Here is a 121,896-nt window from a genome sequence, read left to right as displayed (position 1 = left end):
CCCCAAGGATGCCACTGGTGCAGCTGCTTAGACCAGGGAAGTGGCTCCCAATGCGTGCAGTACAGCCCAGGTAGAATGGAGCTCCCATGCCACAAAAAGAAAAGAAACAGACGAATGAAAACAAAACAAAACAACAAATGGCACTGGGGATCACACAAGGATGGTCACGCAGGGAAGCAGTTCGCCAGCCCAGTCGTGCTTTACAGCCTGTGAAAAAGAAACAAAGATGGCACATGGAGCCAGGTGTTCAAGCGAAAGGAGGGGGAGGAGGTAAGAAGCAGGCAAGAAACTAATTGAAATCAAAAACAAAATGGCCGTGAAAGAGCTGGCCGATGTGGGTGGGGCGACTCCAAAGCAGCATGGAGCTGGCACCTCCCAGGCTGTGGTCGCTTGCCCTGCTGGGAAGCAGCGGATGGTGAGCAGGGGGAAGAAGGGTGGGGGGTGGGAAAGTGTATATCCGTGGTTACCACGTGCTCAGTCTCCTGCTGGAAGCTCTATGAAGCTGCTTTCCCGTACTCCCTGCCTGGGGATCTCTGACAGGCGTACAAGGTGGTCAGTCCATGCTGCGTGGGCTGATAGGGGGCCTCCTTACATGTCTTTCCTCGCTGTCTGTTCTCTGTCAGTTTCTTATTCAATTCGGTGCTTGGTTGAATTCTTTAGCTCTTCATTTGATGCTTAGGATTCCAGGCTGACGTCTGTGTTTTACTTAGTTTTTTGGGCCTTTGCTGTGAAGGAATGGGGTGGTGCTTCTGATTATAGTGCCATGTTTACTCCACATCTCTCCCTCATTTTTTCAAGGATGTTTTTATTGGTCCTAGAATTCTGGGTTGATTTTTTTTTTCTTTGAGTCCTTTAAAGATGTCACACCGTTTACTTCTGGATTGTATTGTTTCTAATGAGCTTTTGGATGTGAGGCTTGATGCCTTTCAACTCTTCCTTGCCATTTTAGGATACCAGTTATAGATATGGTATTCTGCTTGATAATGGCTCGTAGCTCTTGGATGTTCTCTCCTGTTTGTTTTTCTTCAAACTTTTTTCTTTGTGTTCCCATTTAAGTAATTTCTATTGACCTGTTTTTAAGTTTACCATTTCTTTTTTTGAATGTGTCAAGACTACCAGTGAGCCATTTCTGTTATTTTTCATTGTCAGCATTCCCATGTGATTCTTTCTTAGAATTTTTGTGCTTCTGATGAAATTACTGATTTGCTTGTGCATGTTGTCTACATTGTCTATTAAAGCCTTAATATATTACCATAGTTATTTTAAATGTATTGTCTAATAGTTATAGCATTTGTGTCATTATGCTGCCTGGTTCTCTTGATTGCTTTGTCCCTTGACAGTTGTGTGTGTGTGTGTGTGTGTGTGTGTGCATGCGTGCGCACCATATAACTTTTTGCCAAAGCTGGGTATCTTGTGTTTTAAATACCAAGGTTAACTGGAGTGGAGATGCCTCTCCCTTTGGTAGGCCATTAGCATGAGGAGTTGAATCAGTTTAGTAGGGAATTGAGCTGAGTGTGGGTTTTGATGTTGCAGTGGTTATTCTTAGTGTACCATCAGGTTCATATTGCTGTAGTGTTACTTTGTGCTTAGAATACAGAATGGCCTGCCAGAGGGTTTTGCTCAGTGTCTTCTCTACCCTTTGATTTAGGTCTTTCCATTGCACTTGCACCTCAGAGGTTTCTTTCCATGCCCCTGTCCATTCCATAGCAGTAGAGCACTTTTACTTGTAATTCTGTTGCTTGCTAACCTGGTTGGAGGGGGAAGGGGTATTGTTTGTTGCCTTTGTTCAGCCTCAGTCTTAGGCTGGTACAGTGTCCCTGGTTCTCAGAGGTGGTATCTTTTCAGTTATCCTGTCCTTTCTTAAGTGTAGGAGTTATCTCATGCCCTGGTCCCAGGAAAGTTTCCTCTCCCATCTACTCCCATTATTAGTGGTTCTTAACCTGTGTCTTGAGGGTAGCAGGGTTTGATGCCCTTTCCCCAGCTATGAGATCAAGGGATAGGATTGGGGTAAAACTTTATGCCTTTTCTGCAGAAGCTACTTCTTCCCTCCCTAAGCTTGCACGATGAGGAAGGACTTCTCCAGTTCTTCACCCTGTCTCTAGTTTTTCTCTTGAGCCTCTGATGAAGTCCACATATACATTATCTTTTAATTGTTTTTTTGCCTTTTCTGCTTTTCATTAATTGATGTACACATGACTTGTCCTACATCAGTAAGTTCCGTTTTTACTCTCTGCTTTGTTTCTTGCGGTTTTGGCTTAATTATTAGCTCTATAATCATGTATGTTTGGATCTGAATGTGTTTCCTGGATTCAGAGAATATTTTTTATCTCTATTATTTTTTAAATTATTTTTATTTTTTAATCATCTTTTTTTAAAACTGCTTTGAAACTTTTATTTAAAACAGACGGTGCATTCAGTTGTGCTCCATTTGAAAATTGATTTAATAATTTTTTTTGCATATTATATTCCATTACTTGTTTTTTTCTGTATCTCATATTTTATTTCCATCTTCTTCATTAACATGAATAGCACTTCCATCCCTTTGATTTTTATGATTGACCATAAAGGAATTCTTCATGACTTCCATTCTCATTTAATTGAAATGTAATTATATTCCATTCTTAAACTACATTTGGAGGGATAAATTTTGCCTGAGGACACTGATGAGTGTGTTCAAGGGGTTTAGGAAAAGCAGCAGAAAGCTTAAAGGATCTGAATGAAGTCTTGTGTGGCAAATATTATAGATCAGGTTACTCAGCATCAATCCCACCCTTCTCTTAGTATGCCTTCCTGTATGGCCTAGCCTGGAAAACTAAAAGTTATGTTTTCCAGACTTCCTGGTAGCTAATTTGGGTTTTACTTAAATGTAGAGAGGCATCCATTTTGCTGGTACAGATCATAGCAGGCATAGCATCCTAGTGCTCCAAACTAAGGTGGTGTATTACTAGAGCCAACAGTTGTGGTGGTGGCTTTCTAATTCCTCCATTGTTGCTAAGGTGGTTTGACCCAGGATCCAGCAGTTAGAATAGTGGTCTCCAGCTTCCTCAGCTTCCTCATCATGGCAAAGGTAACACTTTTCTTTGCATTCTTGGTGTTGTTCTTGGATTATGATTGGCCGAAGCATTCTGTCTTCAAGCTTGTCCAGTGAGGTTGTCAGCACTAAGTAGATAGATAAAACCACTTTCTTTGTGTCTTAGGCTGGGTTCTCTAGAGAAGCAAAACCAGTAAAGCGTGTATATACCTGTGTGTATACATGTACATGTACATATTTATATATGTATACATATATATGTATATGTATTTAGAGAGAGAAAAAGAGGTTTATTGGAAGGAAATGGCTCACTCAGTTGTAGGGGATGGCACGTCTCAAGTCCGTGGGTCAGACGTCAAAGGTCAGGCTTCTCCTGACTCATGCAGCTGCAGGGCTGATGAACCCAAGATCCACAGGGCATATGGTGAGCTGCTGGCTCATGGCTGTGAAGGCTGATAAATCCAAGATCAGTAGGTAAGATGGCAGGCTGCCAGCCCAAGTCCCAACTGAAGGTCGGATGCCAAAGACCCTAATGCAGGATCCAGAGCATAGCAAAAGCCAGCAAGCTTTGTGAGAAAGTCCACGGGAAACTCCCTTTCAACTGAGTGGCTACTCACCACATAATCCCATTGTGGAGGTGATCACATTATATCAGATATCACCATGGAGGTGACTGCATCATTAGATGACTGCCAAACTACATCGTAACTCCCAAACCACTGAGAATCCTGGCCCAGCCAAATTGATACACAACCTTAACCATCACACTGTGTAACTGGCTAGGATTATTTCCATTATCTGCAACTGGAGCCCTCCTGGCTCAGTGGTTAAGAGCTCAGCTGCTAACCAAAATGTCAGCAGCTTGAATCCACCAGCCACTCCTTGGAAACCCTAAGGGGAAGTTCTCCTCTGTCATATAGAGTTGCTATGAGTTGGAATTGACTCAAGGGCAACATGTACGTGTGTGTATAGCTGAAGCCTGAACTGTGCACCTTGACTGGAATTCTTAGACCAGACTGCAAGAAAAAGAAACCAAAATCAAAGTGACACACAGTAAAGAAGCATATTTTCTCCCATAATGGTAGTGCAGAGATGGGAAGGGTTCCAGGTTCAATATGATCAGCTGCTCAGTAAAGCCATCAAGAACATAGGTTCTGAGGCAGTTCAAGATGGCAGAGTAGTCAGATGCTTTATAACTTTCCTTTTCCAACCAAGACCCGAGAAAACAAGTGTATCAGATATAGATGACGACTTTGGAACACTGAGCATCAAAGACAAGGCTAAAGAATCAGACGAAGTGCCAGGTGGAGAACAGATAGTATAAAAACAGCAAATACGGAGAATTGTGGATTGCCAGCACCCTCCTAGCCAAACCTGCATAGTGCAGTAATATTGAGAAACAATAAGCCATGTTCTTACCTGAAACCTCTATCCATGGTACAGCCAAGCAAGAGTAACTCTGCACTCATGTCCAGAGCCTGGCAGGAGTGGTTCTTGCCTTTCAAAAGTTAAGTGCATGCACCTTACCCACCGTACCCGCATCAGTCCCCCATTCCGGACCCCTTGGCCTGTGGGGCTCCCCACCCTCCTTGTAAACCCTTCTTCCTCTCACACAATCGCAGCCCAGGGGTTTCTACAACTGCCCTGACCCCTAAGCCTGGAGCCCGTGGACTGCAGGCATCCACCCCTTTGCTCAACCAGTCAGGTCAGGGGCCCACAGATTTGCACCACCTCCAGTTCCCTCCATCCACCTGTGCCAGGGGTCTGAGGGCTGCTGATGCTTCCTACTCCCTCTGGCCATGTGTGCCAGTGCCCTGAGGGCTGGCAGTGTCTCCCACTCTCTCCAGCCACCTGCATCAAGGGCCTGAAGACGAGTGGTGTCTGCTACTCCCTTTGATCACCCTTGTTGGGGGCCTGAGCATCAGAGGTGCCTCCCAACTCCATCCAAGCACCCATTCCAGGGAGCCTGAGGACTGACAATGTCCCCCACTCCCTCCAGCTGCCCAAGTTGGGGCCTGAGGGCTAGTGGTGCCTCCCACTCCCTCCAGCCATCCACATCAGGGCCCAAGGACTGGAGGTGCCTCCTATTGCCACCAGCTACTCACGCCAGGGACCTGAGGAGTGGCAGTGCCTTCTGTTCCCTATGGCCACATGCACCAGAGTCCCGAGGACCAGCTGCACAACCCCCCCATGATGTACTCTAGCATAGAGGGACACACCCTACAACTGAACACCTATGGACAGGTGACATCCCCCTTGACTCTCCCCCTCCACTCCCCCCCCCACACCTGGAGGCTTGTGCCCACTCTGAACCACCCACATGCAGCCCTGCCAGCCCGGGACTGTCAGTAAGAATTTCTGTACAACCCACCCAGTGATGAACAACCCAGACACCCTCACCATGACCACCTGGCAATCAGCAGAGTTCAGACAAAACAGTCCCTGCACCCACAGCTATGTGACTGGCTGGACATATACATCACCTCATCAGAAACACCAGCTGCATCCTCAGCAGCCCTGCAAGACCAGCAGAGACTCGCACTCACACATCCAGTTGCTGCTCCACCCACCTGGAGATAAGAGGTGAGAGCTTCAATGCGGCCAGATTAGTGACCAGAGTAGCACACACACCCAGCCTGCTCGGTCATATCAAAACAAAACAAAAATTCAGAATGCAGGAAACAAACATACAACATGTAAATAATATAACTTCTTGATTCCTTGATGACAACAGACAATACCAAGTCACATAAAGCAGCAGGACAAGATGGCTCCAGCAAGTGACTAGAAAATAAGGAACTAGAAAACCTTCTGGAGGAAGAAATGGTAATGGAACTACCTGAAAGGAGTTCAAAGACAAACATACAGGGCTCTTCAAGAGATAAAGAGATCAGGAAGGCACAGATAAAACCAAGGAAAACATAGACAACATCAAGATAAACAGACAAAGCAGTATAAGAATTCAGGAAAACAATACAAGAACAAAACACAAAATAAATAGACAGAAAACATAAAAGCAACAACTAGAAATCCAAAAAGTTAACGATAAAATTTCATAGATAGATAATAGAGGATATATGAGCAGAATTAAACAATGGAAGACAGAATCAGCAAATTTGGAGACAAATCCCATAACACCAGTTTGTTTGAGGAAAAATCAGAAAAAAGATTGAAGAAAAATGAAGAGAGCCTAAGAATTATGTGGGGCACTATCAAGAGGAACAATTGTGCGTGATCAAAGTTCCAGAACAGGGAGATGCAATGGAAAAGACAGAGTTGTCGAAGATTTATTGGCAATAAATTTCCCTAGTATCATGAAAGATGAGGTGGTATCCATCGATGAACCTCAGTGAACTCCATACATAATAGACCCCAAAAGAAAGTCACCAAGACATATATCATAATCAAACTTGTCAAAAACAAAGACAAAAAATCCTGAGATTAGCTCAGGAAAAACTAAAAGTCACCTACAGAGGAGAATCAATAAGACTAAACTCTGATTACTTGGAAGAAACCATGCAGGCATGAAAGCAATAAGATGATATATATAAAACCTTGAAAGAAAAAAAATTGCCAAGAATTATGTATTGAGCAAAATTATCGCTCAAATATGAGGGCGAAATTAGGACCATTCCAGATAAACAGAAATTAAGGAAATTTGTAAAAACCAGACCAAACTTTCAAGAAATATTAAAGGGATTCCTTCAGATGGAGAACCAACAACATCACACAACAACCTGAGGTGGCAAAACAGGTCAATATCAGCCAGATACCAACCCAGATAAAGAATTCTCAGAAATAAAATAAAAGTTAAAAACCTGAAAACAGAGAACCAGAGACGTGAATCTGTAAACGAACAACGTGAAAACAAAAAAGGGGGAATTATTGGTATAGTTATAGAACTTTCATATGGAGAGGAAGTCAAGGCGATATCAAGAAATAAAAGAATGGTTTAAATACAGAAATATAAAGGTAAATTTCAAGGTAACCACAAAGAAAGTTTACAAACCTACTCATCAAAATAAAAAAAGAAAGACTTGAAGACTCAGTAAAAACAAAATCAACAACAAAAGAACTGAAAAGAAAATCCACAAACAAAAAGAACTCAGCACAGAAAATTAATTGAAATAAAGAAACCAACAGTACCACAGAATGTTGTTGTTGTGTTAGGTGCCATCGAATTGGTTCTGACTCATGGCAACCCTAGGTACCACAAAATGAAACACTGGCCAGTCCTGTGCCATCATTAGAATTGTTGTTATGCTTAAGCCCATTGTTGCAGCCACTGTATCAATCCATTTCATTGAGAGTCTTTCTCTTTTCTATGGACCCTGTACTTTACTGAGCATGATGTCCTTCTCCAGGGACTGATCCGTCATGACAACATGTCCAAAGTATGTAAGACGCAGTCTCGCCGTCCTTGCTTCTAAGGAGCATTCTGGTTGTTCAAGAGCAAGTTTCAGAATCTCCTCAGATATCCATCTTGGTCTTTTATTTCTTTCCTGTCTTTTCAGCGACTTCTTGCTTTCTTCATGTATGATGCCCTTGATGTTATTCCCCAATTTGTCTGGTCTTTGGTACTTACTGTTCAACATGTCAAATCTGTTCTTGAGATGGTCTCTAAATTCAGGTGGAGTATATTCAAGGTCGTATTTTGGCTCTTGTGGACTTGCTCTGATTTTCTTTAGGTTTAACTTGAACTTGCAAAGGAGCAATTGATGGTCTGTTCCACAGTCGACCCCTAGCTTGTTCTGACTGAAGATGTTGAACTTTTCCATCATCTCTTTCCGTAGATGTAGTCGATTTGATTCCTGTGTATTCTGCCTGGTGAGGTCCATATGTATAGTTGCTGTTTATGCAGAAACTATAGTTGGTGAAAAAATGTATTTGCAATGAAGAAGTCGTTGGTCTTGCAAAATTCTATCATTCTGTCTCTGGCATTGTTTCTGTCACCAAGGCCATATTTTCCAACTACTGATCTGTCTTCTTTGCTTACAACTTCAGTATTCCAATCACCAGTAATTATCAATGCATCCTGATTGCATGTTTGATCAATTTCAGACTGCAGAAGCTGCTAAAAATCTTCAATTTCTTCATTTTTGGCCTTAGTGGTTGGCACATAAATTTGAGTAATAGTCGTATTCACTGGTCTTCCTTGTATTTGTATGGATATTATTCTGTTACTGACAGCATTGTACTTCACGATAGACCTTGAAATGTTCTTTTTGATGGTGAATGCAACATTCCTCTTCAAGTTGTCATTCCAGGCATAGTAGATTATATGATTGTCTGATTCAAAATGGCCAATACCTGTCCATTTCAGCTTACTAATACCTAGGATATGAATGTTTATGTGTTCCATTTCATTTTTGATGATTTCCAATTTTCCTAGATTCTTGCTTCTTACATTCCATGTTCCAATTATTAACGGATGTTCGCAGCTCCTTCTTCTCATTTTGAGTTGTGTCACATCAGCAGATGAAGGTCCTGAAAGCTTTACTCTGTCCACGTCATTAAGGTTGACTCAACTTTGAGGAGACAGCTCTTTCCCAGTCGTCTTTTGAGTGCCTTCCAACCTAGGTGTCTCATCTTCCAGCACTATATCAGACAACGTTCTGCTGCTATTCATAAGCTTTTCACTGGCTAAGTCTTTTCAGAAGTAGACTGCTGGGTCCTTCTTCCTAGTCTGTCTTAGCCTGGAAGCTCAGCTGAAACTTGTCTGCCATGGGTGGTCCTGCTGGCGTTTGAATACCGGTGGCATAGCATCCAGCATCACAGCAACAAGGAAGCCCCCACAGTATGACAAACTGGAGGGACACCACAGAATACGGACAACAAAATGACAGTAGTAAACTCGTACCAATCAATAATTACCCTGAATGTAAAATGAACCAAAAATGAGACAGAGAGTGGCAGAATGTATCAAAAAGCATAACTCATCAATATGCTGTCTACAGGAGACACACCTCAGACATAAAGACATAAACTAAATCTCAAAGGATGGAAAAATACATATCAAACAAACAATAACCTAAAGAGAGCAGGAGTAACAATATTAATCTTGATAAAATAGACTTTAAGGCAAAATCCACCATAAAAGATAAAGAAAGACATTATGTAATGATTAAAGGGTCAATCTACCAGGAGAATCTAACCATAATAAATATTTATGTGCCCCAATTACAGGGCTCCAAAATACATAAAACGAACTCTAGCAGCATTGAAAAGAGAAACAGACAGTTCTTCGATAATAGTAGGAGATTTGAACACACCACTTTTGGTGAAGGACAGAACATCTAGAAAGAAACTGAACGAATATACAGAAGATCTAAATGCCACAGTCAACCGGCTGGACCTCATAGAACCATATACAGAACACTGCACCCAACAGCAGCAAGGTATAAATTCTTTTGCAATGCACATAGAGCATTCTCCAGAATAGACCACATTTTAAGCCACAAAGCAAGTCTTAACAAAATCCAAAACATCGAAATAATACAAAGCGTTTTCTTCAAAATGCCGTAAAAGTAAAATTCAATAACGTGGAAAGTAAGGAAAAAAATCAAATACATGGATACTGAATAACACCTTGCTTAAAAACCACTGGGTAATAGAAGAAATCAAAGACATAATAATAATAAAAAAAAATTCCTAGAGTCAAATGGGAATGAAAACACATCATAACAAAACCTTTGGTACCCAGTAAAAGCAGTGCTCAGAAGTCAGTTTATAGCAATAAACACACACATCAGAAAAGAAGAAAGGGCCAAAATAAAAACATTAACCCTGTGACTGGAACAAAGAGCAAGTGAGCAGGAAAAGAAGTCTACAGTCAACAGAAGAAAGGAAATAATAAATATTAGAGCAGAAATAAATAAAGAACAGAAAAACAATAGAAAGAATCAACAGAATCAGAAGTTGGTTCTTTCAGAAGGTCAACAAAATTAGCAAACCATTGGCCGAACTGACAAAAGAAAAGCATGAGAGGAAGCAAATAACCCAAACAAGAAATGAGAGGGGTGACATTACAACAGAACCAACTGAAATGAAAAAGATTATAACAATACTATAAAAAATTGTGCTCAACAAATTTGAAAACCAAGGGGAAATGGACAAATTTCTGGAAACACACAGCCTATCCAAACTAACACAAACTGAGTTAGAAAAACTGAACAGACCCATAAGAAAAGAAGAGATTGAAGAAGTAATTTAAAAAAGCTCCCAACAGCAACAAAAAGAGCCCTGGTTTGGACATCTTCTCTGACGGATTATACCAAACATTCAGAGAAGAGCTCACACCAATACTACTGAAACTCCTTCACTGCATAGAAAAGGAAGTAATACCCCTGATTTCATCCTATAAAGTCAGCATAACCCTGATACCAAAGTCAGGCAAACACACCACAAAAAAAAGAAAATTACAGACTAATATCCCTCAGGAATATAGGCACAAAACTTCTCAACAAAACTCTAGCCAATGGAGTTCAACAGCATACAAAGAAAATAATACATCGTGACCAAATGGGATTCATACTACATATGCAGCGATGGTTCACCATTTAAAAATGTATCAATGTAACCCACCACATAAATGAAACAAAAGAATTATATGATCATCTCAATGGATGAAGAAAAGGCATATGATAAAGTCCAAATGCCCATTCCTGATGAAAACTCTCAGCAAAATAGGAATAGAAGGGAAATTCTTTAACACAATAAGGGTTATTCATAGAAAATTAACATTATTTTCAATGAAGAGAGACTGAAAGCATTCCACTTGAGAATGGGAACCAGGCAAGGATCATCACTCTTGTTATATATTGTACTAGAAGTCCTAGCTAGGCAAGGAAAAGATATAAAGGGCATTCAAATTGGTAAGGAAAAGTAAAACTCTCCGTATTTGCAGTTGATATGATCCTGTACATAGAAAATAGCAAAGATTCCACAGGAAAGCTATTGGAGCTAATAGAAGGATTTGACAAAGTAGCAGGATACACAATCACCATACAAAAATAAGTTGGCTTCCTCTATACCAACAGAGAACTTTGAAAAGGAAATCAGGAAAAAAGATACCATTTACAGTAGCCCCCCAAATGATAAAATACTTAGGAATAAATCTAAGAAGGTAAAAAACCTATAGAAAGGAAACTAGAGAACATTACTGTAAGAAACAAAAAAGAGACCTACATAAATGGAAGAACATACCATGCTCATGCATAGGAAGGCTTAATATTGTGAAAATGTCAATGCTATCCAAAGCGATTGTTTTCTTAGTTATTTAGTACTGCTCTAACAGAAATTCCATAAATGAATGGTTTTAACAAAGAGAAATGTATTCTCTCACAATCTAGTAGGCTACAAACCCAAATTCATGGTGTAACTTCAGGGAAAGGCTTTCTCTCTTTCTGTCAGCTCTGGAGGAAGGTCCTTGTCATCAATCTTCCTCAGGAGAAAGGAGCTTATCAGTGCAGGGACCTCATGTCCAAAATGCATGCTCTGCTCCAGCATTGCTTTCTTGGTGGTATGAAGTCTGCTACTCTCTGCTCGCTTCCCTTTCCTTTTATCTCTTATAAGATAAAAGGTGGCACAGGCCACACCCCAGGGAAACTTCCTTAATATTGGATCAGGAATGTGACCTGAGCAAGAGTGTTACATCTCACCCTAGTCCTTGTTAACATAATCAATCTTTCTTCATTAACCACAGACAGAGATTAGGATTTACAACACATAGGACATAGGATGACAAAATGGTAGACAATCATACAAATACCTAATCAAGTCAACAGATATTTTGGGAGGAACACAATCCAATCAGTGACAGTGATCTATAGATATAATGCAACCCCGATCCAAATTCCAACAGCGAGATGGAGAAACTAATCATCAACTTTATATGGAAAGGAAAGAGACCCCAGATAAGTAAATCATTTCTGAAGAAGAAGAGCAAAGTAGGAGGCCTCACACTAACTAATCTCAGAATCTGCTATACAGCTTTGATAGTCAAAATAGCCTGGTGCTGGTACAACAACAGGCATATAGCCCAATGGAACAGAATTGAGAACCTAGACATAAATCGATCCACCTATGGACAGCTGATCTTTGACAAAGGGCCAAAGTCCATTAAATGGAGAAAAGGCAGTCTCATTAACAATGACGCTAGCAAAACTGGACGTCCATTTGTAAAAAAAAAAAAAAGTAACAGGGCCCATACCTCACACCCTACACAAACACTAGCTCAAAGTAAAGACCTAAAAATAAAACCTAAAACTATAAATATAAAGACCATAGAAAAAATAGGGACCACACTAGGGTCCCCAATATATGGCATAAATAGAATACCAAATGTATGTAAAAATGTACAAACAGCAGAAGATGAACTATATAAATGGGACCTCCTAAAAATTAAACATGTACACTCATCAAAAGACTTCTCCAAAAGAGTAAAAAGAGAATGTACAGACTGGGAAAAAGATTTTGGCCGCGACATATCTGATAAGGTCTAATCTCTAAAATTTATGGAAAATTATAGAAAAGTTCAACATCTCAATAACAAAAAAACAAAAATCCAATTAAAAAATGGGCAGAGGATATGAAGAAGTAGACATTCAGGGGTTAACAAATACATGAAGATATGCTTGAGATCATTAGCCATTAAAACTAAATAGTTTAGCCATTAAAAAAAGAGAGAGATGTAAATCAAAAGTACAATGAGATACGATCTTACCCCAACATTATTGGTGCTAATCAAAAAGATAGGAAATAACAAATGTTGGAGAGGTTGTGGGGCGATTGGAACTCTTATATACTGCTGGTGGGAATTTAAAACTGTATAACCACTATGCAAAATGGTATGGTGCATCCTTAGAAAAGGTAGAAATAAAAATACCGTATGATCCAGCAATCCCACGTCTAGGTATATTCCCTAAAGAAATAAGAGGCATGACACAAATAGACATTTGTGCATTCATGTTCATTGCAGCATTATTCACAATAGCAAAAAGATGGAAATAACCTCAGTTCCCATGAAGAGATGAGTGGATAAACGAACTTTGGTACGTACACAGAATGGAGTATTACACAGCAGTAAAGAATAATGATGAATCTATGAAACATCTCTCAACATGGATGAATTTGGAGGACATTATACTGAGTGAAATCAATCACAAAAGGACAAATACTGTATGAGACCACTATTACAAAGAAAGAAGAAAAGGTTTACACACAGAAAAAGAAAAAAATTCTTTGATGGTTGCTGGGAATGGAGGAGAAATTACCAAATAGATAGACGACACATGTTAATATTGGTGAAGGGAAGGGCAACACACAATATGGGGGATGTTAGCAAAACATGACCCAACAAGTGAGGACACTGAGAGGAGTGCAAGAACAAAGACCAACAATGGCAATTAGTATAGCCTAGAAAATCCTGCAACGATAGCATTAACAAACAATAATTTTCGAATTGATACACAGGTAAATAGGTTTGCCAAGAGGTGTGGGAGGGTTTAAGGGAACACATCCACCTATAGATACAGGTTCGGTTACGGATATTTCTACATACATAGCTGTAGGTGCTTCTTTCATGTCAACATACACAATAGAGCATGCTTGGGCTGCAGTCAGGACAACTTCTTAGACATAAGCAAACACCTTGCAGGATGAAGTTCCTTGGCTCGAAGTTGAAGGACCATAGACTCAGGGGACATCACCGTCAGTTGGTACAAAACAGTTCATAAAGTTCTGCATCCTACTTTGGTGAGTAACATCTGAGGTCTTAAAAGCTTGTGAATGACCATCTAAGATACAACTATTGGCCTCTTAACCATCTGGGGCAAGGGAGAGTGAAAACACCAAAGACTCAAGGGAGCAGTAAGTTGAAAGGACTAATGGACAACATGAACCACAGCCTACAAGACCCTGAGACCAGAAGAACTAGCTGCTGTCCGACTACCATTACAAACTGCTCTGACTGGAATCACAACATATGGTCCCAGAGTGGGAGAAAAATTGTAGAAGAAACAATCAAATTCACAAAAAAGACCAGATTTGCTCTCCTGACAGAGACTTGAGGAAATCCCGAGGCTATGGCCCTAAGACACCCTTCTGAACTCAAATGGGAGAATTCTTGATGTCCACCTTTCGGCCAAACTATAGACAGCCCCGCAAAATAATCAGACTCGAGACGAACATACTCCTTAGAACAGTCAATTATATGAGATCAAAGGTCAACGTGTGAACAAAAACAAAGATGAGAAGGCAGGAAAGGGTAGAGAGGCAGGACGAAAGGAAATAGGCAACATAGTGCAGATATGGGGAAAGTGCTGACACATTGTGGGAATTCAACCAATGTCATGGAACAATTTTTGTACAAACTATTGGATGGAAAATTAAATTGCTCTGTAAACTTCCACCTAATGCACAATAAAAATTTTTAAAAAGAAGAACATATGTTCTTTATGCATCTTTCATATTTGCTAAACTCAGCTCATTCAGTTTGTCAGTTTGTCATACTGTGGTGGCTTGTGCGTTGCTGAGATGCTGGAAGCTATGCCACTGTTATTTAAAATACCAGCAGGGTCGCTCATGGTAGATAGGTTTCAGCAGAGCTTCCAGACTAAGATAGACTAGAAGAAGGACCTGGCGGTCTACTTTTCAAAAAAATTGACCAGCGAAAACCTTATGAATAGCAGTGAAACTTTTGTCGGGTGTAATTCGGGAAATTGAGCCCCACAGGTTGGAAGACACTAAAAACGGGGAAGAGCTGCCTCCTCAAAGTGGAGTTGACCTTAATGACGTGGATGGAGTAAAGCTTTCGGGACCTTGATTTGCTGAAGTGGCATGACTCACAATGAGAAGAAAAAGCTGCAAATATCCATTAATAATCAGAACTAGGGATGTACGAGGTAGGAATCTAGGGAAACAGAAAATCGTAAAAAATGAAATGGAACTCATAAACAATGATACCCTAGGCATTAATGAGCTGAAATGACTGGTAATGGTGATTTGGAATCAGGCAATCATACGGTCAGTTATGCCAGGAATGGCAAATTGAAGAGAAGTGGCATTGCATTCATTGTCAAAAAGAACATTTCAGGAACTATTCTGAAGTACAATACAGTCAGTGATAGAGCAATATCCATACCAGTTACTGTGAATGTTATTCAAATTTATACACCAACACAAAGGCCAAAGATGAGGAAATTGAAGTTTTTTTTTTTTTATCAACTTCTGCAGTCTGAAACTGATCAAACATGCAGTCGAGATTCATTGATAATTACTGGTGATTGGAATGTGAAAGTTGGAAACAGAAGAAGGATTGGTAGTTGGAAAATATGGCCTTGGTGATAGAAACAATGCAGGAGATTGCATGATAAAATTTTGTAAGACGAACGACTTCATTGCAAATACCTTTTTTCAACAACAAATTGTGACTACAAACGTGGACCTCACCAGATGGAAATCAAATTGACTACATCTGTGGAAACAGACCATCAATTGCTCACATGCAAGTTCAAGTTGAAGCTGAAGAAAATTAGAGCAAGTCCACAAAAGCCAAAATACGACCTTGAGTATATCCCACCTGAATTTAGAGACCATCTCAAGAATAGATTTGACACATTGAACACTAATGGCCAGAGACCAGAGGAGTTGTGGAATGACATCAAGGACATTATACATGAAGAAAACAAGAGGTCATTAAAAAGACGGGAGAGAAAGAAAAGACCAAAATGGATGTCAGAATAGGCTTTGAAACTTGCTCTTGAACATTGAGTAGCTAAAGCAAAAGGAAGAAATGATGAAGTAAAAGCTGAACAGAAGATTTTAAAGGGCGACTAGAGAAGACAAAGTATTATAGTGACATGTGCAAAGACCTGGAGTTAGAAAACCAAAAGGGAAGAACATGCTTGGCATTTCTCAAGCGGAAAGAACTGAAGTAAAATCCAAGCTTTGAGTTGCAGTAATGAAGGATTCTATGGAGAAAATATTGAACGACAAAAGAAGCATCAAAAGACAGTGGAAGGAATACACAGGGTCACTGTACCGAAAAGAATTGATCAATGTTCAACCATTTCAGGAGGTAGGATATGATGAAGAACCGATGGTACTGAAGAAGTCCAAACTGCTCTGAAGGGAATGGCGAAAAACAAGGCTCAAGGAATTGATTGAATACCAGTTGAGATGTTTCAACAAATGGACACAGTACTGGAGATGCCACTCATCTATGTCAGGAAATTTGAAAGATAGCTTCCTGGCCAACTAATTTGAAGAGATCCATATTGTGCCCATTCCAAAGAAAGGTGATCCAAGAGAAAGTGGAAATCATAGAACAATGTCATTAATATCACATGCAAGTAACATTTTACTGAAAATCATTCAAAAGTGGTTGCAGCAGTACATTGACAGGAAACTGCCAGAAATTGAAGCTGGACTCAGAAGAGGATGTGAAACCAGGGATATCACTGCTAATGCCAGATGGATCTAGGCTGAAAGCAGAGAATATTAGAAAGATGTTTACCTATATTTGATTGTGTATGCAATGGCATTTGACTATATGGATTATAACAAATTATGGATAACATTGTGAAGAATGGGGTTTCCAGAACACTTAATTGTGCTCATTTGGAACCTGTACATAGATCAAGAAGCATTCATTTGAACAGAGCGAGGAGATACTGCATGGTTTAAAGTCAGGAATGGTGTGTTTCAGGGTTGTATCCTTTCACCATACCTATTCAGTCTGTATGCTGAGCAAATAATCTGAGAAGCTGGACTATATGAAGTAGAATTCAGCATCAGGATTGGAGGAAGACTCATTAACAACCTGCAATATGCAGATGACACAACCTTGCTTGCTGAAAGTGAAGAGAACTTGAAGCACTTACTGATGAAGATCAAAGACTACAGCCTTTGGTATGGACTGTACCTCCACATAAAACAAAAATCCTCACAACTGGACCAATAAGCAACAGCATAACAAATGGAGAAAATAATGAAAAAGAGGATGACCCTCAACAAGGTGGATTGACACAGTAGACTGCAACAGTGGGCTCAAACATAGCTATTATTGTGAGGATGGCTCAGGACTGGTCAATGTTTTGTTGTGTTGTACATAGTGCTGCTGTGAGTCAGAATTGACTTGAGGGTACATGACAACAGCAATGCTTAGCTCTTCATTTTATGATCATAAGTGGCCTTCTAGTGGTAATCATGGCCTTATGCTTCCTTATGTCTGGGCAGGGAAATGGGAGTGTAAAGAGAGGCTTGCTTTTGCTCTTCATAAGCTATGAATAAACTTTTCCTTGATAACTGACTGAAATTACTTGCCTGTTGGCTGAATTATTCACTGACAGCAGGAATTTTTATGAAGTAATCACGACTGCCCTTAACTAACCATCAGAATAGATCAGTGTTGTAAGATCAATGACAGTGTCCAATACAGTCATTCTACATTTTCTTTTTAACTCTTTCTGAATTCTCTCAGCTTTTTTCCTAGTTGGGCTAGAACAAAAAGAGAAACTGTAGGGTTTTTCTTTTGGGGATCAAAGATGATCAGTATGGGAGGCGGAGCCCAGATGGCGGAATAGACAGATGCTTCCGACAAGCCATCTTTACAACAAAGACCCGAAAAAACAAGTGAAATGAATATATTCATGACAAGCTAGGAGCCCTGAACATCAAAGGCAAGCTTAGAAAATGAACTGAGTGGCAGTGGGAGGAAGAGACGGTTCAGAAGTGGAGAGAAGTTACTGGACTTGAATCATGGGGAGCCCTCAGGTACCATTCCCGAGAGCGGCAACGGTAGGCTGGTACTAGTAGTGTTGGGCTGCAGTTTCCTCAGGGAGAAGCAGCCAGCCACACAGCCTACTGACACCTCTGGATCCAGAAGAGAATGGTGCTCTCAGAAAAAGCTAAGTGCTTGTGTATATTTTACTGCGCACCCCCCCCCAAGTGGCATCAGCCGCTGACTTGCCTGGGCCTGAGATAGGCCCTTTTGAGTGCCTAGAGCCATCCTCCTGGCCTTGGAGAATGAATAAATTTGCACTTGGGGAAAAGATAATTTGCTAGCTCCCCTAACTGGGGGAGCTCAGGACAGAAGCAGCTCCTGTCCAGACATAAACGGTCCGTGGACTTTGAGTACCTTTCTCTGCAGCATGGATCTGTGTGGGCCTATTTCAGGAGAATAGGCCCTTGTTGGCAGACTCCAACCATTTCAGCTGTGTGGTGGAGAGGTGGGTGTTTGATGTTTGACATCGCTTTGCCTATGAAACAGTGTCCTCACCTACCCACATCAGTAGCCTAAGGACTCGTAGCTCCACTCAGGTCACCCAGACACCTGTGACAGGGGTCCAGGGATACCTGGTACCTCCCAGTCCTTACAACCAAAAACATTGGGTGTTCATGGTCCATCTGCAGAACCCACCCACCTGTACACTGTAGGGAACAAGGACAATTTCCTCAGAGACACATGGGGGACGATTCTCAGCCACTTGCCTTGTTCAGAGTGTGACCCCCTGCTGCAACCAGATAGAGGTACCTACACCAATCACCCCTGCCCCTCTAAGACTGTAGAACAGAGCCTGTACCACACAGTTGGTGATCAGCTACCTGGACACCTGAGCTGAATTCATACAAGAAAAGTGAATGGACTCCTAGACTGATATACCTGATAACAGCTCTAGCCACCTGGGGACAGGACGTCAGAGTTCCAAAGCTGAAAATAATCAAGCTAGTTCACGCAAACAACCTATTTGTGCATATCAAAATAAAACAAAGTAAGAAGCTATGACACAGTAAAAAAAAAAAAAATGACACAGTAAGCAAACATAAAATAAATTAATACAATAATTTACAGATGGCTAGGAGACAATAGTCAATATCAAGTCACATAAAAAAACAGACCATGATCACCTCAACAAGCTCTCAAAAAAAAAAAAAAAAAAAAGAATCCAGGGATCTTCTAGATGAAAGTGCATTCCTGGAATTACCAGAGGCAGTAGACAGAAGATTAACATACAGAACCCTTCAAGTCATCAGGAAGGAAATGAGGCAATACGCAGAAGAAGCCAAGGAACACACAGATAAAGCAATTGAAAAAATTAAAAAGATTATGCATGAGCATAATGAAAAATTTAATAAGCTGGAAAAATCCATAGACAGAAGGCAATCAGAAATTCAGAAGATTAACAATAAAATTGCAGAAGTAGACAACTCGATAGAAAGACAAGCAGATTTGAGCGAGTGGAAGGCAGAATTTCTGAACTTGAAGATAAATCACTCAGCACTGATATATTCAAAGAGAAATCAGATAAAAGAATTAAAAAACGAAGAAACCTTAAGAATCATGTGGGACTCTATAAAGAGAAATAACCTACGAGTGATTGGAGTACCAGAACAGGGAGGGATAACAGAAAATACGGAGAGAATTGTTGAAGATTTGTTGGCAGAAAACTTCCCTGATATTGAGAAAGATGAGATGATATTTATCCAAGATGCTCATTGAACTACACATAAGGTAGATGTTAAAAGAAAGTGACCAAGACATATTATAATCAAACTTGCCAAAAGCAAAGATAAAGAGAGAATTTTAAGAGAGGCTAGGGATAAATGAACACTCACCTACAAAGGAGAGCCAATAAGAATAAGCTTGGACTACTCGTCAGAAACCATGCAGGCAAGAAGGCAATGGGATGGCTTATAGAAAAAATTGAATGAAAAAAATTGCCAGCCAAGAATCATATATCCAGCAAAACTGTCTCTCAGATGTAAAGGTGAAATTAGGACATTTCCACATAAACAGAAATTTAGGGAATTCGTAAAAACCAAATCAAAACTGCAAGAAATACTAAAGGGAGTTCTTTGGTTAGAAAATCAATAATATCAGGTATCAACCCAAGACTAGAACACTGGACAGAGCAATCAGAAGTCAACCTAGACAGGGAAACAAACAAACAAACAAAAAAGCAAGATAAAAAAAAAAACACTCAAAACAGGGTAACAGCGATAATATTATATAAAAGAAGACAACATTAAAACAATAAAGAAGGACTAAAAAATGGAGTCATAGATCTTCCATATGCAGAGGAAGATAAGGTGATACAAAGAAATAAAAGTTAGGTTTAAATTTAGAAAAATAGGAATAAATAGTAAGGTAACCACAAAGGAGACAAACTATCCTACTAATCAAAATAAAATACAAGAGAAAAACAGAAACTCAGCAGAAACAAAATCAACAACAAAGAATATGAGGAAAGGACAATACATACTCCACTCAGCACGTAAAATTAAGTGGGAAAAAGAAACTGTCAACAACACACACAAAAAGACATAAAAATGATAGCACTAAATTCATACTTATCCATACTTACGCTGAATTCGAATGGACTAAAAAGCATCAATAAAGAGACAGAGAGTGGGAATATGCTGCCTACAAGAGACACACCTTAAACCTAGAGACACAAACAGACTAAAACTCAACGGATGGAAAAGAAATACATCAAGCGAACAACAATCGAAAAAGAGCAGGAGTGGCAATATTAATTTCTGACAAAATAGACTTTAATGTTAAATCCATCATAAAGGATAAGGAAGGACACTCTATAATAATTAAAGGGACAATATACCAAGAAAATATAACCTTTTTAAATATGCACCCAATGACAGGGCTGCAAGATACATAAATTATCAGCACTGAAAAGTGAGATAGACAGCTCCACAATAATAGTAGGAGACTTCAACACACCACTTTGGGTGAAGGACAGGACATCCAGAAAGAAGCTCAATAAAGACACGGAAGAGCTAACTGCCCCAATAAACCAACCTGACCTCATAGACATACACAAAACACTCCAGCCAACAGCAACCAAGTATACTGTCTTTTCTAGTGCACATGGAACATTCTCTAAAATAGACCGCATATTAGGTCATAAAGCAATCCTTAGCAGAATCCAAAACATTGAAATATTACAAAGCATCTTCTCTGACCGTAAGGCCATAAAAGTGGAAATCAGTAACAGAAAAAAAGCAGGGAAAAGAAATCAAACACTTAGAAACTGAACAATACCCTCCTCAAGAAAGACTGGGTTATAGAAGACATTAAGGATGGAACAAAGAAAATCATAGAATCCAATGAGAATGAAAACACTTCCTATCAGAACATTAGGGACACAATGAAAGCAGTGCTCAGATGTTAATTTATATCAATAAATGCACACATACAAAAAGAAGAAAGGGCAAAAATTAAGGAATTATCCCTACAACTTGAACCAATAGAAAGAGAACAACAAAAGAAACCGTCAGGCACCGGAAGAAAACAAATAATAAAAATTAGAGCAGAACTAAATGAAATAGAAAACAGAAAAACAATTGAAAGAATTCACAAGACCAAAAGCTGGTTCTCTGAAAAAGTCAACAAAATTGATAAACCATTGGCCAACCTGACAAAAGAAAAACAGGAGAGGAAGCAAATAAACTGAATAAGAAATGAGATGGGCGATATTACAACAGACCCAACTGAAATGAAAAGGATCATGTCACATTACTATGAAAAATAGTGCTCTAACAAATTTGAAAACCTAGAAGAAATGGATGAATTCCTAGAAACACACTACTTACCTAAACTAACACAAACAGAGGTAGAACAACTAAATAGACCCATAACAAAAGAAGAGATTGAAAAGGTGATGAAAAAACTCCCACAAAAAAAAGCCCTGACCCGGACGGGTTCACTGCACAGTTCTACCAAACTTTCAGAGAAGAGTTAACACCACTACTACTAAAGGTATTTCAGAACATCGAAAAGGATGGAATACTCTGAAACTCATTTTCTGAAGCCAGCATATCCCTGATACCAAAACCAGATAAAGACACCACAAAAAAAGAAAATTACAGACCTATGTCCCTCATGAACACAGATGCAAAAATCCTCAACAAAATTCTAGCCAATAGAATTTAACAATATACCCAAAAAATAATTCACCATGACCAAGTGGGATTCATACCAGGTATGCAGGGATGGTTCAAATTAGAAAAAGAATTAATTTAATCCATCACATAAATAAAACAAAAGACAAGAATCACATGATTTTATCAATTGATGCAGAAAAGGTATTTGAGAAAGTTCAACACATATTCATGATAAAAACTCTCAGCAAATTAGGAATAGAAGGAAAATTCCTCAACATAATAAAGGACGTTCATACAAAGCCAATAGCGAACATCATCCTAAATGGAGAGAGCCCGAAAGCAATCCCCTTGAGATCAGGAACCACACAAGGATGCCCTTTATCACCACTCTTAATCAGCATTGTGCTGGAGGTCCTAGCCAGAGCAATTAGGCAAGATAAAGAAATAAAGGGTATTGAGATCGGCAAGGAAGAAGTAAAAGTATTTCTGTTTGCAGATGACATGATCTTATATGCAGAAAACCCTAAGGAATCCTCAAGAAAACTGCAGAAACGAATAGAAGAGTTCAGCAGAGTATAGGGATACCAGATAAACATACAAAAATCACTTGGATTCCTCTACATCAACAAAAAGAACATTGAAGAGGAAATCACTGAATCAATACCATTTACAGTACCCTATTTTTTTTTTCTAAGAAGGTAAAATACTTAGGAATAAATCTTACCAGAGATGTAAAAGACTTACACAAAGAAAACTACAAAACGCTTCTGCAAGAAACCAAAAGAGACCTTCATAAGTGGAAAAACATACCTTGCTCATGGATAGGAAGACTTAACATTATAAAAATGTCTGTTCTACCAAAAGCAATCTATAGATTTAATGCAATTCTGATCCAAATTCCAATGACATTTTTTAATGAGATGGAGAAACAAATCACTAACTTCACATGGAAGGGAAAGAGGCCCCGGATAAGTACAGCATTATTGAAAAAGAAGAACAAAGTGAGAGGCCTTACTTTACCTGATTTTAGAACCTATTATACCGCCACAGTAGTCAAAAGAGCCTGGTGTTGGTACAAAAACAAATTCCTAGACCAATGGGACAGAATTGAGAATCCAGACATAAATCCATCCACATATGAGCAGTTGGTATTGGACAAAGGCCCCAAAATAGTTAAAAGGGGGAAAAGACAGTCTTTTTAACAAATGGTGCTGGCATAACTGGATACCCATCTGCAGAATAAGGAGACAAGACCCATACCTCACTCCATGCACAAAAATGAGCTCAAAATGGATCAAAGACCTAAACGTGAAATCTGAAACAGTAAAGATCCTGGAAGAAAATTAGGGACAACATTAGAAGCCCTAACACATGGCATAAACAATATATAAAACATTATTGACAATGCAGAAGAAAAACTAGATAACTGGGAGCTCCTAAAAATCAAACACCTTTGCTCATCCAAAGACTTCACCAAAAGAGTAAAAAAATTACCTACAGACTGGGAAAATGTTTTTAGCTATGACATTTCCGATCAGTGTCTGATCTCTAAAATCTACAGGATACTGCAAAAACTCACCTACAAAAAGACAAATAACCCCATTAAAAAATGGGCAAAAGATATGAACAGACACTTCACTAAAGAATACATTCAGGTAGCTAACTGGTGCATAAGAAAGTGCTCACGATCATTAGCCATTAGAGAGATGCAAATCAAAACTGCAATGAGATATCATCTCCAACAAGACTGGCATTAATCAAAAAAACACAAAATAATAAATGTTGGAGAGGCAGTGAGAGACTGAAACAGTTATATACTGCTGGTGGGACTGTAAAACGGTACAACTGCTTTGGAAATTGATTTGGTGCTTCCTTAAAAAGCTAGAAATAGAACTACTGTACCATCCAGAAATCCCACTCTTTGGAATACATCCTAGAAAAATAAGAGCCTTTACACGAACAGATATATGCACACCCATGTTCATTGCACCACTGTTTACAATAGCAAAAAGATGGAAGCAACCAAGCTGCCCATCAACGGATGAATGGATAAATAAATTAGGGTATATTCTCACAATGGAATACTACACATCAATAAAGAACAGTGATGAATCTGTTAAACATTTCATAACATGGAGGAATCTGGAAGGCATTATGCTGAGTGAAATTAGTCAGTTGTAAAAGGACAAATATTGTATAAGACCAGTATTGTAAGAACTCGAGAAATAGTTCAAACAGAGAAGAAAATATTCTTTGATGGTGACAAGTATGGGGAGGGAGGGTGGGAGAGGGGTATTCACTAATAGTAGAATAAGAACTGCTTTAGGTGACAGGAAAGAAAACACACAATTCAGGTGAGGTCAGCACAACTGGACTAAACCAAAAACAGTTTCCTAAATAAACTGAATGCTTCAAAGGCCATAGTAGCAGTGGAAGGGGTTTGGGGACCATGGTTTCAGGGGACATCTAAGTCAATTGGCATAATAAAATCTATTATGAAAACATTCTGCATCCCACTTTGGAGAGTGGCATCTGGGGTCTTAAACACTAGCAAGCAGCCTTTGAAGATGCATCAATTGGTCTCAACACACCTGGATCAAAGGAGAATGAAGAATACCAAGGACTCAAGGTAATTATGAGCCCAAGAGACAGAAAGGGCCACATAAACCAGAGACTGCATCAGCCTGAGACCAGAAGAACTAGTTGGTGCCCAACTACAACTGATGACTACCCTGACGGGGAACACAACATAGAATCACTGAGGGAGCAGGAGAGCAGTGGGATGCAGACCCCAAAATCTCGTAAAAAGACCAGACTTAATGGTCTGACTGAAACCAGAAGGACCCTGGTGGTCATGGCCCCCAGATCTTTTGTTGGCTCAGGGCAGGAACCATTCCCAAAGCCAACTCTTCAGACAGGGAATGGACTGGACAATGGGTTGGAGAGGGATGCTGATGAGGAGTGAGCTTCTTGGATCAGGTGGACATTTGAGACTTTGTTGACATCTCCTCCCTGGATGGGAGATGAGAGGGTAGAGGGGGTTAGAAGCTGGCAAAATGGACGAAAAAGAGAGAGTGGAGGGAGGGGGCGGGCTGTCTTATTAGGGGGAGAGCAATTGGGAGTATGTAGCAAAGTGTATGTAAGTTTTTGTGGGAGAGACTGACTTGATGTGTAAACTTTCGCTTAAAGCACAATAAAAATTAAAAATACAAAAAAAATGATCTCAATGGCTTTTATAATTTCAAAATTTTCTCTCCCCTTTTGAACTTCCCAGAACTCCTACTCTCAGTACTAATGTCAGAGATATTTGTGATAAATTTTAGGTTTTTTTGACTGTCTGAACCAACAGCCCCTTACCCGTGTAAAAAATAATCAAAGCACAGAGAAATTAAAGTATAAAGGGTTTATTCAAGCAGCTGATCTGTATGCATACGTAGAGACCTTATTGTTTGGAAAAAAACAGAAAGGAATGTTTTAGGTCAGTTACAATAAAGTTTTAAGGAGTAAAGAAGGACGTAGAGTACAAAAGTAACCATTGGCTAATTTTAATGTGATTGATGGAATCATGCCCTTTTCTGAGATGACTGGACATGAGGTTACTAGGTGCTCTCTCTGGCCTGGCCAGCCCCCATTCATTTTCACAGTAAAGGTTCAGGAGGCTCTGAACCTTTATGATTATCTTCTTAGAAAACAGGGGTAAAAGATGAGACTCCTTTTGGTAAAGTTAAATTCTTTGCACAAAGTAAACTTTAAGCAGATTCATGGTTAACTGATGTCTCAGAAGTGGGTTTTTGATTTTACGATCATAGTGTCTCCACCCTGTCTTCTTGTTTATCTCTTTCTTGGTGCGTTCCGCGTCGGTCAGTGGTCTTTCGTACGTACTGAGGAATCTGATAATATGGGCCTCAGTTTCTCCTTCTATCAGTGTCCTCAACCCTACAAAGAATTATGGAGGTAGTGGGGTTTCAAAACAAGATGAATTGCCCAGGGCTGTGCAGGTTCTTAGAAACTTCTGTTTCTTTTTTTGTGTCTATTCTTTTTATTATTGGTCCAGTTGTGAGGATTTTTTTTTTTTTTGGTATGTTGAGGTGTAATTTATATTGAAGGGTGTGGTCTTTGATCTTCATCAGTAAGTGCTTCAAGTCCTCTTTGCTTTCAGCAAGCAAGATGTGTCATCTGAAGAATGCAGGTTAATGAATCTCCCACCAATCCTGATGGCCTTTTCCTCTTCATATAGTCCAGTTTCTCATATTACTTGCTCAGCATACAGATTGAATAAGTATGATGAAAGGTGAAAGGATACAACCCTGACGCACACCTTTCCTGACTTTAAAACACACAGTATCCCCTTGTTCTGTTTGAGCAAACGCCCCTTGATCTCTGTACAAGTTCCTCATGAGCAAAATTAAGTATTCTGGAATTCCCATTCTTTGCATGTTATCCATAATTTGTTATGATCTGCTCAGCGAATGCCTTTGCATAGTCAGTAAAACACAGGTAAACATCCTTCTGGTATTCTCTGCTTTCATCCAAGATCTCTCTGACTTTAGCAACGATATTTCTGGTTTCACATCCTCTTCTGAATCCAGCTTGAATTTCTGGTAGTTTCCTGTCGATGATCTGCTGCAGCTGGTACTGAATAACCTTCAGCAAAATGTTACTTACGTGTGATATTAATGATATTGTTTGATAACTTCTGCATTCAGTCGGATTACCTTTCTATGAAATAGCCACAAATATGAATCTCTTCCAGTCAGTTGACTGGGTAGCCAACATTGACCAATTCTTTTTGGTTCAATGACTATGTGTGTTCCTTCCACTGTCTTTTGATGCTTCCTGTGTCATTCAATATTTTCCCCGTAGAATCCTTCAATATTGCAACTCAAGGCTTGAATTTTTTCTTCAGGTCTTTCAGCTTGAGAAATGCCGAGGATGTTCTTCCCTTTTGGTTTTCTAACTCCAGGTCTTTGCACATGTCATTATAATACTTCACTTTGTCTTCTCCAGTTACCCTTTGAAATCTTCTGTTCAGCTCTTTTACTTCATCATTTCTTCCTTTTGCTTTAGCTACTCAATGTTCAAGAGCAAGTTTCAAAGCCTATTCTGACATCCATTTTGGTCTTTTCTTTTTTTCCTGTCTTTTTAATGACCTCTTTCTTTATGTATGATGTCCTTGATGTCATCGCACAACTCATCTGGTCTTTGGTAGTTAGTATTCAATGTGTCAAATCTATTCTTGAGATGGTCTCTAAATTCAGGTGGGATATACTCAAGGTTGTACTTGGACTCTTATGGACTTTTTCTAATTTTCTTCAGCTTCAGCTTGGAACATGCATATGAGCAATTGATGGACTGTTATGCAGTTGGCCCCTAGCCTTGTTCTGACTGATAATACTGAGGTTTCTATCATCTCTTTTCACAGATGTAGTCGATTTGATTCCTGTGTATTCCATCTGGTGAGGTCCATGTGTCTAGTCACCCTTTATGTTGCTGAAAAAAGGTAGTTGGAGAAAGAAGTCATTGGTCTTACAAAATTCCAGCACACAATCTCCAGAATTGTTTTCGTCACCAAGGCCATATTTTCCAACCACTGATACTTCTTTTTTTCTAGCTTTTTCATTCCAATCACCAGTAATTATCGATCAATCCTGATTGCATGTTCAGTCCATTTCAGACTGCAGAAGTTGGTAAAAATCTTTAATTTCTTCATTTTTGGCCTTAGTGGTTGATGCATAAATTTGAATAATAGTCATATTAACTGGTCTTCCTTGTAGGCATATGAATATCATCCTATTACTGACAGCATTGTACTTCAGGATCTTAAAATGTTCTTTTTGACAATGAATGTGATGCCATTACTTTTCAATTTTCATTCCTGGCATAGTAGACCATATGATTGATTGAAAATGGACAATACTAGTCCCTTTCAGCTTGCTAATGCCCAGGATATTGATGTTTATACACTGCATTTCATTTTTGACAATTTTCAATTTTTCTAGATTTATACTTTGTGCATTCCACATTCAGATTATTAATGGATGTTTGCAGCTGTTTCTTCTCGTTTTGAGTCATGCCACATCAGCAAATGAAGGTCCTGAAAACTTGACTCCATCCATGTCATTAAGGTAGACCCTACTTTGAGGAGGCAACTCTTCCCCAGTTGTATTTTGAGTGCCTTCCAACCCAAGGGACTCATCTTCTGGCACTATATCAGATAATGTTTCACTGCTGTTCATAAGGTTTTCACTGGGTAATTCTTTTCAGAAGTAGACCGCCAAGTCCTTCTTCCTAGAAACATCATGATAAGTGGATAAAAGATTGAAGTTGTGAAGGATTTCATTTTACTTGGATCTGCAATAAACACTCATGGAAGCAGCAGTCAAGAAACAAAGGATGCATTACATTGGGCAAATCTGCTGCAAAAGACCTCTTTAAAGTGTTAAAAAGCAAAGATGTCATCTTCAAGACTGAGGTCGTATGCAAGTGGCAGCTGGACAATGAATAAGGAAGATCGAAGAAGAATCGATATGTTTGAATTATGGTGTTGGTGAAGAATATTGAATGGACTGCCAAAAGAACAAACGAATCTGTCTTGGAAGAAGTACAACCACAATGCTCCTTAGAAGCAAGGATGGTAAGACTATGTCTCATATACTTTGGACATGTTATCAGGAGGGATCAGTCCCTGGAGAAGGACTTCATGCTTGGTAAAGTAGAGAGTCAGCGAAAAAGAGGAAGACCCTCAATGAGGTGGGTTGACACAGTGGCTGCAGCAATGGGCTCAAGTACAACAACGACTGTGAGGATGGTGCAGGACAGGGCAGTGTTTCGTTCTATCGTACGTAGGGTAGCTATGAATCAGAACCGACTCGATGGCATCTAACAACAACAACATTCTGTCGCCTAATTGCTTTTGTATATATATTTTTTTGCGGGCGTTAATTTGGTTTTCGCTCGTATTATTTGACTTTGGGGAAGCAAGATTTTGAGAACTGGTTTCACTTTAACGTTTTACCTCAAATGTTGCACTTTTTAAAAATATCATTTTACCCTTGACTTTCGAATTTATTGTATTTTTACCGGAGCATGTGGTCTGTACAATTGCGTATGCTTAGAATCTAGACTGTGAATATGACCTAAAAGATCATGATTTAAAAAAAAAAAAGAGATTCCATGTGTACTATTAAATGGAATATAGTCTCTCCTCTTCCTCTTGGTTGTTAGTTTATATATTCGTACATACATATATGTATATCAGTCTTATTAATTACATCATATAGTTTTCTCTGTCCTTGGCATGTGTGTGTGTGTGTATGTTTATTGATCTACTCTAGAGTAAGATATGTGTGTTAGACTCTCCATATCCTTTCATCTCAGAATCAAGGGACTTCTAAACACTCAGTCCCAGGAAAGGCAAAAGGTTCTCTCTTTTTCCTAGTCCTAGTCTTTTTCACTCTTGCCTTGGCATAATTATACGATATGTACACCCAATTCACATTATAAAATAGAACACTTCTCAATCTACTGCATCTGATATATCTCTTCATAGTTTTCTCTGAGAACAGTGAGTTTTGTGTAATTAAAAAGTATATAGTTGATTTTTCTAAAACAAGGCAGTTGCTTTTGAAGTAATAGACTCTTCACCTCTAGAAAAATAAATTTCCATTAACAAATGCCTGTGCCCTTATTTAAAAGAAAACAACAACAAAAATAAAATCTTCAGGTACATACAAGTAATTTACAAACGTGAATTTTTTTCTTTCTTAGGTATGCAAATTGTTTCTGAAAGTGAGCTAGCTCAGTTGGCCCAGATTCGACCATTAATACTCAATTTTCGTGTACGATCAACCATCAAGGCTTGCTTTGAAATGCTTCAGAGAAAAGTGTTAACCTCTGAAATCTTCCAGGAGTTTATGGTAAATATTTTGGTAGTCACAAAAATTTGTATCTGTGGTTTTTTTTTTCCCCCACATCGCTGCTAATTGGTTTCTTCTCTTTTGTTTCTCACTTTTAAAAAATTGGATACATTGTTGTTTTTCTAATTTTGAAATACTAAATTTATTTTTAAAGTAATATACATGGTAAAAAAAAAAAGTCAAACAGCATAAAAGAGTATAAAATGGATAATAAGTCTCTTACTTACCCTAGGCTTCATATGGTCCCTTTCCACTATTAAGTTTGTCATGTAAACTTCCAAAAAAAAAATGGTTGACATACTACCGCCCTTTTTTTCCCACATAAGATGCAATTTCTAAATGTATTATCAGCACATACAGCTCTATCTCATCTTTGTACATGTTGTATTAATTATATGGCTCAGTTCCTTGTTTTCTTTATATAGTTGCCTATGGTAAACACTTAAGTTGTTCTGGTCTTTGCTATTATGAACAACGATCATCCCTCTTCATCTTCTTGTGCATACACGTGAGTATTCTTTAGGACAAATTCCTAGAAATACAACCAGTGTTTTACACTTTTAAATTTGGATCTTTATTCATCTCTTAAATTACACATTATTTCTTATCCCCAATCAAATTGCATTTTTTATTTAAGAACAAAGGAATATCTTTTGATATTTATTTTTCATGTTTTCGATGTTTATTTTTCATGAACTGCAGGTTCCAATTCTTTGCCCAATTTTTTATTTATTTTCTTTTTATTGATTAATAAATCTTTTTATAATTAGCCCATTTGTGTATCTTATATAGGGCAATTTTTTCCACTTTGTTATTTGTCTTACACACATACATGCAAACACGCACATATTTATACACGTACACATACACATTCACCATGAAGAAATAGCTAATTTTCAGTGGTCAAATATGTCAATCTTTCCTTTTTTGACTTCTGAATTTTCTGTGTTCTTTAAAAATGCCCCTTCACTCTAGGATCATAGTAACTATTCTCTTTTTTTCTAATACTTTTATCATTTTTTTTAATGTTTAAATCTTTGATCCAGCTAGAATTTAATTTGGTATAAGGTGTTAGGTCAGATGTGCCAGTATATATTTTTTTCTAATAGCTATTAGGTGTCCCAAGTCCCTCTTGAAATTTCTCTTGAGTGATGTAAAATGCCACTTTTATCGTACACCGAAGTCCAATATGGAAACCCTGGTGGCATAGTGGTTAAGAGTTCGGCTGCTAACCAAAAGGTCGACAGTTCAAATCCACCAGACGCTCCTTGAAAACCTTATAGGCAGTTCTGCTCTGTCCTATAGCCTCTCAATGGTCAAGAATGAGCAGGTAAGGCACATAGAGTTTTCTATGAGCAAAGCTTTATTGAAGAGGCTTGCAAGCAGAGATGAGGAGGGCCTAGAGCAATGCTCACCCTCCTCTCACAGAACAAAAGACGGGCCTGAGTTTTTAAAAGTTCTTGGGCTGGGAAAAGATTCAAGTTTATTCATAGACACAGGCGGGGATATGTTATCTGTGGTGCGTGCGCAGCAGCGTTCTAAGATGGCTCCTGTCCTGGAGGCCTCTGGGATTCGTAACAGGACTTATTATGGGGTGTCGTGCCTGCGCAGTCTCTCACTCCATGGGTTCAGTTCCCTAGCTGGGGCTGTAGCCCCTCACTGCCCCTGGTGGAAGGTCACACAGCGGTCACAGGTGGATGTTCTGCGCATGTCCCTGGGCCTGGTTTTCTCCAGCTGCTCCTGAAAGGGAACTTTAAAGAAGTTTGTGGGCTATTTTTAGATACTCTGCCCCATTGTTCTGGGGAATGGCTTTGTTTCTGTGCCCTGGCTCATTTCTTGTTACTTTGTTTGCAGATTTGGGGCCCCTCTGTTTCTTGTCTTAATAAGTCCCTGGGTTCCACACCCAACCCCCTATTACCTCCCTGATAGTATAGCCTATTTCTCTTTTACTTGCTTCTCCTCTAACCACACCAGTCTCTTCGCTGTTTCTCAAACAGGCACCCTCCGATCTCAGGGCCTGTGCTCCCCGTCTTATAGGGTCACTATGAGTCAGAATCAACTCAATTGCACTGGGTTTGGTTTTTTTTTTTTTTTTGAAGTCCAGTATATATTTTAATATTCTCTTAGACTTTTCCCATTATATGTTTATTAACATGGTAGTATCAAACTCTCGATTAATGTAACTTTATATATATATATATATTACATATATATATATATGTAGTATATATATATAAAATCTTCTTTTAGGACTAGTCTCCCCTCATTGTTCTTCTTTAAAACATTCTTTCTGGCTCTTCTTACAGACCTGTTGGCATCAAGTCAATTCCAACTCGTAGTGACCCTATAGCACATAGTAGAACTCACCCATAGGATTTCCAAGGAGCAGCGGGTGGATTCGAACTGCCAACTTTTTGGTTAGCAGCCATGCTTTTAAACACTGTACCACCAGGGCTCAGGTTAACTCTAATAAGTACAAATATTAAAAGTACAAACCTGATTATATTATCCTATTGCTTAAAACCTTGATTGGCTCCTCTTTCTCCATGATAGTGGTTACCAACACTTTTACTTAAAGACTGGTGGTGCTGTATTGGCTACCCAAGAGTTATTGAAGAGCTTATTACAAAAACAGATTTCCAGGCTTTATCCATAGGCATTCTAATATGGTAGGCCTCGCTACGTCTAATTTCTTTTGTGTATGAAACACGGCCCCCCTGGGTAGTTTCGATCTCCCTCTGGCCTGGATCATGTGCACTGTGCTCTTGTTACCTACCATGCTGTTCCCTGCTTCTCTGAGAGGACACATATACCTCTATGTCTCTACTCAAGTCCTTCTGCCTGGAATGATACTGCTTCACCTGCCTTCTCTTTTCTTTCTCCCTCCACACACTTACTTTCATATGGCTAACTCTTGAAGATTCACTAAGGCCCAGTTCAAGTACTACTTCCTTCAGGTACAATCTACACCCTCTTCTCACTTATTGACATGGGTAAGTACCAAAGACCAGGCCATTATGCAAAATTGGCATTATTCAAAAATGAAGGATGACCACTCAGATCACGAAATGGAGGATGACTACATCATTATATAATTGCCAAATTACATTATTATATAACTGCCAAACCACTGAGAATCATGGCCCAGCCAAGTTGACACATAGTGTTAACTGTGAAACCCAGTGTTACTCTTGCCTCACACCTTGGCATTCATTACTGCCAGATGTATGTCGTTAATGTGCAAAATAGTCAGTAGATTTTTTACTATTGTCATAAGTGTGAAATGTCAGATAACAAGATAGTCAATAAGTGGGGAGAAGGTGCAATGATTTATACTAGTCACTTATAGTACTCTAGTCTGTTTTTTTTCTGTTTTAATCATTTACTAAGGAACCCTGGTGGTGCAATGGTTAAGTGCTCAGCTGTTAACTGAAAGGTTGGTGGTTTAAACCCACCCAGTGGCTCTGCAGGAGAAAGACCTGGTGATCTGCTCCCATAAAGATTACAGCCTAGGAAACCCTGTGGGGCAGTTCTGCTCTGTCACATGGGTTGCTGAGTTGGAATTGACTGGATGGCATACAAAAACAACAGTCATCACACCTCCGTACATTGGTCACATGTTATTTGATTGCATGCGTGTCTCTTCAGCTACTCTGTTAAGTCTTCAGGGGTGAAGCCATTTCTGATTCATCTTTGTATTTCAGTATCAAAAACAGTGCCAAGTACTTGCTAAACGCTCAATAAATGTTTGTTGAATTCACATTTGGTGAATATTTTTTTTTGAAAGGAATCGTTCTTTAATTGGCCTTCTAACTATAACTTCTTCATAGGGCAAGGGATAAATTGTGAGACTGTTTATATTTTTTAGTTTATATGTATGTTTTTGTTGCTGTTCTTTTTGTTCATAAAATTATAATTTTATGGGTAGGTAGAGGCCCTATGAAGGGAATATTGTATATTGCCTTTTTTTAAATGAAAAATAAAAAAATAATGAAGTTCAAAAGGAAAAGTATGTCCAGAGTGTTTAGCATTTTCTTATCAAACAATTTGTTGAGTGGAACTGCAAACTTGAGATATTTTATATAGTACTCTTTTAATGGGGTTATACTTTCTTCATTTATCATATAACACATTTAACATATAGAGATTTAAGGATCATGGACACTAAACAAAGGCAGGTTTTTTTTTTTTTTTTTTTTTTTTGGTTATAGTAAATAGCATGATTTATATTTCTTACCTTTTTAAGGATTTAGAAATTGAGAGCCCGTCTGGTGAGTTCACCTGTGGGAATGAACCATCCAATAGAAACAAAAACAGATATCGAGATATTCTTCCATGTAAGCTAAAAATTATTTTGATATTTTCCTGTTTAATTTTGGGAAAAGGTAAAAAATGGGTTATATGGCCTTCCACATGAGGCATTTTGACCTGGGACCATAATGAAGAGCTCTAGTAGCTAGCAGCGGATGGCCTGGGCATGTTCTAGGATACATGCAAGAATTTGGTGAGAGTCAAGTCCTTTGTTCCAGCTAACTTCCCCTAGCCACTGTCTCAGGGTTATTTACAACAGTTCTTCAACCTTGTTCTTACGCATTGCTACTTCTTAGGCCGTGAAGCATCCAAAACATAAAGCCCGGTAAGGTAAGATAGCTGCCACTTTGTGTACCACAAGTCCTGACCACATTCCCTGGCCATTTTGTTTAGACACCTAGATACAATGGAGCTGTTTATAGCTTTGTCCCAGACAATCATCTACCCTCCAGTGGGAGGCTGCCTTTGATTATCTTCACATGTTGGATAGAGAATAGTGCCACAAACTCCCTACCCAGTTACTCACAACGATTTATCTGTCTCAGGACGACCATAGCGCAGAAACAAAACACAAAAATGCAGTTTTAATCTCAGGTAGGAAATCTCATTTTGTGGCCCACACTCCTTTCAAACTCAAAATCTTTACAAATTTATCATTTTTTTCCTCAAACTTGACCCGCCTCCTTTATTCTGTATCTCAATTAATTAACCACCCACTTGTCCAAGCTAGAAAACATCAAGTCGCCTGCAGCGTCCAAAAGTAGTCACAGAGTCCTTTTGATTTCACCTCCTTAAGACCTCTAGAATGCTTCTGCATCTCACTGTTCCTACTGCTACTAACATAGACTGAGCCTGTTTTATTGTTCAGCTGGTCTCTGTCTTCTTCACTGCCTCTACTCCAGTCCATTCACAACAGTTTCTGAAATTAGTTTTCTAAAATGTGAATCAGAACATGTTACTCTCAGTACTTCCTTCACTCTCATGTTAAAGTCTTTTAGCATGGCATGTGAATTTTCCCCTCACTAGCCGTAGCTCTCCCACAGAACTTCTTTTGTTTCTGGAATTGATCTTAAGTGACAATCATAGAAAGCTTGATTTCTTCACCACACGTCTTGAACTTATAGAGAAGGTTACTGAAGACTCACGTAAAGAAAGCCAAAGAAATGATTAATTTGCCATCCTTTTCAAATGCTGAAAACACTGAATGAGGGAATTCATACATCTCAGGACACTACAAATACAGGTAGTCCTCACTTTGCATGGTTCCAATATACACAAATTTCTAATTACTGCATTTAGTTAAATAAAACCAGCCCATTAACAGCATGATTTACTTGCCATGGTACATTAACTGTGAGTAATTGCATAAAGTACAAAGTTCCGTGCTAGCTCTTCTATCCACAGATCACTTTGTAAATAACAACTCAGTGCCCAATTATGGTACTTCTTTCAAAGTCTTTTGGTGATTGCTCACTGCACATCTATTACTCAGTTCATGCAGACAGCAAAACGTGTAGTTGTCTTGCCTCCTTGCCTTTCAGTAATAAACCAACATGACATTTTACAAAAATGAATAATCAAAAAGAGGGAATTGTGCAACAAAGATGAAAGTGCAGCAAAGAAACAAAAAGTGGGAACTTTGAAAGTGAAATTTGAATGGAAAGTAAATGGAGTGATAGAAAAAATACCTGGCCAGGGAGTGTGGACCCTGCCACCTTTCCAGAGAGTCTAGGGTCTGCAACCAGAGAAGCTTGTTGAAGAACTGAGAAACATAAATGAGGAAGATGGTTGTGAAAAACAGGATGAAGATGTCCAGAGGAAGTGATGCTGTCAGAAAAGCTTTACATTAAAGGAACTTTTGGAGATACTTTACAACATCCCAAGTGCAAAGATAAAATGTTAGACATTGATCCAAATGTAGAATGGAGTATGGTATTTCTTCATAGAAAAGATACTTGTTCCGTATTGTAAGTTATACAATGAAGAGGCGTGCACTGTTAAAACTACTCTTGATAATTTTTTACAAATAGAGCACTTTAATTTTCACCATTTCTAATGTTTTAAATTGTAGTGTTCTAAATAAATACTAGTTTTGACATTTTTTTATTCCCTCTACATTTATACCACTACCCGACTGTCAGTTTGTGGTACTGTGGTGGCTTACAGCTTGCTGTGATACTGGAAGCAATGCAATCAGCATTTCAAATAGCAGCAGTTACCCATGATGCACAGGTTTCAGTGGAGCTTCCAGACTATGACAGACTGGTAAGAAAGCTCTGGCAATATACTTGCAAAAATTAACCAATGAAAATCTTATGGATTACAACAGAACATTATACAATTTGCTTGCTTTAGGCACGTCATCTGGAGAGATCAATTGTGGAGGAGGACATCCTCCTCTTTGATGAAGTTGAGGGCCAGAGAGGGCATATGAGACCCTCGGTGAGATGCATTAGCAGAGCCAAAATGATAGATGCAACCATGCCAATGATCATGATGTAGGACTGGGCAGTGTTTCATTCTGTTGTACATAAGGGCACCATGAGATGGAGTCAACTCAGTGGCAGCTATCAATTTGTCTATTCATTTATAGCCAACGATAAGGGGATTTTTAATGTTTCCACAATTTTTCTAAATTTTTAAAAAATTTTTATTGTGCTCTAAGTGAAAGTTTACAAATCAAGCCAGCCTCTCATACAACAACTTACATACACACCTTGCTGTATACTCCTAATTGCTCTCCCCCTAATGAGACAGCACACTCCTTCCCTCCTCTCTCTCTTTTCGTGTCCATTCGGCCAGTTTCTGACCCCCTCTGCCCTCTCATCTCCCCTCCAGACAGGAGATGCTCGCATAGTCTCATGTGTCTACTTGACCCAAGAAGCTTGTTCTTCACCCGTATCATTTTCTATCCCATAGTCCAATCTCTGTCTGAGGAGTTGGCATTGGAAATGGTTCCTGTCTTGGGCTAACAGAAGGTCAGGGGACCATGACCACTGGGGCCCTTCTAGTCTCAGTCAGACCATAAAGTCTGGTCTTTTTATAAGAATTTGGAGTCTGCATCCCACTGCTCTCCTGCTCACTCAGGGGTTCTCTGTCATGTTCCCCATCAAGGCAGTCATCGGTTGTGGCCGGGCACCATCTAGTTCTTCTGGTCTCAGGCTGATGTAGTCTCTGATCCATTTTGAGTTAGTTTTTGTGTATGGTATGAGGTATGGGTCTTGTTTCATTTTTTTCCAGTTGGATATCCAGTTATGCTAGCACCATTTGTTAAAAAGACTGTCTTTTCCCCATTTAACTATTTTGGGGCTTTTGTCAAATATCAACTGCTTATATGTGAATGGATTTGTGTCTGGATTCTCAATTCTGTTCCACTGATCTATGTATCTGTTGTACCAGTACCAGGCTGTTTTGACTACTGTGGCAGTATAATAGGTTCTAAAATCAGATAGAGTGAGGCCTCCCACTTTGTTCCTCTTTTTCAGTAATGCTTTACTTATCTGGAGCCTCTTTCCTTTCTATATGAAGTTGGCGATTTGTTTCTCCATCTCATTAAAAAAATGTCATAGGAATTTGGATTGGGATTGCATTGTATCTGTAGATTCCTTTTGGTAGAATAGAGATTTTTACAATGTTAAGTCTTCCTATCCATGAGCAAGGTATGCTTTTCCACTTACGTAGGTCTCTTTTAGTGTCTTGCAGAAGTGTTTTCTAGTTTTCTTTGTATAAGTCTTTTACATCTCTGGAATAAGATTTATTGGGGGCTACTGTAAATGGTATTGCTTTGGTAATTTCCTCTTCGATGTTCTTTTTGTTGGTGTAGACGAATACAACTGATTTTTGTATGTTTATCTTGTATCCCCATACTCTGCTGAACTCTTCTATTCGTTTCAGCAGTTTTCTTGAGAATTCCTTAGGGTTTTCTGTGTCTAAGATCATGTCATCTGCAAATAGAAATACTTTTACTTCTTCCTTACAAGTTTAGTTGCCCTTTATTTTTTTTATCTAGCCTAATTGCTCTGGCTAGGACCTCCAACACAATGTTGAATAAGAGTGGTGATAAAGGGCATCCTTGTCTGGTTCCCGATCTCCAGTGGAATGCTTTCAGGCTCTTTCCATTTAGGATGATGTTGGCTGTTGGCTTTGTATAAATGCCCTTTATTATGCTGAGGAATGTTCCTTCTATTCCTGTTTTGCTGAGAGTTTTTATCATGAATTGATGTTGAACTTTGTCAAATGCCTTTTCTGCATCAATTGATAAAATCGTGTGATTCTTGTTTTTGTTTTATTTATATGATGGATTACATTCATTATTTTTCTAATGTTGAACCATCCCTGCATACCTGGTATAAATCCCACCTGGTCATGGTGAATTAATTTTTTGATATGTTGTTGAATTCTATTGGCTAGAATTTTGTTGAAGATTTTTGCATCTGTGTTCATGAGGGATATAGGTCCGTGATTTTCTTTTTTTGTGGTGTCTTTATCTCGTTTTGGTATCTGGGATATGCTGGTTTTATAGAATGACTTTGGGAGTATGCCGTCCTTTTCTATGCTCTGAAATACCTTTAGTAGTAGTGGTGTTAATTCTTCTCTGAAAGTTTGGTAGAACTGTGCAGAGAAGCCATCCCGGCTAGGGCTTTATTTGTTGGGAATTTTTTGGTTACCTTTTCAATCACTTCTCTTGTTACGGGTCTATTTACTTATTCTACCTCTGTTTGGTATAATGACTCTGTGTATTCCTTCATCTTCTTTTGATGCTTCCTGCATCGTTTAATATTTTCCCCATGGAATCCTTTACAAACTCAAGGCTTGAATTTTTTCTTCAGTTGTTTCAGCTTGAGAAACGCCGAGCGTGTTTTCCTTTTGATTTTCCATCTCCAGCTCTTTGCACATGTTGTTATAATACTTTATCTTCTTGAGAGGCCCTTCGAAATATTCTGTTCAGTTCTTTTCCTTCATCATTTCTTCCTTTTGGTTTAGCTGCTTGATGCTCAAGAGCAAGTTTCAGAGTCTCCTCTGACATCCATCTTGGTCTTTTCTTTCTTTCTTGTCTTTTCAGTGACCTCTTGCTTTCTTCATGGATGATGTCCTTGATGTCATTCCACAGCTCCTCTGGTCTTCGGTCACTAGTGTTCAGTGCGTCAAATCTATTCTTCAGATGGTCTCTGAACTCAGGTGGGATATACTCAAGGTCCTATTTTGGCTCTCGTGGACTTGCTCTGATTTTCTTCAGTTTCAGCTTGAACTTGCAAATGAGCAATTGGTGGTCTGTTCCACAGTCGGCCCCTGGCCTTTTTCTGACTGATGATATTGAGCTTTTTTATTGTCTCCGCAGATGTAGTCAATTTGATTTCTGTGTGTTCCATCTGGCGAGGTCCATGTGTACAGTTCCGTTTATGTTGGTGAAAGAAGGTATCTGCAATGAAGAAGTCGTTGGTCTTGCAAAATTCTATCGTTCGATCTCCAGCATTGTTTCTGTCACCAAGGCCTTATTTTCCAACTACTGATCCTTCTTCTTTGTTTCCGACTTTTGCATTCCAATCACCAGTAATAATCAATGCATCTTGATTTCATATTCGATCAATTTCAGACTGCAGCAGCTGATAAAAATCTTCTGTTTCCTCATCTTTGGCCCTAGTGGTTGGTGCATAAATTTGAATAATAGTTGTATTAACTCGTCTTCCTTGTAGGCTTATGGATATTATCCTATCACTGACAGCTTTGTACTTCAGGATAGACCTTGAAACATTCTTTTTGACGATGAATGCAACATCATTCCTCTTCGAGTTGTCATTCCCAGCATGGTAGACTATATGATTGTCCGATTCAAAATGACCAATACCAGTCCATTTCAGCTCGCTAATGCCTAGGATATTGATGATTATGCGTTCCATTCCATTTTTGACAATTTCCAATTTTCCTAGATTCATATTTTGTAATTCCAGGTTCCCATTATTAATGGATGTTTGCAGTTGTTTCCTCTCATTTTGAGTCATGCCACATCAGCAAACGAAGGTCCTGAAAGGTTTACTCCATCCATGTCATTAAGATTGACTCTACTTTGAGGAGGCAGCTCTTCCCTAGTCATCTTTTGAGTGCCTTCCAACCTGGGGGACTCATCTTATAGCACTATATCAGACAGTGTTCCACTGCTATTCATAAGGCTTTCGCTGGCTAATGCTTTTCAGAAGTAGACTGCCGGGTCCTTCTTCCTAGTCTGTCTTAGTCTGGAAGCTCAGCTGAAACCTGTCCTCCATGGGTGACCCTGCTGGTATCTGAATACCGGTGGTATAGTTTCCAGCATCACAGCAACACACAAGCCCTCATAGTACAACAAACTGACAGACACGTGGAAGATGGAAGGAATACACAGAGTCATTATACCAAAAAGAATTAGTTGATATTCAACCATTTCAAGAAGTGGCATATGATCAGGAACCGATGGTACTGAAGGAAGAAGTCCAAGCTGCTCTGAAGGCATTGGCAAAAAACAGGGCTCCGGGAATTGATGGAATATCAATTGAGATGTTTCAACGAACAGATGCAGCAATGGAGGTGCTCAGTCATCTATGCCAAGAAATATGGGAGACAGCTTCCTGGCCAACTGACTGGAAGAGATCCATATTTATGCCGATTCCCAAGAAAGGTGATCCAACTGAACGTGGAAATTATAGAAAAATATCATTAATATCACATGCAAGCAAAATTTTGCTGAAGATCATTTGAAAAGGCTGCAGCAGTATATCGACATGGAACTGCCAGAAGTTCAGGCTGGTTTCAGAAGAGGACGTGGAACCAGGGATATCATTGCTGATGTCAGATGGATCCTGGCAGAAAGCAGAGAATACCAGAAGGATGTTTACCTGTGTTTTATTGACTATGCAAAACCATTCGACTGTGTGGATCGTAACAAACTATGGATAACACTGCGAAGAATGGGAATTCCAGAACACTTAATTGTGCTCATGAGGAACCTTTACATAGATCAAGAGGCAGTTGTTCGGACAGAACAAGGGGATACTGATTCATTTAAAGTCAGGAACGGTGTGCGTCAGGGTTGTATTCTTTCATCATACCTATATAATCTGTATTCTGAACAAATAATCCAGGAAGCTGGACTATATGAAGAAGAACGGGGCATCAGGATTGGAGGAAGACTCATTAACAACCTGCATGATGCAGATGACCCAACCTTGCTTGCTGAGAGTGAAGAGGACTTGAAGCACTCTAACGCTTCAGTATGGATCACACCTCAACATAAAGAAAACAAAAATCCTCACAACTGGACCAATGAGCAACATCATGATAAACAAAGATTGAAGTTGTCAAGGATTTCATTTTACTTGGATCTTCAATCAACAGCCATGGAAGCAGCAGTCAAAAAATCAAAAGATGCTTTGCATTGGGCAAATCTGCCGCAAAGGACCTCTTCAAAGTGATGAAGAGCAAAGATGTCACCCTGAAGACTAAGGTGCGCCTGACCGAAGCTATGGTATTTTCAATCACATCATATGCATGTGAAAGCTGGACAGTGAATAAGGAAGACTGAAGAAGAGTTGATGCCTTTGAATTGTGGTGTTGGCAAAGAATATTGAATATACCATGGACTGCCAAAAGAACGAACAAATCTGTCTTGGAAGAAGTGCAGCCAGAATGCTCCTTAGAAGCAAGGATGGTGAGACTGTGTCTTACATACTTTGGACATGTTGTCAGGAGGGTTCAGTCCCTGGAGAAGGACATCATGCTTGGCAGAGTACAGGGTCAGCGGAAAAGAGGAAGACCCTTAATGAGGTGAATTGACACAGTGGCTGCAACAGTGAGCTCAAACGTAACAACGAATGTAAGGATGGCGCAGTACTGGCAGTGTTTCATTCTGTTTTGCTTAGGCTAGGAACTGACGTGATGGCACCTAACAACAACAACAACCTCTGTGTTAATTTAGGTAGGTAGTGTGTTTCTTGGAATTCTTCCATTTCCTCTAGGTTTTCAGATTTGTTAGAGTACCGTTGCTCATGGTAATCTGATATGATTCTTTTAATTTCAGTTGGATCTGTTGTAATATTGCCCATCTTATTTCTTATTCGGGTTTTTGCTTCCTCTCCTGTTTTTCTTTTGTTAGTTTTACCAAGGGTTTATCAATTTTGTTGATTTTTTCAAAGAACCAGCTTTTGGTCTTGTGAATTCTTTCAATTATTTTTCTGATTTCTATTTCATTAATTCTGCTCTAATTTTTATTATTTGCTTTCTTCTGGTGCCTGAGGGTTTCTTTTGTTGCTTTCTATTTGTTCAAGTTGTAGGGATTATTCTTTGATTTTGGCCCTTTCGCCTTTTAGTATGTGTGCATTTATTGATTTAAATTGACCTCTGAGCACTGCTTTCGCTGTCTCAAAGGTTCTGATAGGAAGTGTTTTCATTCTCATTGGATTCTTTGAATTTCCTTATTCCATCCTTAATGTCTTCTAAAATCCAGACTTTTTTGAGGAGGGTATTGTTCATTTTCCAAGTGTTTGATTTCTTTTCCCTGCTTTTTTTGTTATTGATTTCTACTTTTTGGCCTTATGGTCAGAGAAGATGCTTTGTAATATTTCAGTTGTTTGGATTCTGCTAAGCCTTGCTTTATGACCTAACATGTGGTCTATTCTAGAGAATGTTCCATGTGCATTGGAAAAGAAAGTATACTTGGTCGCTGTTGGGTGTAGTGTTGTGTATATGTTGATGAGTTCAGGTTGTTTTCTTGTGGCATTATATCTGCCGTGTCTTTATTGAGCTTCCTTCTGGAAGTCCTGTCCGTCACCAAAAGTGGTGTGTTGAACTCTCCTACTTTTTTTTTGGAGCTATCTCACTTTTCAATGCTGATAGAGTTTGTTTTATGTATCTTGCAGCCTTGTCATTGGGTGCATAAATATTTAATATGGGTATGCCCTCCTGGTGTATTGTCCCTTAAATCATGATGTTATGCCCTCCTGGTGTATTGTCCCTTAAATCATGATGTAGTGTCCTTCCTTTCCTTTATGATGGATTTAACTTTAAAGTCTATTTTGTCAGAAATTAATATTGCCACTCCTGCTCTTTTTTGATTGTTGTTTCCTTGATATTTTTTTCCATCCTTTGAGTTTTAGTTTGTGTCTCCAAGTCTAAGGTGTGTCTCTTGTAGGCAGCATATAGATGGATGGTGCTTCTTAATCCATTCTGCCACTCTCTCTTTATTGGTGCATTTAGTCCATTTACATTCAGTGTAATTATGGATCGGTATGAATTTAGTGTTCTCATTTCGGTATCTTTTTTTGTGTGTTGTTGACAGTTTGTTTTTCCCACTTAACTTTTTGTGCTGAGTAGATTATATATTATCTTTTCCTCATATTCGTTGTTGTTGATTTTGTTTCTGCTGAGTCTCTATTTTTTTCTTGTTTTTTATTTTGATGTGTAGGATAGTTTGTCTCCTTTGTGGTTACCTTATTATTTACCCCTATTCTTCTAAATTTAAATCTAACTTTTATTTCTTTGTATCACCTTGTCTTCCTCTGTATATGAAAGATCTATGACTACATTCCTTAGTCCCTCTTTATTACTTTAATGTTTTCTTTACACAGTAACATCACTCTTTCCCTGTTTTGAGCATTTTTTTAACCTTGATTTATTTTTGTCATTTGCCTGTGTGGGTTGACATCTGTTTGTTCTGCCCAGTGTTCTAATCTTGGGTTGATGCCTGACACTATTGATTTTCTAGCCAAAGAACTCCCTTTAGTATTTCTTGTAGTTTTGGTTTCATTTTTATGAATTCCCTAAACTTCTGCTTATCTGAAAATATCCTAATTTCACCTTCATATTTGAGAGACAGTTTTGCTGGGTATCAGATTCTTGGCTGGTAATTTTTTTCCTTCAGTGCTTTATATAAGCCAGCCCATTGCCTTCTTGCCTGCAAGGTTTCTGCTGAGTAGTCCGAGCTTATTCTTACTGGCTCTCCTTTGTAGGTGACTTTTCGTTTTTCCCTAGCTGCCCTTAAAATTCTCTCTTTATCTTTGTTTTTGGCAAGTTTGAATATAATGTCTTGGTGACTTTCTTTCAATACCTACCTTATGTGGAGTTCGATGAGCATTTTGAATAGATCTCTTCTCATCTTTCATGATATCAGGGACATTTTCTGCCAACAAATCTCCAACTATTCTCTCTGTACTTTCTGTTATCCCTCCCTGTTCTGGTACTCCAATCACTCCTAGGTTGTTTGTCTTGATAGAGTCCCACACGATTCTTAAGGTTTCTTCATTTTTTAAAAATTCCTTTATCTGATTTTTCTTCAAATATATTAGTGCCAAGTGCTTTATCTTCACGTTCCCCAATTCTGCCTTCTACTTGCTCAGTTCTACTCCTCTGACTTTCTATTGAGTTGTCTACTTCTGTAATTCTGTTTTTAATCTTCTGAATTTCTGATTGCTGTCTCTCTATGGATTTTTCCAGCTTATTAAATTTTTCAATATATTCCTGAATAACCTTTTTAATTTCTTCAACTGCTTTGTATTTGTGTTCCTTGGCTTGTTCTGCATGTTGCCTGATTTCCTTCCTGATGTCCTTAAGGGTTGTGTATATTAATCTTTTGTAATCTACCCCCGGTAAGTCCAGAAAGGCACTTTCATCTAAACATCCTTTGATTCTTTGTTTTGACAGCTTGTTGAAGCCATCATGGTTTGTTTCTTTATGTGACTTGATATTGACTGTTGTCTTTGAGCCATCTATAAGTCATTGTATTAGTTTATTTTGTGTTTGATTAGTATGTTGTAGCTTTTTGCTTTGTTTTGTTTTGCTATGCCCAAATGGGTTGCTTAAGTGAGCAGTTGGATTATTTTCACCTTTGGAGCTCTGACGTCCTATCCCATATGGCTAGAGGTGTTATCAGGTATATAAGCCTAGGAGTCCATTCATTTTTCTTGTATGAATTCAGCTCAGGTGTCCAGGTAGCTGATCACCAGGTGTGTGGTGCAGGCTCTGTCCTACAGTCTTAGAGGTACAGGGGTGATTGGTGTAGGTACCTGTATCTGGTTGCAGCAGGGGGTCATACTCTGAACAAGGCAGTGGGCTGAGAATCATCCCCCGTGTCTCTGAGGAAAGCACGTCCCTCTTCCCTAGAGCATACAGGTGGGTGGGTTCTCCAGACTATGGGCACCCAATGTTTTTGGTTGTAAGGACTGGAAGGTACCAGTCATCCTTGGGCCCCTGTTGCAGGTGTCTGGGTGAGCTGAGTGGAGCCACCAGTCCTGAGACCCCTGATGTGGGTAGGCAGGGACCCTGTTTAATAGGCAAAGCAGTGTCAAATCAAACACCCACTTCACCACCACAGAGCTGGAACAATTTTAGTCTGCCAACAAGGGCCTATTATCCTGAAATAGACCCACACAGGTTCATTCCTAGGGGAAAGGTACCCAAAGTCCACAGACAGTTTATACCTGGACAGGAAATGCTTCTGTCCTGAGCTCCCCCAGTTAGTGGAGCTGGCAAATTATCTTTTCCCCCACTTGTGAATTTATTACTTCTCCAAGGCCTAGAGGATGGCTCTAGGCACTAAATAGGGCCTATCTCAGACCCAGGGAAATGAACAGCCACTGAAGCCAGCTTGGGGGCAGGGGGCGCGGTAAAATATACATAGGTACTTAGCTTTTTCTGAGAGTGCTGTTCCTCTCTGGTTCCGGACGTGTGAGTAGGATGCGTGGCTGGCTGCTTCTCCCTGAGGAAACTGCAGCCAAATGGTGGAACCAGCCTGCCACAGCCACTCCTGGGAATGGTGCCTGAGGGTCTGGTAAGTCCTCTCCGCGTCTGAGCTGTCTCTTCCTCCCCGTGCCCTTGGGTTCATTTTCTAAGCTTGCCTTTGATGTTCAGGGCTCCTACCTTGTCATAAATATACTCATTTCACTTGTTTTTTCGGGTCTTGTTGTAAGAGGGCTTGCTGGACACGTCTGTCTATTCCGCCATCTTGGCCTCGCCTCCTAAAAAATTTTTTATTGTACTTTATTTGAAGTTTTACAGAGCAAACTGGTTTCTCATTAAAGAATGAATACAAACATTGTTTCATGACAGTGGTTGCTAACCCCATGATCGGTAGTCTCCCCTTCTTGACCTTGGGTTCCCATTACCAACTTTCCTGTTCCCTTATGGACTGGTATTCTCATTTAGTCTTTTGTTTTCTGAGTCTGTGTAATATTTGGCTGAAGGGTGAATCTCAAGGGTGACTTTATTACTGAGCTAAAAGAGTATATGGGGGCCATAGTCTTAGGGCTCCTCCCGTCTCTGTCAGACCAGTAAGTCTGGTCTTTTTATTTGTCTGTGTGTGAGTTAGAAATTTGTTCTACATTTTTCTCCAGCTCTGTCTGGAACCTTCTAATGTGATCCTTGTCAGAGCAGTTGGTGATGGTAGTCAAACACCATTTAATTGTACTGGGCTCAGTCTGGTAGAGACTGTGGTAGTTGTGGTCCATTAGTCCTTCAGACTAATCTTTCCCTGTGTCTTTGATTTTCTTCATTCTGCCTTGCTCCAGACAGGGTGAGAGCAGTAGAGTATCTTAAATGGCTGCTCACAAGCTTTTCAGACCCCAGAAGCTACTCACTAAAGTAGACTGTATAACATTTTCTTTATAAATGATGTTATGCTAATTGAGCTGGATGTTCCCTGAGACCATGGTCCCCACAACCCTCAGTCTTCAGGGAGTTTGGATGTGTCTATGGAGCTTCCATGACTTTGCCTTGAACAAGTTGTGCTGGCTTGCCCAGTTTTGTGTACTGTCTTATCCTTCCCACTTACCTATCATCTATTTAATTTTTTCCCCTCACCCCTCCGCACCCTCGTAACCATCAAATATTTTTTCTTTTTGTGTGTAAACCTTTTTATGAGTTTTTATAGTAGTGGTCTCATACAATATTTGTCCTTTTGCGATTGACTTATTTCACTCAGCATAATGCTGTCTAGATTTATCCATGTTGTGAGATCCTGCAAAGGTTCATCATGGTTCTTTATTGTTCCATAGTATTCCATTGTGTGTATGTTGTGTGTACCAGAGTTTGTTTATCCATTCATCTGTTGATGGGCACCTAGGTTGTTTCCATCTTTTTGCTATTGTAAACAATACTGCAGTGAACAAAGGGTATGCATATGTCTATTCGTGTGACAGCTCTTATTTCCCTAGGATATATTCCTAGGAGTGGGATTGCAGGATTATATGGTATTTTTATTTCTAGCTTTTTAAGGAAGCACCATATCATTTTCCAAAATGGTTGTATCATTTTGCATTCCCACAGCAGGGCATAAGAGCTCCAGTCTCCCCACAGCCTCTGCAACGTTTGATTTTTTTTTTTTAATTAGTGCCAGTAATGGCTGTGTGAGATGGTATCTCATTTTGGTTTTGATTTGCATTTCTCTAATGGCTAGTGATCCTGAGCATTTCCTTATGTGTATGTTAGCCACTTGAATATCACCTTTGGTGAAGTGTCAGTTCATATCCTTTGCCCATTTTTTAATTGGATTATATGTCTTTTTGTTGTAGAGGTGTTGGATTTTCCTGTAGATTTTAGAGATTAGACCTTTGTTGGATTTGTCGTGACCAAGAATGTTTTCCCAGTCTGTAGGTTCTCTTTTTACTCTTTTGGTGAAGTCTTTTGATTAGCATAAGTGTTTAGTATTTAGAAGATCCCAGTAATCTAGCTTAGCTTTGGTGTTTGTGTATTGTTAGTTATAGTTTGTATCTTGTTAATGCCGTGTATTAGGGCCTCTAGAATTGACAATTTTTTTCTTCTATGATCTTTATAGTTTTGGGTTTTATATTTAGGTCTTTGTTCCATTTTGAATTAGTTTTTGTGTATGGTATGAGATATGTGTCCTGTTTCATTTTTTTTGCAGACAGACATGCAGTTATGACAGCGCCATTTGTTCAAAAGACTGTCTTTTCCCCATTTAATGGACTTTGGGCCTTTGTCAAAGATCAGGTGACCATAGGTGGATGGGTTTAGATCTCGGTTCTCAGTTCTGTTCCATTCGTCAACGTGTCTGTCACTGTACCAGTACCAGGCTGTTTTGTCTACCATAGCTATATAGTAGGTTCTGAGATTAGGTAGGGCAAGTCCTCCTACTTTATTCTTCTTCTTCAATAGTGCTTGCTTATCCAGGGCCTTTTCTCTTTCCATAAAAAGTTAATGATTAGTTTTTCAGTCTCTTTAAAGAATGCTGTTGGTATTTGGATTGGGATTACATTGCATTTGTTGATTGCTTTGGGTAGAATTGACATTTTCACGATGCTGAGTCTATGTATCCATGAGCATGGTGTGTTTTTCCATTTATGTAGGTCTCTTCAGGTTTCTTGCAGTGGAGTTTTGTAGATTTATTGGTATAGGTCTTTTACATCCCTGGTTAAATTTATTCCTAAGTATTTTATTTTTTTAGGGGCTATTATAAATGGTATTGTTTTCCTAATATCCTCTTCGGCGTTCTCTTTATTGGTGTATAGGAAACAACTGATTTTTCTATGTTTATTTTGTACCTTGCTACTCTGCTGAATCTTTCTGTTAGTTCTAGTAGTTTTCTAATGGAGTTTTTTGGGTTTTCTTTGTACAGTATTATATCATCTGCAAATGGGGATAGTTTTCCTTCTTCCTTACAAATTTGGATGCCCTTTATTTCTTTTTCTTGCATTATTGCTCTAGCTAGGCCTTCCAGCATAATGTAAAATAGGAGTGGTGATAAAGGACATCCTTATCTTGTTCCTGTTCTCAAGGGGGATGTTTCCAGCCTCTCTGTGTTGAGAATGATGCTGGCTGTTGGTTTTGTATAGATGCCCTTTATTATGTTGAGCAATTTCTCTTCTATACCTATTTTATTTAGAGTTTTCATCGGGAATGGGTTTGGGACTTTTGACAACAATTTTTAAGGGTTATGTAACAATAATAATTTTTTTCTACTGATTATTAAGAACACTTTACAGAGTTTTAGCTTGTACAGCCATATCTGTGGTCGTGTACTACCATGCAAAGCAAGGACAGCCCTTAGCATGCAGCCTAGGGATTTTCAGGTATAAAGACAATACCATGCATTTCTGTAACATTTTACAACTTACAGAACATTTTCAAATGCATAATTTTATATAATCTTCATAGAATCCCTCTGAACTAGATAACTCAGATATTATTATTCCCATGTCATAGAGAAGGGGACAAACTCTGAGGTTAAAAGGCATTTTTAAATGTTAATAAAGGAGTGGGACCACACTACATGTCAGGTTCTCTACTGAATGCTTTTTCTGTTACTTGTCTCTGAGTCAGGATCTACTCAGTACTAATTAATAACAGCAATGACTTAGATTTGTTCTCTACTCTTCAGGGCATGTTTGGGCATATCTTATTGAATATTCTCTACAGTCACGTGAGGAAGTAAGCACAGATGATAATACTGAATTTTCTTGTTCTCACGCATGATGATACATTTTCTGTGTATAGAATTCCTGGTCATAATCTTTTCTTTTCAGGCCTCCATAGACATTACTGTATTAATTTCCAGCACTTAGGATACTTTAAAGAACTCTGATTACAAGATGAGGTAGATTTTTTTTATTTGCAACCTATATTTTCCTGCCTTGATGACAGGATTAGTTTTTTTTTTTTTTATCCTTTAATTTTTCCCTAGGTTATGTGATGACGTAAATGTGCTGAACAGAAGATTTCAAAGAGCAGCTCGAGAAGACAAAGTAAAATATTATACTGACATGCAAAAACCTGGAGTTAGAAAACAAAAAGGGAAAAACATGCTCGGCATTTCTCAAGCTGAAAGAACTGAAGGAAGAATTCAAGCCTCAAGTTGCAATAGTGAAGGATTCCATGGGCAAAATACTGAAAGATGCAGGAAGCATCAAAGGCAGATGGAAGGAATACAGTCACTGTACCAAAAAGAGTTGGTTGACATTCAGCCACTTCAGGGAGCAGCATATGATCAAGAACCGATGGTGCTGAAGGAAGAAGTCCAACCTGCACCAAAGATATTGGCAAAAAACAAGGCTCTAGGAATTAATGTAATATCAACTGAGATGTTTCAATAAATGAATGCAGCGATGGCAGTGCTCACTCATCTATGCCAAGAAATTTGAAAGACAGCTACCTGGCCAGCTGACTGGAGGAGATCCATATTTATGCCTATTCCAAATGTGATCCAGTTGAATTCAGAAATTATCGAACAATATCATTCATATCACATGCAAGTAAAATTTTGCTAAAGATCATTCAAAAGCCTTTGTAGCAGTACATTGATAGGGAATTGCCAAATATTCAAACTGAATTTAGAAGAGAAAGTGGAATGAGGAATATCATTGCTGATGTTAGATGGATCCTGGCTGAAAGTGGAGAATGCCAGAGAGATGTTTACCTATGTTTTATTGACTATTCAAAGGCATTTGACTGTGTGGATCATAACCAATTATGGATAACATTGTGAGTGGGAATTCCGAAACACTTAATTATGCTCATGAGGCACCTGTACATAGATCAAGAGGCAGTCATTCAAACAGAACAAGGGAATACCGTGTGGTTTAAACTCAAGAAAGTTGTGCGTCAGGGTTGTATTCTTTCACCATACTGTATTCAATCTGTATGTTGAAGGAATAATATAAGAAGCTGGATTATATGCAGAAGAATGGGCACCATAATTGGAAGAATACTCATTAACAACCTGTGGTACTCAGATCATAGAATCTTGCTTGCTCTAAGTGAAAAGGACTTGAAACACTTACTGATGAAGATCAAAGACCACAGCCTTCAGTATGGATTACACCTCAAAATAAATCAAAATTTCTCACAACTGGACCAATAAGCAGCATCATGATAAGTGGAGAAAAGATTTAAAATGTCAAGGATTTCATTTTACTTGTATCCACAATCAATACCCATAGAGATAGTAGTCAAGAAATCAAACAAAACATTGTATTGGGCAAATCTGCTGCAAAAGACCTCTTTAAAATGTTAAAAAGCAAAGATGTCACCTTGAATACTAAGGCGAGTCTGACCCAAGTCCTAATATTTTCTTTCTGCTTATATGCATGGGAAAGCTGGGCAATGAATAAGGAAGACCGAAGAAGAATTGACGCCTTTGAATTATAGTGTTGGCAGAGAATATTGAATATACCGTGGACTGCCAAAAGAACAAACAGATCTGACTTGGAAGAAGTACAGCCAGAACGCTTCTTGGAAGCAAGGATGGCGAGACTGCGTCTCACATACTTTGGACATGTTATCAGGAGGGATCAGACCCTGGAAAAGGATATCATGCTTGGTAAAGTAAAGGGTCAGCGAAAAAGAGAAAGACCCTCAACAAGGTGGATTGGCACAGTAGCTGAAACAGTGGGCTCAGGCATAACAACAATTATGAGGATGACACAGGACCAGGCAGTGGTTCCTTCTGTTGTACATAGGGTCGCTATGAGTCAGTACCAACTCAATGACACCTAACAACAACAATGTTTATGTTATGTTTAGGTTCAGATTTTTTCACTAATGTTGCCTGGCACATAGGCCTTTCCGTCTGCAAACTTGAGTCTTCTTTGAGAGACAACGGAGCATAGTATGACTTGGGCTCTGGAGCCTAGAAGAATTGACATATAATGTGGAGCAAAGTACTCAGCCACACTGAGTTTAGGTGCCTCATCTGAAAAGTATGAATAATAATAATGGTACCTGTTTTGAAGTTCAGATAAGGTTATGCACAGAGTACATACCATGCTGGTAGGCTGTGTGTACTGAGTTCCATTACTAATCTTCAACTTAGGGAACTTTTCTCCTGTGATCACTTGGGTTATTTCTTTCCAATTGTGTATTCCATGGTTTGCTTTTAAAATTCCTTTAATCTACTCCTTTTATATCCTCTGCATTCTTTAGCAGTTTAATCATTGTTGTCATTTTTTGCCTTTTTTTTTTTTTTCTTGGAGTTCTGGAGGAAATTCCTTATGCCAGTTTTCTGAATCACCAATTTGTTTTTCTGTTTCATTCCCCTTTTAGGGATTTTAATTGAGTAATTGTAGTTTTTATCTGAAAGCAAGATTTTATTATTTTAGGTTATTTAATTTTTACATCTGTAATCTTCAAAATGAAAAAGAGCTTTCTACTATAAAATTGATATGTACCAACTATAAAACTTTATGTAATAAAACAGTCACTGCTAACTTTTTTTGGTGAATATTTGCCAGGGTTACCACATAATTAAAAACAACAACAATAACAAAACCTGGCTTGGCAAATATTCATCAGAATGTTAGCAGAGGCTGTTTTATTTGTATATATGTATAAGGAGTCTTGGTGATGCTGGGCTGCTAACCAAAAGGTCAGCAGTCTGTACCCACTCAGTGGCTCCACAACAGACAGATTTGGCAGTCAGCTTCCATAAAGATTACAGCTTAGGAAGCCCTACAGAACAGTTCTACTCTCTCTCATATGGAATCACTAAGAGTCAGAATCGACTTGACAGCAACAGGTTTGGTTTTTTGGTTATATATATGAAAGATTTTGCTGTAATGCTTTATTTTCTTCCTTTTCAGCTTAATAATATAACATATTTTTATGTCAATAAACATAGTTATATATTATCCTTTTAAATGTTAAAATAATATTCTCTTGGATTGCATTTAAAATTTAAATAGGGTTTTTAAAGTGTCCACTTTTATGGAAAAGAAAGCATTTGCTATGATTTCTCAGAACAGTCTCCATTATTGAAATACTGGGTATCTTCACATATCTAGTGATTGTTTGAGATGGGCTGTTTCAGAAATTGTGTTATTTCCTGTCTGAATATGTTTGTCATACACACATTTGCTGAATAAGTGGTATACTTGGCTATGAAGAGTAAGGAGGGCTTATTTGTAAGACAGCTACATGGCAGGGAAGGCCACTCCTTTGCTGAGTGTTTTTATTCTCCTTGTGGAGCAGTGGTGGAGCCAGAGATCCATATGTCTTTGTGAAGTGAAGGAACAGCTCTCGGGGCAGTGAAGTTTACTAATAACCCGAGTAGCTATTTTTCCACCTCTCCTATTTGCTATGTTTGTCATAACAGTCCATGTTACGTTAATTGGAGCAAATGCGCTTGGTAGCATCCTTTTGCCATGGTACCTTAGCTTTGATTAGTAGGCTCTTTCACCAGATGAAGGCTAAGGATGGACATAAAAGCTGTTACCTTCTGTGGGAGCACCGATCGAGTTATACTAATCCTAGGATTTGACTCCCATTAACTACCACAGTCCATTTTTGTCCCTGGCCCCTGCTGCTCTGGGCTTGCAGATTTCCTGGATTCTGCAGAGAAGTGCCATTCACCTACTTCCTCAGAGTGCTCCTCCTTTGCTGTGTTGAATTGCAGACTAGTAAGTACCCTTGGCCTAATCCTACCTGTGCCATAGCTAGCAGAAATCTGTCAAAGTGCCTGGGATTCTAGTGCCACCCTTCTCTGTTTAGTAAACACTGATAAAAAAAAATCACCTTATTATTTAACTTTTAGGTCATGCCAGTAGGCTTTAGGGAGGAAAGAATTTAAACTTATGGACTCCAATTACCCTTTGGAAGAAACTCCTGTGCCATGTTCTGTATTGGTCAGAGAAGTAGATAGATTTACCTTTGTGAAATGCTTTCCTCAAGTCTGGGTGTAATCACATCTCCTGCTTTTCATTTATCTGTCTGATGTTTCTGTTTCTGTAACAGATGATTCAACACGTGTCCCTCTTGGAGAAAGCAGGGACTACATCAATGCTAGTTATATTAGAATAGTAAATTCTGGAGAAGAGTATTTTTACATTGCTACCCAAGGACCACTGCGAGATACTGTAAGTGATTTTTGGCAAATGGTTTTGGAAAATCAAGCTAATGTTATTGCCATGATGACGAGAGAGGTAGAAGATGGAACTGTCAAATGTCACCGTTACTGGCCCATCTCTCTGGATAAGCCTTTGGAATTGAAATACTTCAGTATCTTCTTGGAGAACTACCAGATACTTGAAGAGTTCATCATTCGAATACTTAAAGTTGTGGAGAAGACCGTAAGTTTTTAAAAATCAGTATTAGATATGTTTCACTACATAAGCACTAGCAGTTAGGAATAGGATGGGATAGAAAACTGGGAATGCTTTTCTAAATAATTCCCTTTTACTTCTCCCTGTTACCATAAGGAAACCCTGGTGGCATCGTATTTAAGACTTCAGCTGCTAACCAAAAGGTCGGCAGTTGAAATCCACCAGGCGCTCCTTGGGAACCCTATGGGGCAGTTCTACTCTGTCCTATAGGGTCACTATGAGTCGGAATCGATTCGACGGCAGTGGGTTTGGGTTTTTTTCAGGTACCATAAACTAAGCCACTGCCACTTGCATTTTGGCTTAACGAAACTCTGACTAAAGAGAAGAAAAAGTGGAAAAGGAGATGTGGGATAGAGGAAGTGAATATTAGAAACCGTCTTTTCCTAGGATGTACATAGGCTGCTTCTGCTGAATGTGACAGATATGTATTGATTCCTTAATGTGTGCTGTATACGCCTGACCCTACTGGTACTTACCGAGTAGTGGGGACATGGGTACACTCCTGATACTTTCAAATACTGTGTTCGGTGGTAGTAACAGAGGTCTGTATGGAGTACTTAGGGGACTTGGAAGGGAGGCTCTTGGCTTTGTTTGGGGCTTGTGGTAGGTTTGCTGTAGGAGGTGATGTCTGGATTGAGAATTGCTCAAATGAGAAAGATAGGGAGAAAGAAATAGATAATGAAATGTAAATAAGCATGAGGTGTCTATAGAGAAATGTAAGTAGTTAAGGGTGGATGACTGAATGTTCAGTGCAGGTAGTAATGAGAGATGAGATGAGGCCGTAGAAGAGGCCAGCCAGGAGGTGAAATGTCTTAGATTTCGGCTAAGGACCATGGATTTTATTACGAAGATAATTGGGAGGTATCAAAGAATTTTATTAGGGGGTAGCATGATCAATTAAGGAAGTTGGCATTGGGATGGAAAGCAGAGACATAGGTGTTTTGCAGACAAAATCAGCAGACTTAGGACTTGTGACTTTTGAGTGACAGGAGGGGTAGAAAATTGCTATCTATCCAATTTGGTAGCCACATGTGGCTATTTATGTTTAAATTCAAATATTTAAAATTACATTAAATAAAAAACTCAGCTCCTCAGTTGCAGTAGCCACATTTCTAGTATTTATTAGTCACACGTGACTAACGGCTGACATATTGGATAGCACAGATACAGAATATTTGCATCATTTTAGAAAGCTCTGTTGGGCAGTGCCAGTCTAGAATAATTAATGGATTTCTTGATCTAATAGATTTAGAAAATAGGAAAGGAATTATTTGTAGGAGATGATGAGCTACATCTTTCTATGTGAACTTGGTAGCGATACATGAGTTTAGCAGGAGTGAAAGGGGCAGAAGTTGGGCAGGAAACTTGTAGAGAGTCGTGAGGTTTGGAGTCATCACCAAAGAAGTTGATTGGAGCACAGCCAATGGCAAGGGAAAAGGTTGCTGGTGGTGCTGAGGTTGTTGGAACCCATTAATCTGTAATAGCAATAGAATATACAGCTTTGTTATTATTTCTGGGAGCCTGGCTGTGGGATCCCTGAAGACAAGATTATGGGACTGATCCAGGAGGGATGTTGTCCAGTATATGTGGCAACAGTCAGAGGAGCAAAGGAGTTAGCAGTTTGGTAAGAGAATGATTCAGATAAACAAACATGAAGTCTAAGCTGCTCAGAGAAACGAATGAGATCAGAGGGAATAGTGAATGAGGAGACAGTGGAGGATTTAAGGGACAGGAGATCGCCATTTGGTCACATTGTTGTTGGATTTAAGTGAGCTGCTAGGGTAAACCTTCTGGTCAGAAAGTGATATTGGAGGTTAAGAACTGAACATTACATGTGATAAGTCCAAGGAGTGGTTATTATTGTGAGGACTAGAAGAAAGGAAGTGGTCCTCCCTGCAAGAGAGAACTACACATGTGACATTAGAGTCTGTTGAGACCTGAATTATGTGGTAGGGAGAAGACTATGATCTTCAGTGTATGTGGAAGATCCACCAGGAGGTTTAGCCACTGGATGATAGGAAGGAGAAGATGAAGCTAGAGATATGAAGTCAAAAGGAAGAGGGGATTTTATACAATGAGAAGGAGTAGTGAACTAGAAACAGAAGTGGGCAGCACAGAGTATGCAACATTACCTCTGAGCTGTGTGGTACCTGGAGCGTGGTAGAAGGGGTAGCCTCAGTTAGAGAGGCCTGCAGAGTGAAGTCCCTGTGGGAGGCAAGACGAGGAGGTGGAAGAAGCATTCAGTGAAATGACAGGGCTTCAAAGAGTTTACTGTGGGATGGGAGACACAAGTGCAAAGGGCGAGGGTGAAGAGAGGGGAGTGTGGGTAATGGAGAGGAAGAGATAGAGTTGAGGAATATGATGATCACAGCACAGAGTGAGACCAAGGATGCCAGGAATCATAATTATGGTTTACATGGATGGAGAGCTTGCTAGTTGTGTGTTGAGCCTGGTGTGTGCACTGCGCATGTGGGGACACATTCGATCCTTCTCTCCCCTGGTGCTTGTTGATTGCCTGCTATTAACCAGGCATTGTGCTAGGTGCTGGGGATAGAAGACAGGCACAATATCAAGTTTTAGAACACTTACCTCTAGTGGGGAAGGAAGACACTACACCAGTTTTTTTTTTTTTAAATAATATTTTATTGTGTTTTTGGTGAAGGTTTATACAGCAGTTTAGGTTCCCATTCAACAATTTCTGCGCAAGTTGTTCATCGACATTGGTTACATTCTTCACAATGTGTGAACATTCTCATTATTTCCCTTCTGGTTGTTTTGTTTTCATTAATCCAGTTTTCCCTGCCCATTTACTTTCCCATCTTTGTTTTAAAGCAATTGTTGAATATTTGGTCTCATATAGGTAATTTTTTTTTTTCAATTTTTATTGTGGTTTAAGTGAAAGTTTACGAATCAAGTCAGTCTCTCACACAAAAACTTGTATGTACCTTGCTATGTACTCCCAAGTGCTCTCCCGCTAATGAGGCAGCCTGCTCCCTTCTTTCACTCTCTCTTTTCAAGTCCATTTCACTAGCTCCTAACCCCCTCTACCCTCTCATCTCCCCTCCAGGGAGGAGATGCCAACATAGTCTCAAGTGTCCACCTGATCCAAGAAGCTCACTCCTCACCAGCATCCCTCTCCAACCCACTGTCCAGTCCAATCCCTGTCTGAAGAGTTGGCTTTGGGAATGGTTCCTGTCCTGGGCGAACAGAAGGTCTGGGGGGCATGACCACCGGGGTCCTTCTAGTCTCAGTCAGACCATTAAGTCTAGTCTTATGAGAATTTGGGGTCTGCAACCCACTGCTCTCTCATACAGGTGATTTTTTAAAGGAGCACAGTACTTATGGGTGATAGTCATTATTTTTTGAGCCAGTTTGTTTTTTAATTACAAGATGCTGGTTCAAGGTTTGAAGAGTATCTCAGGGCAGTAGTCACAGGGAGTCCTCCAGTCTCAACCAGTCCAGTAGGTCTTTTTTTTTTTTTTTTTTTTTAGGAATTTGAGGTTCTATTCCATATTTTTCTCCATTTTATCAGAGCCCATCTATTGTGGCGCTGATTAGACCAATTTGTAGTGGTAGCCAGGCACCATCTAGTTCTGGTCTCAGGGTAGATGAGGCTGTGGTTTGTGTAAACTATTTGTCCTGTAGACTAGTTTCTTCTTGGAATCTTTGGTTACCTCCTTTTTCTTTTGCTCTGGAGGAGCAGAGACCAGTAGTTTATCTTATATGGCTACTCACAAGCTTTTAAGACCCCAGACACTACTCACCAAACTAGGATGTAGACCGTAACTTTATGAACTATATTATGCCAATTGACTGAGATGTCCCACATTGTGGTACTAATCCTCTAAACCCAGAAATCCAATTCCATGATGCCTTTAGTTATGTCTCAGAAGTGTCTGTAACTGTGCCCCCATATGCTTTATTATGTATATGAATATATGTGCATATAGTCACATAGCTGCATATACATATGCATACATCTATATATACACACATAAACACATAACTATACACATATAAGGAAACTTGGTGGTGCAGTAGTTAAGAGCTCAGGCTGCTAACCAAAAGGTCAGTGGTTCAAATTCACCAGCTGCTCCTTGGAAAACCCTATGGGGCAGTTCTACTCTGTCCTGTAGGGTTGCTTTGAGTTGGAATCAACTCAGCAGCAGCAAATATGCTTACATACATGCATGTATACCCACACATTCAATTTTTGGTTGTTTCAAAATTGCATGTGCCATAGCAGTTACCAACAAGTCCTTTTTCCTTGTGTACTTTTTAGTGACATCATTTCCCTTCATTAAGCTGCGTACACCTCACCCTGCACAAGTCAGTTCTGAGTGATGTGTGATATGCGTGGGAAGGATAGTGAGTGTGCTTGGAGGATATAGGTCAAGTATGTGGCACAGAGGAATTGTCTGTGTCACATTTTGGTAATTCTTGAGATATTTCAAACTTTTTCATTATTCTTATATCTGTTATGGTTATCTGTGATCAGTAATATTTGATATTATTATTCTAATTGTTTTGGGGCACTACAAACCATACCCATATGAGATGGCAAACTGAATTAATAAATGTTGTGTGTGTTCTGATAGCTCCACAGACTATTTGTTCCCCCATCTCGTTCCCTCTCCTCAGGCCTCCCTGTTCCCTAAGACATGACAATATTGAAATTAGGCCATTTAATAACCCTGCAATGGCTTCTAAGTGTTCAAGAGAAAGGAAGAGTCGCACATCTCTCACTCTGAAAAGCTAGAAATGATTAAGCTTAGTGAGGAAGGCATATCAAAAGCTGAGACAGGCCAAAATCTAGGCCTCTTGCACCAAACAGTTAGCCAAGTTGTGAATGGAAAGGAAAAGTTCTTGAAGGAAATTAAACGGGCTACCCCAGTTAACACATGAATAATGAGAAAGCAAAAACGCCTTATTGCTGATATGGAGAAAGTTCTAGTGGTCTGATAAAAGATCACACCAGCTACAACATTCTCTTAAGCCAAAGCTTAGTGCAGAGCAAGGCCCTAACGCTCGTCAAGTCCGTGAAGGCCAAGAGAGGTGAGAAAGCTGCAGCAGAAAAGTTGAAGCTGGCAGAGGCTGGTTCACGAGGTTTAAGGAGAGAAGCCGTCTCCATACCATGAAGGTGCAAGAGGCAGCAGTGGGTGCTGGTGTAGAAGCAGCAGCAAGTCATCCAGAAGCTCCAGCTCAGGGAGACGGGGCCAAGCTGGCTGAGCAGTCAGACGCTTCCTGTGCCCCCTCTTACAGCAGAGACCCCAAAACAAGGAAATTGATTATACGTGACAGTCTAGGAGCCCTGAACATCAAAGGCAAAGTTGAGGAATCCAGCAGAGCGGCAGGGGGAGCAAGAGAAGATTCAGAAGCAGCAGGGAACTGGCACAGCTGATTTGGTGGAAACCAGCTCCCTGCAGGCTGGACCTCTTGGTACGAGCGTGAGGAGGCAAGCAGTGGCATTTGGGGTGCGCTTTCCACGTCAGGAGAATCAGCAGAAAGCGGTGCTCTCGGCAAAGGATAAGTACATGTGTCCAGTCTATCGTGTGGACCAAAAAACAACCCTTTGGGGAAAATGCTTTCTCCCAATTTCCTGATGCCTCCCTGCTCTGCACCAGTCAGAACTGGCTTCAGTGAAAGCTGCTTTCCCTGGGCTGGAAGTAGGACCTGTGGTGCTCCCTGAGCCATTCTCCCAGCCTTGGTGAAGGAACAAATTAACAAACAGGGAAAAAAATAATCTGCCAGCTCCCCTAAGCCAGAAACGCAGGGCAGAAACAGATCCTTTCCCAGGCACAGGCATAAGGGGTCCACAGACTTTGAATGCCTTTTACCCCTGCATAGGCCTGTGTGGACCCATTACAACAGCGTAGGGCCTCATTAGCACAGTACCACAGGGTATATACATGAAGTCTGACTTCAGCTGTTTTAGCCATATTGCTAGAGAGGTAGGTTCACGATGTTTAACATCACTCTGCCTATTAAGCACGGCCCTCACCTACCCAAATCAGCGGCCTGAGGACTGGTGGATCCACCCATGCCACCTAGCCACCCGAGATAGGATTCCAGAAAAGTGGTACCTCCTAGCCCTTCCAGCCAACAGCATTGCATGCACATAGTCCAGCTGAAAAAACACATCCACCTAGGCGCCCTAGAGAACAGGAACACACTTTCTTCACAGACACGCAAGGGTGGTTGTCAGCCCCCTGCTTTGCTGAGTACATGACCCCCTGCTGCAGCCAGATACCTGTGCCTAAACCAGTCACCCCTGCTCGTCAAACACTGTAGGTGAGAGCCTGCACCACACACTTAGTGACTACCAGGACACCTGAGCTAGATCCATATAAAAAAAGTAAACGGACTCCTGGGCTCATACACCAAGTAATAGCTCTAGCCACCTGGTGACTGGATGTTAGAGCTTCAAAGGTGCCAATAACCAAACTAGCTCACTCGAGCAGCCTACTTGGGTATATCAAAACAAAACAAAACAGGAAGCCAGGGCACAGTGAGCAAACAGAAAATAAATAAATACAATAACTTATTGGTGGCTTGGAGAAAACAGTCAATATCAAATCACATAAAGAAGCAGACCATGATGGCTTCAGCAAGCTCCCAAAACAAAGAATCAAGAAATCTTCCGGATGAAGATGTCTTCCTGGAATTACCAGAGGTAGAATACAAAAGATTAATATACAGAACTCTTGAAGATATCAGGAAGGAAATTAGGCATGATGAAGAACAAGCCAAGCAACACACAGACCAAGCATTAGAGGAACTTAAGAAGATCAGAAAAAAGCATAATGACAAATTTAATAGGCTGCAAGACTCCATAGAGAGCAAGCAGAAATCCAGAAGATTAACAATAAAATTTCAGAATTAGACCACTCAATAGAAAGTCATAGGAGTAGAACTGAGGCAATGGAAGTCAGAATTAGTGAGACTGAAGATAAAGCACTTGTCACCAACATATTTCAGGAAAAATCAGATAAAAGAACAAAAACAAAAAGGAAGAAACCTTAAGAGTCTATCAAGAAGTATAACCTATGAGTTATGGGAGTACCGGAAGAGGGGGCAATAACAGAAAATACAGAGAGAATTGTTGAAGATTTGTTGGCAAAAAACTTCTCTGATGTGGTGAAAGATGAGAAGATATCTGTCTAAGATGCTTATCGAACCCCACATAAAGTAGATCCCAAAAGAAATTCACCAAGGCATATTATAATTAAACTTACCAAAGCCAAAGATAGAGAATTTTAATAGCGGCTAGGGATAAATGAAAAGGCACCTATGAAGGAGAGTCCATAAGACTAAGCTCGGACTAGTCAGTAGAAACCATGCAGGCAAAAAGGCAATGGGATGACATATATAAAGCCTTGAAGGAAAAAAATTGCCAGCCAAGAATTATAAAATATATACAGCAAAACTGCCTCTCACATATGAAGGTGAAATTAGAACATTTCCAGATAAACAGAAGTTTAGGAAATTTGCAAAAGCGAAACCAAAATTACAAGAAATATTAAAGGGAGTCCTCTGGGTAGAAAATCAATGACAAGACTAGAACACAGGACAGAGTAACCAGATATCAACTCAGATAGGGAAATCATAAAAATAAATCAAAACTAAAACACTCAAAAGAGGGAAACAGAAGTGTCATTATGTAAAAGATGACAACATTAAATAAAAAAAGAGGGACTAAAAAATGTAGTTATAGCTCTCTCATATGGAGAAGAAATCAAGGCGATAAAAAGAAATAAAAGATTGATTTAAACTTAGAAAAATAGAGGTAAATGTTAAGGTAAACACAGAGGAAACTAACAGTCCTACACATCAAAATAAAAGACAAGAGAAATGTAAAGACTGAGCAAATAGAAAAGAAACAACAATGAAAAAGAGGTAAAGACAATATATAAAGAAAAATGACTCAACACAGATAATTAAATGGAAAAAAGAAAGTGTCAACAACACACAAAAAAAGACATCAAAATGACAGCACTGAACTCATATCCATTAATAATTACACTGAATGTTAATGGACTAAATGCACCAATAAAGAGACAGCATGGCAGAATGAATGAAAAAGCATGATCCGTCTATATGCTGCATACAAGAGGCACACATTAGACTTAAAGACACAGACTTAAACTCAAAGGATGGAAAAAATTATATCAAGTAAACAACAATCAAAAAAGAGGAGGAGTGGCAATATTAATTTCTGACAAAATAGACTTTAAAATCCACTACAGAGGATAGGGAAGGACACTATATAATGATTAAAACAATACACCAGGAGGACAAAACTATAATAAATATTTATGCACCCAACAACAGGGCTCCAAAGTACATAAAACAGACTCTAACAGCATTGAAAATAGAGATAGCCAGCTCCACAATAATAGTAGGAGATTTCAACAGACCACTTTGGGTGAAGTACAGAACATCCAGAAAGAAGCTCAATAAAGACATGGAAGATCTAAATGCTACAGTCAACCAACGTGATCTCATAGACATATACAGAGCACTCCACCCAAGAGCAGCCAAATGTACTTTCTTTTCCAACGCACATGGAACATTCTCCAGAGTAGACCACATATTAGGCCACAAAGCAAGCCTCAACAAAATCCAAAACACTGAAATATTACGAAGCATCTTTTCTGACTATAAACCCATAAAAGTAGAAATTAATAACAGAAAAAGCAAGGAAACTAAAATACCACACATGGAAACTGAACAACACTTTCCTCAGAAACTACTGGCTTATAGAAGAAATCAAGGACAGAATAAAGAAATTCATAGAATCAAATGATAATGAAAACACTTCCAGAACCTTTGAGACACAGCAAAAGCAGTGCTCAGAGATCAATTTACAGAAATAAATGCACACATCTAAAAAGAAGAGAGGGCCAAAATCAAAGAATTAACCTTACAACTTGAACAAATAGAAAGAGAGCAGCAAAAGAAGCTCTTGGGCACCAGAAGAAAGCAAATAATAAAAATTAGGGCAGAATTAAATGAAATAGAACAGAAAAACAACTGAAAGAGTTAACAAGACCAAAAGCTGGTTCTTTGAAAAGGTCAACAAAATCGATAAACCACTGACCAAACTGACAAAATAAAAACAGAACAGGAAGCAAATAACCCGAATAAGAAAGGAGATGGACGACATCACAACAGACCCAACTGAAATTAGAAGAATTGTAACAGAATACTATGAAAAATCATACTCCCAAAAATTTGAAAACCTAGAGGAAATGGATAAATTTCTTGAAACACGCTACCTACCTAAATTAGCACAAACAGAGGAAGAACAACTAAATAGACCCATAACAAAAGAAGACATTGAAAAGGTTAAAAAAGCTCCCCGTCAAAAAAGTGCTGGCCCTGATGGCTTCACTGGAGAATTCTACCAAACTTTCAGAGAAGTGTTAACACCACAACTGTTAAAGGTGTTTCAGAGCATAGAAAAGGATGGAATACTCCTAAACTCATTCTATGAAGCCAGCATATCCCTGATAACAAAACCAGGTAGACGACACAAAAAAAAAGAAAAAAAGAAAAGAAAATTACAGACCAATATCCCTCATGAACTTAGATGCAAAAATCCTCAACAAAATTCTAGCCAGTAGAATTCAACAACATATCAAAAAAATAATTCACCATGACCAAGTGGGATTCATACCAGGTATGCAGGAATGGTTTACCATTAGAAGAACAATGAATGTAATCCATCATATAAATAAAAGACAGGAATCACATGATCTTATCAATTGATGCTGAAAAAAGGCATTTGACAAAGTCCAACACCCATTCATGATAAAAACTCTCAGAAAAATAGGAATAGAAGAAAAATTCCTCAACATAATAAAGGGTCTTTACACAAAGCCGAGGACCAACATCATCCTAAATGGAGTCTAAAAGCATTCCCCTTGAGAACAGGAACCAGACAAGGCTGCCCTTGATTACCACTCTTATTCAACGTTGTGCTGGAGGTCCAAGCCAGAGCACTTAGGCTAGAAAAAGAAATAAAGGGCATCTAAATTGGTAAGGAAGAAGTAAAATTATCTCTGTTTGCAGGTGATATGATCTTATACACAGAACACCCTAAAGAATCCACAAGAAAACTCCTGTAATTAATAGAATATTTCAGCAAAGTATCAGTATATAAGATAAACATTCATAAATCAATTGGATTCCTCTACACCAACAAAGAGAATGTTGAAGATGAAATCACCACCAAATCAATACTATTTGCAATAGCCCCTAGAAGATAAAATACTTTGGAATAAATCTAACCAGAGTCGTAAAAGACCTATATACAAAGAAAAGTACAAGACACGACTGCTAGAAAACCAAAAGAGACCTACATAAGTGGAAAAGCTTACCTTGCTTTTGGATAGGAAGACTCAACACTGGGAAAATGTCTATTCTACCCAAAGCGATCTATAGATACAGTGCAATTCTGATCCAGATTCCACTGGCATTTTTTAATGAGTTGTAGAAACAAATCACCAACTTTATATGGAAAGGGAAGAGGTTCCGGATAAGTAAAGCATTGCTGAAAAGAAGAAAAAAGTGGGAGGAGTCATATTGCCTGATTTTAGAACCTATTATACCAGCACAGTAGTCAAAACAGCCTGGTACTGGTACGACAACAGATACATGGACCAATGGAACAGAATCAAGAATCCAGACATAAATTCATCTACCTATGAGCAGCTGATATTTGACAAAGGCCCAAAGTCTGTTAAATGGGGAAAAGACAGTCTCTTTAACAAATGGTGCTGGCATAAGTGGATACCCATCTGCAAAAAAATGAAACAAGACCCATACCTCACACCATGCACAAAAACGAACTCAAAGTGGATCAAAGACCTAAGTATAAATTCTAAAATGATAAAGATCATGGAAGAAAAAATAGGGACAGTGCTAGGAGCCCTAATACACGGCATAAAAAGTATTCAAAACATTACTAGCGAAGAGGGGGCCAAGATGGCTGACTAGGTAGACACTACTTCGGATCCCTCTTGCAACAAAGACTCGGAAAAACAAGTGAATTGATCACATACATGACAATCTAGGAACCCTGAACAACAAACACAGGTTTAAAGAGTTGACCTGAGTGACAGAGACGGAGAACGAACAACTACAGGGAAGCAGCAACTGATTTTGGAGCCTGGAGCCAGCGTCCCAGTCAGGTAACCTTGGCGTCGGGCTTAGGACTGGGCCCAGGGGAGCTGAACACAACATCCTGTGACGGCGCAAACACAGGGCGCAGCCCTACCCACCTGAACTGACCTCGGGAGGGGGCCCAGCTGGTCCGTGCGGGCGGCGCAGTGAACCGGCTGGTGGGGGGAGAAGCCCCCGGGAGGTAGTGACTGGTTTTGGAGCCGGGAGTGCAGCGTCCCAGCTGGGGAACCTTGGCGCCGGGCTTTGCACTGGGCACAGGGGAGCTGAGCACAGCATCCTGTCACGGCACAAACACGGGGCGCAGACCTACGCCCCTGAACTGACCCCGGGAGGGGTCCCAGCCAGTCTGCGCAGGCGGTGCGGTGACGCCGCTGGCGGGAGGAGAAGTCCCCGGGAGGCAGCGACTGATTTTTGGAGCCAGGAGTGCAGCGTCGCAGCCGGGGAACCTTGATGCTGGGCTTTGGATTGGCAGTGGAAGATCTGACCGCGGCTTCTGTGGGCCCGACCCTCGGGGGCAATCTCTACACAGCCAGCACACATAGGCGACACGCCCCTCGGGAATCTCAGATAAAATAGTCATCCCAAGCAAGATGAGCAACTTTGGCTATATTCCGGGGTGCTACTCTCTCCTGTTTTTCTGAACCCTCCCCTCCCCTTCCCAGGCGGCTTCATTAACATCGGAATTTCCTGAGCCAGAGGGAGAATGGCTCCGGCTCTGCGGCTTTTCTTTTCCCTTTTATTTTGGTCTTTTCCTAACCCATTCTTCCAGCCTGAGAGAAGCAACCACAAAAAACCCAGGGACCAAAAATCCTTCCCTAATCAGACTAAAAACACAGAAGCAGCTCCAGCCAAGTATATATGATCCATATCTCGGGCTTTCATCCCTACAGGGAACAAGGTGGCTATTATAATGCAAAGGCATTTCTGATAGGGATCTGACTGCATTTTTTTTTTAGCTGATTTACTGGAAAAACAAGTTTCCCAGGTCTGATATCTCTGCTTATTCAACAGAGCCCTAACTCACCCACAACAGGGAACTGAGGGCTGAAGCTCCCGCCAGACCACCTAGTCTCTTGCCTTAGGGGTCTAAGGAGGGTGACACCTACCAATCTGTAGAGGTACTTGCATTGGGGGCCTAAGGTACAGCTGCAGAGCCCTCCCACCAAGGTGCTTTAGGAATAGAGACACATCTACCTCACTGATACTTGGGGGAAGCCTGTCAGCATCCGGCCCCCCCCCGGAGTGTGAACCCCAGCTGCTAATAGAATCTGGTGCACACAACTATCACCACTACTTCTCAAGGTGGATGGGTGTTAGGGTGCAGCACACACTTGATGACCCAAAATCAGATTCTACTCAAGAATAGTGAATAGACTCAGGCATATATATCTGGCAACAGCCCAAACCAGCTGGTAATAGGTCATAAGTAAGTCAAGGGCTACAAGAAACAAGACAGCACAATCTAGTAGCCCATCCACGTATATTGAAAGAAAACAAAACAAGACTCAGTGAGCAAATATAGAATAAATCACTACAATATCTTAGTGATGGCTCGGAGACAGCAGTTGATATCAAACCACATAAAGAAGCAGACCATGATTGGTTCTACAACTCCCCAAACTAAAGAATCAAAATCTTTCCCAAATGAAGATACAATCCTGGAATTATCAGATACAGAATATAAAAAACTAATTTACGGAATGCTTCAAGACATCAGGGATGACCTCAGAAATGAAATAAGGCAATCTGCAGAAAAAGCCAAGGAACACACTGATAAAACAGTTGAAGAACTCAAAAAGATTATTTAAGAACATAGTGGAAAAATTAATAAGTTGCAAGAATCCATAGAGAGACAGCATGCAGAAATCCAAAAGATTAACAATAAAATTACAGAATTAGACAACGCAATAGGAAGTCAGAGGAGCAGACTCGAGCAATTAGGATGCAGAGTGGGAAATGTGGAGGACGAGGGAATTAACACCAACATAGCTGAAAAAAAAATCAGATAAAAGAATTAAAAAAAAATGAAGAAACCCTAAGAATCATGTGGGACTCTATCAAGAAGGATAACTTGTGTGTGATTGGAGTCCCAGAACAGGGAGGGAGGACAGAAAACACAGAAGAGTTGAAGATCTGCTGACAGAAAACTTCCCTGACATCATGAAAGATGAAAGGATATCTATCCAAGATGCTCATCGAACCCCATTTAAGATTGATCCAAAAAGAAAAACACCAAGACATATTATCATCAAACTTGCCAAAACCAAAGATAAAGAGAAAATTTTAAAAGCAGCCAGGGAGAAAAGAAAGTTCTCCTTCAAGGGAGAATCAATAAGAATAAGTTCAGACTACTCAGCAGAAACCATGCAGGCAAGAAGGCAATGGGATGACATATACAGAGCACTGAAGGAGAAAAATTGCCAGCCAAGGATCATATATCCAGCAAAAAAAAAAAAAAAAAATTTTTTTTTTTTTTTTTTTTTTTTTGCAAAACTCTCTCTGAAATATGAAGGTGAAATTAAGGTATTTACAGATAAACACAAGCTTAGACAATTTGCAAAAACCAAACCAAAGCTACAAGAAATACTAAAGGAAATGTTTTGGTCAGAAAACCAATAATATCAGATACCAGCACAACACAAGGTCACAGAACAGAACATCCTGATATCAACTCAAATAGGGAAATCACAAAAACAAATTAAGATTAATATAAAAAAAATGCTCAAAACAGGGAATCATTGAAGTCAATATGTAAAAGATCACAATAATCAAAAACAGGGACTAAATACAGGTGGCATAGAACTGCCATATGGAGAGGGATACAAGGCGATATAGGACAATACAAGTTAGGTTTTTATTTAGAAAAATAGGGGTAAATATTAAGGTAACCACAAAGAGGTATAACAACTCCATAACTCAAAATAAAAACGAAGAAAAACGTAACGACTCAGCAAACATAAAGTCAAATACAACGAAAATGAGAATCTCACAATTTACAAAGAAAAATGTCTCAGCACAAAAAAGTAGGTGGAAAAATGAAACTGTCAACAACACACATAAAAAGGCATCAAAATGAGAACACTAAACATTTATCTATAATTACGCTGAATGTAAATGGACTAAATGCACCAATAAAGAGACAGAGAGTCTCAGACTGGATAAAGAAACACGATACGTCAATATGCTGCCTACAAGAGACACACCTTAGACTTAGAGACACAAACAAACTAAAACTCAAAGGATGGAAAAAAATATATCAAGCAAACAATGAGCAAAAAAGAAGAGGAGTAGCAATATTAATTTCTCACAAAATAGACTTTAGACTTGAATCCACCACAAAGGATAAAGAAGGACACTACATAATGATAAAAGGGACAATTGATCAGGAAGACATAACCATATTAAATATTTATGCACCCAATGACAGGGCTGCAAGATACATAAATCAAATTTTAACAGAATTGAAAAGTGAGATAGACACCTCCACAATTATAGTAGGAGACTTCAACACACCACTTTCAGAGAAGGGCAGGACATCCAGTAAGAAGCTCAATAGAGACATGGAAGACCTAATTACAACAATCAACCAACTTGACCTCATTGACTTATACAGAACTCTCCACCCAACTGCTACAAAGTATACTTTTTTTTCTAGCGCACATGGAACATTCTCTAGAATAGACCACATATTAGGTCATAAAACAAACCTTTGCAGAATCCAAAACATCAAAATATTACAAAGCATCTTCTCAGACCACAAGGCTGTAAAAGTGGAAATCAATAACAGAAAAATTAGGGAAAAGAAATCAAATACTTGGAAACTGAACAATACCTTCCTGAAAAAAGACTGGGTTATAGAAGACATTAAGGAGGGAATAAGGAAATTCATAGAAAGCAACGAGAATGAAAACACTTCCTATCAAAACCTCTGGGACACAGCTAAAGCAGTGCTCAGAGGCCAATTTATATCGATAAATGCACACATACAAAAAGAAGAAAGAGCCAAACTCAGAGAGCTGTTCCTACATCTTGAGCAAATAGAAAGTGAGCAACAAAAGAATCCATCAGGCACCAGAAGAAAACAAATAATAAAAATTAGAGCTGAACTAAATGAATTAGAGAACAGAAAAACAATTGAAAGAATTAACAAAGCCAAAAGCTGGTCCTTCGAAAAAATTAACAAAATTGATAAACCATTGGCTAGACTGACTAAAGAAATACAGGAAAGGAAACAAATAACCCGAATAAGAAACGAGAAGGGCCACATCACAACAGACCCAACTGAAATTAAAAGAATCATATCAGATTATTACAAAAAATTGTACTCTAACGAATTTGCAAACCTAGAAGAAATGAATGAATTCCTAGAAAAACACTACCTACCTAAACTAACACAATCAGAAGTAGAACAACTAAATAGACCCATAACAAAAAAAGAGATTGAAACGGTAATAAAACAACTCCCAATAAAAAAATCCCTGGCCCGGATGGCTATACTGCAGAGTTCTACCAAACTTTCAGAGAAGAGTTAACACCACTACTACTAAAAGTATTTCAAAGCATAGAAGATGACAGAATACTACCTAACTCATTCTATGAAGCCACCATCTCCCTGATACCAAAACCAGGTAAAGACATCACAAAAAAAGAAAATTACAGACCTATATCCCTCATGAACATAGATGCAAAAATCCTCAACAAAATTCTACCCAATAGAATTCAACAACATATCAAAAAAATAATTCACCGCGACCAAGTGGGATTTATACCAGGTATGCAAGGCTGGTTTAATATTAGAAAAACCATTAATGTAATCCACCATATAAATAAAACAAAAGACAAAAACCACATGATCTTATCAATTGATGCAGAAAACGCATTTGACAAAGTTCAACATCCATTTATGATAAAAACTCTCACCAAAATAGGAATTGAAGGAAAATTCGTCAACATAATAAAGGGCCTCTATAGAAAGCCAACAGCCAACATCACTCTAAATGGAGAGAGCCTGAAGCATTTCCCTTGAGAACGGGAACCAGGCAAGGATGCCCTTTATCACTGCTCTTATTCAACATTGTGCTAGAGGTCCTAGCCAGAGCAATTAGGCTAGACAAAGAAATAAAGGGCATCCGGATTGGCAAGGAGGAAGTGAAATTATCTCTATTTGCAGATGACATGATCTTATACACAGAAAATCCTAAGGAATCCTCCAGAAAACTACTGAAACTAATACAAGAGTTTGGCAGAGTCTCAGGTTATAAGATAAACATACAAAAATCGCTTGGATTCCTCTACATCAACAAAAAGAACATTGAAGAGGAAATAACCAAATCAATACCATTCACAGTAGCCCCCAAGAAGATAATATACTTAGGAATAAATCTTACCAAAGATGTAAAAGACCTATACAAAGAAAACTACAAAGCACTACTACAAGAAATTCAAAAGGACCTACTTAAGTGGAAAAACATACCTTGCTCATGGACAGGAAGACTTAACATAGTAAAAATGTCTATTCTACCAAAAGCCGTCTATACATACAATGCACTTCCGATCCAAATTCCAATGTCATTTTTTAATGTGATAGAGAAGCAAATCACCAACTTCATATGGAAGGGAAAGAAGCCTCGGATAAGCAAAGCATTACTGAAAAAGAAGAAGAAAGTGGGAGGCCTCACTCTACCTGATTTCAGAACCTATTATACAGCCACAGTAGTCAAAACAGCCTGGTACTGGTACAACAACAGACACGTAGACCAATGGAACAGAGTTGAGAACCCAGATATAAATCCATCCACATGTGAGCAGCTGATATTTGACAAAGGCCCAGTGTCAGTTAATTGGGGAAAAGATAGTCTTTTTAACAAATGATGCTGGCATAACTGGCTATCCATTTGCAAAAAAATGAAACAGGACCCATACCTCACACCATGCACAAAACTAAATCCAAGTGGATCAAAGACTTAAACATAAAGACTAAAACGGTAAAGATCATGGAAGAAAAAATAGGGACAACCTTAGGAGCCCTAATACAAGGCATAAACAGAATACAAAACATTACCAAAAATGACAAAGAGAAACCAGATAACTGGGAGCTCCTAAAAATCAAACACCTGTGCTCATCTAAAGACTTCACCAAAAGAGTAAAAAGACCACCTACAGACTGGGAAAGGATTTTCAGCTATGACATCTCCGACCAGTGCCTGATCTCTAAAATCTATATGATTCTATCAAAACTCAACCACGAAAAGACAAACAACCCAATCAAGAAGTGGGCAAAGGATATGAACACACACTTCACTAAAGAAGATATTCAGGCAGCTAACAGATACATGAGAAAATGCTCTCGATTATTAGCCATTAGAGAAATGCAAATTAAAAGTACCATGAGATTCCATCTCACTCCAACAAGGCTGGCATTAATCCAAAAAACACAAAATAATAAATGCTGGAGAGGCTGCGGAGAGATTGGAACTCATACACTGCTGGTGGGAATGTAAAATGGTACAACCACTTTGGAAATCTATCTGGCGTTATCTTAAACAGTTAGAAATAGAACTACCATACAACCCAGAAATCCCACTCCTCGGAATATACCCTAGAGAAACAAGAGCCTTCACACAAACAGATATATGCACACCCATGTTTATTGCAGCTCTGTTTACAATAGCAAAAAGCTGGAAGCAACCAAGGTGTCCATCAACGAATGAATGGTTAAATAAATTGTGGTATATTCACACAATGGAATACTACGCATCGATAAAGAACAGTGACGAACCTGTGAAACATTTCATAACATGGAGGAACCTGGAAGGCATTATGCTGAACAAAATTAGTCAGAGGCAAAAGGACAAATATTATATAACACCACTATTATAAGATCTTGAGAAATAGTATAAACTGAGAAGAATACATACATTTGTGGTTACAAGGCGGGGAGGGAGGGAGGGTGGGAGAGGGTTTTTTACTGATTAATTAGTAGATAAGAACTGCTTTAGGTGAAGGGAAGGACAATACTCAATACATGGAAGGTCAGCTCAACTGGACTGGACCAAAAGCAAAGAAGTTTCCGGGATAAACTGAATGCTTCGAAGGTCAGCAGAGCAAGGGCGGGGCTTTGGGGACCATGGTTTAAGGGGACTTCTAAGTCAATTGGCAAAATAATTCTATTATGAAAATATTCTGCATCCCACTTTGAAATGTGGTGCCTGGGGTCTTAAATGCTAACGTGCAGCCATCTAAGATACATCAAGTGGTCTCAACCCACCTGGATCAAAGGAGAATAAAGAACACCAAGGTCACACGATAACTATGAGCCCAAGAGACAGAAAGGGCCACACGAGCCAGAGACCTACATCATCCTGAGACCAGAAGAACTAGCTGGTGCCCAGCCACAATCAATGACTGCCCTGACAGGGAGCACAACAGAGAACCCCTGAGGGAGCAGGAGATCAGTGGGATGCAGACCCCAAATTCTCATAAAAAGACCAGACTTAATGGTCTGACCGAGACTAGAGGAATCCCGCTGATCATGGTCCCCAAACCTTCTGTTGGCCCAGGACAGGAACCATTCCCAAACACAACTCATCAGACATGAAAGGGACTGGACAGTGGGGAGGAGAGAGATGCTGATGAAGAGTGAGCTAATTATATCAGGTGGACACTTGAGACTGTGTTGGCATCTCCTGTCTGGAGGGGGGATGGGAGGATAGAGACAGTTGGAAGCTGGCAAAATTGTCACGAAAGGAGAGACTGGAAGGGCTGACTCATTAGGGGGAGAGCAAGTGGGAGTATGGAGTAAGGTGTATATAAACTTACATGTGACAGTCTGACTTGATTTGTAAACATTCACTTGAAGCTCAATAAAAGTTAAAAAAAAAAAAAACATTACTAGCAATGCACAAACACTAGAAGAGAAACTAGATAACTGGGAGCTCCTAAACATCCAACGCTTATGCTCATCCAAAAGAAAAAAATAAAAAAGACTCCACCAAAAGAGTAAAAAGACAACCTACAGACTGGGAAAAAAAAATTGGCTATGACAAATCTGGTCAGCATCTAATCTCTAAAATCTATAAGATACTGTAAAACCTCAACAACAAAAAGATAAATAACCTAAATAAAAAATGGACAAATGATGTGAACAGATACTTCACTATAGAAGGCATTTGGGGGGGGTAACAGATGATGAAATGCTCAGTATCATTAGTCGTTAGAGAAATGCAAATCAAAACTGCAACGAGGTGCCATCTCACCCCAACAAGGCTAGCATTGATCCACAAAACACAAAATAATAAATGTTAGAGGGGTTGTGGAGAGACTGGAACACAGAAGGCAGACGGAGACAGGAGCTGGTTGAATGGACACAGGAAATACAGGATGGAGAGGAGGAATGTGCTGTCATATTATAGGGAGAACAACTAGGATTACATAAAAAACAGTGTGTATATGTTTTTGTCTGAGAGACTGACTTGAATTGTAAACTTTCACTTAAAGCACAATAAAAAAAAAGATCTAGCTAATTGATGAAGGTGACTATACTAAATAACAGGTTTTCAGTGTAGACGAAACAGCCTTATACTGAAAGAAGATGCCATCTAGGACTTTCAAAAGCTAGAGAGAAGTCAATGCCTGGCTCCGAAGTTTCAATGGACAGGCTGACACTCTCGTTAGGGTCTATTGCAGCTGGTGACTTTGAAGTCGAAGCTAGTGCTCATTTACCATTCTGAGAATCCCAGGGCCCTTTAGACTTATGCTAAATCTACTCTGCCTGTGCTCTATAAATGGTACAACTAAGCCTGAATGACAGCACATCTGTTTACAGCATGGTTTACTGAATATTTTAAGCCCACTGTTGAGACCTACTGATCAGAAAAAAAGATTCTTTTCAAAATATTACTGCTCATTTACAATGCACCTGGTCACCCAAGAGTTCTAGAGATTACTGTTGTTTGTAACCTAACATCCATTCTGCAGTCCATAGATGAAGGAGTAATTTCAACTTTCAAGTCTTATTATTTAAGAAATACATTTCATAAGGCTGTAGCTGCCATAGATAGTGATTCCTCTGATGGATCTGGGCAAAGTAAACTGAAAACCTTCTGAAAAGCATTCATTATTCTAGATTTCATTAAGAACATTCAAGATTCATGGGAGGATGTCCAAATATCAACATTAACAGGAGTTTGAAAGTAGTTGATTGCAGTCCTCGTGGATGACTTTGAGGGGTTCAAGACTTCAGTGGAAGAAGTAACTGCAGATGTGGTGGAAGTAGCAAGGGAACTAGAATTAAAAGTAGAGCCTGAAGATATGACTGAATTGCTGCAATGTCATGATTAAACTTTAATGGCTGAGGAGTTGCTTCTTATGGATGAGCAAAGAAAGTGGTTTCTTGAGATGGAATGTACTCCTGGTGAAGATGCTATGAACACTGTTGAAATAACAACAAGGATTTAGAATATTACATCAACTTAGATGACAAAGCAGTGGCAGGGTTTGAGAGGATAGACTCCCATTTTGAAAGAAGTTCAACTGTGGATAAAAGGCTATCAAACAGCATCACATGCTACAGAGAAATCTTTCATGAACGGAAGAGTCAATTGATATGGCAAACTTCATTGTTTTATTTTTAGGAATTGCCACAGCCCCTCCAGTCTTCAGTGACCACCACCCTGATGAGTCAGCAGCCATCAACATCGAAACAAGACCATCCACCAGCAAAAAGATTACAACTCACTGAAGGCTCAGATGACGGTTTGCACTTTTTAGCAACGAAGTTTTTTTTTTTTTCCCCACAGGGAGAAGGGTAATCAAGATCAACAACCCAAGGTTGACTGCCATGAGGCGAATTTACAGCAAGTAAGTGGTTTGTCTGACCTCTGCCTCATAGCAGTCAGCCTTGGGCCATTGACCTTGACTCATTTTCCCCTTGTGAAGTTAGAGGAGGCCATATACTGCCCCCACCATGCAATATTTACACCTTGTCCTTCGTATGCTTTGTGGGATTTTTTTTTTTAATTATTGCACTTTACATGAACAGTAAAGTATTTCTTAATTAGGATATGAACTTTTTTTTAGACATAATGCTATTGCATACCTAATGAACCACAGTTTAGCATAAACATAACTTTTATATGCGCTGGCAGATCAAGAAATTTGTGTGACTTGCTTTATTGCAACATTTGCTTTATTGTGGTGGTCGAGAACTGAACCCGTAATATCTCCAAGGTATGCCTGTAGGTCATGGTGATAGCTTTCCTCAGCTTAGTACCTTCATAAGGTTTTTAAGTATTAATTTTATCATTCAATTTCATGTACCAATGACTCAAACTTTAGTTTTCTATTTGGTATTCAGTTAAAAGAGGTCTTAAACGTTACCCTCTCTCTCTGCCATTTATAGATCAGAGGACGTTCCTGCTTTTGTCAAGTGATATGTAATATTGAAAACATCAGTAACTATAGTTTTCCTAGGTTTATAATTTCGGGGTGAAAATTCTAAAAAATAAAGGATTCCAGAAGAAGGTCTCTGAGCACCAGCATCTTTATTAAAAAGACTTAGGAAAAAGAGGTGCATTAGGTGGAGCAGAGGAGGAGAGAACCCCATTTTGAGTTTTTTCACAAGGGTCCCCATTGTAGTAAGTTGAGAGCCCCATGCTAGGGGAAGGGTGATCCCTTTGGAAGGGATTATGTGCAAACTGAAAGTCCATTGTCTGCCATCCCTGAGTCTTTGTAACTCTCCTTCCAGAAGGCTCAGCACAGGAGTTGGGGGCCGCAGGTGCTGGCATGGCCATTTGATCACTTCGCACTTACTGCCAGAGAAGTTCTGTGCATCCCAGCTGGGTGGCTTGATAGCATCAACTGGTTTGAATTAAATGTAGTATCATGATAGTTAAGCTAAGGTTGTTTGCCTTTTTATCTTATTCCTAACATACCAGCTCATGTGTTGCTCTAAATATTTTTGAATCTTGGTTTTTCTGCAGACTGCATTATATGTAGTCCCAGTGCTACATGCATTAGGCTTATGACCTAAGCATAAGTCTCTCAATCCCTCTAATACTTAGCGTCTTCCTCTGTAAAGTGAAGATAAAATAGTTCCTGCCTCGCAGGGTTGATAATGAGGATTAAATGAGAAAATACATGTGAAGTATCTGGCAGAGTACCTGGCATATAGTAGGTGCTCAGTTTGTGTTACCTGTTAGTATTCTTCTTATTATTGTTATTGTGTTCTGTAAAAGGAATACCCGGCAACTTCTAGATGTCTTAGAAATAGGAAAATGAGGTTTTAAGTATTCATTCGAAAGCTCTATATAATACCGTATAGCCATTATTATTATTGTTGTTGGTAGAAATGAAATGAGATCTGTAATATAAGAAATGGATCATTTCTCTTTCAGTCTCCTCCTTCACTATTTCTCTTATCTCAGTTTCTTTCACTCTCTCTCAACAGAAGGGAGCTGTTCACTTTGTAAGACAGTTGCAGTTCACTAACTGGCCAGACCATGGCACTCCTGCCTCAGCAAATGATTTTATCAAGTTTGTTCGTTTAGCAAGGAAGAGTCACCAGAGGGGACCCATCATTGTCCACTGCAGTGCTGGCATAGGCCGCACTGGGGTACTCCTGTGTGTGGATGTTGTGTTCTGTGCCATCGAAAGGAACTTTCTGGTAAGTGTGTGAATCAAGCGGATAAAACAGTGCTGTTAGTAAACAGTACTTTTAACAGCCTTGCAATACTGGAAGACTCACATTAGGCCTTCAAGAACCACTGGTAAGTTGAAAGCCCATGCAGCCTAACTTGCTACAGGTTACTTAACCTCTATGAACTGTTGGCTTCTGGGGCTAGTCATGAGAATTAAATTATAGACTGCAAATAACTGGTTGAGGGCAGTGTCTGGTATGTATTAGGAACACAGTGTGAGTTCATTTTCCCTCTACTGTCCCCTGCCCTACACCCCCCACATTTTTTTTAGAATATTGTTACACAATATACATATTAAAAAAAATTCTATTGCAGTTTAAGTGAAACTTTACACATCAAGTCAGTCTCTCGTACAAAACCTTATATACACCTTATATATATTCCTATAGCCCCCACGTGTCTGTCAGTTTGTCATACTGTGGGAGCTTGCATGTTGCTGTGATGCTGGAAGCTATGCCACTGGTATTCAGATACCAGCAGGGTCACCCATGGAGGACAGGTTACAGCTGAGCTTCCAGACTAAGACAGACTAGGAAGAAGGACTCAGTAGTCTACTTCTGAAAGCATTAGCCAGTGAAAACCTTATGAATAGCAGCAGAACATTGATATAGTGCTGGAAGATGAGCCCCCCAGGTTGGAAGGCACTCAAAAGATGACTGGGTAGAGCAGCTTCCTCAAAGTAGAGTCGACCTTAATGACGTGGATGGAGTAAAGCTTCCGGGACCTTCATTCACTGATGTGGCATGACTCAAAATGAGAAAAAACAGCTGCAAACATCCATTAATAATCGGAACCTGGAATGTATGAGGTATGAATCTAGGAAAATTAGAAATGGTCAAAAATGAAATGGAATGCATAAACATCGATATCCTTGGTGTTAGTGAGCTGAAATGGACTGGTATTGGTCATTTTGAATCAGACAATCATATAGTCTACTATTCTGGGAATGACAGCTTGAAGAGGAATGGTGTTGCATTCATTGTCAAAAAGAACGTTTCAAGATCTATCCTGAAGTACAACGCTGTCAGTGATAGGATAATATCCATACGCCTACAAGGAAGACAAGTTAATACAACTATTATTCAAATTTACACACCAGCCACTAGGTCCAAAGATGAAGAAATAGATTTTTATCAGCTGCTGCAGTCTGAAATTGATCAAACATGCAATAAAGATGCATTGATAATTACTAGTGATTGGAATGAGAAAGTTGGAAACAAAGAGGAAGGATCAGTAGTTGGAAAATATGGCCTTGGTGATAGAAACAATGCCAGAGATCGAATGATAGAATCTTGCAAGACCAACGACTTCTTCATTGCAAATACCTTCTTTCACCAACATAAATGGCAACTGTACACCTGGACCTCGCCAGATGGAACACACAGAAATCAAATAGACTACCTCTGTGGAAAGAGATGATGGAAAAGCTCAATATCATCAGTCAGAACAAGGCCAGGGGCCGACTGTGGAACAGGCAGACCATCAATTGCTCATATGCAGGTTCAAGCTGAAACTGAAGAAAATCAGAGCAAGTCCACAAGAGCCAAAATAGGACCGTGAGTATATCCCACCTGAATTCAGAGACCATCTGAAGAATAGATTTGATGCATTGAATGCTAGTGACGGAAGACCAGATGAGTTGTGGAATGACATCAAGGACATCATCCATGAAGAAAGCAAGAAGTCACTGAAAAGACAGGAAAGAAAGAAAAGACCAAGATGGTTGTCAGAGGAGACTCTGAAACTTGCTCTTGAACTTCGAGCAGCTAAAGCAAAAGGAAGAACTGATGAAATAAAAGAACTGAACAGAAAATTTCAAAGGGTGGCTCAAGAAGACAAAGTAAAGAATTATAATGACATGTGCAAAGAGTTGGAGATGGAAAACCAAAAGAGAAGAACACACTCAGCATTTCTCAAGCTGAAATAACTGAAGAAAAAATTCAAGCCTTGAGTTGCAATAGTGAAGGATTCTATGGGGAAAATATTAAATGACGCAGGAAGCATCAAAAGAAGATGGAATACACAGAGTCGTTATATCAAAAAGAATTAGTTGATGTTCAACCATTTCAAGAGGTGGCATATGATCAGGAGCCAGTGGTATTGAAGGAAGAAGTCCAAGCTGCTCTGAAGGCATTGGCAAAAAACAAGGCTACAGGAATTGATGGAATATCAATTGAGATGTTTCAACAAACAGATGCAGTGCTGGAGGTGCTCACTCATCTATGCCAAGAAATTTAGAAGACAGCTTCCTGGCCGACTGACTGAAAGAGATCCATATTTATGCCTATTCCCAAGAAAGGTGATCCAGCTGAATGTGGAAATTATAGAACAATATCATTAATATCACACGCAAGCAAAATTTTGCTGAAGATCATTCAAAAAGGATGCAGCAGTATATTGACAGGGAACTGCCAGAAATTCAGGCCGGTTTCAGAAGAGAACGTGGAACCAGGGATACCATTGCTGATGTCAGATGGATCCTGGCTGGAAGCAGAGAATACCAGAAGGATGTTTACCTGTGTTTTATTGACTATGCAAAGGGATTCCACTGTGTGGATCATAACAAATTATGGATAACATTGCGAAGAATGGGAATTCCAGAATACTTAATTGTGCTCATGAGGAACCTTCACATAGATCAAGAGGCAGTTGTTCGGACAGAACAAGGTGATACTGATTCATTTAAAGTCAGGAAAGGTGCGTGTCAGGATTGTGTTCTTTCACCATACCTATTCAATCTGTATGCTGAACAAATAATCCGAGAAGCTGGACTATATGAAGAAGAACGGGGCATCAGGATTGGAGGAAGGCTCGTTTACAACCTGCGTTATTCAGATGACAGAACCTTGCTTGCTGAAAGTGAAGAGGTCTTGAAGCACTTACTAATGAAGATCAAAGACCACAGCCTTCAGTATGGATTACACCTCAACATAAATAAAACAAAAGTCCTCAGAACTGGACCAATGAGCAACATCATTATAAACAGAGAAAAGATTGAAGTTGTCAAGGATTTTTTTTAACTTGGATCCACAATCAACAGCCATGGAAGCAGCAGTCAAGAAATCAAAAGACGCGTTGCATTGGGCAAATCTGCTGCAGAGGACCTCTTTAAAGTGTTGAAGAGCAAAGATGTCACCTTGAAGACTAAGTGCGCCTGACTGAAGCTATGGTATTTTCAGTCACATTATATGCATGTGAAAGCTGGACAAAGAAAAAGGAAGACCAAAGAAGAATTGATCCCTTTGAATTTTGGTGTTTGTGAAGAATGTTGAATATACCATGGACTGCCAAAAGAATGAAAAAATCTGTCTCAGAAGAAGTACAACCAGAATGCATCTTAGAAGCGAGGATGGTGAGACTGCATCTTACATACTTTGGACATGTTGTCAGGAGGGATCAGTCCCTGGAGAAGGACATCATGCTTGGCAAAGTACAGGGTCAGCAGAAAAGAGGAAGACCCTCAATGAGGTGGATTGACACAGTGGTTGCCACAGTGAGCTCAAGCAAAACAACCATTGTAAGGATGGCTCAGGACCAGGCAGTGTTTCGTTCTGTTGTGCATAGGGTTGCTATAAGTCGGAACCAACTCGACAGCACCTAACAACAACAACAACAACATATACTCCTAGTTGCTCTCCCCCTAATGAGACAGCACATTCCTTCTCTCTACCCTGTGTTTCCATGTTCATTCAGGCAGCTTCTCTCCCCTCTCTGCCTTCTCATCTCCCCTCTGGACAGGAGCTGCCCACATAGTCTCATGTGTCTACTCGATCCAAGAAGCCCACTCCTTACCAGTATCATTTTCTGTCTTGTAGTCCAGTCCAATCCCTGTCTGAAGAGTTGGCTTCGAGAATGCTTCCTGTCTTGGGCTAACAGAAGGTCTGGGGACCATGACCTCCAGAACCCCTCTGGTCTCAGTGAGACCATTAAGTCTGGTCTTTTTACTAGAATTTGGGGTCTGCATCCCACTGCTCTTCTGCTCCTTCAGGGATTCTTTGTTGTGCTCCCTGTCATGGCAGTCATTGGTTGTAGCTGGGTACCATCTAGTACTTCTGGTCTCTGGCTGATGTAGTCTTTGATTTATGTGGCCCAGAGAATATACTTATGTTTAAGGAACAGAAATACATTCCCATGAGCACACTGCCAAAAATATAGACTTTGGAGTTAATGAGAATTCCCTGGGTCGGACCTCTGGTTTTACCACATGCTTTAGATTTTCATGACTGTGCAAATTGCTCATCTCTGGAGCCTAGTTTTCCCATATGTAAGATACCGTTACCGTTACCCATTGCTGTTGAGTCGATGCCAACTCATAGCGACCCTATAGGACAGAGTAGAACTGCCCCATAGAGTTTCCAAGGAGCGCCTGGTGGATTCGAACTGCCATACTTTTGGTTAGCAGCTGTTGCACTTAACCACTACGCCACCTGGGTTTCCTCATATGTAAAACAGGAATAATAATATTGTTGGGTTTGAGAGAGGCAGTCATTAACAACCCTTTACTTTCCTCCTGGATTTGCAATCAGCTAAGAGACATAGGAATCAGACAGATGATGATTATACCATCACCTTTATTATTGACTAAACTGATTAGGGAATGTGACTTTAGACCTGTGGCCAAAAGGCCAGAAACTAGCCTTTCTTCCCTGATTAGACAGAATTGGTGCCCCAGGCCCTGACTAGGCTGAGTGACTGCAGGCCTCACCTGTAGGGAACAGACAAGAATGCGTATGTTCTGAAGATGGGCTCACTCCAGAAGGAGAGAATGAAGGGAAGGGCTCAAAAGTCTGGGAGGTGGAAGGCCAGGTGTGTCACTCTAGTTGAAGTCTCTCCCTTGTGGACACTCATGGAATGAAGAGTAAGCGTTCTACCTCTCACTGTGTTGTGAGAGGTGACGTATGAAGGACACTCAGTTTAATTACAGTTGTCGAAGTGGTTAGGAAACTGGGAACTTTAACTTCTTTAGGGATACTGCCATTAATTCATGTATTCAATAAACACTGAGCATCTATTATGTACCTAGGGATGCAAAGATTAAAAAAAAAAAGACATTAGCACATCAAAGAGCTCACCTCCCAGTGGCACCAGGCAGTTAACTATAATATAACTCATTGGTTCATCCAAGGAATTTTTATTGAGCACTCATGATGTGCCAAGAAGTCTGCCAGGAGCTGGGCATGTCGAAGAGAATAAAACTGCTATAGCACCTACCTTTCTGTAGCTGATAAAGCAGTACAATAAGTACTGCAGTCGGGGGGTTGTAATGCCATGAAGAGGCAGAGAGAGGAGAAAGAGTGTTACCTACTGCGAAGGAATGTCTGCCTCCTCCTCCTACCAACCTTCCCCTTTCTCACTCTGTGCCAGTGCTGGCTGTATGCAATGCTGGGTAGAGGGGGAGGATTTGTATCCTGCCTTTGGGTGTTCCCATAGTCATGATTCAGGGTCAGAACTGGCCGCAGAAATCCCATCATCTAGCTGGTTTTCAAGCTGGAGAACTCCAGAGCTGATGGACTATGTTGACTTTGTGTGCTTTCATCTTAATTATCCTCCCCTGAGGTTGCTGAGGCACTTCAGGGTTGAGTTAAATGGGAACGGATCTCAAACACTATCTGAGTTAGTGGAACAAAGAGTATGCCATCATCAACCTTGAAGTATTCCCTGGCATTAGCCTCACTGGCCCATGGGAAAGAACTGCAAATTCTGAGACCCTGGTTTAAATCTTATCCCTGCCACCTTTAGCTGTGACTTTGGGCACGTTGGTCATCTAGCTTCAATTTCCTTGTCTATAAAATTGTAACAATGAAAACTATAGGGTAGTCAGAAGGACCATGTTACATGTGTTAAGTATTCAGTAGATGCTGTGTCCCTTCTCTTCCTTTCATCCGCTGTTTCTCCCCCATCCCCCCGATGTGTATCAGCATACATTGAGTATATGTTGGAGCTGAAGTCTTAACTGTGAAGTACTGAACTGTCTTCCTGTCAGGCAGAAGTACGGTGGGGAAGGCATCTGTTACTTAGCAGGCCCTGGGGGAAAAGGTGACTATTATCCTGCTCACAAGGAATTTGAAAATCTACACCTCAAACATGAGAAAATGAGCTATGAGGCATTTTCCTGGCAGGCAGATGCTGTGGTTATGTTGTTGTCAGAACATGTGTCATCTCTCTGCTTTGACTCTCAGGTATACACAGTCATACCACAACAGCGACAGGCAGTTGACCTGTAACAGACTACTGATGGCAGCAGAATGGTTGCTGCAGTGCTAGGACTCATAGCCTATGCCACATTGGGAGAGGAGTAGGACAATGGGCTCTTCCTTAGAAGACAGAGGAAGCTTTCCTTTCTCAGAAACTCGAGCAGATACCTCCTAACATTTTACTCTTTCCATTTGAATGATGTAACTACTTCCTTGAATGAACCACACTGGAATATACAGCTCCATTTAGGCCATTCAGGACTACTCCAGACCGTATGGGTATTTGAAAAGGAATATAAACTAGGTGGCCAACAAAATGACAGATGTCCCTGAAAATGCCAAAATTTTAAGTAGTATGACTCTGATGTAAGTAATGTTGCTTTATCCTTTTAGCAAAAATGCATTAGCAAAAATTTTTTTGAATTTATGTATTCTTCATCCTAATTTCTTAAATAATTTGTGTCTATTTATACGTATCCCATATAAAAAAAAAAAAAATTTTGTAAATACTACATTTCATTGATTCTAAGATGCACTTATTTTTCACATTATCAAACCAAGTCAAATCCACTGTCATCAGGTCCATTCCAACTCATAGTGACCCTATAGGACAGAGTAGAACTGCCCCATAGGGTTTCCAAGGCTATAAATCTTTATGGAAGCAGACTGCCACGTCTTTCTCCCCCGGAGCAGCTGGTGGGTTTGAAGCATCGACTTTTCAGTTAGCAGCCGAACGTTTTCACCATTGCTGCATCAAGACTCCTTTTTCCCATTATACCGTCTTTAAAATTAATATGCATTTTATACTCAATAGTTTATCATAGCTTAATGGGTAATGTTTTTCTTCCTTAGTAGTACATAAAATAGTGAATAGTGGTGTATCTTACAATTAAAGGTGCTTAGATTTGATGAATATAAACAAAAAAAATCAAACTCACTGCTGTTGAGTTGGTTCTGACTCATAGTGACCCTGTGGGACACCGTAGAACGGCTCCATAGAATTTCCAAGGCCATTACTATCTTTTCAGAAGCAGCCTGTCATATCTTTCTCCCATGGAGAGGCTGGTGGGATCGGCCGCTGAGCTTTCAATTAGCAGTTGAGCACTTAACCATTGCCCCACCAGGCCTCCTTTGATGAAATATAAACCAAAACCAAAAACCAAACCCAGTGCCATCGAGTCTATTCTGACTCATAGAGACCCTATAGGACAGAGTAGAACTGCCCCATAGAGTTTCCAAGGAGCGCCTGGCGGATTCGAACTGCCAATCCTTTGGTTAGCACCCATAGCACTTAACCACTGCGCAACCAGGGTTTCCTGATGAAATATAGTGGTTCCAAAATAGGGAATACATCCATTGTTTCTTTATTGACCTTCCACAGAGCCAATGACTGTCACCAATTTAAATGTTCTGACTGATGCCTCTTTCTACTCTCCAGAAATGTTGTCCACCAGAGCTACTTAAAGTATGGTCTGGCACCAGCACCAATCTGTGAATGTGTGTTGTCTGCAGCAAGACAAGTATATAGACATTGAGAGTAAGCATTCGGAAACTTTTACAGCAATTTGATGTTGCCATACCATCCAAGAGTATGATCAGTAGGTTCATCTTATTGAACAGGGTGCAGACAAGTGGGAGTGTTGAAGAACTCACATGAGGGCTCAGGTGGTCCTAGCATCATGCCAGTCCTGTGCAGTCGGACCAAGTCGTGACTTGTGGAATTTTAGGATTAGTTTATCAATCATAACATTAAAGTATTTAAAAACCTGAGGAAATGTAACCATTTATTTGTTTTTGTTAATTGTTATTTTTGTGGTCACTTTAATTTTTAATCAAACCTGTTTAAAAATCCTTACAGTGAGAGCAAAGTAGTTCTTATCTTACAGAAACACCAAGAATTTGTTCCATAGTTCAAAGATTGTCTACAGAGCTTTTTTTCTTTAACCATTTTACTTCAGCATGAACTAACAGTTGTTAATATCAGTTACCATAGTATCACAATAATCCAAAATGTAAGAAATTAGCCTTCATGTAATTAACAATTTTTACTACACCGCTAAGCACACTTTCGTTTATCTGACAATTTTTTGATAGCAGTACTTTCTTGAGGAAGCAGTGTGTTGATTTATCTCCTGGCATCAATTTCCTTTTTTTTTTTTTTAATTTTGTTTATTTTGTTGTTTTTGAGAATGTACTAGGCAAAACATAAACCAATTCAACGGTTTCTCCATGTACCATTCATAGATTACATTCTTCAAGTTGTACAACCATTCTCATCTTCCTTTTCTGAGTTGTTCTCCCCTCATTAACATAATTCTGCCCCTAAGGTTCTTATCTAATCTTTTGAGTTGTCGTCAGTTCAATCCCATATAGATAGTTCTTAAAAGAGCATAATGCTCAAGGCAGACATTTTTCATTAGTTAACCTAACTTTTTTGGTTTTAAGAAGACTTCAGGGGATATTTTTGGTTTAAGTTTAAAGATTATCTCAGGGCAATATTTTCAGTGGTTCATCCACTTTCCATAGCTCCAGAAAGTCTAGAGTCCATGAGAATTTGAAATTCTGTTCACATTTTTCCACTTTTGATCAGGATTCTTTGATCAAAATGTTCTGTAATGGTAGCTGGGCACTTCTGGTCTCCCAACAAAGGAGGCAGTTGTTCATGGAGGCTATTAGCCACGCATTCTGTATCCTCTTCCTATTCCTGACTCTGTCCTTCCTCCACTGTTGTTCCAGGTGAAAAGAGACCAATTGCTGTATCTTGGAGGGCCGCTTGCAAGCTCTTAAGACCCCAGGCACTACACAATGAACTAGAAGTTAGATGGAAGCACTAAACATGGTATTAGGCCAGTTAACTGGGATGCCCCATGAAACCATGGCCCCAATCCTCCAAAACAAGAAACTAAATCCCAGGTGGTTTTTGGTTGTACGTAAGCAGCCTCAGCAGCTACTCTTATTTCGTTGTCATTATATATATATATATATATATATATATATATATATATATATCACACAATTTTTGCCAATTAAACTTCTTACATGTATACAACTTCTTGACAGCAGTTACAATAATTGGCAGTTACAATAATTGCCATTAACCCCCCTTTCCTCCTCCCTCGCCTGGTAACCACTAATAAACATCTCTACATTTGTCTTTTCTTGTCTCTTTATGTAAGTTAGGTCATATGATATTTGTCCTTTTGTGTTTGACTTATTTCAGTCAGCATAATGTCTTCCAGCTCCATCCATATTGTAGCATGTATCAAGACATCATTTCTCATACGGGATGAGTAGCATTCCACTGTATGTACGTACCACGTTTTGTTTACTCATTCATCTGTTGATGGGCGTTTAGGTTGCTTCAACCTTTTGGCTCTTGTGTGTAGTACTGCAGTGAACATTGGTGTACAGGTGTTTTTCTGACTCCCTACTTTCAAGTCTTTTGGATATGTACCTAAGACTGGAATTGCTGGATTATACGGTAGTTCTATTTTTAGATTTTTTAGGAACTGCCCCATTGTTTTACCCAACAGCAGTACCATTTTGCATTCCCACCAGCAATGGGTAAGGGTTCCAATTTCTCCTCATCCTCATCAACATTCGTTATTTTCTGTTTTATCTTAATCATCGTAAACCATTTCTGTTGAGTTGATTCTGACTCAAAAGGATGCTAATCCTAGTGGGAGTGAAATGATATCTCATTGTGGTTTTGGTTTGCATCTCTCTGATGGCTAATGACACTGAGCATCTTTTCATTTGTTTGGTGGCCATTTGAATGTCCTCTTTGGTGAAATGTCTATTCAAGTCCTTTTCCCCATTCTATTATTGGGTTATTTGTCTTTTTGTTGTTAAGTTGTTGAAGTTATATACATACACACACACACACACACACACATATACACATATATGTATGTATATATTGGTTATTAGATTCTTGTTGAATATATGGTTTCTGAAGATATTCTCCCAGTCAGTAGCTTGTCATTTCACATTTTTGGTAAAGTCTTTTGATGAGCAGAAGTTTTTAATTTTTTTGAGGTCTCATTTATTTATTTTGTCTTTTGCTGTTTGTGCTTTTGTCATTATATTAGATAATCCATTGTTGAAAGCTAGGCCTTGACACTGTTGCCCCTGCTTGATCTTCTAAGAATTTTATGGTTTTAGTTTGCACATTTAACTCCTTAATCCATTTTGGATTTGTTTTTGTGTATGGTGTGAGGCATGAATCCTATTTCTTTCTTTTTTTTTTTTTTTGCATTTGGAAATCCAATTTTCCCAAATAAAAAAAAAAAAATTAGTTTTTTTTTTTTATTTATTGAAGAGATTCTTCTTTCCCCATCAAATGGACTTAGCACCCTTGTCAAAAATCAGTTGACCATAGATGTATGGGTTTATTTTGGGACTCTTAATTCTATTCCTTTCGTCTATATGTCTGTTGTTATACCAGTTCCAGGCTATTTTAATTACTGTAGCTGTATAATATGTTTTAAAATCAGGACGTGTGAGTCCTTCTACTTTGCTCTTCTCTTTCAATATTGTTTTAGCTATTTGGGACCTCTTGCCATTCCATATAAAGTTGAAGATTGGGTTTTTCCATTTCTGAAAGAAGGCTGTTGGAATTTTGATTGGGATTGTGTTTAATCTACAGATTGTTTTGGGTAGTATTAACATCATAACAACATTAAGTCTTCCAATCGGTGAACATAGAACATCTTTCCATTTATTTAAGTCTTCTTTAATCTCTTTCAGTGGTGTTTTATAGTTTTTATTGTGTAAGTCCTTCATGTCCCTGGTTAGATTTATTCCTAGGTATTTCATTTTCTTAGATGCTCTTGTAAATTGAATTGTTTCTCAATTTTCTTTTTAGATTTCTCATTGCTGTTGTATACCAACCCAATTGATTTTTTGTTTGTTGACCTTGTACCCTGCAACTTTGCTAAATTCCTCTATTAGTACTCGAAGTTTTCTTGTGGGCTCTGGGATATTCTGTAGGGTCTTATCATCCACAAATAGAAATAATTTTACTTCTTTTTTTGTAAGTTGGATACCTTTTACTTCTTTTTCTTGTCTTATTACTCTGGCTAGGACTTCTCATACAATATTGAATAGAAGTAATGAGAGAAGGCCCTTGTCTTGTTCCTGATCTCCATTAAGTATAATGTTGACTGTTGGCTTTTCACGTATGCCCTGAATCATATTGAGGAATTTCCCTTCTACTCCAGTCTTCTTCAGGGTTTTCATCAAGAAACAGTGTTAAGTTTTATCAAATGCTTTTTATGCATCCATAGAGATGATCATGTGTTTCTTTTCCATTGTTCTGTTGATGCAGTATATTATGTTGATTGATTTTATAACGTTGAACCATCCCTGCATTACTGGAATAAATCCCACTTGGTCATGGTGTATGACTTTTAATATGCTGTTGGATTCTGTTCACTAGTATTTTGTTGAGGATTTTTATATCTATATTCTTAAGAGATGTTGGCCTGTAGTTTCATTTTCTTGTGGTGTCTTTGTCTGGCTTGGGTATCAGGGCTATGTTTGCTTCATAGAATGAATTAAGGAATATTCCTTCCTTTTGTGTCTTATGGAAGTGTTTAAACAGTAATGGTGCCAATTCTTCCCTAAATGCTTGGTAGAATTCCCCAGTGAAGCCATCTGGTCCAGGACTTTTTGTTGGGAGGTTTTTGATCACTGATTCTATCTCTTCACCTCTTATGGATCTGTTGAGACTTTCTACTCCCTCTTGAGTCAGTTTAGGTAGGTTGTGTGCTGCTAAGATTTTGTCCATTTCATCTAGTTTATCTTGTTGTCATACAGTTGTTCATAATATTCTGTCATAATTCTTTTCTATTGGATCAGTTGTAATGTACCCTCTTTCATCTTTTAGTTATTTGCATCTTTTCTCTCTTTTTTATCAGTCCAGTTAAAGGTTTGTTAATTTCATTGATCTTTTCAAAGAATTCTGGTTTTATTGATTCTCTCTATTGATTTTCTGTTTTTAATTTTATTTATTTCTGCTCTGACCTTTATTATTTCCTTTCTTCTGTTAAGTTTAGGCTTAGTTTGATCTTCTCTTTCTAGTTCCTAAAGTTGTTGAATTAGGCTGTTAATTTGAGACATTTCTTCTTTTATCGTGTAGTTTTTTCCTGTTGTAAGTTTCCCTCTTAAGTATTCCCTTCACTGCATCACATAAGTTTTAGTTTTTTGATCTAATATCATTTAAAGTACAGTCATGTGCTGCATAGTGTCCATTTGGGCAACGTCCAACCGCATATATGTCCATGGTCTGGCACGTGCCCTCCGGAGGATGCCCACAGCCTGACCTGGCAGTGAGCCCACCCCATCACCCCACACCCATGAGAACAGGTGCCCCTGCTGCTGGGGGGAGTGGTTGCAGATGCCCCTGCTGCTGGGAGGAGTGGTTGCATGATCCTGCTCAAGAGCACCTAAGATCGGCTAGCATTACCAGGACTGGCTGGGCTGGGGTTGCTGGGTTGTGAAGATTGCTCCCCTGTTGTCCCGGTGCGTGCTTGGAGCCTCCTGCCACAACCTTCACAAGACTGTGGGACAGATCCCAGCTGAGCACTCACCTGAGGCATCCACAACAGGAGTTAGGTCTCATAGTAGGCCCCTGGCCCAGAGACTCAGGTGTTTACACAATGTCCAAATTACATAACATCTTATTTCACAGAAAATATTGTTGATGTTAAGCGATGCTTGATTGTAATTGTTTTAGTTTTGAACTTCTTTCTTTATTTTTTAAATGTAAATCACAGTTATGTTTTAATAGTTCCTTTGCTTTTCAAATAACATACTATGGTTTTCACAATCAACTGAAAGTGCTTCCTTATCAATTCTGGCTATAAAACTCAGTATGTGAGGAATCATAATTCTAGATAAAATCAGTATGAACTCTTTTAGTCTGCATTTATTTCCAGTCAATTCACCATCATCATATGGTTTACCACTACACCCACATTCAGAAAGGTGTATCTTTTCCTGACAAAACATTCTAGTAAAGCTTGTTATGCCTTCAGTAAATTCAAATCTACAGTTAATAATACAAGTTTATTTCAATAATTTGGCAAATAAATTATAAATTAAAAACACTTTCACAGAAGCAACAGTTTTTAATTTTGTTGAGGTCTAATTTTAGGGCGGCTTGAGAAGACAAAGTAAAGTATTATAATGACATATGCAAAGAGCTGGAAATGGAAAAACAAAAGGGAAGAACACTCTCAGCGTTTCTCAAGCTGAAAGAACTGAAGAAAAAAATCAAGCCTTGAGTTGCAATAGTGAAGGATTCTATGGGGAAAATATTAAATGACGCAGGAAACATCAAAAGAAGATGGAACGAATACACAGAGTCATTATACCAAAAAGATTTGGCGATGTTCAACCATTTCAAGAGGTAGCATATGATCAGGAACCGATGGTACTGAAGGAAGAAGTCCAAGCTGCTCTGAAGGCATTGGCAAAAAACAAGGCTCCAAGAATTGATGGAATATCAATTGAGATGTTTCAACAAACAAATGCAGGACTGGAGGTGCTTACTCATCTATGCCAAGAAATACAGAAGACAGCTTCCTGGCCAACCAACTGGAAGAGATCCATATTTATGCCTATTCCCAAGAAAGGTGACCCAACCAAATGTGGAAATTATAGAACAATATCATTAATATCACATGGAAGCAAAATTTTGCTGAAGATCATTCAAAAAGGATGCAGCAGTATATTGACAGGGAACTGCCAGAAATTCAGGCCGGTTTCAGAAGAGGATGTGGAACCAGGGATATCATTGTTGATGTCAGATGGATCCTGGCTGAAAGCAGAGAATACCAGAAGGATGTTTACCTGTGTTTTATTGACTATGCAAAGGCATTCGACTGCGTGGATCATAACAAATTATGGATAACACTGCAAAGAATGGGAATTCCAGAACACTTAATTGTGCTCATGAGGAACCTTTACATAGATCAAGAGGCAGTTGTTCGGACAGAACAAGGGGATACTGATTCGTTTAAAGTCAGGAAAGGTGCGTGTCAGGATTGTATTCACCTCACCATACCTATTCAATCTGTATGCTGAGCAAATAATCCAAGAAGCTGGACTATATGAAGAAGAATAGGGCATCAGGATTGGAGGAAGGCTCATTTACAACCTGCATTATGCAGATGACACAATCTTGCTTGCTGAAAGTGAAGAGGACTTGAAGCACTTACTAATGAAGATTAAAGACCACAGCCTTCAGTATGGATTGCACCTCAACATAAACAAAACAAAAGTCCTCAGAACTGGACCAATGAGCAACATCATGATAAATGGAGAAAAGATTGAAGTTGTCAAGGATTTCATTTTACTTGGATGCATAATCAACAGCTATGGAAGCAGCAGTCAAGAAATCAAAAGATGCATTGCATTGGGCAAATCTGCTGCAAAGGACCTCTTCAAAGTGATGAAGAGCAAAGATGTCACCTTGAAGACTAAGGGGCGCCTGACCCAAGCCATGGTATTTTCAATCGCATCCTATGCATGTGAAAGCTGGACAATGAATAAGGAAGACCGAAGAAGAATTGATGCCTTTGAATTGTGGTATTGGCGAAGAATATTGAATATACCATGGACTGCCAGAAGAACGAATAAACCTGTCTTGGAAGAAGTACAACCAAAATGCTCCTTAGAAGCAAGGATGGCGAGACTGCGTCTTACATACTTTGGACATGTTGTCGGGAGGGATCAGCCTCTGGAGAAGGACATCATGCTTGGCAAAGTACAGGGTCAGCAGAAAAGAGGAAGACCCTCAAGGAAGTGGATTGACACAGTGGCTGCAACAATGGGCTAAGGCATAACAACGATTGTAAGGATGGCACAGGACAGGGGAGTGTTTCGTTCCCTTGTGCATAGGGTTGCTATAAGTCGGAACTTACTCGACGGCACCTAATGACGATGACGAATTTTATCAAATTTTCCTTTTATGGATCATGTTTTTGATATCAAATCTAAGAACTCATTGCCTAGCCTAATTCCTGAAAATTTTTCCTATTTTTTCTAAAAGTTTGATGGTTTTATTTTTTATGTTTTAGTCCATGATCTATTTGTGTTGATTTTTTTAAAAATAATTTTTGTGCTTTAAGTGAAAGTTTACAAATCAATTCAGTCTCTCATATATAAACTTATATACACTTTACTACATACTCCCATTTACTCTCCCCCTAATGAGTCAGCCCACTCCCTCCTTCCAGTCTCTCCTTTCGTGACCGTTTTGCCAGTTTCTAACCCTCTCTACCCTCCCATCTTCCCTCCAAACAGGAGATGCCAACACAGTCTCAAGTGTCCACCTGATACAAGTAGCTCACTCCTCATCAGCATCTCTCTCCAACCCATTGTCCAGTTCATTCCATGTCTGATGAGTTGACTTCAGGAATGATTCCTGTCGTGGGCCAACAGAGGGTTTGGGGACCATGACCGCCGGGATTCTTCTAGTCTCAGACCATTAAGTCTGGTCTTTTTATGAGAATTTGGGGTCTGCTTCCCACTGTTCTCCTGCTCCCTCAGGGGTTCTCTGTTGTGCTCCCTGTCAGGGCAGTCATCGGTTGTGGCCAGGCACCATCTAGTTCTTCTGGTCTTAGGATGATGTAAGACTCTATCTAGTTCATGTGGCCTTTTCTGTCTCTTGGGCTCATAATTATCTTGTGACCTTGGTGTTCTTCATTCTCCTTTGATCCAGGTGGGTTGAGACCACTTGATGCATCTTAGATGGCCACTTGTTAGCATTTAAGACCCAGACACCACACTTCAAAGTGGGATGCAGAATGTTTTCTTAATAGAACTAATTTTGCCAATTGACTTAGATGTCCCCTGAAGCCATAGTCCCCAAGCCCCTGCCCTTGCTCCACTGACCTTCGAAGCATTCAGTTTACCCAGGAAACTTCTTTGCTTTTGGTCCAGTCCAGTTGAACTGACCTTCCCTGTACTGAGTGTTGTCCTTCCCTTCACCTAAAGTAGTTCTTATCTACTATCTAATCAGTAAATAAACCTCTCCCACCCTCCCTTCCTCCCCTCTTTCGTAACCACAAAAGAATGTGTTCTTCTCAGGTTAAACCATTTCTCAAGATCTTATAATAGTGGTCTTATGCAATAGTTGTCCTTTTGCATCTGACTAATTTCACTAAGCATAATGCCTTCCAGGTTCCTCCCTGTTATGAAATGTTTCACAGATTCATCACTGTTCTTTATCGATGCGTAGCATTCCATTGTGTGAATATACCACAATTTATTTATCCATTCAGCCCTTGATGGACACCTTGGTTGCTTCCAGCTATTTGCTATTCTAAACAGTGCTGCAATAAACATGGGTGTGCATATATCTGTTCCTGTAAAGGCTCTTATTTCTCTAGGATGTATTCCGAGGAGTGGGATTGCTGGGTTGTATGGTAGTTCTATTCCTATCTTTTTAAGGAAATGCCAGATAGATTTCCAAAGTGGTTGTACCATTTTACATTCCCACCAGCAGTGTATAAGAGTTCCAATCTCTCCACAGCCTCTCCAACATTTACTATTTTGTGTTTTTTGGATTAATGCCAGCCTTGTTGGAGTGAGATGGAATCTCATGGTACTTTTAATTTGCATTAAAAAAATTTCTTTTAATGGCTAATGATCGAGAGCATTTTCTCATGTATCTGTTAGCCACCTTGAATATCTTTAGTGAAGTGCATGTTCATATCCTTTGCCCAATTTTTAATTGGGTTGTTTGTCTTTTTGTGGTTGAGTTTAACACAATCATATAGATTTTAGAGATCAGGCGCTGGTCGGAGATGTCATAGCTGAAAATTTTTTCCCAGTCTGTAGGTGGTCTTTTTACTCTTTTGGTGAAGTCTTTAGATGAGGATAGGTGTTTGATTTTTAGGAGCTCCCAGTTATCTGGTTTCTCTTTGTCATTTTACTAATGTTTTGTATTCTGTTTATGCCTTGTATTAGGGCTCCTAGGGTTGTCCCTATTTTTTCTTCCATGATCTTTATTGTTTTAGCCTTTATGTTTTGGTCTTTGATCCACTTGGAGTTAGTTTTTTTGCATGGCGTGAGGTATAGGTCCTGTTTCATTTTTTTTGCAAACGAATATCCAGTTATGCCAGGACCATTTGTTTAAAAGACTATCTTCTCCCCAATTAACTGACACTGGGCCTTTGTCAAATATCAGCTGCTTATATGTGGATGGATTTATATCTGGGTTCTCAATTCTGTTCCATTGGTCTATGTGCCTGTTGTTGTACCAATACCAGGCTGTTTTGACTACTGTGGCTATATAATATGTTCTAAAATCAGGTAGAGTGAGGCCTCCAACTTTGTTCTTCTTTTTTAGTAATGCTTTACTTATCTGGGGCCTCTTTCCATTCCATATGAAGTTCGTGATTTATTTCTCCATCACATTAAAAAATGTCATTGGAATTTGGATCTGAAGTGCATTGTATATATAGATGGCTTTTGGTAGAATAGACATTTTTACTATGTTAAGTCTTCCTATCCATAAGCAAGGTATATTTTTTCACTTGTGTAGGTCCCTTTTAGTTTCTTGCGTTAGTACTTTGTAGTTTTCTTTCTGTAGGTCTTTTACATCCTTGGTAAGATTTATTCCTAAGTATTTTATCTTCTTGGGGGCTACTGTGAATGGTATTGCTTTGGTAATTTCCTCTTCGATGTTCTTTTTGTTGATGTAGAGGAATCCAAGTGATTTTTGTATGTTTATCTTGTAACCTGAGACTCTGCCAAACTCTTCTATTAGTTTCAGTAGTTTTCTGGAGGATTCCTTAGGGTGTTCTGTGTATAAGATCATGTCATCTGCAAATAGAGGTAATTTTACTTCTTCCTTGCCAATCTGGATGTCCTTTATTTCTTTGTCTAGCCTAATTGCTTTGGCTAGGACCTCCTGCACAATGTTGAATAAGAGCGGTGATAAAGGGCATCCTTGTCTGATTCCCGCTCTCAAGGGAAATGCCTTCAGGCTCTCTCCATTTAGAACGATGTTGGCTGTTGGCTTTGTATAGATGTCCTTTATTATGTTGAGGAATTTTCCTTCAATTCCTACTTTGCTGAGAGTTTTTATCATGAATGGGTGCTGGACTTTGTCAAATGCCGTTTCTGCATCAGTTGATAAGATCATGTGGTTTTTATCTTTTGTTTTATTTATATGGTCGAATACATTAATGGTTTTTCTAATATTGAACCAACCTTGCATACCTGGTATAAATCCCACTTGGTCGTGGTGGATTATTTTTTTGATATGTTGTTGAATTCTATTGGCTAGAATTTTGTTGAGGATTTTTGCATCTATGTTCATGAGGGTTATAGGTCTGTAATTTTCTTTTTTTGTGGTGTCTTTACCTGGTTTTGGTATCAGGGATATGCTGGCTTCATAGAATCAGTTAGGTAGTATTCCATTATTTTCTATGCTTTGAAATACCTTTAGTAGTAATGGTGTTAACTCTTCTCTGAAAGTTTGGTAGAATTCTGCAGGGAAGCCATCCGGGCCAGGGCTTTTTTTTTGTTGGGAGTTTTTTGATTACCTTTTCAATCTCTTTTTTTTTTTTGTTATGGGTGTATTTAGTTGTTCTTTCTGATTGTGTTAGTTTAGATAGATAGTATTTTCTAGGAATTCATCCATTTCTTCTAGGTTTGCAAATTTGTTAGAGTACAATTTTTTGAAATAATCTGATATGATTCTTTTAATTTCAGTTGGGTCTGTTGTGATCTGGCCCATCTCATTTCTTATTCGGGTCATTTGTTTCCTTTCCTGTATTATTTTAGTCAGTCTGGCCGATGGTTTATCAATTTTGTTAATTTTTTCAAAGAACCAGCTTTTGGATTTGTTAATTCTTTCAATTGTTTTTCTCTTCCCTAATTCATTTAGTTCAGCTCTAATTTTTATTATTTGTTTTCTTCTGGTGCCTGATGGATTCTTTTGTTGCTCTCTTTCTCTTTGTTCAAGTTGTAGGGACAGTTTTCTGATTTGGCTCTTTCTTCTTTATGTATGTGTGCATTTATCGATATAAATTGACCTCTGAGCACTGTTTTTGCTGTGTCCCAGAGGTTTTGATAGGAAGTGTTTTCATTCTCGTTGCATTCTATGAATTTCTTTATTCCCTCCTAATGTCTTTTTTAATAATGTCTTCTATAACCCAGTCTTTTTTGAGCCTGTTTCCAAGTATTTGATTTCTTTTCCCTGATTTTTCTGTTATTGATTTCCACTTTTATGGCCTTGTGGTCTGAGAAGATGCTTTCGATGTTTTGGATTCTGCAAAGGTTTGTTTTATGACCTAATATGTGATCTATTCTAGAGAATGTTCCATGTGCACTAGAAAAAAAAGTATACTTTTCAGCTATTGGGTGGAGTGTTCTGTATAGGTGTATGAGGTCAAGTTGGTTGATTGTAGCAATTAGATCTTCCATGTCTCTATTGAGCATCTTACTGGATGTCCTATCCTTCTCTGAAAGTGGTATGTTAAAGTCTCCTACTATAATTGTGGAGGGGTCTATCTCACTTTTCAATTCTGTTAACGTTTGTTTTATGTATCTTGCAGCCCTGTCATTGGGTGCATAAATATTTAATATGGTTATATCTTCCTGTTAAATTGTCCCTTTAATCATTATGTAGTGTCCTTCTTTATCCTTTGTGGTGGATTTAACTTTAAAGCCTATTTTGTCAGAAATCAATATTCCCACTCCTGCTCTTTTTTGATTGTTGTTTGCTTGATATATTTTTTCCATCCTTTGAGTTTTAGTTTGTTTTTGTCTCTAAGTCTAAGGTGTATCTCTTGTAGGCAGCATGTGGACGGATTGTGTTTCTTTATCCAGTCTGAGACTCTCTGTCTCTTTATTGGTGCATTTAGTCCATTTACATTCAGTGTAATTATAGATGAGTATGACTTTAGTGCTGTCATTTTGATGCCTTTTTGTGTGTGTTGTTGACAATTTCATTTTTCCACTTTTTTCGCTGAGAAGTTTTTCTTTGTAAATTGTATGTTCCTCATTTTCATAGTATTTGAATTTATGTTTGCTGAGTTGTTATGTTTTTCTTGTTTTTTTTTTTTTTTTGAATTATGGAATTGTTAGACCTCTTTGTGATTACCTTAATATTTACCCCTATTTTTCTAAGTAAAAACCTAACTTGTATCGCCTTGTTTTCCTCTCCATATGGAAGATCTGTGCCTCCTGTATTTAGTCCCTCTTTTTGATTATTGTTATCTTTTACATAATGACTTCTATGATTCCCTGTTTTGAGCATTTTTTTCTTTTTAAAATTAATCTTATTTTGTTTTTGTGATTTCCCTATTTGAGTTTATATCAGGATGTTCTGTTCTATGACCTTGTGTTGTGTTGTTATCTGATGTTATTGATTTTCTGACCAAACAATATCCTTTAGTAATTCTTGTAGCTTTGGTTTGGTTTTTGCAAATTCTCTAAGCTTGTGTGTATCTGTAAATGTTTTAATTTCACCTTCATATTTGAGAGAGAGTTTTGCTGGATATATGATCCTTGGCTGGCAGTTTTTCTCCTTCAGTGCTCTATATATGTCATCCCATTGCCTTCTTGACTGCATGGTTTCTGCTGAGTAGTCTGAACTTACTGATTCTCCTTTGTGAGTGACTTTACTTTTATCCCTGGCTGCTTTTAAAATTTTCTCTTTATCTTTGGTTTTGGTAAGTTTGATGATAATATGTCTTGGTGATTTTCTTTTTGGATCAATCTTATATGGGGTTCGATGAGCATCTTGGATAGATATCCTTTCGTCTTTCATGATGCCATGGAAGTTTTCTGCCAACAGATCTTCAACTATTCTCTCTGTGTTTTCTGTTATCCCTCCCTTTTCTGGAACTCCGATCACATGCAAGTTATTCTTCTTGATAGAGTCTCACGTGATTCTTAGGATTTCTTCATTTTTTTTAATTCTTTTATCTGATTTTTCTTCAACTATATTGGTGTCTATTGCCTTATCTTCTATCTCCCCCACTCTGCATTCCAATTCCTCGATTCTGCTCTGACTTCCTATTGAGTTGTCTGATTCTGTAATTTTACTGTTAATCTTTTGGATTTGTGAATGCTGTCTCTCTGTGGATTCTTGCAACTTATTAATTTTTCCACTATGTTCTTGAATAATCTTTTTGATTTCTTCAACTGCTTTATCAGTGTGTTCCTTGGCTTTTTCTGTAGATTGCCTTATTTTCATTTTTGAGGTCATCCCTGATGTCTTGAAGCATTCTGCTTATTAGTTTTTTATATGCTGCATCTGGCAATTCCAGGATTGTATCGTCATTTGGGAAAGATTTTGAATCTTTAATTTGGGGAGTTGTAGAACCAATCATGGTCTGCTTCTTTATGTGGTTTGCTATCGACTGCTGTCTCTGAGCCATCTATAAGATATTATAATGATTTATTTTACATTTGCTCACTGAGTCTTATCTTGTTTTGTTTCAATATACCCAGATGGGCTACTAGATTGCTCTGTCTTGATTGTTGTAGCCTTTGAATCACTTATGTCCTATTTTCAGGTGGTTTGGGCTGTTACCAGATATATAAGCCTAAGAGTCCATTCACTATTCTTGAATAGAATCAGCTTAGGTGTTCTGATTTTGGGTCACCAAATGTGTGGTGTAGACTGTCACCTATTAACTTATAGGAGTAGTGGTGATAGTTGTGTGCACCAGATTCTAGTGGCGGCAGGGGGTCACACTCCGGGGGGGGGGCAGGATGCTGACAGCCTTCCCCCACGTGCCAGTGAGGTAGGTTTGTCTCTATTCCTAAAGCACTTTGGTGGATGGGTTCTGCAGCTCTACCTTAGACACCCAATGCTTGTACCTCTAAAGATTGGTAGGCCTCGGTATCCTCAGACCCCTTTGGCATGTGGCTAGGTAGTTTGGGTGGAGCTTCAGCCCTCAGTTCCCCACTGTGGATCAATGAGGGCTCTGTTTAATAGGTAGAGATGTCAGATCTAGAAAACTTGTCTTTCCAGTGATCAGCTAAAAGGATTACAGTTAGATCTCTATCAGAATGGCTTTTGCATTATAATAGCCACATTGTTCCCTGTAGGGATGAAAGCCAAAGACTGTGGATCTCATATGCATGGCTGGAGCTGGTTCTGTATTTTATTCCAGCATACAAAAAAAAAAAAAAAAGAAATTTTCTTTTTTTATATAGGGAAGTCAGGGAAGGATTTTTGATCCCTGGGTTGTTAGCTGCTTCTCTGAGGCCAGGGGAATGGGTTAGGAAAAAAAAAAACCCTGCAGAGCACTTCACTCCCTGGCACAGGAAATTCCAATGTTAATGAAGCCACCTGGGGCAGAGAGGGGAGGAATCAGATAGATAGGAGAGAGTAGCACCCAGCAATATAGACAAAGTTACTTATCTTACTTGGTGATGACTGTTTTATCTGATATTCCAGAGGGGCATGTAGCCTGTGTGCTCTAGCTGGGTTGAGATTGCCCTCGAGGGTCAGGCACGTCCCATGCTTCTGCTGTCTCAGAAGCTGTGGTCAGCTCCTCCGCTCCCAGTCCAAAGCCCAGCACCAAAGTTCCCCAGCTGGGACGCCGTACTCCAGGCTCCAAAACCAGTCACTTCCTCCCAGTGACTTCTGTCAGCTGCGTCCTTGCGCTGCCTGCATGCCCTGGCTGGGCTTCCCCTGAGGTCACTTCAAGGGGCTAGGGCGGCATCCCGTGCTTGTGCCATCTCAGGAAGCCGTGCTCAGCTCCCCTGCGCCCAGTCCAAAGCCCGGCGCCAAGGTTTTCTGACTGGGACTCTGGCTCCAGGCTCCGAAAATAGTTGCTGCTTCCCCGTGGTTGCTTGTTCTCTCGTTAGCCGTGTCAATGCAGCCTGCTTGCGCTGGCTAAGATTAGGGGGCTAGAGGTTAGGGCTGTGTCCCATGCCTGCCCCACCTCAACAAGCCACAATCAGCCCTGCCGCTTGCCACTCAGCACCAGGGAACCGCAAGGGCTCAAGGCTGTGGAGTGGGACACCGGTTCCAGAAGTAGTCGCTGTTTCAGGGCGCAGCTTTTCGCTCCCCTGTCACTCAGGTCAACTCTTTAGATCTGTGTTTGATGGTCAGGGTTCGTAGATTGTCATGTATGTGATCGATTCGCTTGTTTTTCGGAGTCTTTGTTGCAAGAGGGATCCGCGGTAGTTCTGCCTAGTCAGCCATCTTGGCCCCGCCTCCTTGTGTGGATTTTTATATAAGGTGTGGGGTTTAGGTCAAGGTTCATTTTTTTTGCCTGTGGATATACAGTTGTTCCAGCCACATTTGTGGAAAAGCCTGTTCCTCTTTCATCAAATTGCTTTTGTGCTTTTCTCAAAAATGAGTTCAGTATGTTTGTGTGGGCATTTTTCTGGTTCCCTATTCTGTTTTGATTACTGTGCTATATATAGCAAGCCTTAACATCTGGTAGAGTGATTTTCCCACTTTATTCTTCTTTTTAAAAATGTTTTAGTTATGCTGCAGCCCATGCTTTTACATCAATTTTAGAATAAGCTTATCTATGTAAAAAAAAAAAAAATTTGCTGGGATTTTTATAGGAATTGGTTTAAATCAATTGATCAATTTGGGGAGAATTAACAGAGTTAATATGTTGAATCTTCCAGTCCATAAACATGGTATGTCTCCCCATTTATTTAGATCTTTGACTTCTTTCATGAGCTTTTTGTCAGTTTCAACATACAAATCCTGTGCCTGGTTTGTTATATTTATTTCATTTTCTTTTGGGCAAATGTAATTGGCATTGTGTTTTTACTTTCGGTTTCCATATGTTCATTGTTAGTATATAGAAATGTGATTGGGTTAGGCATGTTGATCTTGTATCCTGTGACCTTGCTGAACCCACTTATTAGTTCTAGGAGTGGCTTTGTTTTTGTGGGCTTTTTTTTTTTTTTAAAGATTCTGTGGGAATTCTATATAGACAATCATGTCATCTGCAAATAGAGACAGATTTCTTCCATTCTATTCTGTGTGCCTTTAGTTCTTTTTCTCGCCTTATTGTGCTGAATACAGCTTCTAGTACTATGTTGACTAAGAGCAGTGTGAGCAGACATCCTTGTTTCCAACCTTAGGGGGAAAGCAAAGTAAAAAATGTTTGTTCTGTGAAAGACCCTGTGAAGAGGGTGAAAAGACAAGCATCAAACTGGGAAAAATATCACAAAGCACATAGCCAACAAGATCCTGCATCTAGACTATATAAGGAATCCTCAAAACTCAACAGTAAAAGAATAAACAATCCAATTATAAAATGGCAAAAGACATGAATAGATATTTCACCAAAGAGGATAAATACTGATGGCAAATAAGCACATGAAAAGATGTCCAACTTCATAGCCTTTAGGGAAATGCAAATTAAAACCATGATGAAATATCACTACACAGCTAACAGAATGGCTAATATAAAATATAATGGCAACACCAAATACTGGTGAAGATTTAGAGAAACTAGATCACCCCATTGCTAGTGGGAATGCAAAACAGTCCAACCACACTGGAAAATAGTTTGGCAGTTTATTAAAAAAACTAAAACTAAACTAAACTTACGATATGACCTAGTGGTAGAATTCTTTGGCATTTATTCCAGAGATATGAAAACTTATGTTTGCGTAAATGCTCATAGCTGCTTTATTCATAATAACTCCAAACTGGAGATAGCTCAAATGTCCCTCAATAAGTTGATGGTTAAACAAACCGATGCACATCCATACTGTGGATTACCATTTAGCAATAAAAAGAAACTGTTTACTGATACATCCAACTTGGAAGAATCTCAAGGCAATTATTCTGAGTGAAAAGAAATAGCAAATCTCAAAAGATTAGATATTGTGTGATTCTATCCATATAGCCATCTTGAAATAACAAAATTATAGAGCTGGAGAACAGATTAATGGTTGCCAAGGTTAGGGATGGGAGGGTGGGTGTGACGCAAAAGAGATACCGTGAGGGAGTCTTGGGGCAAAACAGTTCTGTGTCTTGATTGTGATTGTAGTTAAATTAGTCTTCACATGTAATGGAATTGCATAATACTATACACATGCACATATACAAACGCGCACACACACAAGTGATTGCATGTAAAACTAAAATCTGAAAAAGTTTGGTGAATTGTACCAATGTCATTTTCCTGGTTTTACATTATACTATTGTAATTTTTTTTTTTTTATTGTTAAATCCATTGAAACCCTTTGCTGTCAAGTCAATTCCAGCTGCCCCGTAGGTTTCCAAAGAGCACCTGGTGGATTCAAATTACTGACCTTTTTGGTTAGCAGCTGTAGCCACCAGTGTTTCTATCACTGGGGACAACTGGGTGAAGGAGATATGGAATGTCCCTGTACATTTTTTGCAACTTCCTGAATATCTGTAATTATTTCAAAATAAAATGTTTTAAAAACAGGCTTAATTATGTAAATTATAAAAATAACAAGTTGTAAAAATAAAGAAATGCTTGGATTTTCTCAAATTTTTATATACTTTTGAGTTGCAGTTGACAAACTAACAGAAAATATCACATTTCAATGTCATCTTGCTGCACATGTTGGTACTAGCACGGTTAATGACTCTTACGGTGAGTTCACCATCCAAACTGGCTATATCCCATTCCACTGTTCGTTATCTCAAATGCTGTGCCCGTGTCAGATTGCCGTAAATATTTCCAAACACTTACTCTCAGTTTCTGCACTCATCTCACTATGGACTAGTGATGGCCGTGAGCATGGTGCAGAATCTGGTGTTGAGCAGACTGTTGCTCAGGGTCTCCACTTAAGTTGATAGGGCTGTGTGAGAAACAACTGTGCTGCTATCACGGAAGGAGAGTCTTACATGCCGCAGACTTCCCCAAAGTTACATTGCTGCTGTAAGTTCTCTCTTTGAAGAACAGAAAGATATACTCAGGGGCAAAGTTATTTATTTATTTTGGAGAACGCTTCTTGCTGTAAATGATTGCTTCCTGCTTTCTCCTGGAAACCTGTTTAAACAAGTCTGCCTTATCCATTGGACTAGGTTAAAAATAGTACATTTTCTTGTGACTAAAAGTGAAACCTTTCTGGTTGAATCTTAACATCTCTTTTACTGGAAGGAGGTATGGAGTACTCATTGGGCAATCTACGTATTTGTGTTTTACCCATGTGGATAATACAGAATTATTCTCATCCTGTTCTAGTTCAACATCAAGAATATCGTGACCCAAATGAGAGAGCACCGTTGTGGCATGATTCAGACAAAGGTACGCTCTCACCATGTAAGTTCTGATAATAACAAATACAAAGCTTTGATATTGTATGGGACCTTAAAATTTATAAAGCTATTTTGCATACATGATTAAATTCTCATTGTTTGAAGTAAACATTACTTTTGCTCTAATATTGCTCATATTACAAGTTCAAAATAAAATATCTGTGTTCAGTTAAAATGTCAAGATTAATTCAAGGGGCTTTTAAAATTTAATTTAGTAAGGGAAGATACAAGGAAATTGAGTCATTTTCTCCTCTGTTCACTTAAGCTTTCAGTTAAATACATCTAGATCAAGAACTATATTTTGGTCATTATCCTTCTGATATTTTAAGAAGTATATTTTGCATAAATAAATTCTTGGCTAAGTGTTCTTTTTAGGAACTATTCTGTATAGTTGAAAATTATATGTGTTCTCTAAAAGTGAATATGATATTCAATTACTTAACATTCTGTTGTTTTTCATATATATGTGTATATAGGAGCAGTACCACTATTGTTATGAAATTGTGCTTGAAGTTCTTCAGAAAATTCTGACTTCGGATTAAGAAAGACTTCTGTTGCCTCTCACTTGAAATTACCAAGTGGCTTGGAGCCTTGTCATAAACAACATGTTTACAAGAGCTTTGCTTTGTATACAGTGTACTTTCCTGATATAGTCAATTGATTTGCTTTCTAAAAACTCCCTGAAGGCAGCATAATTTGGTTTCCTGTTCACTCATTGATATTACCAGACAATATCAAAATACCCTCCTACTTTTTCCAATGAAACAAAAGTTACATAAAAGAACTGCAGCTTGGCTATTTGGCTGAAAGGATTACAGAGCCCAATAATGGATTTAAACTATATTCATTAAGATATTATTTGCTAAATATTACTAAGATTTAAATAATATATTAAATTTATTAAAATAAATCTTATTTATTAAGGTGGCTAAAGGGAGCTGTGGATTTCCAGGACTTACAGAGTCCTTATTCTGGGAGAACATAGGGCCAGTAAACTGCAAGATCACGTCATGATCTCCTGCAGGCATTTCAAGACAGATGCTTGTCCATGTTCTTTAACTGAAGAGTCTGTACTTCTGGCTTGAACAACTCAATTTACAAAAGAGTCTAATTAGAATGGACCAACTTTTGAAGCAAATTGGATCCCATTTTCTTGTATTTCCAATGCTCCTTTGGGGACCCAAGGACCTCAGAAGATGAGCTGCCTTCACAGAGCAGCTGAATAAGGACCTGTTGGTCTGGGAAGCATTTCTTGGGTGGGCAGAGTTTCTCCTTTCCATCACCTGAGCACACTAGTGAATAGTCCCAAACTAAAATAGATGTTTGTACAGAAAGTCCATGAGGATGTTTTTGCCTAGCTTGAGTTCTTTCCTGTTCCACCCTAAACTTAACGTATTACTCAGTCTGCTTTGTTAGAGGCAATTATACATTTTACTTGCCTCTTCCTATTTGCACTTTAGCTAACTGGTAAACTTTGATATAAAACTTTGATATAGGCATTATTAAATCATTTCTGAGTCATTCATGGTATCTCTTTTGTTGAATGTATTTTCCAAACTAAGATCTACAATAGTTATCTTTTTTCTTCAGAGTTCCATTAAATCATTTCTTTTGATTAATACCTCACCTCTGCTGAAACGTTTAGAAGTTGGATTTGGGAAACAGATTTTAGAAAACTCTACTCAATAGTTGTGAAAACGAAAACTTCTACAGTCTGTTTTTTAAAAGACTGTAGTCATTATTACATTCATCTTATTATAGGACTTTGCCTCATAAAATTATAGTGATATTTTGGTCAGGGAGTTTTAGTGATCAGTTTTACCTATACTTTACTGTGCACAACTGTAATCCAGTGGAGATCAGAATATTCTATGTATTATATTGAGAACATTCCTAATATTAATATATCAATCCTGAATTTTTAAGAGGCTTATTTTATTCCTTTGGCTTAACGAATGCTAGAATTGGTTGAATTAACATTGATAATTTCTAATTTTTCAAATAATTATTTGCCAAAAAAAGTATTTTGTATTAAATTGATGATTCTAGCTAGTATGAATAATAACCTATGCTGAACATTAAATTCATTTTATGAATGGCCTTTAATATTTGTATCCCTAATTTTAATTTTTCTCTATTATAAAATAACAGGTCTAATGTACAATATCCCTGAGAAGGATTCTATGCTATTACTTAAATGAAAAGATTTACTATGTATTGCCTGAAGTATGTTTATTTATCTGGGCCTTGAAATGTTCTTGTAAAGAAAAATTGCACAATTCTTGATGTTATACATGTCCCTTCTTTAATGTATGCCTTATATATTTACAGTTGGACCAATTTTTAATTTTCTGGGGAAGTTAGTAAGTAAACTTGGCAATATTGATTGCATTTGTTTTGATTTCATTTTTGGAAGGTGAATTCCAAATTGAAAACATTGAACTAATTGAAATACTAACTTGTATACCAACAGTGAATCAATTTCTGCCTAGGATATGACTATGAAAGTCCTATTGACACCTTTGTGAATATATGAATACTGATTTAAAGGAACTTTAAAAAATATTTAAATATAAGCATATATACATATATTAACTTTCAACTTTAAATACATAATTTTGAAGTTATATGTGCTTAAGGCCTACACGCTGGACCAACGCTTTTCAGAAATAAATATTATAGATTTTATTCTCAGATAAGTCTTAGTGGTTTATTTTTCTTTGGGCCTTTCTCTCCATATTCCCCCAAAAGCTCAAGAAATTATAGAGTTTTCAGTTAAGTTTATATGGTCTACTCAAAGTCATTTTAGTGATTTATGTAAAAAAAAAAAAAAATCAAAAGAAAACTCCTTGAAAAACTCTAAAGCAACAAAGTTTCATTTTCTACTTAACTTTTTTTAAATCTCTGGTAAGGACTAATTTTCTTTTATGTTGACTTGAGGTTCAGGTAATTGAATTTGGAAGACTTGGAGAGTTTCCATTAAGTAAAAACAGACTTGTAGTGTTCAGTAGGAGTGATGGATTACTCAGCGGAGTATTCAGGTTGTCTACATCCACAATCAAAAAGCAGTAAATAATGACTTTATAATGAAACAAGTTGAATAAGAAGGACTCTTAAAAGATATCAAATACAATACTCATATCTGAAACTTGAATATGATAAAGAAAACATTCATTAGAAACCAACGGCAACATTATATTTAAAGGTGAAAAATAGAGCCTTTCTATTAACAAAACAAGAATACCTCCTGTTAATGCCGTAGTTGAATATTCTTCTAGAGTTATCTAGCCAATGAAATATGGCTATAAAAAGGAATAATCGATATAAATATTGGAAAATTAGATCAAAAATTATTTTTGTATATTTGCCAATGTAGAAATAATTCACTCAACTGAAAAATGATGTATTAGACAGTTCAGTAAGAAGTCTATTTACGAGACAACTATGTAAAAATTAATCTTTTTCTATGTCAGAAATCAGCAAAGTATGGCTCAAAGGTCAAATCCAACCAATTGCCTGTTTTTGTAAGTAAAGTTTTATGCCCATTTGTTTTTACATATTGTGTGTGGCTGCTTTTGCAATACAGTGACAATGGCAGAAATCATATTAACGACAGAGATCATATGGCCCTATAAAGCCTAAAGAATTCACCATCTGGCCCTTTGAAAAAAAAAATTTGTCAACTTTTGTTTTGTATTTTCAGTAGGAAAAATATCCCTGAGCAATAAATATGTAAAATGCCTACCAAAAAAATCTAAAGAACTTGACCAGTTGATGCTCACATTCTAAATGAACAGTAAATGCATGAAAAGAGGCAAGATATTTTTGGAAAAGAAAATTTAAGAGGGGAAGGGAGAGGGTTTACCTTAGCAACAATCAAAAGTATTGTCTGAAGTCACAGTAATTGAAACAATCTGCCTCTGGTGTGAGGAAACATAAGTGGATCAAGTCAAGAATCAGACTCGACTCATATATTTGTCAGTTCATTATGTGCTAAAGGTGGCATTTCAAATATAGAACTTCAAAATATTTGAAGCAAAAAGTGATAGAACTGATAAAACTGGAAGAGGAATAGACAAATCCACAATTATAGTTGGAAATTTCAACATTCTTCTCTCCCTAATTGATGGAACAAGTAGTCAGAAAATTAATAAGGACGTAAAAGACTTGAATAACGCTATCAACCAGCTTGATCTAATTGACGTTTGGAGAACACCAGACTACAACAGAATACGCATTCTTTTCAAGTGCACATGGAACATTCACCAAGATACACTATATTCTGAGTCATAAAAAAAGTGTCAATAAAATTCAAAGGAATGGAACAATGTTTGTAGAACTAACTAGAAATCAAAAAAACGGAAAGATATTTGAAAAGTTCCCAAATATTTGAGAATTAAACAATGCACTCGTAAATAATCCACTGTCAAAGGAAAAAAATCATAAGAAAATTAGAAAATAATTTGAACTAAGTGAAAATAAAAACTTCACATCAAAACTTGTGAAGTGCAGTGACAGAGTTTGGAGGGATGTCACGAGCATGATTTGTGATTTGTTGAACTTGTCATGCCTGGGGGACCTCCAAGTGGCTCTACAAGTTTGATGCTAAAAAGATTTCTAAGCTGAAGGAAGAAGTCCAAGCTGTTCTGAAGGCATTGGCAAAAAACAAGGCTCCAGGAATTGACGGAATATCAACTGAGATGTTTCAACAAACGGATTCAGCACTGGAGGTGCTCGCTCATCTATGCCAAGAAATTTGGAAGACAGCTTCCTGGAAGAGATCCATATTTATGGCTATTCCTAAGAAAGGCAATGCAATCAAATGTGGAAATTACAGAACAATGTCATTAATATCACATGCAAGCAAAATTTTGCTGAAGATTGTTCAAAAATGGCTACAGCAGTATATCCACAGGGAACTGCCAGAAATTCAGGCTGGTTTCAGAAGAGGACATGGAACCAGGGATATCATTGCTGATGTCAGATGGATAGCGGCTGAAAGCAGAGAATATCAGAAGGATGTTTACCTGTGTTTTATTGGCTATGCAAAGGCATTCGACTGTGTGAATCATAACAAATTATGGATAACATTGCGAAGAATGGGAATTCCGGAACACTTAATTGTGCTCATGAGAAACCTTTACATAGATCAAGAGGCAATAGGTTAGACAGAACAAGGGGATGCTAATTGGTTTAAGTCAGGAAAGGTGTGCGCCAGGGTTGTATCCTTTCGCCATACCAATTCAGTCTGTATGTTGAGCAAATAATCTGAGAAGCTGGACTGTATGAAGAAGAACAGGGCATTGGGATTGGAGGAAGACTCTTTAACAACCCACGTTATGCAGGTGACACAACCTTGCTTGCTGAAAGTGAAGAGGACTTGAAGCACTTACTAATGAAGATCAAAGACCACAGCCTTCAGTATGGATTCCACCTCAACATAAAGAAAACAAAAATCCTCACAACTGGACCAATGAGCAACACCATGATAAATGGAGAAAAGATTGAAGTTGTCAAGGATTTCATTTTACTTGCATCCACAATCAACACCCACGGAAGCAACAGTCAAGAAATCAAACGACACATTGCCTTGGGCAAATCTGCCGTAAAGGACCTCCTTACAGTGTTGAAAAACGAAGATGTCACCTTGAAGACTAAGGTGCACCTGATCCAAGCCATGGTACGTGAAAGCTGGACAATGAATAAGGAAGACCGAAGAAGAATTGACGCTTCTGAATTGTGGTGTTGGCAAAGAATATTGAATATATCATGGACTGCCAAAAGAACGCACAGATCTCTCTTGGAAGAAGTACACCCAGAATGCTCCTTGGAAGTAAGGATGGCGAGATTGCATGTTACATACTTTGGACATGTTGTCAGGAGGGATGAGTCCCTGGAGAAGGACATCATGCTTGGCAAAGTACAGGGTCAGCAGAAAAGAGGAAGGCAACCAACAAGGTGGATTGACACAGTGGCTGCAACAGTGAGCTCAAGCATAGCAACGATTGTGAGGATGGCACAGGACCAGGCAGTGTTTTTTTATGTTGTGCATACGGTCACTATGAGTCAGAGGCAACTCGATGGCATCTAACAACAACAACAACAAGCTGAAAACCCAGATCTCAGGGAGTGTTTGCCTTGTAGATGATGCTTGAAGCCATAGGAACAGATGAGCTCCCCCAAGAAAGTGAGATAGGGGCTATCTTAGCTATCTAGTACTATTGTAACAGAAATACCACAAGTGGATGGCTTTAACAAAGAGAAATTTATTCTCTCACTGTTTAGGAGGCTAGATGTCTGAATTCAGAGTGCCAGCTCCAGGGGAAGGCTATCTCTCTCTATTAGCTCTGGGGGAAGCTCTTTGTCATCAGTCATCCCCTGACCTAAGATCTTCTCAGCACAGGGACCCCGGGTCCAAAGGACACGCTCTGCTCCCAGCCCTTCTTTCTTTGCGGTAGGAGGCAACTTTCCTCTCCGCTGGATCCTCTCTTTTATATCTCAAAAGAGAATGACTGAAGATACAACCTAATCTCGTAGGTTGAGTCCTGCCTCATTAACATAACTGCCTGTACTCCTGCCTCATTAACATGTAGAGATTAGAATTTACAACACATAGGATAATCATAGGATAATCACATCAGATCACAAAATGGTGGAAACCCACACAACACTGGGAATCATGTCCTAGCCAAGTTGACACACATTTGGGGGGATACAATTCAGTCCATGACACAGGTGAAGGGCAGAACTCTGAGGAACTGAACCATTCATTCTTACCCTGATTTCCCTTCATGGCCAAGCCTAAGAGCCACCTCTTCATGAAACCTCCTAACATCTTTTCCTCCTCTGACTCCTTCAGCAGTGCTTCTCAAACTCTTTCACAAAGGACCAATTTTATTTACAAACCAGTGTAGCAAGCTAATTTTGAGGCCAGCAGCTGAAACTGGAGGGGCATTGCCCCTTCAAAAATAGGTAAGTGCAAGGAGCATGGTAAGGACTACAAGGGTTGGAGCAGCCTAGTTCTTATCTACCCGCAAAGCTGACCAGCCAAGACTCCCTTCCAGAAAGAGTCTCAAACTGAACAGAAATTGTAGAATCAAAATTGAGCAGAACAGGGATGAATAAAAGAGAAGCTCAATATAAAAGTGAGTGAGGGGAACAGAGCCAGAAAACTTCAACAAGCAAGCTCAATAAAGTTACAAGAGTTATCTGAAAAAGCCACCTAAAAGCTCAGGAAAAGTAAATTTATATAAAAATGAGCAGTAGATAATTATCATGATCAAATCCCCAAAAACTTACCATAAGCAAAATAAAAAGAGGCCAAGGAAATGAATAGCATCCCCAAATATGATGAAGGCACACCAGAAAGATATGCTCAAAATATCAGATGAAAACTGTAATGTGCAATTTCAAAACGAGCTTAAAGACATTAAGAAAATTGTGTAAGATATGGAAGAACAACAAAAATCAGAATTAGAAAAATTTAAAGTGGGATGACAGAAATCAAGAAGAATTAGATACAAAAATCATTTAAGAAATGAAGATTAAACTGGAAGTAACATGATTGTGATGGTTAAGGTGTGTTAACCCGGCTGGGTTATGATTCTCAGTGGTTTGACAGTTATGATGTAGTCTGGCAGTTATGTAATGATGTAATTACCTCCATGATGAGATCAGATACAATGTAATCTCCTCCATGATGAGATCTGCTGCAAGCAGCCAATCCGTAGAAAGGGAGTTTCCTCGTGGGTGTGGCCTGCACCAGTATATATGGACTTTCCAGCAAAACTCTAGATCTTAAATCAGTTCCTCATACGAAAGTTCAAGATAAGGGTGAAGAAAATTAGAGTAAGTCCACGAGAGCCAAAATATGACCTTGACTATATCCTACCTGATTTTAGAGATCATCTCAAGAGTAGATTTGACGCATTGAACACTAATGACTGAAGACCGGACAAGTTATGGAATGACTTTAAGGACATCATAAATGAAGAAAGCAAGAGGTCATTAAAAAGGCCAGGAAAGAAAGAAAAGACCAAAATGAAACTTACTCTTGAATGTTGAGTAGCTAAAGTGAAAGAAAGAAATGATGACGTAAAAGAGCTGAACAGATTTCAAGGGTCACCTCAAGAAAAGAAAGTATTATAATGAAATATGCAAAAATCTGGAGTTAGAAAACCAAATGAGAAGAACATGCTTCACATTTCTCAAGCTGAAAGAACTGAAGAAAAAATTCAAGCCTTGAGTTGCAATCTTGAAGGATTCTACAGGGAAAATACTGAACACCGCAGGAAGCATCAAAAGAAAATACAAGGAATACACGGAGTCGCTGTACCAAAAAAAAAAAAATTGTTGGTGTTCAACCATTTCAGGAAGTACAATATGATCAAGGACTGATGGTACTGAAGAAGTCCATGCTGTACTGAAGGCAATGGTGAAAAACAAAGCTCCAGGAATTGATGGAATACCAATTGAGATCTTTCAACAAACTGATGTAGCCCTGGAAGTGATCACTCATCTATGTCAAGAAATTTGGAAGAAAACCTCCTGCCATCCAACTGGAAGAGGTCCATATTTGTGCTCATTCCAAAGAAAGGTGCTTCAGCAGAATGCAGAAATGATTGAACAGTATTATTAACATCACACACAAGTAAAATTTTTCTGAAGATCTTTCAAAAATGGTCGTAGCAGTATATTGACGGAGAACTGCCAGATAATCAATCTGGATACAGAAGAGGAGTGGAACTAGGAATATCATTTGCTCATGTCAGATGGATCATGGCCGAAAGCAGAGAATACCAGAAAGACGTTTACTTGTGTTTTATTGACTATGCAAAGGCATTCTATTGTGTGGATAACAAATATGGAAGGATGGGAATTCCAGAACACTTGTGATTATGAAGAACTTGTATGTAGACCTAGAGTCAGTCATCTAAACAGAACAAATGGAGATACTGTATGGTTTAAAATCAGGAAAGGTGTGTGTCAGAGTTGTATATTTTCACCATATTATTCAATCTATATGCTGAGCAAATCATCAAAGAAGCTGTACTATATGAAAAACTCAGCATCAGCATTGGAGGAAGTCTCATTAATAACCTGTGATATGCAAATGACACAACTTGGCTTGGTGAAGGCGAAGAGTACTTGAAACACTTACTGATGAAGTGATTTTTGATGTTGGATTGCATCTCAACATAAAGAAAACAAAAATCCTCTCAACATGACCAATAAGCAACATCACAATAAATGGAGAAAAGATTGAAGTTGTCAAGGATTTCATTTTACTTGGATCTGCAATCAATGCCCATGGAAGGAGCAGTCAAGAAATCAAGTTACATAGTGCATTGGACAAATCTTCCACAAAAGACATGTTTAAAGTGTTAAAATGCATAAATGTTACTTTGGCGACTAAGGTATGCCTGACCCAAACCATGGTATTTTCAGTCACCTCATATGTATGCAAAACCTGGGCAATGAATAAGGAAGACTGAAGAAGAATTGATGCTTTTGAATTATGGTATTGTCAAAGAATATTGAACATTCCGTGGACTCCCAGAAGAACTAATAAATCTGTCTTGGAAAAAGTACAGCCAGGAAGTTCCTTAGAAGCAAGGATGGTGAGACTTCATTTCATGTACTTTGGATATGTTATCAGGAGGGTACAGTCCCTGGAGAAGGACATAGTGCTTGGTAAAGTAGAGGGTCAGTGAAAAAAAGGAAGACCCTCAACACAATAGATTGACACAGTGCGTGTAACGACAGGCTTGAGGTAACAATTGTGAGGATGGTGCAGGACCGGGCAGTATTTTGTTCTGTTGTACATTGGGTCACTAACTGACTGAATAGCACCTAACAAAAACAATATGTGCATGAAATAGTTTTGTTTTTTCACTGGTATAAGATGTAAATGGGGCTAATGTATTTTTGGTTTTATGTAAGTTGTATTATGTTATGTGCAAACATGACTTTATAATTGTTTTTGGAGATTAAAAACAAAAAGAGATTACATATGATTAAAGATGTGTACAGGTGCCAAGTTAACAGGGGCTGGACTGTGATGGTTAAGACTGTGTCAGCTTGGGTGGGCCATAATTCTCAGTGGCTTCACAGTTACAATGTAGTTTGGCAGTCACATAATGATGTAATCACCTGCATGATGAGATCTGCTACAAGCAGCCAGTCACTTGAAAAGGAGTTTCTTTGGGGGTGTGGCCTCCATCCAATATATATGGACTATCTGGCAAAGTTTGCTGAGTCTTGCTTGCTTTGGATCTTACATCCAGCTTGACATTATCTGACCTCCATTTTTTGTGACTTGAGCTAGCAGCCTTCCGTCTTATCTGCCAGTCTTGGATTCTTCATCCTCCACAGCCTGTAAGCCAGCAGCCTGCCATCTGACCTGCCGATCTTGGGTTCATCAGGCCTTGCAGCTACATGAGTCAGGAGAAGCCTCCAGACCGATACCTGACCCCAGACTGGGGACTTTCCAGCCTCTACAACCACATGAGCCATTTCCTTGATATAAATCAATCTCTGTATCTGTGTGTATCTATATGTATATGCTTCACTGGTTTGCTTCTCTAGGGAAACCTTGGTGGCGTAGTGGTTAAGTACTACATCTGCAAACCAAAGGGTCGGTAGTCTGTAAGGTCACTATGAGTCAGAATCAACTCAATGGCACTGGGGTTGGGGTTTGCTTCTCTAGAAAACTCAGCCTAAGATAATGATTCATAAACACAACAACTGATAAGCCTTAAGAAAATTAGAAAACTGAAGAGGAGAAATGCCCTCTTCCCAGGAGAAAAAAAAATGAAAAAAGAAGCAAAATAGAATTTGAGAGCATGGTACATATCAAAGAGACAAAGAAGACCAGTGTATATATAATAGGAGCTTCTAAAGAAGAAACTAAAGGGTACAGAACAATTACAATAAATTATAATTTAGGAAAATTTTTCTGAGACAATATTTTTTAAGATTTAAAATTACACATTGAAATACCACGTTTATACCCATGGATCTCAAACTAGAATGGCCAATACCAAGAAATTTTGTAGCAAAATTACTGAATTTTGAAGAAAAAAAATCCTTTGGGTACCTATGCCAAAAGAATACAAGATTATGGGGGAAAGAAAATTAGGTTATTTTTATTATTAGGTTTTTGGACAGTAACACTTCATGACAAAAGAAAATGGAGGAATATATTTAAGTTTTCAAGGAAAGAAATTTTGACTCACAAATTTTGTATTTAGAAAAACTAACTTTGATGTATAAAGGTTACAACTGATATTAACATGTAAGAGCTCAGAGAATACTGTTTCCCAGAGGCCCTCCTAGATAATCTTCTAAAGAACTACAAAGAACCCAAGTGCTTAAATAGTCAATTTTGTGTATTGACAATTTATATATACCAGTAGTAAATGAGTTAAAAGGGAGAAATTCTAGTATACAAATGACTATATGACCTGACAAGGTACAAATAACCATTTTTTTTTAAATGAAGAGACTAGATATAGCATAGGCAAAAATGTTTAAGCATTTTTGGTAATGATTGTTGGAAGTAGTGTTGATTATTACTTTTTAGACGTACGGGATAAAATAAATGAGTAATTATGGAATATTCTAATTCAATCATCATTTGTCTCTGTAAATAAGGATTCTCTGTGTGGAAGAAGAAAGATGCAGGTGTAACATAGAAGTTGAATAAAAATCCTATGGTCCTGAATTGAAATTTTCATTATGAACTCAGGAACTGGATGGAAGGGTGGACAGATGCACAGACGGATGGATGGATGGATGGATGGACAGCCAGGCGGGTGGGCGGGCGGGCAGGCGCACAGATGGACGGGTGGATGGACGGGTGTGTGAGAGGTGGATGGGTGGATGGGCGGGCGGATGGGTGGATGGATGGAAGCTTTGTCAACTTAAATGGTAATGGAAACCCCGTGACCAACCCAGTAACAATGAGCACCCCTAGTACCAGATTATGATTTCTAAATTTTGTAAGAATGAAAGTGCCAATAAGACATTCTCAGACATATCAAAACTGAGAGACTTTGTTTCCAGCAGAATAAGGGAAATTCTAAAAAGTGAAAACGGCAGAAAATGATTCCAGATGAAAGGTCTCAGATAAAGATGATTAAGATCAGGGAATGGGTTAAATGTCTTACTTAAAGTATACATATTGGATCAAAAATACATTATAACAATACATATCAGTCAGGATGATCAGTCAGATGGATCCTGGCTGAAAGCAGAGAATACCAGAAGGATGTTTACCTCTGTTTTATTGGCTATGCAAAAAGGCATTTGACTGTGTGGATCATAACAAACTATGGATAACACTGCAAAGAATGGGAATTCCGGAACACTTAATTGTGCTCATGAGGAACCTTTACATAGATCAAGAGGCAGTTGTTCGGACAGAACAAGGGGATACTGATTGGTTTAAAGTCAGGAAAGGTGTGCTTCAGGGTTGTATCCTTTCACCATACCTATTTAATCTGTATGCTGAACACATCATACGAGAAGCTGGACTATATGAAGAAGAATGGGGCATCAAGATTGGAGGAAGCCTCAATAACAACCTGTGTTATGCAGATGACGCAACCTTGGTTGCTGAAAGTGAAGAGGACTTGAAGCACTTACTAATGAAGAATAAAGGCCATAGCCTTCAGTATGGATTACACCTCAACATAAAGAAAACAAAAATCCTCACAACTGGACCAATGAGCAACATCATGATAAATGGAGAAAAGATTGAAGTTGTCAAGGATTTCATTTTACTTGGATGCACAATCAACAGCCATGAAAGCAGCAGTCAAGAAATCAAAAGATGAATTGCATTGGGCAAATCTGCTGCAAAGGACCTCTTCAAAGTGATGAAGAGCAAAGGTGTCACCCTGAAGACTAAGGGGCGCCTGACCCAAGCCATGGTATTTTCAATGGCATCATATGCGTGTGAAAGCTGGACAATGAATAAGGAAGACCGAAGAAGAGTTGACGCCTTTGAATTGTGGTGTTGGTGAAGAATATTGAATATACCATGGACTGCCAAAAGAACGAACAGATCTGTCTTGGAAGAAGTACAGCCAGAATGCTCCTTAGAAGCAAGGATGGCGAGACTGCGTCTTACATACTTTGGACATGTTGTCAGGAGGGATCAGTCCCTGGAGAAGGACATCATGCTTGGCAGAGTACAGGGTCAGCGGAAAAGAGGAAGACCCTCAAGGAGGTAGATTGACACAGTGGCTGCAACAATGAGCTCAAGCATAACAACAATTGTAAGGATGGCGCAGGACCGGGCAGCATTTCGTTCTATTGTATAGGGTCGCTATGAGTCGGAACCGACTCGACGGCACCTAACAACAAGAACAACAACAGGTTACAGTTCAGGCTCAGGAACACTCAAGGATACAGTTCTTCCATTAGGACAGCCTCTTCCCAGCTGTGCTCACAGCTATGCCTCTCCCTGGCCCCCAATCTCTGCCCAAAGGCACTCAGCTTTCTTGATCCACTGTGCTGTCTCTTTCAGGTCTGTCCTGCTGATCTCTTCTGCCAATCTCGCCTTCCTTGGTGGTGGTGGGCTCTTCTCTTTCCTGCCTCTGGGTTGTCTCATTTTAAGTTTGGTGGGATGGCAAAATCGACCAACCCCTTTGTTGTTGTTGCTGTTGTTAGCTGCCATCAAGTTGGTTCCAACTCATAGCAACCCTATGTACAACAGAATGAAACACTGCCTGGTTCCGTGCCATCTTCACAGTCATTGTTGTGCTTGAGCCCATTGTTGTGGACACTGTGTCAATCCATCTTGCTGAGGGTCTTTCTCTTTTTCGCTGACCCTCTACTTTAAAACCCCATTGCCAAGGATAATGTCCTTCTCCAGGGACTGCTCCCTCATGATAACGTGTACAAAGTATGTGAGACAAAGTCTCGCCATCCTTGCTTCCAAGGAACATTCTGGCTGTATTTCTCCCAAGACAGATTTTTTTGTTCTTTTGGTAGTCCATGGTATATTCAGTATACTTCGCCAACACCGTAATTCAAAGGTGTCAATTCTCCTTCGGTCTTCCTTATTCATTGCCTAGCTTTCACATGCATATGAGGTGATTGAAAACACCATGACTTGGGTCAGGTACACCTTAGTCTTAAAAGGTGACATCTTTGCTTTTTAACACTTAAAAGAGGGCTTTTGCAGCAGATTTGCCCAATGCAATGCACTGTTTGATTTCTTGACTGCTGCTTCCATGGGGATTGATTGTATATCCAAGTAGAATGAAATCCTTGACAACCCCAGTCTTTTCTCCATTTATCATGATGTTGCTTATTGGTCCAGTTGTGAGGATTTCTGTTTTCTTTATGTTGAGATATAATCCATACTGAAGGCTGTGTGTGGTCTTTGATCTTCATCAGTAAGTGCTTCATATCCTTTTCACTTTGAGCAAGGAAAGTTGTGTCACCTGCATATCAAAGGTACTTAATGAGTCTTCCAACAATCGTGATGCCCCATTCTTCTTCATATAGTCCAGCTTCTCATATTATTTGCTGAGCATTCAGATTGAATAAGTGTGGTGAAAGGATACAACCCTGATGCACATCTTTTCTGACTTTAAACTACACAGTATCTTCTTGTTCTGTTCGAATGATTGCCTGTTGATCTACGTATAGGTTCTTCATGAGCACAATTAAGTGGTCTGGAATTTCCATCTGTTATGGATTGAATTGTGTCCCCAAAAAATATGTGGATCAATTTGGTTAGGCCATGATTCCCAGTTTTGTGTGATTATCCATCATTCTGTGATTTTGCTATGTGTTGTAAATCCTATCTCTGTGATATTAAAACCACCTTGATGTTAATGAGATAGAATTAGCGGCAGTTATGTTAATGAGGCAGGACTCAATCTACAAGATTAGATTGGGCCTTAACCCAATCTCTTTTGAGATATAAAAGAGAGCAGCAAGCAGAGAGACATGGGGAACTTATACCACGTAGAAAGAAGCACCAGGAACATAGCGTGTCCTTTGGTTTCTGGATCCCTGCGCAGAGAAGCTCCTAGTTCAGGGGAAGTTTGATGACAAGGGCCTTCCTCCAGAGCTGACAGAGAAGAGCAAGCCTTTCCCTGGAGCTGACACCCTGAATTCGAACTTATAGCCTACTAGACTGTGAGAGAATAAACTTCTGTTTGTGAAAGCCATCCACTTGTGGTATTTCTGTTATAGCAGCACTAGACAACTAAGACACCATCCTTTGCAGCATTATCCATAACTTGATATGATCCACACAGTTGAATGCCATTGTCTTCAGCCAGGATCCATCTGACATCAGCAATGATATCCCTGGTTCCACGTCCTCTTCTGAAACTGGCCTGAATTTCTGGCAGTTCACTGTTGATATACTGCTGCAGCTGCTTTCGAATGATCTTCAGCAAAATATTCCTGTGTGTGATATCAGTGATATTGTTCAATCATTTCCGCATTCAGTTGGATCACTTTCTTTGGAATAGGCATAAATAGGAATCTTTTCGAGTCAGTTGGCCAGGTAGCTATCTTCCAAATTTCTTGGCATAGATAAGCAAACGCTTCCAGCACTGTATCCAGTCCCTTTGGTGGGCCTGTCACACAGTCCCGCCCAATCACTTGGGTGAGAGCTGCAAGGCTATGGCTATAGAGACCACACAAAACTGATTTGTGGCACCTCGGGGTAGATTTGGTTAATCCTACTCCCAAAGAGCAGCTTTAAAACTCTCTGCAAAGATAATTTCTGTTCAGAGTTACCAGTGAGATGTTGGCAATCCAGAATTATACCTTTTCCAAATCAAATGTGTAAAAGGTACTTCACAGGCCAAATAGAAGTGCATATGTTGGCAGTATTTTTTCTCCAAGAAAATACATATCCTTCCAGGAGAAAACATTACTAGTGTTGAAGTGTGTATTTAGAGGAAATTATGCCTACGTGAAGCTGAGCATTAAAGTGATTTGCAAGAAAGGGCAAAATCAAAGAGGCACAGCATTTCATGACTCCGAGCTTAAGCTTACCGTGCACAAGAAAATGGGGTGTGGATCACTTTGTGACTGTCCATGCTGTGTTACTATTGAGAACATGTCAGGGCCTACCCTGGCCTTCCAGGGCTGGTGTACTTGTGGGAGCAGCTTATTTTTATGAGTTCTCATGTTTTTTTTAAGAGTTGTTGGAAAAGACAAGGACAGGGCCCACTGGAACTGATTTCTGCCTCCAGAGCTAAATGACAACACACCTACCATGACATTTAGGCACAATGGCCAATAATTATGCTTTATAGGATATCTTTTTGAAGTTTTGCTGTATTACTTAAAATAAACAATTACTAATTTATATTAAATTTTCTCAAAGTATCTATTAGAAGTCCAGACGTAAAAAGCAGTTTTCCTTGGATGAGAAAAGAACTAAGAATTTAGACAACCCCATGGAAAACATCAGCCATGGCCTTTAATTGTATATAAGACTCCGACACAGTATTTTAAACTAGAGGCAAGTTCTCAGAACAAAACAAAACACTAGTTTGTGAGGCCAGCTTAAAAAAAAAAATTATATAAAATGAGCCATACAACACAAGCAACTTAGTTTCTTAGCATTAAATAAAAGTTAACTCATTTTCCCAGAATGGAAGAAAGAGAACAGATGGACACTCAGCTTTCTTAAAGTGATCACTGAAATTCTAAAGTGTTTTTAGTTATGTGATGCTACCTGGGAGCTGGCATTACCTATTTTCTTGCAAGATTTTTAACAAACATGCACTCAAAGCGAATTATGCACCAACAGGCCTAGGTCAAACAAGACTGAAACTCAAATTTGCAAGCGGAAAACCTTGACCTGAACCTGCAAGCGGAAAACCTTAGTAAGTGAACGCCAGAAGTGGCATCTCCTCAGAGTACTAAGTAACAACACATGCCAACAAGGTTTTCCAAACCAAAGTGCACCCTTAGAGAAACAAAAGGTTTGTGTGGGGAGTTCTACCTTCTGTCCGCTAGACGGCAGACTTGTCATTCTCAGAGTTTACCGGAAACAAAAGGCCGAAAGCTTGGCAACTGTTCAGACCACAAATAAGCCAAAAGTAAAGAGACAGGAGACTGTTAAACAGATGCTGGCAGAGATACAAGGGAACTTGGTAAATGGCTTTGGTACCAAACTGAAAGAAAAAGATGTCTGGGTGGGAGTTGGCCAAGGGGTTTGGAAAGTGGGATTATACGGCTCTGGGAGCTCGAAGGCATAACTGGCTATATAACCCACACAAAAATGAGCCTTGTTTTGGAGTCTTTTCACAAGGGAAGAATTCAAAGTGAAAATAGTTAGGCATTGCTGTTGTTAGGTGCTGTCGAGTCGGTTCCTACTCATAGCCACCCCATGTGTAACAGAAGGAAACACTGCCCTGTCCTGCGCCAGCCTCAGAATCGTTGCTACGTTTGAAGCCACTGTTGCAGCCACTGTGTAAATCCATCTCATTGTGTGTCTTCCTCTTTTTCGCTGACCTGCTTTACCAAGCATAATGTTCTTCTCCAGGGACTGATCTCTCTTGATAAAATATTCAAAAGTATCTGAGACAAAGTCTTTCCTTCTTAGGAGCATTCTGGCTGTACTTCTCCTAAGACAGATCTGTTCATTTTTCTGGCAGTCCACGGTATAGTCAGTATTCTTCACCAACGCCATAATTCAAAGGCATCAATCCTTCTTCAGTCTTCTATATTCATTGTCCAGCTTTTGCATGCATATGAGGCGATTCTTTGCCTTTTTAATACTTTAAAGAGGTCTTTTGCAGCAGATTTGTGCAATGCAATACGTTGTTTGAGTTCTTGACTGTTGCTTCCATGGGGGTTGCTTGTGGATCTAAGTAAAATGAAATCTTTGACAACTTCAGTCTTTTCTCCATTTATCATGATGTGGCTTATTGATCCAGTTATGAGGATTTTTGTTTTCTTTATGTTGGGGTGCAATCCATAATGAAGGCTGTGGTCTTTGATCTTCATTAGTAAGTGCTTCAAGTCCTCTTCACTTTCAGCAAACAAGGTTGTGTCATCTGCATATCACAGGTTGTTAATGAGTCTTCTGCTGGAAAAGACCTCTTTAAGTGTTAAAAAGGCAAGGGTGTCACTTTAAGGACTAAGGTGCTCCTGACACAAGCCATGTGTTTTCAATCGCATGCCAACCTGGATGATGAATAAAGAAGACTGAAGAAGGATTGATGCCCTTGAATTATGGCGTTGGCGAAGAATACTGAATATACCGTGGACTGCCAGGAAAATGAACAGATCTGTCTTAGGAGAAGACAGATGCCCTGTTCTTCTTCATATAGTCCAGCTTCTTGGAT

The 121,896-nt window shown here is 39.1% G+C and overlaps 1 protein-coding gene across 1 annotated transcript; it reads left to right on the top strand.

Annotated features, from left to right (window-relative positions):
• The first annotated feature begins 310 nt into the window (after positions 1 to 310).
• On the top strand, positions 311 to 104,177 carry PTPN20 (protein tyrosine phosphatase non-receptor type 20). Its single transcript, XM_049856023.1, has 7 exons — positions 311 to 434; positions 29,702 to 29,850; positions 34,097 to 34,187; positions 53,863 to 54,197; positions 76,864 to 77,079; positions 103,485 to 103,547; positions 104,035 to 104,177. Exons 1-7 carry the CDS (start codon positions 311 to 313, stop codon positions 104,098 to 104,100), a joined length of 1,044 nt encoding a protein of 347 aa, XP_049711980.1. The 3' UTR covers positions 104,101 to 104,177.
• Positions 104,178 to 121,896: the final 17,719 nt, after the last annotated feature.

Source organism: Elephas maximus, chromosome 16 (genome assembly GCF_024166365.1).
Source record: "Elephas maximus indicus isolate mEleMax1 chromosome 16, mEleMax1 primary haplotype, whole genome shotgun sequence".
NCBI lineage: Eukaryota > Metazoa > Chordata > Mammalia > Proboscidea > Elephantidae > Elephas > Elephas maximus.
Note: the sequence above shows the minus strand (reverse complement) of the source record. Positions and strands in the feature narration are given on the sequence as shown.

What these genes read in the sequence shown, in the direction of transcription:
- PTPN20 (XM_049856023.1), top strand. Translation starts at nt 311, where the DNA reads ATGGCCGTGAAAGAGCTGGCCGATGTGGGTGGGGCGACTCCAAAGCAG. An exon ending in AAATCTTCCAGGAGTTTATG is followed by an intron (nt 29,851 to 34,096) that starts GTAAATATTTTG and finishes TACCTTTTTAAG; the next exon opens with GATTTAGAAATTGAGAGCCC. An exon ending in CCATCGAAAGGAACTTTCTG is followed by an intron (nt 77,080 to 103,484) that starts GTAAGTGTGTGA and finishes ATCCTGTTCTAG; the next exon opens with TTCAACATCAAGAATATCGT.